Here is a 144,179-nt window from a genome sequence, read left to right on the forward strand (position 1 = left end):
TGGAGAGATTTAGAATATTTGTTAGGAAGAAATTCAGAAGGTAGTGAGTGAGACATTGGAACAGATTGTCCAGAAAAGTTGTGGATGTCCTGTCCCTGGAAGTGCTCTAGGCCAGGCTGTAATGGGACCCTGAGAACCTGCGTCTCATTCCATGTTTCTGTGACCCAGCCCTGCCACATTTCCATGTGTTTCATCCAGTTTCATCTGTTTTCCATCACAATTAATAAAGATGATAGCTTATCTTGCCAGTAAAACCTGTGCCACAGGACCAAATCAAAGCTGCTTGTTTCTGTAACATTTATTTTCTCTTTCCACAGCAGATACCTAGGGTAGAGATTTGCCATTTAGATCTTCTTCAGTCCCATTGGTTCCTAACAGGATTGGTTTATAAGGAAATCTTGTACTCATCTCCTAAGAAGACAGTTTGTTGATTTGACCTTTCACTGAGGAGGCCATTCCAAAGATGTAGCTGGACATAAATAATAACAAAGTAACAAGAAAAGTGGGAATATGCAAAACCAAACTATTTAAAATAACCTTTTGCTTTTATAGTGAGACCACAGTTTAAATCGCTGGTGACCTTGTAGGACAAAAGTACTCAAAGGATGGAGAAGTGCCTGAGAGTAAAGAAGACAAGGAATTGCAAAAGAGGAGTTGGATATTAGTTTTGCAGATGCTGTTAAAATACAAAATTGTTAGAAATACCATCCTTCAACCTCAGAATCCACCCTATTTCCCAACCCTTTTTTATTGCCATCTTGTCCTTTCTCCAAACTTCTCACCTTTATGTATTTCAAGTCCTCTACAAACTGAAAGCTTTAGAGGTTGTCAGACTGCTCTTTGAGAACATCCAAGGGGAAATTCCGTCATCTTGTACGGTAAGAAGCTGTATCACATCTGTTGTTTACATGAAGCATTTGAACAGTTTCCTGTAGCTGATACACTTCTTTTTAATCACATTAACGTGGATGGCATCATCAAAAAGCAGGTTTTTTCTATAATTTAAAAGAGAATATCAGAGAGCTGAGGATACTAGAGCCAATAAAGCCACTGAAGAACAAGCTCCCAGGTGGAGTTCCCCAACACATAGAAGGCATTTCCTGGATGCTTTTGCAATGCTGCTGCACAGCCATGTGCAGAAATGCATCACTGGTGCTGCCAAAGGAGGAGTATGGAAAATGGGACAGGGTGTGCTGCTCTGGATCAGGTGCTGGGAGGTTGAACCTGGTGAGTGCAAGGGTTGTGAGCAAAGAGGGAGGTTTGCTTACCTGCTCCAGGGTTTTCTGTGTGCTAGTGACATGGTGACAGAGCCTGAAAGTTGCAGAACTGTGTAGCCTGGTTCCTTCTCTGATGCTGACCAATACATGCTCCTCAAGTGTTTATCATGCATGAACATGAAATGATTATCCTAAATGTTTGCTCAGCTTGTGTAAAGCAGACCTCACCAAGGTATGTTAATTCCTTTAACTTGCCAGTCCTCACAGTAGGCTGAGAAAATGAGCACACTACACTGACAAAGCAATTTTCTTATTTTCATTACATTTTTGAGGACTTTAACACCCCTTTTGAACACAGTAGAGTATCCAGAACATATTAGGTTACTTGTGTTTGTGTCTGCATATCTGGACATGAATCGAATTATATATGTTTATATTTATATTTATTTATATTATATATGTTTATGTTTATATTTACATATATTTATATACAGACATATCAAGTGTGTATGGTGGATGTTGATAGCCCTACAACCATACTGTGGCAATTATATGAGAAATAATTTCCTGGAAACAGAGCCATTTGTTGACCTCCTTATATTTGCATGCTAATCTTCTAGTTTACAGCAGATTGTTTCTTAGAGACACAAAACTACTGGTTAACACTGGTTAACAAAAATAGCATCAGGGATATCTAAGCCAGTACATGACAAACATTTTGATGGCACTGCCTTTTTTTTTGTATTTCTTGTAAAGCCTGTGATTTTCTTCCTTCTGCTTGTTTGTTTTGGTAAGCATAGTGACCTAACACTTAACAAAGTTTGGGTTTGTAGTTGTTACAGGCTGTCCTGGATTAGTAACAGACCTGGGAAGTTTCCTGATCAAAATGTGAATGTCACAAATCTGACTTCAGGCCCTTTTGCTGTTAGATCTTCATCTTCACATTTGGAGAGGGATGTCAAAGACTCTCCTGTCCTATGTGCCCGTGTACCTGGGGTGTAGAATCCCAGCTGACCTACTGCTGGGGATGTGCATGAGCAAACAGGCTCAAGGTTTCTGTTGAAAGAGCTCAATTTTTATCTTTAGTCCCTCCCACCATGGGCTAAGGTGGTTCCTTCCACTGTGGTCCAGCAATACTGTCCACCACATCATCCCAAGCAGAGCAGTCTTATATTTTGGGAAAATAGCCCAAAGCTGCATGCTTTGATATAAAAAAGATGATCCCAAAGTATGGGCCTTATGCCAGTGAAGTTCAATAGGAAGGCAGCATACTCCAAAATACCAGCTGGATTTCTTGGACTTCTGGAATCCCTCAGGCTTGTCAGACCCTAGAACTTCAACTCTTGAAGTTTGTGAGAAATACTTAATCATGAAAGGATAAATTCATGTCTGTATAAATGCTGATCCCCAGCCATTGAAATTATTCTTTCTCCACTATGAGAAACAAAAGAATCTTAGCCAAATTTTATTCTTCGTGTAGTTGTGCTGTGGCTACATAAACTCTCCTCAGCGTGTTACCTGCCACTGCACCTATTACAGAAATACAGGGAATGCATTGTTTTAAGAAGAGGGAATCCACAGAAGAGCTGGTCATTGTTGGCTCCCTTTGTACTCAGCGGGAAGAAACAGGAACCTGCACAGAGGGATTCATTTGCCTTATTGCAGAAACCCTCAGAGTTAAAAAAATACAAATATCCCATCAGAAATCTTACCTGGTGCTATAAAGGGTCCCTAAATGCCTGCCCCAAATGCACGTGTAAGGGGAGGGTTATGGGTGCTGTGTCTCTGTCCTGCTCTGCCTCAGCTGTTGCCTTCTCTCATGGATGCAGGCTGTGACTCTTTGGAGCACTGAACTCTCCAGAAGCCACGGAGCAGCACAGCGTGAGCTGTGTGGAGCCCCTCTACTCCCACTTTTGAATCACTGAATCTGACAATGAATCATTGTTTTTCTGACACCTCTTGCAGCTTGTATAGACGAGGTCAGAGCCTTTTAACTCTACTTCTGTCCCAGAGTATGGAAACTAATTAGAACCCTGTGTGGGTTTGGTGTTCCTGTCCCAGGAGACCAGATTGATCCATTAGATTTTAGGCAGGCATTCTCCTTTACTCTGTATCTTCTAACTTTTCCCTCCAGTTTTTCAGCTCCGCTCCTTTCTTGGATGCTGTCCTTATTTTTCCTTCTCTTCTTCAGAGTGTCTGTAATTTTTTCCATCACCATCTTCCCTTGTTGTCTCTCTTTCCTTCTCTTCAGCCAGATCAGTCTCTCAGTAAATGGAACACACCATCTAATAGCTTTTCATCCAGAAGTGTGAGAGAAAAGTTTTGAGTATGAGGTCTTCCAATTATCTCCTCCAAAAGATAAAACTAGAAGAGTTGATAGAGTCTTCTCCAAATTTTTCACATTGCCCAGATGCAGGGCTAGGAAAAAAACCCAAAAAAACAAAAAAACCCAAACCAACAAAACCCCAAACAGATGAGGAGACTCTGCTGTCTTGGTCACAGGCACATAAAAAAAGCAGTAGGTTAAGCTTGCCAGAAAGAACAGGCTGTGGGAAAAGGAACGTGGCAATCAGGAAAGAGAAGGAGATAAATTCAGAAATTTCAGTAGATATCAGGAGACTAATTGTTTTCAGAGGTAAACAAATATTTAGATCCAATCTTCAGCACCAACTGGAAAAGCTCAGCAATTGCACAAATTGTCCATTCTTCTCAAGAGATTTTAATCAAACTTCCCCTTGTTCTCTTTTGAGAGATAAGATGTTCTGCACCAATAAAAAACAGACTGAAGTGTGCCTGCCGTGATTTTCTCACTTGTCCTATGGACACTCTCTGTCTTTTAATTCATCAAATCCCTTCCAGCAGTATAACCAACCTCACATCAGGGAAACTCCTTCACCCTTCAGAAAGGAAGGTTCTTTTTTATCACTGGTGGTCTCAAAACTACATCTTCCTTTCTGGAGCTGAGGCAGAGAAGGAAGGCTCCTGCTTCTGTGTTGCTGCCTGCATCAGCAAGGCTTCTCTGCTTCTTCATAGAGCAATATGATTTAGATCAATGATAAAAATCTCCCTTTTGAGGGAAGAGACCTTCAGAGGGAATTACTGCAGTGGTGTCATGGGATAGGCAAAAAGAGCACAAGAGTACATGTGGGTTGTGCCTGTCTGTTCAGGACCTGTCTGTGGCTGAGATGCCCCTTTGAGACATGTGTTTGCAACCTAAGTTAGATGCCAAAAGTACTTTGCAGGCATGACAAAAAATCCCATGTAAAACCTGCCCAGAATTAAGCTGAACATCCAGTGAAGGTTTGACTACAGAGTCAAAATCACGACAAGTGTTTTCCACTCTCTGAAAACCAAAGAAATCACAATGATGCCAGTAAAACCTCTAAAAAAATATTATCCAAACCACAAATACACACACATAAATGCAATCTCGAGTCTGAAAATCACCACTGTGGCCTCCATGAAGCCTTCCAGCATTCAGAATTTGATTCAGCTGTTTGTTAGGACAGGTTATTTGTCAGGAATCAAAACAACACTGTAATGCCCTTCTGAGACCAGCTCATCCTGCAGACCCTGAGTCACTCCAGTGTGACTCATCACAGGTCCTGTCACATCTCTGTCAGAGCTTGGAAATGCTGTGTGAGGGTTAAAGAACACTTTCTTGTATGTTTGGCTCATATTTCACCTGGTTGTATCAACCTGGGCTTGTTCAACCCAGGCAGTGTGGACAAAGCAGTACATGTCCAGCATTCCTTGTACATGTCCCTTTGGTGGCCCCTTCAGTTATGCTTGGAAGTGAGAAATGGGGGAAATCATCTCTGCTGCAGCTCCCATGAGATGGGGGGAAGGCAGCCAAGATGTGGAAGTGCACAAGGGGAAGAGCTCTACCTCTTCCAGCTCCAACAAATATTATTTTTACTGTTTAAAATTTTATGGTAAACATGAGGGAATAATCAAGAATTAAATAAAAATATATAAAATGTTATGATAAAAATGAGGGAATAATCAAGAAAAATTTTCCCTTGGTTGTGGAAAAATGAGAGTCCCCAGCAGACTCTCACAGAATAGCTCAGGAGAGAGAGGAACATAATTTATTAGAATTAAAAACTAACAAAGGACAACAACCAAAGAAACCAGCCCTTTCATTTAACATCTTCCTAAAATGTTGCCATTTATGATGCATATCCCATTTCCTTTTTATTTCTTGGATCAACCTGCTCTGTCACTCTTCCCCTCTGTTGTTTCACATCCTCTCCTGGGCAGCAGGGCATGGTGGATGGCTCCTGACCTTTAGCCACCTCTCAGCATCCTAACAGGACCAGTGCTGAGAGACTGTGGGCCCTTACAAGTGAAAAACTACTACATCTGTGCTTCCTTGCCTCAAATTAAACTTTACTTCTTAAGTATTATTATATCTTCAGGTTCCTCGTCAGATATGTTTTGAAGTCAGTGGAAGAACTGCCATTGCCTCCAATGAATACCTATCACCTTGCAATACTTTCCAGGGGTTTGTTGTTGTTCCCTCTTCTAGGAACTTGCTTTGTGCTGTTCTTCACACCAGCTGAATAAAAACATTCAGCAGTCTCTGATCCTTCTTCCACTTCATGGTGCATCTTGACAAACCTCTATTTCCCATTCTGACACCAGGGAGCACAGTCCAGCCACCCTCTCCACATCCCACAAGTGCCAACAGCAGCAGCAGAAGTTACTGAGCTGTGCTCAAACTTCAGGGGGGCCTTCAAGACTAGATACATCCTGTGTGATTAAATCCAAGGTAGGAGCTAATGTCAGGCAATACATCTTGCTTATTTTTGTGTTTGTATTAGTGTTTTTATAGGGAGCACTATTTCAATTATCTTGGAACAACCCCCTGGTCATCTCCTCAGGCTTGGTTGACTGAATAGTTTAAGTACATATGAGTAGGGAGTCTTCTGGAAAAGAACAAAAAGGGAAGCTTTGCCCAAGAGGGACGTGAAGTGAGTACAACCTGTTAAATGTGGCCATGAGGACCTGAACCAGCTACTGGGTTCTCAAGAAACAGCAAAGCAGAGGCACAGTGGATGCATTGGCTCCAAATCATGTTCAGAGGATGGCCTCTTATCTGAAAATTAACATAGAAGAAGGTGTTGCAGAGACTTCAGGCTACACACCTGCCCCTGCTATGCTGCAATGCTGCTGGGGTGGGTGCAGCCCCAGAAGACAAATGTCACTCATCCATGGGGACAAGCACATTCTTTCCATAGCCACACCTTCCAAATTCACCATGCTGAGCTTGTGGCTGTTTCTAAATTACTGAGTGGATGGAAAGCTGAGCTGCAATGGAAAAGCAACACATCTAAAACCTAAATACTGTTTATTCTAATCCTAATAACTGTCTGTGCTTTGACCACTTTGCTGTAAAGATGACAAGGATCTGGGTCTCTAAACCCATCTTTCTCTGCTAGGACATCACTGACAGCCATGGATGAGACTTGCACAATGCTCATTTCAGTCCTGGAACAGAGGAAGCCACAATAGGTGTATGGCCTGTCCCCATCTACCTGCACAGTTGTGTTTATCTCCTAGTAGCTCACTTTTATGAAGATTCATGTCCAAAAAAATAATGTAAAGCAGAGTACACCTAGCTCATTGCTACATGCTTTGGCTTCTCTGGGAGGATAAATGCCCTGCACAATGCAGCATTTCTGCCAGCACAGGAGGCTGAGACCCAAAGAGAGAATAATAAGGTGCCTGAGTCATGTTTGTTAACTCCTCATGCATTAGAGAACTGTGTCCCCAGAAGCAGGAAAGCCCTAAAGAACAAAGGTGTTAGAGCCCAGAAACCAGCACAGTCTCATTTTCACCTTATGCAGTACAATACTGCCACATTACTACATAGACCTGGTGATGAAAACAGTGATATTTTTAACCTTTGGTAGCACTAGGAGTAGGACAAGGCTCTGAGTTTACAGGTTTTACATTGGCTGATATTTTACAGACTTTTTTCTTAGTATCATTAGAATAGAATAAACTTGTGGCAGATAAGGACATAAGTGCAATACAAATTATTAATATAATTAATAAAAGGATATTTGTCTTTCTATGGCAGAAGATGAAAACCAGACACAAACATATTCTTGAACTTCTTTTCTGCGTATGTCTCAAAGGTCCCTTTGTCCACTTTCTAGATTGCTCACAGAAATGCCTTTCTCAAGCAGTGACTATTCATGGTTTCACAATGGACATGGAGGTCACTATTGGAATCAAAAAATTAAAACCTCCAAATTTTTCTTTTGCCATTAACTTCTAATATGGGACAAAAAAAGGCTTTATTTCCTTCAATAATAGATAAGGGTCAAAGGCTACACATTAAAATCCCCTCCATTAGGCACAGTCAATTGAATTTTGAAGTTGGGTTTTTTATTCTTGAGTCTTGGTTGGGAGCTAAATATAAGAAGAAGTCACATTTCCTGGAAAAAAAAAAAGCCTGAGGACAAAGGGACCTGCTGATGAGTGTTCACACAACTGCAGGCTGTGGCAGCACTGGAGCCCAGGTTCTGACTCTCGGCTCTGAGGAGGCAGTGATGGATGATGGCCCAGTGTGAAGGCTGAGCAGTGATAAATGAGGCAGCCACGCTGAGCACACTCAGGGTAGCAGGGTAGTTTACAACACATCATAAAACAACACTGGCTGCTGCTTTGATGGACAAAACTCACGGAGACTGGAGAGGAAATATCAGCTGTCTGTGACAAGCTGGGAAGGTCTGGCTGGCAACCGAATGCAAACAAGAGCACCTTTGATGGTGCTTCTCCTGGGAGAGCCAGAGCAGCCATTCTGCAGGAAAAGACAGTTCATTTTCTCTGTGGATTGCCATCCTTAGAGGGGCTGTAGGTCAAGATTGCTGAGCAACACAGGAGGCAAAACCTCTGAGTTATTTTGAGCCTTGGTCTCAGATACATAGGTATGGTGGGACATTTGGGACATTGCTCCTGGATTTTGGAAAGAGACAGATGCCAAAACTTGGTGGTGAAATTTCAGAGGTTAACTGAGTGAGTTCATGATTTCATCAGTCCTTTGAGTGGACTTTCCTCACTGAAGATAGATGCCCTCAGGCCTGGGAGAGAAGAGAATGGCCAGCTTATGCACCTACACTTGTAGGGGACCTGTCTCTGTGACCTGCAGCTCTGCAAGAGCTCCAGCCAGCCTCATTTCTCTGGGACCCCATCCCAAAACTCTGCCACATGTCAGAGTCACACCCTGCCCCTGAGCAGTGACTGAACCACCCTGCAGTTTCATTACCCCAAGGCTGAAACTGTCCTGCACGTGCCTCACTGTCCACAGGTGAACACCTGCTGTTGAGAGCACACATGACACAGCCATGTCTGTGGACTCACTCTGATGCATTTGGGGAGGAGAAGCAGCTGGAGAATGGTCTGGGCTAGGGTCAGGCAGGAGGGGATGGCTGGGAGAAGTGCACTGAGCCAGCAGTGTAGCCTGGGCAGGACTGGACATGTGATGGAGATGTGAGAACTGTGGCCTGGAACAGGAGATAGCAAGAGGCACCTCAAGAGTCTGGGTCAGGGAATGGGACTGTGAAGAAGCCTGTCACAGAAACCTCATCACTGGCATGTCAGAATAGCTGAAAAGAGGCACAAAAAGAGAAAAAATGCTGAGAAAATGGGTGAAGTAGAAATTGTGGTGCTAAGGAGATAATGGGATGAGGATGGTCAGAAGGAATCAGATAGGGGCAGGAGACTATTAACATCACACCACAGAATGGAATTTCTGCTCCTTCATTCTGCCTAGGAGCACATAGATGGCTAAAGATGCCACAAGCTCTGAGCTTGGCCTGATACCCTGGGGTCTCATGCACATCCTGCAGAGCATTCTCTGTGCAAAGCAAAGGAGAAAAAAGCACTTCAGACCCATGAACTGCTAAATTGCAATTCAGTGCAAATGTTGCCCTGCGGCTGCCAAAGCTGAATGCAGAGGAATAAGAAACTTGGATTCAATCCCAGGCAAGGCATGTTTGGTCTGATGCAAACAAACATGTTTGTATTGATGTGGACCTCAAAACACAGCAGGAAACAAAACCAGTCCCTAGGCACGAGGGGACTTTCATCCCACATGATTCAGACCAAGATGTAAGAAATGTCAATGGGGCATTTACAGTGGCAGCTTTGCAAGGCTATGGGACCTCAGAGGTACAGCTGTGGGCCACTGCCTGCCCCCTGCTCTGCACCCATCCTGCTGCAGGCCTCTTGACCTGCTCCTCTGCCTAACTCTGCAGTGTCCCACATCAAGCTGGATGTTTTCCCCCCCGAATCCTCAAAGAGGATTTGGCTTTGAGGTTTTCCTTTCTTTTTAACTTGTGTTTGGAGAGGCATTATGGTCTTTTGTTGTATGATGCCTTTTGATCTGTGCTGCTGCAGTGAAGTCTGTACCTGCAAACTCCTTTCTTTGTGTTAGTTCAGTTTTCCTGACAAGACAGTGTCTTTGCAGGTTGAGGATCCCATTCAGGTTCAGAATAAGGATAGACATCACTTCTGCATCTCATCTCAAAGATAAACAATGTGGACAGCTCCATATCTCAGAGAATAATGTGATTGTAATAGTAAACCTCAACTTGTTTCTGGTGCTTTCTACCCAACAGCAGCCACCTTTTCAAACTCTCCTCTGCAATTTGGACAACATGCAATATGATGTTATGTCTGCTTCTTAGCTCAAGCTGAAAACTTCATATAACCCAGAACTGTACAATCAGGACTGAGAAAAAATGGAAAGCAAGAGATATAGGGCACCATATCTACCAAACATGGTAAATGATAAAGCTCACTGGTTTTTTTTGCCGCTGTCCCATTTTCCCATTTGCTGTACTGATCTGGCAAAAAGTAACCCAGGTGAGGACTTTCTGTCACACTGCAGGACTCCTTACACAGAACTGTTTTCCCAACTCTGTGTCCCCAAGTCTTTTCCCTGCCTGCTCCTTTTCATGTGGTCCCTCCTTTCTGTCACCTTAGACACAAGGTGTGTGTTTGTAGCTACTCTGATCTTCAGCTGCAGGGAAAGTCCAATCTCCAACTATCATTCAGCCTCTGAATTAAGCTTACTTTTTTCTCCACTTCCCTGTCTTTACGCTTTACTTTCTCTTCCCTGCTCTGGTCTAAAAAAATTTAAAAATTATATTTGGCTTTTGTTACATAAACAAATAAATGACACACAAAAGAAAAAAAGCACAACTATTACGACTTTCACCTTTTCAAGTGAACCAGCCCCCAACTCCAATATTCTGTTGGTTATTGAATCTGGATGGAAACTCTTGAAGACAATTTTCTGTCATATAGACATCTTTATCAAAACCAAAATGTGTCCAAGGAAGATAACAAGCAAGAAAAATTTTCATTTAGAACTTCCAGTGTGCTATCATGTTTTTATTATTCCTTAGTATGGAATAATGGGTATTGTAAAATATTCCATTTTGATAAGGTTAAAACATAATGGTTTGACACTTTTATTCATTATGATGTTACTGTAGCGCACATGTTTTATCATTACCTAACTTTTTATTTCAATGCTTTCTCTTTATTAAAGTTAAATGAATTGTTATACAAAAAGGTACTGAACTACCAAAGCAAAATCTTTTTGATGAAACTTTCCTAATAAAACACTAAAATGTTTGAACTCATCTGCTTTCAACAAGGCCTTGTGCACTGGTGACACACTCACTACAGCTCAAGGTGTTGGTTTTGATTTATTGATAATAATTCCTCATTAAATTTTGTTGAAATGGGATGTACATTTAAAGCGAACAAGGGTGTTCATGACTAAATGTGTTTAAACTCCTGATTTCAGGCAAGCCTTAGCTGTGTTCTGTCACTGATGAGGCTGAACTGATATGTAGAAAGGAGATGTTTCCAGGATCGTGCAAAGCTGAGACACGAGTGGCTGAAACACATCATTCTCCCTCTGCTCTGCCACATGTTCCTCTTCTTGGCTTTCAAGTAGAAGCCTGTATAGTAAAATCCTTGTTTACATGCCCCTAAACAAAGAGCCTGCTTGTACAACACATCTGAGGGAGAATACATTTCAGTGTTTTCCATTAATCCTGCAAACATTTACCTGGACCGACAGGAAAGCCAAGCACTGAGGTATTTGTTGGATTGGTGTCTACCACCTCACATGGAGTGGTGGAATAGTGGCAGCAATTAACTAAGCCAGATTATCAAAGAATAGAATCAAAACTCTGTGGAAAATAATAGAACATTTCTGACTTCAGTAGGGTTGTGAGAAAGATCCAAAATGTTATTTTGGTGTTCATAACAGTTTGGAGCTCAGTGGGAAGGCATCAATGTACTCTGAACTTTAAAAAACTAATTTCCCTGCCCATTGTGAAGCATTGTGTATTGCTTCTCAGATCAAGACAACATTTGTACAAGTCTGACTGTGTAAAGCAAAGTGAACTCATTAGCTGTTGAGATGGAAAGTCTAGGGAGGAGCCATAGGTAAACTGCTGTTGAATTTCTTCTTCATAGGATAATCAAACAGAGATCACCTTTCAATATTCTCTGTTCCATGTGGTTTTTGGAGTAGAGATGATACAAGATTTTCCCTTTTATTTTCCTCACAGCAGTGATGCCTTATTCACTGACTTCACCTTTTAGCCCTGCACAGGTATAAATAATTTGATGAGATACTCACAGATCTGTAACCTCTTCTTCTGATTTAATTCAGAGTGTTGAACTCTGACTCACTCTCTCTACATTTGCTCACCTGTCTCTGCCTTGGCACAGAGGAAGCTGAAAAAGCTGGTTACAATAACAAAAATACCCCTATATCCTCTCCTTTCCACAGCAATCATAAAATATCTCATGAGACACTTGGCACTCTTGTGAAAATTCCACTGTTTACTTTTTCCAGTCCAGCTACCACAAGCAGAAATGATTAAAACTGAGACTTTCACTCTAGGGGTGCACTGGTGTCAGGGCTGGACCCTCCCTTACTGCTGTTCATACTCTGGTAGCCCTGTAAGACATTTTTTAGTCTTTACTGTGCAGTGCCTGTAGACTCAAACTGTAGGGAGAGCATGAAAATTTGGCTATTCCTTTCAAAAAATCTGAAGAAGTAGCTTCTACTTCTTTCCATGCCTCCTAGAAACAGTCTATCCACCTTAGGTACAGCCTGGCCCTCAAACTTTACAGCAGAGAAGATGCGCTGCCCACCAGAGCTGTCCACCCTGGAGCTTTAGCAGCAGTGTCTGGTCTCTGTGACTGCTGTCCTTCAGCAGGGATGCTAGTTATGGCACGAAAGGGAAAGGTGAAAGGATCATAGCCATCACTACACTCATTTCCACCAGACTTTGGTTCCGTTTTCTTTAGCGTAGAGTCGTGGAAAGACACGAAATACTAGACAGAGGGAAGGTGTATTTCTCTCCATTGTCCAGCTGTGACTATCAGACCACTATAAATTGCTGAAGACGTTGCCTTCGTGAATCTTACATTCTTCCCCTTGCTGATGGATGTGAGGATATGTATAATACCCCATTGTCTGCCATCCTACATGATACAGGCACTTGGTCTCTACTGTACTTTGGCTGGTTTGTCTCCTTGTGTGTGAGTGTATTATACACATTGCCACCACCAGAATGAGACTTGTCTATACTCTCTACATTTTTAACTATGGAAGTGTTAAAATGTTTGGGGCTCATTTTTTGGGGTTTTTTTATTGGAACTTAAACTTGTGAATCTAGCATTTTTGGAGAAAGCTCAGATTGTTAAGGAATCAGCAGGACACATCACCAAGCTACAATAGGTTCACTTTCATGTGGATGCTGTAGCAGGCAAGCCTTCATGGAAAAACTCTGAATGTGAATTTAGCTAGTTTTGGATAAAGACGCCTTTCAGCGTCAATAAACACCATGAATGCAGCCACGGTAGAGTTACAACTTAATGAGATGAGGGGAAGTGCACAGGGTCAGGCCTCATCTCCCGGCCTCTGTCATGCTAATCAGCTGGGCAGCCTGCAGCTGAAAAACTGCTGGAATTTTTATTTGCATTTCATTTAGTTGGAAGGAAATTGACCCAGATGGTCCACAAAGGCAATAGAAGGCTGGCAAGCAGTCTAGTGCTGCACACTTTTCCGAGGGGCTGCACTTGTCCGCCCGTCCCTCTTGGAGCCCAAAACATAAAAGATTAAAACAGCGTAAGGGAATTGATTTCATGATTTTTAGATAATTTCCCTAAGATTTCAGAAAAGACCTAAAAAACCTAATTTAATCAGCCAGGAGCTCAATAGTAATTAAAGGGAAGAAAAACTGAGATAATGAAAGAGGTGGTGGAGATTTTTGCTGTTGCTGGTGGGAACCTTTCTTAATTAGAAAAAGTCTAAAATCTAAATGATGTTAATGACGACAAGCATGAACATTTATTGCAAAGACACTGTATTCTTGGTCAGTTCTGATGATTGATTGCCAAATCTGATAAACTTCCTTAGAAAAACCTAAAATAATTTGCTACGCATTTGTGCAAGCTGAGTATTTCCATGTGCTTGCTCAAATGAAGTGTATTGGTTATTCCTTTGGCCAAAACTTATATATTTGCACAAGTGTTGTTTGATTCTACACCATCTGCTCATGGTTTCACCTATTTTGCCTTGAAAGCTTAGGTAAAGCTCTGACAAAAATAAGGACACTTCAGATTCCACCTCGTTTTTCACTGAATTTTTAGAGATTGCAACATTTCAGAGCAAGTGCAGCAACCTCATGGACCTGATGGCATATCCACTTAATTGGAAGATATGAAGCACAACTGTAATCGTATTATATAAAGCATTTCCTAAGGGCAAACCTTCAGAGGGAAATTGTCATGACACCCCAGGAGTGCATGAAGCTGGAAGAAATGTCTGGGGATCCTTTATCTTCTACCACTGTACCAGTGAAGGTTCTGCCCTTCACCTCCACCCTTTCCTGGAAGGGGGAACTGACCAATCTTCCATTTCTACCAGCATTACTCCAGTCCAGGTGAAGCTTCTCTCTTTGTGGATAGTTTGGTGGCCCCAGTCTGCAGCATGCTAGCCCCTGTTGTCTGGATATTTATTGAATATGACTAAACAAGTTTTCCCAGTGCAAGTCCTGGGGTACACCACCAAGGTGACCCAAACATACCGCCTGCTTCCTGCTACACTGAGACAGAGACCTGGCCTTTGTCGTCCAAGGAATCAGTGACTCAGCCATGAGCTCTCTTGAGGATTGCTCCTTCCCATGTTTAAGACAGTCACACTTCAGCTTTGATTTTATAAAGCTCACACAAAGAACTTGTCGCTGGTCCTCTATGCAAAGCAGATTGGGATAATTTCCATTTCCAGCACAATTAATAGTCCCAAACTGCTCCTAATGTCCCTGTTAACATTTCAGTAGCTAAGAAACAATGGAAGAATGATAGGAGGTCATTAGCTCCTTTTCTTGATCCGGTAGCGGTCCCTCTAGTAACCTAGGGCAATTTATAGGACAAATATTTATAAGGGAGATGTGGTTCTGAGGGCCAAATAACCAAGATGGAACACCCTGAAATCATACCTAAGAACCATAAGGCAGCATGCACAGCCACTGTCCACACTGAAAGAGTTTCAGTGTAAGTCCTTAAATTATCTCTGAAGAGATCAGTACTTTCCATGTGGCTTCCAACACCACATCTTGCCCTCCACTGTAGAAGGGAAGTGTCTCAGGGGCTGAGCACACTGCATAGGAGTCGTGTTGACAAGCAAGTTAACACTTTTATTTGCACACAATCCTCCTATGTACTTAGGAGCTGGGAGGTAATAGGAGAAAATGTGAAGGCCTGAAGTATTCAGATGATGCACACTAAACCTTGAATCACATGAGAAGCTTCTTAAAAACACTTAAAACAGCTCTTCCCAATGAGGGGGACAGTGGCTTCACCACAGGATGCTCCCCTGGAAGTAGCAGCGGGATCAGCAAAGTGAAAGACTTAGGAAGATCAGGTCAGACATTCAACATCACTTGGACAAACTGACTCACAGATATTGCTGCTCTGCCTCCTCGGGAGCCTTCTCAGTGCAGAAATCCAACTTTGCAAGTGAATAGGGAGTCAGTGCTAGAACTGAGTGGGGCAGGTCCTGGTGCACAAGCTACATTTTGACTGGTGCCTGAAATCCAGATGTAAAACCAAAATTGCCTTATTTTCATAGCAGCAAGGAGGGAGAAAAAAAGTCCAAGGTAAAGGCAGAGCTTTTAAATTGCAACTAAAACCACTGGTGACCCAGAGCTGTCCCATCTGCAGTGTGTGTGACATGCTCACCACCGAGCTGCCTGTTCCAGGTTTCAGTGTTGCAGGAAACCATCACTCACTGTCTGGAGTAGCTGTGGGTGCACATGGACTGAGCTCACTGCACCACACGTGAGGGCAATGGCAGGCTGGGCATCAGGAGCCACACTCATAAGCCCTGAAGGATGCCTTCAGGGCAGTGTTGACTGAGCTTGTTCTCTGCCCCATCTTGCTCATGAAGCTCATGTTGAAGGAGTTTGGATGAAGAAATGTAGAAATTGAAGCTAAAATTTGATAAAGAAAAAAAAAACCATCTGTGAAAAACTGCAATTTCTTTAGAAATCATTCATTATGGTTAAAGAGCCTTGCTATCTCACCTTGGCACATGTTTCAGCAGCTATCACTAAAAAGGGTTACCAGAACAGAAGCCATTGCTGCTGGAGAAAATGGAAATATTAATTTCAATTAAGCTAAAATAGAACTAATAGATATCAGATAAACTAAACACAATTCTGGGATTGATGAGTCCAGTTGTCTCTCACTGCAAGACTCTGAACCCTGCTGGTTTCTAAGGATGTTTCAAGGCATTTCAGTATCCTTACCACACTTTCCTTAAAGATTGCAAAAGCAAATTCGTTGTTTCTGCTGGAATCCTAAGAAGGTCTCTGGCAAAACAGGGAATGTTTACTCAAATATCTAGCAAGGAGAGCTACAGACTGAGCTGGGCTCTGACTAACTCTCCCTCCCTGCTCAGCAGCCATTCATGCTGCACCAGGGCTCAGCCTGGGGCCTGCGCACCTGTGACGGTGCAGGCAAAATAGAGAGCCCACTTTAGACAATAATAATGACAGCAAGCCCAGAAAGGTGATAGACAATGAAAGAACTGGAGTTGCTCTATTGTATGTTGCTGTGTTGTATGATTTTCTGATAATATTTTTCAAACCTATCAAGAGCTGCAGCAAAGGAGCAGAATGCTCTTGCTGCCCATACAGGACAAGAAATAACCAACTGAGGTGCAGTGTAGGGGTTCCCATGAGACACTTGGAACACTTGCTAGCAGTGTGAACAGTGAGGGACTGGAGCTGCCCTGGAGAGGTGTGTGCTGTCCAACATCTTGTGGAATACTCCATGTGACAGATAAGGGTGATCTTGTCTTATGGTGATGGTTTGCACTAGAAGACTCCTTGAAAACCCCTCCAGCCTTATTTTTGTAACCTTTCAGAATGAATCTGCTTTGGTGACTTCAGCTCTCTGGATATCTTTGGTTTTATTCTGTAGAGTCACCTCACACCCTATGTAAGGGTATCTGCAAGGATTCATTCCTCTAAAAACAAAACAGTGTCAAGCATAGGTCTCTGGTATGTGGGAACAACTCAGCTAAATGCATTAGGTTTGCAATGTCTTGCCCCAAGTCTGAATTTGATTTTTGTGAATTCAATAGAAAAGTTGTTATAGAATTGATAAAGAGAAATAATTTCAAAAAAGCTAAATTCTTTTAACGGAAGAAAAATCACGCTAAACAGCTCTGCAGTTACACTTAAAATTCAACAGGAAGTTAATTCCTTAGTAAAGCCACTCAAGCTTGACTAATAACAGTCTGAGCCAGGAAACCTAGTGATTTAAAGTAAACCCTTAGCTGCTTGCATAACTCGATGCATATGATGCCAGCTGCAGAAATTGCCATTTCAAACCTCGCTCTGGGTTGGCACAAAGGGAACAAATAGCTCTCAGCTGCAGGTGAAGCCTACCAGACCTTCCTCCTCAATCTTTGTATAGTGTCAGTTCTTCTTAAAAAACAGCCATTAAATTATCGCCATTGTCTTGGGGGAATGGTGATTGATGCCTCTGCTTTTATGCTAACTCAGCTTGTCTCTCTGCTCTAAATGGCCTTGTCTTTGCCATGTGTGTTGGTAGCACATCGTTAGGGTTTGGTACTGGATCCCAGCTCGGCAAACAAGGCTGTCAGATGACGAGGCTGTGCAGGATTAACACAACTCTCCTCAGCTCTTCAGTGCAGAAGGTCACAGGCTCCCACCTGATGGGGCTCAGGCAGAGCATTTTGCAGGGAGTGTCCTTCCCCCGTGAATGTTAAGGTGACAAGGTAAAATACCAAGGCTTTGTGCTCCTGCGGTATCAACTGGGCGTCGTCCCAGCTGCTACCTGGGAGGATGCGCACGGCAGAGTGGGAGCTGCAGGAACTCCCACAATGGCAGCGGAGACAAACCCAACCATTTCGGGTGTTTATTTGTTGCTCTGGAAATGTGTAGTTGTGCTGGAAATGTGAGCTGCTCCCAGGTGTGCTGGTGCCCTGCAGAGGATGGCTGTGCTTGTGCACAGCTGATGCTGCTGGTGAAAGTACAGCCATACACCTGCAGAGAAGAGCTGAACAGAGAAGGGAGAACAAGGAGAAAGAGAAAGCTCTAGAGGTCTGTAAGGACAAAAAGCCTGAAGTGCAAACACTGGTACAAGCCCCCAGCAAGCACAGAGGTACTGGTGGCTGTCCCTGTGCCCCCAGGTGCTTTGTGCCATGCTGGATTCCCCAGGGAGCTCGGCGTGGCTCCAGAGGTGACCCTGACATTCCTGCAGGCAGAGCAGAGGTTGGCTGCCATGGTCAAGAATTACCTCCCTGCCACACCCCTGTGCTAGGACTGGCACTGGGACTGGGACTGGGACTGAGCTGGGAGTCTGGCCTGCCAGCACTGCACTTCTGCATGAAGAGTTTTCAGTCTGAGCTATGATTTCAGCTCAAGTAAGTTGTTTTGCTGTGCCTTCCTACAAAGCAAGAGTAACTGTGGTACACTCACCAGGTGACTTCTGAGAGCAAATTTCTGTGGAGATGTGGGATGTCTTGACAAGGAGATTAGGGGGGCAGGAGGAGTGTTTGAGGATACTTTTATTTTGTGAAAAATCTTTCTCCTAAGACTATAAACCTTGCAATAAAAGAGCCAGGCTTTACACCTCTCTGGTCCCACGTGTAGCATCACCCTTCACTCACTGGTCCTGTTCATCCCTTACCCATTTTGATTGCAAGTTCTTCAAGCAGCAAAAGTTTCTTGCAACATATCTGAATCAGCATAACATGCCTCCAGTGCTGACTGCAGTTAATCAGAATAAAATGAGCCTTAAATGCTTTATTTTTTCCTTTCTGCTCCTCAAACTGCCATAGTTTGAATTAGCTGCAATCTTCACAGTTCAGAGGCTTCAAACTTCCAAGTAAAGACAGCAAGTATTAAAATAAAGAGGACACATCAAAATTGTTACTTAAATTGATAAAAAAAACGTAGCCTATCAGTTGCACATTCTACCTGGGACGTGTGTGAGGCTTGCCCACGTTTCTGTTCTTCAGAGACGTGCAGCCTGTGCTCAGGGGTTGTTACCAGGGCTCATATTTTTAAGCAGTCTGACTCAGGAGGCAGCCTATGTGTGCTGCAGCCACCGGAGCATCCAGTAGGTGTCACATGGACAAAATCTCTCCCTCTGTGAACCTTGTTTGAGCCAAAGCTACCCACAGGACTAGTGAGACTAGGACTACTACTAGTGAGATTACTATGGTGTTCAAGACATAAAACAACCCTCTACACAGTGCATAACGTAGTTTCCATTGATCTCATTTTGTATCCTTTTTTATTTTCTTTTTAGGAAGAAGAGAGATTGAAAACCTTATTTCTCTTGTGCATTGGCTATTGGGTGCAGCTCAGATCTCTGCATCACAAGAAGGGTGTGGTAAAGTCAGAAGACCAAAAGAGACAATGAAAATGACTGCTGGGGTGAAGCAGCCAGTTTAGGTGGAGACACTAAAGAGGGTCCTTGGTTTAGAGGGGAGAGGGCTGAGGGGTTATGTACAAAGTTCACCAAACCACAAATGTAGTTGGGGAACTGCTGTTCAGTCAATCCCTTAATCCCAGAGAGTGCTCAGGGAAACTTGGGGAGATCAGTTTAAAACAGAGATCAGTGCATGGCTGGTAGCAAATATTTGGAAATTGTGTCCATGGGAGGCTGCAAAGCCGAGTAGTACCAGCAGGTTCCCAACTGGATTAGACACACCTGGGAACAGCAAGCTCTTCAGCTGGGATTCAGGATCTGTGCAGATACCTCCCACTAACATCCCATCACCTCTGGGGCTGGAGGTTTCACAGCAAGTGACAAAAACCCTGTGCTCTCCCTCACAGGAGCTCCTACTGCCTACAACAAAGGAGGAGTAGATGGGTGGATAGGGATGACCCTGACCCTGACCAGATGACTCTGCCCTGACCCACCAGGGTGTGCATCAAGTTCACCTTCGGCAGTTTTCTTCCCTAAAGGGTTCTTGCTCTCCCCAGAGCTCACTGCAAAGAGGACCACCTTGGACTGGCAGGAAAGGGGAGCATGCCATGGACTAGAAGGTTCTCATATCTCTCAATGTGGTCCTGGAGCTACTTTTATTCTGCTCTGGTGGTCAGAAACTATATTCCTTTAATAGAAACATTGTTTTAGAGTGACCCTGTTTACAGTCAACTCCAAACAGCTTTTTGCAAATGTTTTCCCAAATACAAAATAATCAGACTTCTTTGGTGGCATTCAATTCCTTCTTCATTTCATTCCTTTCCAAAAATGTGAGGACAATATGGTTTCTTAGGATATTCATGGACACAGAGTCTGGCAAACATGTTCCTCCATGAAGAGTCACAGTAGGAGGGATCATCTGGTAAATCTTCAAAGCTCCAGGAATTGCCCAATTGGACATGAGAAAATAGTGTCTCTAAGTTACCAGCTATGACCCAGTCACAAAATAAAAAAAAAAATCTTGGAAATGTGCAAAGCAATAGACAAGGAATCTGCAGACAATCCAGAGACTGCCCAGTGCTGAGCAGAACGCTATGGGGGAATAATTAAGGCAAACAAAATCCTTCTACAGATAATTTTGCAACAAGAAAATGTCAAATAAACCAGCTTTGTTCAGGACTCCTGTTCTAGATTTTGGAATCTTCATTTTGTACAAAATCAAAATAATAGAAAATAATGGCTCAAAGGGCTGTTTTAGATTTGGTTTGGTGGGTTTTTCCCTTAAGTTTGCAATTGGTTCTTTTGAATGAACATTATGCCCTTTGAAGATTTCTGGGAACTACAGAATTCAATCAAAAGCTATAGAAACCTTCCTTCATACCTCCAATTTTCCAGCTAGCCTATCTGTAAGATGATGTCCAGCCATTAGCTAATTCAAAAGACTTTCCATTTCTTGTTTCTGCTTCTTCCTTTCATCTTTGTGGTGATGAGATACATAAAATCATAATTCTGTGAACTTAGAAATAGAAGCAGAGCCTACACTTACAGACCTACAGCTACAGGAAGGGGATTTAACCTGCTCCTGGACTTTCTTTTGAACACTTAAACTCATCAGAGATACCATATGATCTGCTGTGTTTACTGAGTTCTTTCATTTTATGAACTAGAGCACTGGTTTTGCATCAGCTCAGAGCTGGATACATTCTGCTGGAAGCTCCTGAGAAAGCATTTTAACTTCTTCAAAGCTCCTGAGAGCATTGCTACTCCATGGGACCATGAAGACCTCTAGCTGTTCAGAGGGAAAGAGGAAAAATGGTGGGTGTTGGGATGGCCAAACTTTGGCTGAGCAGGAATCCAAACACAGCACAGGCTAACATCTCTGCTCTTTCCTCTGGCTGCCTTCCTCCTCTTCCCCCTCTTTTTATACTCAGAAGATATGTCACTCATCTCCAAAGGCACTAACCCCCTCAGCCTTTAAGGTGAGTGGAGACCCTCTTGGTGAGGAGCTGTTTTCCCCAGTCCATGGGCCTGGTGCCCTGTCTGTGAGAGCCCTGGAAAAGCCAGGTTTCTCCACTAGGTTATCTTGGTTTACTCTGATTGGATTATGGGGACTCCTGCCCTGCCATGGCTGCTCCTCTGTTCTACTTTGTGTTCACAGGGCTCAGCCTTCAGTCACATAACCTAATACCTCTAGGCAGCTGAATCTCCCTCCTAATGCCAGTCATGAAAACAATTTGTTTCTGGAAGGTTGTGCCACCAAATACTTGGATCTTGCATGATAACTTTTATTGACATTATAAAACTGCAGATCTTCTTAAGGCAAGTTGTTTTTGAAGATCTGTGTGGCCTGTCATTTGACTAAAGTTCACTCATGTTTGTAATTTATTTTTATTTCACTCCACTCTTCCCTTTGTAAATAAACCATGAATCTCTGCCAGGCAAGCAAGGTGACCGGTCCAATCCAGATTCACAATGGCATTCCAGGGGAAAGACAGGGACCTTGCTTCTGCTCTTGACCCCATCCCCTGCCTATGGACCTGCCCCTGCCAGTTTACAGTCAGTCTCCCCCTTCTCAAACCCACAACACCAGCTGGGTCAGCCACATGCAGAAACATCTCTGGGTCCTTCTTACTAGGGCTGAGTGAACCTCCAGGTTTTTGTTTGATGTCTGAGTCCATGTTGAAGCCTAAACTGAGACTTAAACCTATGCTTATTCTCTAAAGGCCTTAGGTTTTATGCTGTGTTTCCAGGCAGACTAAACACTAGTTGCAAAATTTGATCTCCAAATGTAGAAGGTTTATTTCCTGGTAGAGTAAAAGCTGATCACTTCTTTCTCCACGATAATGTGGTTGACCCTGAGCATGTCAAGAGTCTAACATAAAGCAACAAATCTCATCCCCCTGCTAAAGAGATTTAAATATTATTTATCTACCCCTGAACTTTGCTATGCCCTGTTGAACAGATGACTGGGGGTGAGAAAAAATGGCCAGTGGGACTGTCTGCAAGCTTCAACTTTTTTTGTCTTCATTTAAGAGAGGGAAACCACTGATGAATTCCATCAAAGCTCTTGAAAAAACTGGACAAAACTGCCACTCCAGCTATAGCCCACACTTCAAATGGCCGTGAGATGGCCTTTTCTGTATGTTACATAGTTCAAGGAGGCAGTGAAGTGCTCAGTGGAAGATTTTGTATGGGAACTTTAACTTCCCATTCCATTTGACTTTTGGTCTTTAAAATACAGGTCAAATCAATGAATTTAATGAAGGCCGTGGAACACAAAGGCTTTGCCTTGCATTTTGACCTAGATAAAGGAGAGTCAGTCCAGGTCAAAAGGCTTTAGCAGCACTTTAAGTGGTTAGTACACAAATGTGACAGAGTGTTTAGACTCTCAGAGACTTGCAAGACCCAGTGACAAGCCGTTAAAAGTATTTGAAATAGCTGCTTGAATGAACTTTGATAAGGTACCGCTATTGTCTTCCATTGTCTCTTTCTTTTCATACCAAAACACCCCCAAAAGAACAAGAGTCAATGAATGTATAATGCAGTCCCACTTTTACTGGATTTGGGGCTTCTTTGGGCCCTTTGGACTTTTTTTGTGAACGGTTTATGCCATTTTCATTCATTTCCTCACATTAAGCCTTTCTCAGAGGCCAGTGATTAATGTGACATGTCAGTAAGAGCTTTTAAAGTGCAATGATACTTTCAGAAGCTATAACATGTCAATCGAATCTAAGATTAAGAACAAATTAGGAATAAATTTACTCTCAGTGAACCTTCTTGAGGGATGGAGCTACCCTGTGGGAAGATAGTGGTGGCACTTTCCAGCTCTTACCTCTCAGATCCAGACATCTGAGGCACAGCTAGTTCAGAGCAGCAGACCTGTATGTTAAATTCTGGATCCATACCTTTCCCCTTTTTGTTGGGATTAAACAATTGGTGAGACTATCAGGCACTTAACACACGTTCACACACTCCATGCCAGCATCTAAGTTAGGTGTTTGAAATCAGCTTGTTGGTAAAGTTAAGTTTCCATCATCAAAAATAAGTATATTTCAATGGTAGAAAGTGTACTGACAGAAAGCACTGGATCTGCCAGATCTGCCAGAAAGGAAATCTCCATTTAAATATGTAATTATTCTTCATTACCAGAAAGCATTTGTCCAAAGAAAACTGGTAAAATGTGTAACAGTTCATTATGCAGGACCAAATTTGTCTAGAAAGACCAAAATCCTAGTTAATTTGTGCAAGGCAGAAAGGTTCAGTTTTGTTTTGCTTTTCAATTTTGTTGTAAAAAGTCTGCTTCTTGAAAGCTTTCCAGGCCAGAGATCAGGTTCCCCCTTTATAATAGGAGCTATTAATGCCTGAAATGGGCCACTCTAAAGAACCACATGTCCGTTTCACATGGTTTGATAGCTCCAAGATTTTGCTCACTGTGCTTTTGGGACTTTTCTCAGTATTCTCTATAGTGAGATTTTTATTGTATTTTACTCTTTTGTCTGGTTTTTGTGTTAGAAATTTTTCCCTTATTCATTGACCAGCAACTTTCTGTCACCCATCTTTGACTTTTCTTCTTACATCTGCATTAAAGCTGTCATTTACTTATGCTTTTTCCCCTCTCTCCATATTTGGCAGCAAAAGCCTTCATCAGCTTTTATCCCTTTTTGTTCACATTATGACATAACCTGCACAAAGTGGCACAGCTCCCCAATTCTTGTATATAAAATTTGCAACATTTTTTGAGACGGGTCAATGCCCATTTTTGGGATCCTTTTCTTTATCTGAGTACCGTGTTAAAACTTTTTGCAGATGTGAGCTATTCAGGAGCAGCCTGCGGCTGCATGCAGAGATGGGGAAAAGAAGAAAAGGCCTTCCTATTTTGTGATTGCCATAGTAACTCAAACATTGCCAGGGTGTTTGTCGGTTTGGTAGGGCACAGCCAGGGAATTTTATTTCCTGTGCAATCAAGCCCTCTACTGGAGATCATGGCTTGTATGACACAGGGTTACAGAGAGGACAGTGGGCTTGTTAGGCCTGGGATTAAGCATTTCACTTTAAAATAATACCCATTTGTATCCATTTTGTTCAACATAACAACAGCTGCTGGCCTTGAGATGACAGGCTTGCCTTTTTAACCGGAGTCTCGTATGACATTTATGAATGAGACAGAGTCCATTCATTTTCACTTTGGATTCACACTGGTTACTTTTGGTTTTTTTGATTCTTCCTTTCCTTAGCCGTGTGGTCATAGTCAACATTGTTCCTGCAATTACATTTGTGGTTTATGAGAGGGCAAAATCTAGCCTTATTCAGGGTGTCAAACCATCACTTTCATCTGGGGGAAACAGGTTAAAAAAGAAAGAAGAAGTGAAGAAAGCATTTTATGTCAGTATAGTGCAAGCATTCTATTAAACCAATGATACAGATGGAGAAAGAAACCTTCAGATGTAGATATTCTTCAGATCTGTACAGGAACCGCAGACTGCAGGCAGAAAAGGTTTCTGTCTCTTTTCCGGGTCCTCAGAAGGACTTGTTGCTCCAAGAACTTCCCAAGTTTCCAGACTGTGACAGACACCACTACTCCCTGCATGCTGTGCTTTGCATGCACCTGCCCATGCCACTCTTTACACCATATCAGACCATTAAAAAAGCTCTCGCCCTCCTCCCCTCCTCCCTTCCCTCCCTCCCCTCCCTCTTACTCACCTCCCTTCCCTCCCTCCCCTTTTCTCTCTCTCCCCCTCTCCCTCCCTCCCATAGTGAGCTTCAATTTTTTTATTCCTGAATCATAAGAGAGGTTCCAAACTAGGTAGGACCACAAAGTTTCCGTCAGTGCTGGTGACTGAGGGAACGGAACAAAGAGGAAAACCACTTTGATGACACCAGAGGGGCTACAGTCTGACTTAGACAGATTAAGCACTTGCTTGAGCTGATGTAGAATGAATAACAAAGGAAAGAGTGTACATTAAGATGATGGAGTGGCTGATCTTCTTACGCCTCTATTTTCCATGAACTACCTGCTTTCAGATTGAAAAGTTGAAGATTAATATTCAGCTATTCCCCTGAAGCAAACAGGATTGTAGCTCATTGCTACTTCTTTAAATATGCTTAAAAACCTGGATCCAGATCACTCAGTCCACAGTACCTTAGAAGCCTGGCCATGGACATTACCCATTAACCCATGGAAGATCTTCCTCAAGGCCAGCTTTCCTCTGCATCAGTCTGCTCCACTTTCTGCACTGAGGTGGCAAAGCTAACATGGGGATTCCTGAAGAGGCTGCCCAACACGTGCACCCCTGCTGATGTGCTGCCCACCTATGGGGCTGCAGTCCATGGATGGGGCTGGAGTCCATGACCTGCCCTCTGAGTGCCCACGGCTCACAAACCAATACTGTAACTACCTGTAACTAATCACACACAACAAGGCAGAACATCTGGAAATACCACCTCTTGGACTGAGAGCAAGACCCATCTATACTACAACCCCAATTCTGCCCTGAGACCAATCCAGTGATCTCAAAAAGGCTCATATGCATATCTTCCTTCCCAGAGGAAGACTTTCTTCATTAGCATAAAGCTGTCTGCATTCTGTGCTCTTGTGGCCTCTCTATTTTGCCAATAAATCAAATTTCCCATTTAATCTTTTTCTTCCTCCAAGCCTAAAAAACAATCCCACTGAGAGTGCCACCATTAGTAAAAAATCTTTATGCTAGCATAATTGATGATCATTGTATTCTTTAAATGTTTTCCCATTTCCACTACCAGGAATTCTTCTGGTCCCATTACAGTACAAAATATTAGGAGTTGGCATGCTTTTATGGTGTCCATTACCTACAACAGTGAAATCAGTCACACTGTTGCCAGTAAGCAGTTGAACCAGTAACAAATCATCACAGTGTGATGCTTGGAGATACTCATAACTCCTTGGAGATATTTACAAGTCTTCTTGACATGGTCCTGGTCAATGAGCTCTAGGTGGCCCTGCTTGAGGAGGTGGTTTGGACCAAGTGACTTCCAGAGATGCCTTCCAACTTCACCACCTCTGTGATGCTAGGTTGAATGCTGAGTGTCATAATAATGCTAAAAACTCTTTATGATATTGATGAACTAATGTAAACAGCCTTCAGAAAGGAAAGGTAGCAAAAATAAGCAAAGAATATTGAACTTAAGGATAAAATAGACTACAAAACAGCTTCACTTCAAACTTGCACCAGCATAAATTCACAGTAACTCTTTGGTTTATGGATTTGCACAGATAAAAAAAAGAAATCCAAACCAAGTCCCATAGTTCTTAGGGTGTCTTAAAGGTAAGTCAAGTACAGCAATACATGAAAAACCATTGTTGTGGAAAACTTCACTTGGAAGCCATTTCACACCTTGCCTAGTTACATTATTTGCAGAAGAATTTAACTGCTTTTTTTTCCCCCCACAAGATGCTTAATTTATAAGCTTTACAAGCCCAAGCAACTCAGAATATTGTATCTTTATTCAGCTGTTTCCATCATGGTCAGACCTATAAACACAGCTTTGGTTTGGTGGGATCATGGTCGTTCTTGCAAGGGAGTTGTGACTCACTAGGCAGCAACTTTGCCCTTCTTACAGCGTAGGAATTAGGATGGTAGAGGTACACATTTGCCTTTAGGTTAGAAAGACTAAACTTCAGGGAGTGGTGACCTCTGAAATAGAGAGGTTATATGCCTTTTATATGAATTCCCAGATTTACTCTCCCAAATTTACCTACATAAAATACCTACTCAATTCCAGAACTTAATGATAGGAAAAGCTTACTGAAATAGCACAACACATGGTGTAATCTGGTTCTAGGAAGAACACTGATGTGTCTCAGAGCTTGTTTGCAAGGTGTGCACATCTTTCTCACTACAGCTGTCACATTAAGATTGTTATATAACAGCTAAAATACACCTCTGAACTGGGAAAATCAGTAGACTGCTATAGTAGCTCAGATATTTTGAACTTAGCAGAGCTTAGAAGCTACTTCCATGTTTTTATCCTTTGCAGAGAGAAGCTTGCTGAGGGATTTAACTAAACCTCAGTACAATTCTTCTCTGTGTTATTGCTTCACCAAGTACTTTAACATGATATAAGCCCAATGAAAGCCAAATAAAACCTGCAGCCAATTCATCCTCAGCAAGGTACAAAGTGTACAGCTCCATTGCTGCTGCTGATGGAAAAGGATGCACAGAGCAGATGCCTAATGGCACAGGAGAGAGGAAGAGAGCCTGTGCTAGCCATGGCACAGCTGTAGTTGGCTCTGGCCCTGGAAGGGTTAAATGCTTTGTGGTGAGGTACGACAAACTTCACTTAAACTCAATTCTGTGGCCAGTCCGATTGTTTTGACACCTGCACTATGTGAGGGATGGCATGGTCTCCTTTGTGGTGCATAATGACACATCTTCATTATTGTTCTAATACTCTGAAAAAAAAAAATCCCTAATCTTTCTGTGGTGCCAGTGACTGTAACAATGCCGGGACGTTTTATTTTCCTCCTTGCTCTCTCTTTCCCTTAGCCCACTATTGTTGCCATAGCCACGATGGTGCAGTACTGCTGGTTCGGGGAAGTTTCTGTACTGTACCGCCCTGAGCTTATTGTTTAAATCTGTATTATTCAACTGTTCTGAAGATTTACATTTTTAATGGCTCATTTATGTAATCCCATAAATAAAGTAGCAGAAAAGCATCCCACACAAATGAGTGAATTGGGGTTTGAAAAAAGCTGCTGAAGCAGGTCACTCAGGGTCTCAGCTGCGGGGCCTTGATTGGTATCAGCGATATAACCACTGTGGCAATGGACTTAAGACCACCCAGTCAGCCCCAAAATGGTGCATTACCAGGGAATAGTGGAATAGTGCTATAGTTCAATCTCCCCTATTTAACAGGGAGCAGAGTTCTGCTGCAAAAACCATTTCAGCCTCAGGCTCATTTACCTTATAGCTTTGACAGCTGCACCTCTCCCGCCTTAAAGTTTAGATGATTAGCTTTTCCCTCCTTGCAGCTGATGGCGATACGTTTTTTTCTTAGCCAGTATATTCCTGAAGGCTGATAAATTCCCTCTGAAGAGCCTGTGAATTCAAGCACCTGTCTGAAGAATTTGTTTTACAAACTGAGCACTGAGATGGAGATACATTCTAACAATTCTAAGCTTCTGTCCAGTGCTCCCCTTGCTGGCTCCCTCCCCACACACAAATCCTTCATGAACTGTAAACCCTCTGAGTAGGGCAAGTCTATTTAATTAGTTGTGCTAATAAAAAGATAGAGAGGATATTTTGTTTCTGGTCACTTCTCACCCTTGAAAGTTGATTTTTGGTTGTTAACTCATAGAGCAGCCTCGGGGCTGCTGTGCATTTGGGGTGCTCTGCCTTGGGGCATCCACTGTAGCTCCTGAAGCATCCTGCTCTCCAGGACAGGTACCAGCAGCCAGCTGCATGGCTGGCACCTTGCACCCTTACACTACTGGGTTGAGTCAGTAGGAGAAACCCACCTAATCCCAGGCTTGTGACCCTGGCACAGCTTTGGGTGCACCAAAGCCCCACCACAGAGGGTGCCCTGCTCAGCAGGGGCAGCTTGCCTGGGGCAGCCCCATTTAGGGTGCTGTAGTTAGGCAGATGTGAGGCGGCATTCCAGGGGCTGAAGGATGAACTGATGTCACTGCAGAGAGTTGGTCCTCAGCACATGTCCTCATCACTGGGACAGCCTGGGCTTCAGGGGTGCTCACATCACAGCAAGACTGGGTAGCTGGGCAGGGGGACAAGCCTGACAAATGGAAAATGGACTGGCACGCCTTGTCACACCAAAAGCTCTCCTGGGGATCCCAGTTGGCACAACACATTTGGAGAACAGTTTGCTCTCCTATATCCCCTCCAAGTGGACATCCCTACATCCACAGCAGGGAAGCTTGGCAGAGGCATGAGCTGAGACCCTGCCACGGGGAGCACCTACCCCTAGGGCCTGCCATTGCCCTCCTCCCAGATGGTACCAACAGGTAACAGTGGGCACCATCCTTCCCCCGGCAGCCAGGCCCTGTCCTCACCGTGCTGCTCCCACACATTCCCTCCTCCAGGAGAGCTATGGGAGCACACGGCTGTGAACACAATGCCATCCATCCTCCTGGTTCTTCCCAGGCCATTCAGGACAAGTGTCAGCCCAGGCACCAGCTGGAGGACAGACAAGCATCACACAGAGCTGCAGTGACGTGACCTTGTGTCCAGAACCCCACCTGCAATACCTGGCCTGCTGAGACACACCAACGCTTCCCTACACACACACAAGCATTCCAAATGCAAAGAACAAGGTGCTTTCCCTAATTCCACAGCAAAGCAGCTCTTCACAGAGGTGTATGTCTGCAGGAAGCTCTACTGGCAGATAAACTGCAGCGATCCACAGGCGAGGGGCAGACAGACAATAGCCCTTCCTCAGTTTACCTGCTGGATCTTGTTCTGCCTGGCTGCATGGAGCGGAGTCAAAGGAAGCTGCTCGGAGGCAGGGAGCAGGCAGCAAAACAAAGGCAGGGAGAATACCAGCCAGTCCAAAGGAACAGTGGGGAAGCTGGTAATTGGGCCATGTGTGTTTGGCTTTCGCCAGGCTAGCAGGTTTGTTTTTCCCAGGCTGAGCCTAGACTGAAAGAGAAACGAAATTATTAAAGAACTCAACCTAGAAAGGATAAAAAAAAGGAAAAAAAATGTTAGCAGCAACGGCTGGAGGTGAATCTCAAGTAATGGGAGTGTGGTGGGGGCTCACCATTCCTTCCCAAGGGCATAGATGCCTGGGAAAATATTTTCAATGGGCAAAGAAAAATAAAGTTTAGATAAAATTCATTCCAGTTGACTTTTATTGCTAGTTTAACTCAGTTCTTCGCTGGGAGCTTACTCCTGCTACAGAAAGGTAGAGCTGTGCCTTCCTGGTCCCTTTCTTGTCACAAGAAATTTCCTGCAGAGATCCGAGTCTAAATGAGACCTGTTCATGAGGCAGATGCAGAGGCATCCTCAGGGATTCCCCCACAGTGGGGCTGATCCTCGATCCTTTTGCCAGGCAGACACTGCAAGGAGCTGTGCATCTACCTGCAGGTCTGCAGCACTTCTGGCAGGCAGGACGTGTGCAGAACTTCCCTGATTCACACCAGCTGTGGGCTTACTCATTGACACAGCACCAGCCACTTCCCTAGGAGCCTGTGCTTTCTCACAGACATTTATTTAACTAGACTGACTCAGGTGCTTGCCATGAAAGAGGTCTTTCCAGTAGCCATGCCCCCACACAGCATCTTGCTGGAGTCCTCAGGGAGGGAGGTGGAGAGCCAGAACATGGGAAACTTCACCTTCCTCTCCGTGGGGTATCCCCCAGCTTAGTAAATGGACACTAGGAGAGGAAGAAGGGGGTAACACTCAAACTGTTCCAGACAAAGCATATTCTGTTCTCCAGGGACTCGGCAAGTGCCTGATCTGCATGGAGGGGTTCAGAGAGGTACTGACCATGCAGCACTGCCTGGAGGAGCAATGGCAGGTAGAGAAAACCCCATTTGAATATAATATACAGAATCAAGACAAGGTAACAGCTCATGTAGGGCCTTGGTTTTCCTTCATGTGTTATACTCCTTTCTTAATACTATTATTATTTGACTTAAAAAACAGTTCATTACCAGCAACTATCAGTTGTTGCTTGTCTTGATGGATTAGTTGCTTGATGGCATTTTTCTTTGAGAATTTTTAAATGACAAGCATTAGGCAAACTTTCATCCCTCATGTGGTCCTTTAAGAGACACGGGCAATTCTTTACCAGGAAAAGCTGGAAAATTCAGAAGACAGAGTCTCAAGCAGAGCAGAATGCCCACTCAAGTTTCCCAAACCCAGACTTTGGTTGTAGTTACACAATTGATATTGAGATGAGTGGTCATATTGCTGCTGCAGCACCTTCTGCAGGCAAAAAATTTAAGGCTTTCTTTTAATTGAAGCTATGTGCTCTTTAACATTTACTCTTGATTATTTCCTATTGACAGTCACTAAAGCAAAGTGTATATTAATGCAGACAGGAGTTTCATTCATAAATGGTGAGCTACAACAGGATTATTTGTAAGTGCAAAGATCACTCACATGAATAAAGATTTGGTGGATCAGTGACTCCACTGGTAAAATAACTAAAATCCTTCTTCAAACACAATCCAGATATGTTTTCTTGCTACTTATCCAAACAAGTCTGCTTTTGTGTTGTTCCAGCTTAATTAACTAAAGGCACATAATTATTAGTGAGCGCTTCGACAGGACAGGAGAGGAAACATGCTTCTTGGTGACCAACTTGCAGCCACAACAAAAAAGAACCCAAACCAGCTCTGTGCAGGAAAAGCAACCCCCTCCTGCTACATTATTCCATTGATCTACAAACATTTACATCTCCTTTGTTAACTAGTTTTCTGTAGAAATTTCATGATCACTAAGGAACAGTCTTTCAACTGCACCTCAAGAAACTTCTGGTTTAGAGTGATGCAGTCTAAAAAAGAGGCTGTGTTTTTGCCCTTAAGTTGTGTTATACATGAAATCTCTCAGGCTTTTCTTGGACGTTCAAGATTCAATGTAAATAATTCAAATTGGATTTACAAAAGAGAGGAGGCTGTACAATGAATGCAAGTACTGCATGTTACTATCTCTCTGACAGTCAAAACTAACAAAAGCATTTCATGAAGGCTACATAAAGTGTTTTCTCCTCTTTCACATTGTTTTGTGATCTACATTCAGTACCAGATTGACGAGAATCAACATTTGGAGGATTTCTATCTAACATAAAAATAAAGTCTAAAGAACAAACTGTTCTGGCTATGGCAAGAGAATAGTCTCACCTGAACAAACTTTATCCACATAAGGTGCACTGAAACTAAACATAGACAACACTGGTAGCTCACAATTAACAAGGAACACCTGTGAAGTACTGCTGCAGCAACACCAAGGTAAGGTGCTCTCCCTTCCCATGGGAGTAGCTAGGGAAGCTGAGACCAAGAACATACTATTTATTTACATATTTATTTAAGGACAAGGCACTTTTACAAGTAACAAGTGCATAGCAGTTAGCAACACATTTGAAAAACTCATGTACAACTCTTAATTTTCAGGGTTAAATCCTATCTTAGGTAGCCTTATAAACCTGATTCTGGGGCTGCACAATATGAGCAACTGCAGACAAAATACAAAATTGGCTTTGTGCACCCAAATTCTTATTAAAAAATCACTGTGCTCCCTTCCAAGTTTACCCATTCTGTGATTCTATAAAGAGTTGCCTTAAGAACAGTTAATGAGCAGTGGAGGATTTTGTTTTTATTAAGTACACTTACAAAAGCATTAAAAGATGGAATTAACCAATGCAAGATGAATAATTTGTGTGTATTCTGTAAGTCAGAAAAATGTGGAATTTAATCTGAACCTACCACCACCACCACTGATGAAAAGCTTTCTCCAGTTATCAGTGCAGGTCATGTCAGATCCTTTAGCTGAGCAGTATCCAAGCATTATCAGCAATCCAGACTAATTTTGAGAGCATGCTTTAATCAGTTTCCTTACCTGAAAGCCTGACATAAATTAATACAGCATCAACATCAGCCCTTACCCCAAAGTGGTGTTTGAGGTTGAAATCTCTCAGGACAGTATATACCAGCACAAGCCAGACCAGCAAGAATTCACAAAAATTTGTTCTGTGGAATATCTCCAGTCCGAATTCTGACCAATGGTGAGATGAATTCTCTGCTTCAAAGTCACATCCATCCAGCAGTGTCACTGCAGCAGTACTCAGCCAGTGTTATAGCTGCTGTCCTTCCAAAATGGATTATTAAGGAGTGCACAAGAGTGATTGTACTCAGCAAAATAAGGACTGCAAACACCATCTGCTTATTTACACTGAAGACAGTCCTTGTATTCTCCAAAGATACTACCTTTTCATTGATCCCACTTAAATAACTGTAAATTTTGTGAAAGGCTAAGAGTTCTAATTTAGTGCTGTGGGTCTTGCAGGGAAATAGAGGACCTGTACATAACTCCCCTGGGGAAATGTCGAAGTATCCCACTTCATTGGATATGCTGACCGTGCCAGTCTCCAGCGGGCTCAGCGCCAGTGTTTCTACCTTCCCGCGACTCAGAAGAGCAATTCCCAGTTCATGCAGCAGAATCCAGCAGAGCAGCCCCCGCTTTGTCCCTCGGGAGCCCTGGAGAGGCAGGCCGGTGCCGCGGCGAGGCGCGCACTCGCCTATAGGTGGCGCTCTTGCCCTGACTCACCGCGGACGGGCCGCGGAGCCCCCGTCCCGCACAGAGGCGCTTCTCGGGTAAGAAACCCATTAAATGCATTAATTCCGCAGGGCACTCTCAATGAACGTTCTCGATTTTATTGTCAACACACTCAAAAACAAACCTATGTTGAAAACAATTACTTCTGAGAACAGTAAAATACAAAATATTTCACGTAGAAGTTTGTTAATGTAACACAAGCAGAAGTGAGACATAGAAGATGTCAATGGCTATCATTTGTGCTCATGGTCACAAGTTTAAGAACTGTACCACTACAGAATTGTCACATAGGCTTGGAAAGTGAGCATTTGACAGTTTAAGCATCACCTCTGTATTTCTAGTATTACATATTTACTTGGAAACTTTCTAGCAGTAGACAGAAAAGATGAAAATTTTGTCTTCAGGGTTTGTTTTGAAAGCACCATGACAACAGACTGTTCCAACTACTTCCTTACAGAGGGAAGTCTAAACAGAGACAATTATTGCAGTTGCAGCTTTTTAGGGGTAATGTTTATTGTTATCTATGATAGGTTTGTGAATATACATTAACAAGCAAAATCAGTATTTCCCAGCAGTCTCTCCTGCAAAGCAAAACCAGCATTGCCCAATTTTAATTTGTTCTTTTTATATTAAAGACAGCAATCTCTTATAGTCTATACAAAATGCATATGCTTGGCCAGGCACTGACCAGCTTTCTCTTCTTCTAGATTCTAACCCAAATAAGCAAAACTTCTTTATTGGTTAGCAGCAAAGAAGTTCTGCAAACTTCACACAATAAATAGAATTCTGCTTGATTTAAATTTATTTCCAAAAGGGTGACATGACTAAATGATTTGTATTAGACAGTGACATATGTATCACACTCCATCACCAAGACCCTAGGCTTAGTCAGAAGGGGAGAGAGGAATAAAGGGAATGTCTGTTCTAAAACAACTGAAAGTTTTATGTTGTACTTTGCTTTTCTCTTAAAGGTCCCAAAGAAAAGTTTCTAAAGCTACCTCAAGGTTACTTCTCACACAGGCAACTTGGTTCAAAACTCAAGTTTGAACATCAACTCTTCTTGAAAAACTGAGACACCTCTGCTTTCCTATAGTCAATGACATTCCTGACTTGTAACAACACGTACTTGTCACTCTCCTCTCCTCATCGCTTGCTTGATCTCTTTTCATGTTTATCCTTGGTGTGCTGGTTCCTGCTTTGGTGCCTTGGAGGAGAGTAGCTGACCCTCCTTCTGGATTGAAAGCTGGGTGTATACGGGTGGATTCTGCGTTTCTTTGGTTTTTCTTCTTTCCTGCTTTTGTTTGGCTCAGACTCCTTATCATCTTCCTTTTGCTCTCGCTCTTGGTCTTGCTCTTTTTGAGATGGCAACGTGTTTTTGATGGTATTAATAAGAAATCTTTTATTTGTACCAGCAAGAGGACATTTCAACCTGTAAAGACATGTAAAAGTGATCAAAAGAGAAGGTAAAAACATCCCAAAACAAGTCTGCGATTTTAACTTCAGTGATTTTAAGACAGGTTTGTGATTTTGGCTTTCCTTGCATGCCACCTAGTGTAAACTCTCAGTACAGAAAAATAAGTTCCAGATCATCACCATTCTTTTGTCTTACTCTTCATGGGAAGAAAATAGTTTTACTTCAAAATCCACACGATTTTCTCAAGGTAGTGTGTGTAGGGGGGAAGCAAAGGATGCCAATGTATTTTAAGGTTGATGGTTCCTAACTTAGGAATTCAGAAATCAAACATTTAGTAACATACTCTAAGTCAAATCAGAATGGCTTACAGAGACCATGATCTTCTAAAGTCAGCATTATCTAGTGAACTGCAACATTCAGAAAGTAAGATACACATGCGTGAAGAACCCAAATAGCTGTACCATAAACATATACACGAGACATAACAATTTAAACTTATACTTAGCAACCACCAAAGTGTTTTATTTCTTTTTCTTAAACAGTAAAGATACTTGTTCAACTATTTTCTGCTTTTTTTTTTACTTTCTCCTCTCGCAGCTTAACACTTTTGTACATAATTTATCAGCTAGTTTTAGGAAACAAGTATTGTAAATTTCATTTATCTTGTTGGTATCAATTGTACTCTACTTATTCCCAATTCATCATCTCTTAAGGAATGGAATAAGGAAAAAAAAATTGAATATGTTCCTACAGAAAGCAGAAATCACTCTGAAGACTTTGTTTATAGTTGGACTGACTGTGGTGTTTGTCTTTACAGTTTTGAGACAAGTTACAGGACTCCTTTTAAAAAATCAGAGCTGTTAGAGATCACAGCAACTTACTGAATCAGCCACAGAGTCATGGAATCCTAACACCACAATGTTAAGATCATCTATTCTACTTGAATATTTTGTGTAAGTGTAGAAATGATACCCTAACTACTCAAAAATCTTTGACACCTCTAAACCATCAGAACTATCAGAACAACAAGCAAACTACAACAAAGATCACGTATGATCATTTAGCATACTTCATGACTTAACTGGGCATGGAATTTACCATGGTGTTCTGCTTCAGGTCTACATACTTAGTGTTCCTGATAATTGTTCTTGTGCTAAATCCTTCAAGAACTTCTGAGAGCAATTTTAGAAGTCTACAGCCACAGTTTTATTTCAACTAGGCATTTTCTGATAGAAAATTCTACTGCATAGAATTTTAGAATTTCTTCATATAAATCTACATTGTTTTTCTCAAATCCTGGTATTAAATAAATAAGATCTTTAATCTAGTATATCTCTTTTGTAAATTAGGTAAATAAATGTCAGTAGAACAGGGTTTCTATTTGAATCTACACCAAATGATGAACATGGTGCTGAACAAGTCATGGCACAGGTTACACTCAAGACATAACAGAAACCAGCCAACATTCAAGTCCTTTCTATGTATTATGAGGGTATTAAGCTATTGTACCTCAACATTTCCTACCAAGGAGGGCAGCCTTCTCTAGGCTGCATCCAGGCAAAATCTATATCACATTTGTTCTTCCTCTTGCTTTTTCTTAAGAGCTAATGCACTGATTTAAGCACTAATATATAGTGCTAGAATGAGACAGTCAATTTGCCCTAAATAAATCCATCTGGCTGAAGCATTTATTTCTTTTTGACGCTAAGAGTGCTGCCTGAGCTATACTAAGAATGAAAATTGATGAGAAATGCAGGACTTGAGAGTCAGCTAAGAGATGCCATTAGTTTACCATCATACTGTGATTAAAGTGAGCCACCAGGCTTTCATGGAGCAGCAGTAAGTCATGGCACTGAAGAAAAGCATTAGTTCTTAGTTTTATTGACTTCAGACTTCAACAAAGCAAATGCTGCCTTTAAATCTTAAAGCAAACAAGATGTATGGTGTGTGCTATATTACACACACACACAGAGCACATGTTCACAAATAGCCATGGTATATATGGAACTCTGAAGATTAAAAGTTAACTTTGATATCTTTAAGATCATCTCTAATGGTGAGGAAATTGCCATCTCTGAAGACCATGCTTGGGTTTGCTGTAGGGCCTGATCCTGCAGTGCTCAATTCGCAAACAGGTTTGCCCTCAGGTGAGTTCTGAAGGGCTGGGAGGCAATCTCAGCCTGGGCATGGTGGAACACAATACTGCTGTGACCAGCAAACAGTGCCACAGAACTGATTTGAGAAACTTTGCTTCTAAACAAACAAACCAACCAACCAGCAAAAACCGAACAAGTTAAAAGAACATTAAAGTTCTGAAGTGAAATATGCCCCAAGCAGGGCTGCAGGCATGTGTGAGACAAGGACACAAATTGCAGTGCTAGAGCCTTCCTGTCTATCACACTCCAGTTCTGTAGCAGTCTTCACCCATTGTGAGGTTCACTTTTTGCTCCGCATGCTCCAAAAGCTAGACCAAGCTATTCTCTCAGACAGAATCTTGCCTCCCTCCACAAATAAATCTCACACCACTCAAAATCTCTCCGCTATGTAATAACCAAGACAATGCAACACAATGATATTGCCTTTTGAGAAAAAATTAAATCTCTCATTGTTAATGTAGGTCAAATATTAACCCTATTTTTGACCCTTTAAGTCAACTTCTGTGCAGTAACAGAATTTCCAACCAGTGCTGTCATCCAGTGCAGCAGTGCAGTTCAGCACAGAAATATACTATACAAGTTCTTAACAGTAAAAACATGCTGACACCCTTTAAGACACATGAGCACAATGCCATGTGCCAGTCTTGTCTCTGCTGAGTAACTGGACACACCAAACAGGATTGGCACAGTCAGCCTAATCACACAGAGTAAGACCATCTTTCCAAGAAAAAAAGTTCACTATGGATGAACTGACAAGGTCATTGCTACCATATCCAAACTGCCATGGAAAATATAGTATTTCAATAGAAGAGTGACTAAAGGGGGAGGGGAAACAGCTAGAGGTTGTTTTGCCAAACCAAGTAATCTATGTTGTTACCCTGTTATGGGCGGACCTTACAAAAGAGAATGCCTCAGAGGCTACTGAAAGTTTTGAAATATGGTCTTGGCAGCCAGGTACAGCTGGCAGGACTTTGTAGGATCATAGAATCTGGTTTGGAAGGGACCTTAAAGATTATCAAGCTCCAACCCCTTTCACTAGACCAGGTTGCTCAGAGGTCCATCCAACCTGGTCTTAAAACACTTCCAGAGATGAGGCATCCAGAGCTTCTCTGGGCAATCTGTTCCAGTGACAGCTTGAGTTAGGATGTGCCCTGATTACAAGATTTAAACATATTTTTTTCAATCTCTATCTGTACCCTGTTTCTCCTCCTCCTCCTCATATTTAAATGAAAGCTGAGGGGAATCTATTGCAGTGTTCCTGCACACAACACCCATTCAAAGACAAGATACAACACAGCACTTCACAGTTTCAGTAGCATCATCATTTTGTATTCTGCTGTACTTCTAACAGATTTGGTATTGAACAGAAAGCTATCTACAGGAATGAAAGCAATTTTAGGATTGCTTTGCAAAAAATAGACTTTAAAATAATGTAATGCTTCCAAATTTTTTTAATTGTAATTTCATCTGCTCTTACAATGCAGAGCTGAACAAACCATCCAAAAATATCATGCTTTCCAGTTCTTACTTTACATAAGCTTTTCAAATAAGATGAGAAGCTACATTCAATTTAGCTTTGGCTCATGTTATCAGCATCTTCGAAGATCAGACCTATACATTGGAAAATAAGGCATCTAGAAATTTTTTCACACAGTAACTTTTGTGGCATTTTAACTGCCTTTCTTAGTTAAAGCAGAACAACTGCTTAAAATGGGACCTAACTTCACTGCTATAAAGAAAGTCATGAATTATGTACATAGAACCAAGAGAAACACTTCAAAGAAGTTGAATGTTTGGCTTTATTTTAACTAGAAACAATGGAAACTCCCAAATACCCTATTTCATCTATGTCCAATAGCCTCTGATGAAACAAATTTATCTAAGCATTTCAAATGTTCTTAGATTATTTGTCCAAAACTCCTCACCCTGGATCCAACTGATCCTTCAAATGTTAGCTTCCAGACAACCGCTCTGCTGTCTTTTCTCATCTCAGAAGTTCCAGCATCACAGCATCATCACTAGGATTCAACCACAGATTCTGCTCTGTTCTGATTAACATTTCCAGGATTAAGACACCCTCAGAAGAGGGTTCTTCCTTACCCTTCTCTCACACATTTCCTTCTTTGTGATTAGCTGTACTAATGCTTGAGCCAGACACATTAGCAGTAGGATCTACATCATGTGTTATCATAAGGATCCAGGAGACCTCCCGCCCCCCAACAAGAATCACCACAGCCATAGAGTACATACAAAAGGAACACTGCAGGAACTAGAAATACCGCATTGCTGAAGGAAATCTACAAATAAGAACATCCAGCATTTCTTGGATTCATTCACCATGGACCTACATACTGCCTATCTGAGCAGTCCTGAGAATATGGAGGCCAGTGAGCTGAGATTCTTAACCAACTAAGAGATCATGCAGCCCTCCAGCAATACTCACAGTTGCTCCATGTCCAGAGAGCCTCAAATAATTTCCCTTCCCGAACAAACTCTTGGCCAATATCGCTGCCAACCTCCCTGCTGGTTACTTGTGCCAAACAGGGACAAGCCTTTCTTCCACTAGCCTCTAAGGTTGCAGCACCTGCTCATGTCATCCACATTAAACTTGTAAGACAATGTAAAACCAGCAACACATTCCCAAGCTAGAAGAAATACTAATGTTACTGCCCTGTATTTCAAGGCTCAGTCTTTGTACGAGAGACTAGGCTGCAGGTTGATGGCTTTGTGCATTTTTTGTACCTGTCAGCTAAGCTGGTTTGGATACTTGTATTTTAGGCTCCAGCAACCATCATCTATCTCAAATTATGAGACAGCAAAAGGTTAGGGAGGGGTTCTTGGGGAACTTTTTCACACAGTGTACCTGAGCTATGGAGAACTAATCACTCTAGACAGTAATAGAGCAATGGCTTGAACCCGAGAGCAGTCCCAAACAGTGCTGAGAGGCTTGCTGGCTTGCTGAAGGTTTTGCTGCCATCAATATTCACCAGGAGACACTACTCCTTTGTAATGGTATACACAACATAGTCACCCCACCCAGAAATGCCACTTCTCCACATACCTCCCTTTGACCAACTTCTGTAAATGCCACTGACTCCAGAAATGTATTTCCCAGTATTCAACAGCTGCTGGAGAGCAACATAAACTGGAATCAGTGAAGTATAAGCAGTAGTAGCCTCTGCTTCTCCTTACCCAAAGACAGATGGCAGAACAAATCTTTTCTTCATAGGTTGAGCTGCTTCAACTTTCCAGTGCCAATGCAGGACTGATGGCCTTACACTAGATGTCTCCAGGGTGTGTGCATCTCTTCTCCAGGACTCCTCTGACAAAGGGATGAGGAATCCCAGAAGTCCTCATGAAACACACCTGTAAGCATTTTGAGTTTGGCAAGGAAGGAAGGTTTTGTGTTTCACCTGTTAGCACTGTGCTTTTAGACAAGTCGGTGATGACCTTGTCTTTGCTTCCATCAGTTATGATTTCCTCGATCTGGTCTACTAGTAACATATTTTCATGAACTAACTGTTCTGCTCATTTCATTCCCAGAGCTCTGAGCAGAAGTTACTTTCTTCTCAGTAGTTTACACCTTGCAAGGTTACATGTCAGTCCTGGGTATAATCTCTGAAGCCCTTCACGATCAGTAACACTTGACTGCATTTTGCTGGAGTGTGATATTCAACTGAGCAGAGTTAAGTTTTCTTCCAAATGTCTTACCCATTATATCTCCCATATGTTTATGCAATACCTAGCTGTTGGGCCAGTTCAGAAGCACCAGAACTGCATAACAGGGCATAAAAAATATTGAAGAGGTGACAGCAGTGGCAGCTTCTGTTCTGTCTGTTGTGCCTGCAGAACTGGACAGCAAAGACTTATTGCCTTAGAGGGGCTTTATACTTTCCTTACAGCCACACACTAGCTTATGCCAAACCCTACAGCAGTAGATTTGTCACAAAAGGGATTACTACCAATCTCTCTAAGGACAGATTCAGTGAGATAAAAATCCCTGAAGATGCATTACATACAAAGAAATCATCTCTAAGAATATGATCTCCTGAGATGCAGAAGAAGTACCTTGAAGAAGGTACTACTGAGCATATTCAGAAACAAAGATATTCAGCAAATAATTTCCTAGGCACTGGGTATGGGCCCCGGATGGACACAGGGCACTGCAGGGGTGGATCCTTGGTTTGACCCAGTACAGCTGCTCACATGTACCTCTGCAGTGGAAAGTACTTCAACAGCTTCAGTTCAGGGTATCACCATGCCAATCCCTATGTCAAGAGTCTGATTATGCCTGAAGCTGTCTTGACAGTCCTTTCCTCCTACAACTTTAGCAGAACCCTGACCTAGCCAGACACCATTAATCTGAACCTGCTCTGAACAACAGGTCACCCTTGCCTATCCCATTCCCTGGCAGGCCTTGGACATCAGATTTTAGCAAACTGCATTCTGAGCTGATCATCACAGCCAGCTGAACAGGACCACTATCCTCTTACAAACAAGGAATAAGAAGGAGCCACATTCAGGAGCAGATGCCCATACACTCGCCTGGCAGGTATTCCAGACTGCACAAGTGGCAGCAATATTGTACAGGGGCACCTGAGTATCTCCCTGCAGAAATCTTTAGTTTCCATATCTGGAATCAACTTGCAAATTCAGAGTTAACTGGATGCATACATCACTTCATGGTGCTAACTGTGTGCACTGGGTTACCTGGCCACATGGCTAGGCTGACAGGGTCAAAGCACGGTGGATCAGTACAGCTACAGCCACTCTGGGGGATTAAACCAATTAAGCTATTTTAACAGAAAAGGTATAAACTGCATCCCTAGAAGAAATACTGAGTAAAATATACAGAAAATCCCAAATCTGTTTGAAAACATAAAGGAGTAACTATTTTTTTTTTCAGCAAGACACTATATCAATCTCTTCAGAGCTATTAAAACAAACAGACAACTGAGCTGAGACCTTAATGAACAGTGCAGGCTTATCTCTTTGTACTGTTGATGGAGGAACACAAACCTTATCTACAAGTGCATTTAGTGCACTCAACTGGTGCACTACTTGTGTGAACGTCCCTAGATCCAATGGTTCTTATTAAAGTAATATGCATTATTTTATGATGAATGACCCTCCTCAACATCTTATTACTTCTCTAACTACAATTACATGCATTACATTCTGTGTCAATCTAGCTGTAAAATCTGGAATACTGCATTGAAGAATTAATGTTGTATTTCATTTAAGATTTAAATACTGTGATTTTTTCCCAGTTACCATACAAATTAGCCCCTGGGTTTTAGGTTTTTTTAGTATTAAAAAGTAACCCTCTTCCAAAACTGGATTATACTTTTGAGTTCATTGAGTTCATTTTTGACTACAATTTACATATTAATTGTCTAGTAAATTATAGTTTATTGTTTTATTAATATAAGGCTTTAGCTTTCTTTGTCAGGTTATGAATTCTTTTCACTTAAAACAGAGTAAGTACATGCACAAAGACTCTTGAGATTCCAACCCAAACTTTGCAATTCATCTACTATAAGAACATATTCCAAATTTTCCAATTGTTTTGTCTTCAACACATTCTGACAAACAATTTCCTGCAGACAGAATTTACCTGAACTTCTTTCTTATTTAGATTGGAATTTTTGCCCAAATATGTAGATGAGGACAAATTATTTAAACATGAAATACATAAAAAGGTAGAGACTTCTGTCACACATTAAAGACAAGATTTATTTTTTGGCATCAGAATTCATCTCCTCCTGGTACAACTTACCAACCCATAGCTCCCATTGTTTCAGCTCTGGTTCTCCCACGTTTTGCCTCTTTAAGTAACTCTTCCACAGCCTTCCTAAGTAAGAGAAAAATGAAAAGGTCACCACTTGTGGAACACAAGAACTTGCCACTTTATGCACTTAAGCAAATAAAACAGATAGCTTTATTCACTGTAGTGAATTAAGCAATAAAGAAGCTACCAAAATCACCTTGACTTTTAAGATAATTTCGAATTCCTATGCACCAAGATTAAAAGAAACATTCTGAAATATTAAAACCAACTAAAGGTGTTGCAAATACAAAACTGTAACACTCAATGAAAAACAGGGCTTGGGGCACTTCAGATCACTTTTAAGCATACTTCTGCCTGTGAGGACAAACTGGGTCCTATCATACCACAGGCACTCATGGAAAAGGAGCATCTCCCAGGTAAGCCATTCTGTTGGAGACACCTTCTCCAAAAAGCCAAGTTCAGCATCAGCAACCTCACCAGCTACCGGTGCCTTCCCAGGTAAGCGAAGCAACGGGTGTGGGATGGCTGCTTGCAAGAACACCAAAATATGGGTGCAAAACACCGGCTGTAGCACTGGAATATGAGAGATGTTGCATACATAGGTCTTCATGAAATTACAGCACATTTTGTTTTTTCTCCAGACCCAGAATTTGCTATCTGAGCATCCTGAACTAGGTTACAGCGATCATGGCAGGAACACAAGGCTTTTATAGAAGCTTGTCCTGAGCCTTCAAACAGCAATGTCAGACAAAGATGAGGAAGGAGGGGAAGTAAGTGTCTGACTTTTAATTACCGGTTACCAAACTTGGTGATTCTCTTTTTAAGAAACCCGACTGAAAGATTAAAAGCCTGTCATTATTATTGTACTATAAAATCTGTAACAATTTCTAATTGAAATGAGAAACCAAATAATCTGAGCTACTAAGCACTAATAAAGCCCACACATAGGTATTTTAAACAGCTATGATTCAGTTTTAGGGAAAACATCATAAAAAATTAATATGGTGAGACCAATTCTATTAACTTAGGCAGGAATTACATGCCTTTAAGTATTTGAGACTTTTTTTTGTTCTATCAAAGCTCAGACTGACTTGGCATCCACCTTAGCAGCCTTCTAGTTCCACACCTTCATTATCAACCTTTGTTTCCTAATACTGTTCTTTCAACATTGCCCTTATTCACTGCAGCTTTACAAAGCCCTTTCAGCTTGCACAGACAAATGAAACACAATGCCCATGTCCTCTATGAAATAATGTTTCCACTCACTGAACTTATATCCTCTACACAAGTAAGCCAAAAGCTACGCAAACAAGTTTTTAAAATTTGCTTTTATAGGCCTCGCGGGACTCCGCATTCCTCACTCTCTTCATTTTTACAGCTTGGTTACAATACAAACAGTTCCATGGCTGCCAGCTTCAATTCTAAAGGCAGCAGCATGAGCAAAGGGAATGCAGCATGTAACTTTCACATGAGAACCATCCAAACACTGGGAGACTGATAGGAGAGAAAATTAGGGACAGGGGCACATTTAAAGAATTCTGTTATCATTCTGACATGTTTTATAGCAAGCACCACTTAAAACTTGCTGTGGTAACTATTTTTGGGCAATCAAGTTGCAGAATTGCAGTAACATGAAGGTACAAGCAGTGATATTTTTATCTTCAAGAGTATGATACAAGACCTATTTACATTTCTGAGGGATTAGAGTTTTTCCTCTCTCTGTATTCCAAGGTTACAGGCAAAGCTCCCATTGCATATATCTTAATAACCAGCACCGTAAATACACCATTAATGCTGTCCAAATAATAGAATAATTCCTAGTCAGGCAAAATGAGAAGTATTTCCTATTCCTCACTCAGGGGAAGAGCTTCATAATTTTTTTCCAAAAGCTCAAATGGATAGACTGAAAAAATGAATAACTGGGAATAAAGAGGTATGTCTGATAGTTACAGGCAATGAAAACACCATGTTATTACAGAGACCACCCATGGTTTGTGATTACAGATGACTGTCAGGAGAAGACAGATGATGCTGGATCTGACAGCTGAGAGGCCAGAGAGCCACAGCTCCATGTGCAGGTCCAACCAGCAGCAAGGCTGAAAACCAGCTCCCAGGAGCAGATGTACACACTAGGCACATACACTGCTGGCCACATCCATCACAGACAGACACACAGTTTGCTCAGACCCACAGCTTCATCCTGCTTCTCTCTCCAGCTGGATGTGGGAGGCCCCAAATCTTCAGCCCAACTGCACTGCCCGTACAGACCATCACACAGGGCTGACTGGGACACCCTGGTCCCCAGTACCCAACCCCACTTCAGTCTTGCCTGTAGAGACACACCAGCACACATACACATCTCACTCCTAACCCTACAGTCTCTTCAGCAGCTGGGCAGGACTCCCTGGTGTCCCAACAGCTAGCTCCTCCTGCCTCTTGGAGATACAAGCTCATGCTCCAGCTCTCTCCTTACTCATCCACTTACCAGCTCTTCCAGCTTGATCTCCACCAACAGCCACACAGTCCCTCATACATCCATACTTGCTCCAGTACTACAGCACAGATAAACACATGGTCCCCAATCCCATTTCAGGGGCTAACATTTGGTTTACTCACTCCATGAAATGTCCCCAGTTGCCAGCACTCAGGCCTCCAGCCCAGGCCCAAGCCCAGCTGCTGGCATCCAAACCTTCACATGTTCCAGTAGCTGGCATCATGGACATATGGTCCCTCCAACCCACAGTCTGACTGTAGCTGCTAGCACTAGGATGTACACCCTCTTCCTTCAAACAGTCCTTCACCCAAGACAGAGTTAGAAAGGAATTTAACAGGAAGACAGGACAGACTGCAATGATTAGGCACAGGGCATGGCCAGACAAGAGTACCAACCAGCAGCCTATACACACATGACCAGAACTTTTTATTCCCTTGTTCCTTTATTTTCCCACTCTCACTTCTCCCCACATCACTAGAACTTCCTGCTTTCCCTGTCTTTGGTTTCTCCCCTACACATCCCACATCACAAACAAGTGACTGAAGACACTGACAGTATTATTTAAAATTAAATCTCAGGAGCTGGTCCTATCTGCTCACCCTTACTAAGAAAACTGATGAAAATGAAAGTCAGGAATAAAACCTAGGGCACAACTACAAGAGGAAGAATGAAAAGAAGCACAATATGCCACAAGCTTCCTGACATTTGCTCAAAGTCAAAGACATCCCACATTGGGGATGTGAATGCTCTCATTCTTTGCTGATCAGGTTTTGTACCTATTTAAGTATTCTACTTGCCAAGTCTTGTGAGTGCTATTTGCAGCACATTTCTGTGCTGATATTCTCACCAGCCTGAGTAGTGAACGTAGCACTCCATTTCAAACATCAATCTTAGCTTGCAGACCACTTTTTTTTTTTTTTTTCACCAGGGGTAAGGAATACTGAATCCTGACACTTGACTTTAACTGTAAAAATCAATAGTAAGAACCATTAATTTTCTCCAAGGCACAAAGCTTGCTTGTTAAAAAGTGTAGCTGGGCTGCCCATGCAGCAAAATATTAGATTATTGATTCTCAACTCAACTACAGGCCTCTTGTTACAGAATTATAGCATTCTTTGTGATTCAGAGCAGCATCTCCTTAGGAAACAATCCCAAGTAAATGATGCTCTAAATAAGCTTGGCAGGTACTTCTAATAAAGTATGATATCCAAGGCTGTGAAATATTTTTAGCTATTGAAAGACAGAATGGATTATGGAAGAATATGGACACAGAGTATAACAAAGCCACTTCCTCTGTATTTGAAGAGAAATGATGCATCTTCTGTGCTTCAAACACACCGAACCACAATGACAATATTTTAGGAAGCAGAGGGGGAAGAAATATTTCATTTTTTAGATAGGAATGAAAATGGTGATCTCCATAATATCTGAGTATATATTTAGTTGAAATACACTAGGAAAGTCACTTACAGGTGCTTGCAGAGGAAACAAACTGAACAACTCCTATTAGCTTATTCACAACATTTCCCACCTCCTTCTTGGCTGATAACTTCAAATACCATTAATCATATGTTAACATAATTTAGAATTTTCTTAAGAATCACATGGAACCTTAAGGCTCAGGGTCTTCACTGATGTACCAGCAAGTTCACAGGCGAAAATCTCAGTTCATACTTCCATCAAAGGTTATGGGGTAAGATGGAGCAGAAGAAGTAGTTCAGTAGAATGTAGCAAATATTACTGTTTTACACATCTGTGGTATTTACAGCTTTTAGAGTTTTAAAATCCACAGAATGCAACAGTCACACGGGAACTTAAAAGTTAGCATTCAGCTCCTAGGAAAACCTCACTTCATATTAAAGTGAGGAAAACATCAAAAGCAAGATCAAGTGAGAGTCAGACGCAGTAAAATTGAAAAATAATATCAGGCAACGTGGCAGTAAGGATAAAATAAAAGAAGCTAGATGAAGAGACTTCTCCCTAGATAGTAACAAAAATATAGGGCAACTGACTTAACGGATCACTTTTTGGAATACTGGGACACAAAATTAATTTCTGACCTGAAAAGTGCACAAAAATACTACACTTCTTTTTCCCTCATGGTAAATTAACTAAAAACCACATGTATAAAAACCTTAAGTTTTTATTTAAGACCTGTGCATTGCAAGACAAGCCTGAATTCAGAGACAGACTACTAAAAATATTCCACATAAACCCATTTTTAAATGCTAAAAATCCACCTAAAGTAGTTAACACTGTGGCTACAGAACAGAAACGCTATTATTTGTATGTTAACCCATATTATAAACTCATATTATAAAACCCTTAAAATTTATAAGCCTAAACTACCATTGCTACACTACTCACAGGAGAATATGATCAGTAAGTTATTGAATATGAATCTAAGGCATAATGTCTGCAACCCAAAGGACAAAGAAAGGTCTGTGTTAGACTGGAAGGGCTCTGTACTGAAGACTGCACAGGGAAGCACTACTTGGAGTGAGTAATGCCAAAGCATACCCTCTAAATGCACAGAGCACAAGCTCAATTCAGGGTGCTACTACCAAATTGAGCTGGTATGAAAATTTAAGGTATGAAAAAGTAACTAATGATAGGTGGATCCAGGACAGGAAGAGCTAATTGTCAAGTGCACTACATTGTAGTTGTAATGTGTTTGGGGCCAACTAAACACCCTCTGAGGTGCACAGTGACACGGACTGGTGACACCAAACAGCTAAACCCTACTGTGTCACTTTGTTAAGTGACACTGAGCTTCATCCTCATTATCTACCACGGGGCCACAGAACAGGAGTAGCAAATCCCAACTTGGACTGAGCCTTCAAAGAAGGGTAAAACTTGGAATGTAGCTCCTGGGAAAAAGAGCATCAGTCAGGAGGTGACTGTGGAGGAGTCAGCTACAGCTGGTGAGGTCAGCTATGCCCTGAACTGCCCAGAGAACGCCAGGTCCCCAGCATGGCAACAGCAACCAGAAGTCAGCATGGAAGAACAGTGGCATAGTTTCAACTCACCATGAATGAAAAAGGTTTAAGTTTGGAATGGCACCAGTACAAATAACATTCATGCATATACAGAAAGAAGCTTTAATTATTAAACTGATGATCTGAGAGCAGAAGTAGCTCAGCAAGAATTAAAAGCCTCTTAGAAAGCATTAAGCTCTCTAGCCCTTCCACTGTCTCAGTACTATTGCTTTTTGCACATTTCAAATACCTGCTAGATTTAAACAGAAAAAAGTTATTTTCAGTAAGCATTCCCAGATATGGTTTCCTAAAAGTTAAAGGAGAGAACCATGAGGAGAACAGTTCAGTAAGCCTCTGGTCATCACTTCACTCTAACAGTTGTTTTAAACAGACATAAGGAAAGTGAACAACCCAGAAATAAGCTTGCAAAAAAAACCCCAAAAACAAAAACAACCCATCACACAAATAGGACTATTTTGCAAAACATTTGTGACATAAACACCAAAAGTCTATTCCTAAAACAAAAGCAAGAGAGGCCTACTTTGAGTATCCAAATATAGAAATCAATGTTTTATTCCTCAGTGTTTGCTTGGGAGCACGGCAACTCAAAACATGCAGCAAGACGAATCCACTGGTCCCAGCAAAATGCCAAGCAGAAAACAATTTTATTTTTTGACAAAATAACTGCCAAGCATTTTGTATTTTCTGATACAAAAATACAATTCTAACAACTGGTCAACGGGCACATATGCAGCACTGAAAAATGAAATTCCTAACAACATAAGGTGTTCTGAGATTTTTATAATTTATTTTACCAAGTACACAACAAGATCAAATTGTAATAAGGAGTGAACCACCCAAGACCTTCCAATCTTGATTCTAAGCGACATCAGCACGCAGCCGAAGTTCAGTGCGGAAGACACGGCAGAAGCAGCTCCAGGCCGCGCACCGTGACCGCACACGCACAGCAGGGGCTGGCTGGGGACAGCGGGGAGAGGCCGGCGGAGCTCGGGGCCCGCTCTGCGGCGCGGTCGGGCCGGAGGAGCCCCAGCCCAGCGCTGCCCGGGCCTCGCGGCGCGGGAGGCGCTGCCCGGGCCTGAGCAGCGCAGCAGCCCCGCAGAGGCCGCACGCTCTCGGGACCGCTCCCCCCGCTGTCGCTCATCCCTCACCTCTCCAGCTCCGGGTCCTCCTCCATGGCTGCCCCACCGTCCCCCACTGCGGCTCCTCAGGGGCAGGCCGGCGCCATCATCCGCTGTCGGCCGGGCGGGGCGGGGCAGCGGGGCGGGCGTAGGGGCCGGCGAGGACCCCGGCGGGAGGAGCCGGGGCGGTGCGAGCCGGGCCTCGCCACACCCCGCGGGGCACCTGCGGCACCGGTGGTCGCGCCCCCGCCAAAAGGAGAGGGGGGCGGGGGGCTCCCTAGCGGGCAGGGTCCCCGTGTACCTAAACGGGGCGGGGGAAGCAGGCGCGGGGCGGTGACTGAGTGTCGGGAGGGCGGGAGCGCCGCTGGGGCTCTTAGTCACGGAACCGCCTGGGGTTTGTTCCTCGGGCACGGCCGCAGGGCTCGGGCAGGCGGGGACACGTTCGCGGGCAGTCCCGGGCGAGCAGCGCCCCACCCGGCCCCTCCTCCGCGCCAGCCCCGCCCGCGCTCCCCACCGCTCCGGGCTCCGCACAGCCGATCAGGCGAGCGGCGGGGACACCCCGGCCCGGGGCTCCGCTGCGTCCCGCCCCGGCCCCTCTGCCATAGGCTGCGGTTCGCCCGGCCCCGCGCCTGGGGCCGCCGCCGGAGTGGCGGAGCGCCGCTGTCACTTGGGCCGCGCCGCTGCCCAGGGCGGAGGCGGGAGCACCGGCCCGGCCCGGCCCGGCGAGACACGTTCTGCAAGTGCTGCTGCCCGGAGTTTGCTTCCCTTAAGGTGGGGCGGGCGCAGCCGGCGCGGCTGAGGAGGAGAGCGCTGCGTGGAGCCGGCGCGGTGAGTAACTTCCCTGCCCCGCGCGGTGCGGGCGGCTCAGCCCCGCTCAGCCTCCCTCGGTGGCAGCGGCGCGGGGGTCCCCGCGGGGGCGGCGGCGCCGGCGCCGGGCTGAGCCGCTCTGCGCGGGCAACAAGTACGGGAGCGGGGCCGGGCACCGGAGCCGCCGTGCGGGGCTGAGGTGGGAGCCTGGGAGCAGCGTCCCCGCCCTGGAGCCCCCGGCTCGGCGGCGGGGCTGAGCTCGGCGGCGCCTGCCCCTGCAGCGCGGCTCTGCGAGGCTGAGCTGTGGGCTCGGCTGCTGGAGACCCACTCGGAAAGCGCCTGGTTCTGGGTCCCCCGATGCACCTATGCTGCTCTCGTGTGGCTTCATTAAAGACGCTCTTTTCTGGAAAGGAGTCAGATTACTGCGTGCGAGGGAGGCAGAGGAACAGCTGCGAGCGAACCCCTGCTGCAGGAGCGGGTTTCAGGTTGTGTGTTTTACAGCTGCGCCAGAGGAACTCGGGGCTGGCTGCGAAATGCCGCTGGAGCCCGTGTGGTTCGCAGCTATTTCCAAACGTTCAGTCTAGCCCTCGGAGCTCTGAGCCACGCTCTCTGGTTTCTCCCATCAATTGCTCGCTCTTAGCACTGAAATGTGGTTAGAAAACTTTTAGCCTTTTATACTCCTAACAAGGCGTACTTTAAAATTATCATTGCACTTGACGGAATCGTACTTGGTCAGCTAACGGAGAAAACCGTTCCTGGGGCTCTGGTAGGGCTCAATCTGATAGTCTCTGGTGACTTTTCTTACCGTGTTCATAATGCATAGTGCTGATTGCTTACTTCTCTAGAAATCTATTAAGTACTTCTGAGCTTCCTTTAATTCCTCTTTTAATTACATGATTTAGGGGTTTGGGTTTTGTTTGTGTGCAGAGTAAAAAATGTCTGTGAAGGATTAGTTTTGGACTACATTTGATAGTCTCTGGAAATAAATTTCCAATCATAAATACTTTTGGACATCTGTTCAAAATAGGAACTGGTCTGAGCTGCACTCACTTTAAATAAACGCTTTGAATTCCTGATTTTATTTTTTTATTCCTCTACCCACTTCTTCTGGCTTTGTAATGCTTTATTCTAAGCTGCAATCCAGCAGCAGATCAAGGAGGCTTAGGAAGAAACATCAGATGGTTTTGGTTAGTGTCCCTACCACTTGGAAAATAAACATGTTAGTACCATATGCTGCCCCGACTTTATTAAAACAAATTTCCTCAAAATAGAAACAAGTTGTATCAGTGTACTTGCTAGAACTGTAAGACCTAATAGGAGTCCTTTATAATTACTCTTTTTTTTTCTAATTATCAGATCACTGAGTAAGAAATCCTCTCCCCTGAACACAGTACAATATAAAATTACTAACTCCAGAGTCAGCAGGCTGCAAAGAACACTATTGTGCCCAAGTAGATTTTTTTAAATAAAAAAGGTTGTAATATTATGTTTTAAAGTGCTTGTACTGTTACAATTCTAAAATGTATGGATATTCAAACTCATAATTTTGCCATGAGTTTTCAGTAATGAATTTCTGACTGTACTCACCCTTTACTTTGCTTGGTGACTTCAGCAAGAGGGAGCCCAGGGCCTTGGACTCGGGTCTGAGATTTGCAAAGGTAGTATCTTTTCCTAACACTGCACCTGAATTTTCTGTTACCAAAACAACAAAAAATGTGACAGTTTAGGGACAAAACTTTGCAAGAGGAATGTAAGCCGGTGATTGGGTGGAAAAATACTGTTCTCTTGAGACGGGGTTAAAAAATAAGTTTACTAAAACCTGTCCTGCCATAAACGGCGGCTTTGACATTGCAACATTTGGCATTTGTTTGTTGTGCGCTCCCACGGAAGCACTGATTACCTCAGTGAAAGTTTTTTTTTGTAAGCCTTTACCCATACTGAGTGGTCTCAATCTTTGTATATATTTATGGGCCCACATTACTAAAAAAGAGCAGAAGTTAGTTAGCTACTAGTTAAAACTGTATATCTGCAAATATGCCAAAATATCCTCCTCTTCTTTCACCTCCTTTTTCTGTACTTCTAAAAAACGTTAACATATTTGAAAGCAACTGGGAAGAAGTTATACCAACAATATCGAAGTGAAATGTATAAAGACGTAATGTGTACTAGATAATTAATATAAATTATTGCCTTGCATCAGCAAAATGTTGCTTGTTTAAAGAGCTACTAGACACGAACAGCTGTAACTAATAAGAAAACATCATTCATTTGGTGTTAAAATGCTCCCTGGTGTAAAAGGCAACAGGGGAAACTGGTTGCCTATTTGGCATGCCAGTGGCTTGTCTCTGATATTTGAAAATTCTTTGTTGATTTCGTTGGCAAAAGCATTTTTAATGTGACACCATTGAATTACATGCTATTTAATTGCTTTATTAGGTCAGTAGAGTTTGTCCTTTAGAAATTGTAGTGCCTTTTGAAGAAGAAAATGCTTTTAAATGTTAGTATTAAGTTATATAATTGATAGGTCTAGGTTTCTATGGAGCAATAAAAATTAATAATATTGTGGAGTGGTTTTTTTTGTTCTAATTCTGTAGATATTTGTGCTTGCATATGCTTAATTTTAAACTTCCAGGTATTTCTTTTGGAATGACAGGGTCTGCTCTTAGGCCTAATGATAAGCCTACATGTAAATGTTTTTGAGGTTGAGATTTATGTTTGCAAAATTCATGGGCTGATGCTGTCGTGTGTTTTCATACTGCCTGCTCTGTATCCTGCATGAGATAGTGTAGGTGCCTGAGGGGACTGCTCTGCACCTTGGCATGTGTGGAGATGCCCCCAGCCCTGCTGTTGTGTTACAGGGCATATCAGTGCTGTACCCGAGCTGGCTTCATCCTTGCAATGTGCTCTGCAGTACTACAGATGTATCTTTTATTTCTGAAGCACTTTGGTGGTACCAGAGATGTCAGTCCTTTATGTTCCCATAGAGAGTTATTTCAGCGGATGTCAGTTTAGCAAGTAATTTGCGGGCTAGAACAGGAGTGGAATCTCTTGCAGAGTCTCTCCTGCTGAGCTCTGAACACAAGGTGGTGAACACAAAAGCCAAAGTGTGCAGCTGTTTGATATAAAGTCAGATAACTTGTGAGCATAAAGATTTCAAATCGTTTTGCATTTTTTCCATTCAAATAGTGGGAACTATTTTTGACATGGAAACATGGGGTAACATAGCTCATTATTTGCAGTCTCATTTTTGCTTCAAGTAAGCAAGTTGATATTGCTCTGGAGTTGTGGCATGTTGTTAAGAATGTCTAGAATTTTCTTATTGTCATAACAATAAACCAGATTAAATAGGGTAGGAAAGTAATTATTAGATTATAAATGAGTCAGATCAATGTTATATGGAAGGTAATTTTGCCAAGGAGGAGTTGGTTCACTTTGGGCTGGAGTGATAGATGTTCTATTTTACCTGCCTGTTTTTCTTTTGTTCCACAGAGAGGAATCATTGAGTCATCACAGAATGGTTTGAGTAGGAAGGGACCTTACAGATCATGTAGTTTCAATCTCCTAGGAAGGAACACCTGCCACTAGACCAGGTTCCTCAAAGCCTCGTTTTGATCTTTGAATATTAACCAGCTTTTTTGGGCTCCTCTTCCCTTGAGGACATTATCCCATGATTCTCAACCAAACAGATCCCTGGAGAGGCCAGTCTGCTTTTCTGGAGCCCAGGGTGCTGAGCCTGCTGTGCTCACTGCCTTAAGGTCCTCAAATGCCACCATTCCAGTGTCACTGCAGCCAAGGCTCCCCACTAGTTTCACATTCTGTACCAGACCCTCTTTGTTGGTGAGAACAAGGTTCAGCATAACACCTCTTCTTGTTGGCTCTTCTGTCATTTGGAAGAGGAAGTGTTTTTGTATTTAATTGGAGAGATTTGACACATTTAACCACTTTTGATGGACTATACAAAGTTTTTCAGAAGAACCCTTGTTTGTAGAACGAAGTGCAATTTGCTTAAGTAGTATATCCAATATATGAACTAATCCAGTTTTAAAATTATTTAAATGGTAGTAATAAGTAGTTCTAGATAATGAAACAGAAGGAACTATGACTTATTCAGCCTTTTTCTAGCAATAGAGCACAATGAAAAGTGATCCATGTTAAAGGAGAACCCATAAGTGTCTGGGCAAAGGGAGGCACCCAGTAGTTGCAGAATGGCAAACCAGGACCTTTGGGTTGTGTTGCCTGGAGTGGTGTAGTGCTGTCAGATATTATTCTGCACAGTGGGGAAAAATGAGCTACATGCTTCCTGCTTTGGCTTTGTACATTCCTTGCAGTGGGAGTGATTTTGAAGTGCGATACAGGCTGTGTTCCCCAGCCCCCAAGATCACACTACCGCTGCGTGTTCCCATGACCTTCTCCAAAGAGGTTGCACAAGCCCAGTGGAACATGTCAGGATGCCTGTGTTGTATGTTCCCAGGGGCTGGCTCTTTAGAAGACATTTGGGAGAAGGCACACTTTATTATTGGGTTCAAGTCAGTGTTCTTAAATGCTGACGTTTTTATTGACTCTTGCAGTTGTACTCTTGTGTAGATTTTTGTTACGTTCTTCACATGCAATTTTTGCTTGAATCTGAGCTCTCTGCCGCAGACAACCCTCTCTTACTGCAGTATCATTGTCAAAAACTGTGACCTCAAAAGACGAAAGAATACCTGTGATGGAGGATTTTAAGCTCTTACCTTCCTGTGGCCTTCTTTGTTCTTCAAATTGGTGCTAATCCTTGTTTCAGAGTTCATAGATAGGAAGAAGAAAGCTGATACAGCAGGGGTTTTTTGGCACAACAGAAGAAAATTGAAATTCAACCAAAGCTGATGGAGGCTGACTTGTGTGCTGTACTTCCAAAATCAGTTTGTGGAAAGTGATTTTCTGAGATTGCTCTCTTGTGCTAGGACAAACTGTTGTGTTCTGCCACAGAAATGTTATGTTTGCTCTGAAAGGCTTTGAAAGGACCAACCCAGGAGGCTTTTATTATGATACAAAGCAATGTTTCAGAATCCAGGTGTTGTGATTTTTCTGGACATTGAGTTTTGGTTGGCATTCCCAAACAAGATCTTAATTTAAAAAAAAAGCTTGGCTGGTATCAGTGAGCCACCTTTGTTGGTGGATTTTACTTCGTCATGAAGTGAAAGCACTTTTGTCTACATACCTCATAGTCCCTAGATGAAATGAGCTGTGTCACAGTGGCAGTAGAATTGAGCCTGTGGTGGTGGGGGTTTCTGTGGCTGTGGCCTTGTCATCCAAATAATTCCTCTAATTGACCAGCAAAACCAAAACGCCAAGAAGAAAGCCAATAACCCCTACAAGGCTCTTAAACTGACCACGTCCTGACTTCAACACAGCTGGTTCTTCCACTGCCATCAGTAACAGCCTGCATAGAACAGCACGTTCAAAGTCCATCTTAGGGCCAAGTAGCCTCCATCTAGAGCAAGTCACATATCAGGGAGCAAGCTGGAGACCTTAATGTCTGGATGTGCCTCATGGAGAGTGCACTGAATATCTGTGATAGATTAAATACTTAAGTATGCATCTTATTAAGTTGCCTCTGCATGTTCGGAGATTAAAAGTTACAGAAAATACCCAAACCAGTTACCACTATTGCCGTTTCATGCAGAGGAGGATTCTTTATTGTTAATTCCAAGTTCATGCATTTATTTACCAATGGCCCACCCTTCTTTGTCTTCTTCCCTCTTCTTACTTGATCTATTGCCCTGGCCCATGTCATTTTCTCTTGTGTTGCTTTTTTTTAAATCGTGTTGTTTAACACTTGTTTATAACCAGAATGAATTAACTGTGAGTGAAAGCTGGTCAATGCATCACAAGACCATATAGATTCTGATGTGTTGTGTAAGCATTCCGATCATGTTGGAGAGTTTGCCATGAACCCTGTCCTGATCGAACAGCTCTGAGTACCCTTGGCACAGGGCATGTGCACCCCAGGGGCTGCCCCAACTCTGAACTGAAGTAACTTGTTTTTTAAACTTCTCGAAAAACATTTTCAGTCAAGCTTTTTCCGGAGCAGGTTGATGAGGGTTTCCTTCTGTCTGGCCTTTTTTTCCTGTTTTTATGTCTTGTTTGTTCTAGAGCAGTTTTCTCAGCCTTTTATTGTTATTGACAGAAGCTAATGAAGGCTCACCCAGTTCCTGCCTTTATGTTAATTAAAAATTAGTACCAGTCAATTCCTGGTCTATTTTTACAATTAGTCCGTCGCTAAACTGTCATTACTGCTTCAAATGAAGATTGAAGGTTTAAAATTCACAGGGTTTCCTGCCTAGTATTAAACCAGCATTGAATGCCTTCAGATTTTGGGTTTGCTTCCTAACTGTTTTAATCCCTTTTAGACATTAAAGGTAAGGCTAGACTCATTCAGATTGGATTAGGCTAAAAATACTTGTGGATCTGCCATGCATTTCTTGCAAATGTCTTAAAACTGTGTATAAGTTAGGTCTGTACATACACATAAGAAAGCTTCATAAGAATTCAGTGACAGCTCCCAAATATTTCTTTTTTTTGAAATCACCAATAAAAAAGGTATCTTTCTACTTTGGCAAAGTAACTACTCTTCATTCCTGCTATCAGGGGGTTTGCTCAGCATGTCTGTTCAGCACTGATACTTTTATATTCTGTAGCTGGAAGGGACATTAACTGAATTGGACTTGACCACATGCACAGCAGCAAATACACCTATCGTAGTGTATTTATACAGTGTTGGAATGATCCTGCATAAAAAATCTATAAGGATTTAGTTGTGAGGAGGGCTTTTTTCCCCACTTTGAAATCCATTTTGACTGTAGCTGCTGACTTTCTATTGAATGTGGCTCTACTGCTTTTTTGCAGGGAAAATAACTTTGCGGTGAGGCAAAAGTGAAGGTGATTCAGTGGTGGTAAAAAGGAGAATCAGCAGCACAGCTTGTCTGAGCACTTGACCTGAGCTGTCTTGCCATGTAAGCAGAAAAAGAGAATCTGTGGGAAAATTAACACTAAAGTGAGTGGTAACACAAGATTTTGGGTTACTGGAGTGTGAAATGAAAACTGTTAACAGTCCTTTCTTCTGCAGTAAGGGATGTGTGCCATTGACCAGAGAAATGCTGTAGAAGTGTAATGCTTTGTTAACTCATATTTTGAAAAGTTTGGAAAGCTGTGAAGCCAGGAAATGTTCTGAAGTGTTGTGCTGTTACGAAGTTGAAGATACTTGACTAGGAAATTTTGAGTACAGCTTGACTTGCTTCTTTGCCTTCTACAAACAATCACATGTGAGCTTCACAACAGGTGAAGCCTTTAAGTAAGCTTCAAGTTCAGTGAAGGCAACTTATTTCACACAGTGATGTCACCATTGTGCTGAGATTTTTATTTTTGCCTCAGATTGTCAAAGAGGAGAGAGTTATGTTTTAGCTGATACTGACTTTGAGGATAAAGAGCATGGTTTGTTCTAAAGTGTTCTTATAGGCGAGTCTGCCTATACCCGAAAACCTGCAAAGCAGTTTAAGTTGATAGGCAGGAGAGAAGGGACTTCACTACAATGCACCCATATGTGTTAGGAGCAATTGCTATCCTGCATATATAATTTTTCAGGTGATGTATCACATGTAGAGTCCTATTTTGCCATCCCTGTAGCTTGACCGTACAATTGAATCCACAGCAGTGACTCCATAGGGCTCTTTATGGGCATGAGAGTCCTTTTGCCTGCTTCTGCTCCCAAGGAAGTCACTGAATTCAGCACAGTTATGATGATGTTACAACAGAGCATCTCTGATGGGCTTTCTTTGCTAAGGCTCAATCTAATAGCTGCTTGTGCAGATCTGGTTAACATTTTGCTTGTCATTGAACTTCACGTGCATGTGTATATATAAAATTTCTGTATGTGAAGAAGTAAAACAGCACAAAAAGGGAAAAAACAAGGGAAAGAACTGTGCTTTCTCTTTTTTCTTTCTTTTCAGATCTTAGAAATCCTGCCAGATTTAGCTATAACATGAATTATTTTTATGGAAGAATGGAAAAGAAATACAAATTATTGATGCATGCAAAGCCATGACATTAGCGAAAGACATTATAGGAATATGATCTAGGATGTTTTTACCAATTTAATTATTGTTCAGTTCTGTAGTTTTTACTCTTTAGTTGTGAAGTATATAGTCTTCTGATGCTGTCAGCAGTTACAGCAGTGAGGAACTTCAGTCATGTACTGTTTAAATAGGAGAGCAGTACTGTTAATTGTCAGCACTGATTGTAGAAAATGTCAGGAACAGTTTATGGGTTTCATTGTGGGGATTTTCATATAAATTGCCACACCAAAACTTCAGAACACAGTAAATGAGTGATGGAAAAAGAGTAACCTTTGTAAGATAAAAGGAGTTATTTTCTTAATTTTCCAGCTGATGAGTAAACATGAAAGGAAAGGCACCAAATTGCTTTTGCTCTCATTATATATTTTTCTTAGTGCACAGGTTGTTCTGTCCTTTTTTAATATTAAACTTAGTTTTTTGACATAAAATTATCCTGCTTCTCAAATTTGACATAAATTGGAAGCAATTAATAAGTGAAATAATCAAGCAGTCATTTAATCAGAGTTAAAACTGTGTGTAAATATATTTACATATTTATTTATAAAATTGCATTTAAGTATAGTGATAACAGTCTTTATTAGAAAAAGTGCTCTGATTTAACACGAATTGACAAGGATTAGGATTTAACAATGAATTAATTACTGTTTCCTGTTTGAGGGGGAATATAAGTTCCCCAAAGATTCTGCTTTTAGTACTACCATCTTTTTCCCCAGATGTTCTCAAATACATTCTGCATTGTTTTAAAACAGCTCTAATCTTTAATACGATTATCTGTAAATTTCCATTGTTTACTGAGGGATTTTTTCAGATTATCAAATCATTTTATATACAAATCCTCCTTTCCTTGGTGCATAGCGTAACTCTCTGTTGCATGCCCAAGGCAATGCCCCAAATGAAACCAACTGACATCAATTATTGATGATGATTGATTACTCTGCCTGCTGGGAAGTGAAATCAAGTCTCAATTCAGGATTTGTTTCAAACACAGGGCAATGAGAGCAGGTGCCGGGAGACACTGGAGCGTGTGCATTGATTTGCAGTGTAAGCATAGGCAGGTGACTTATGAGTACATGGGATTGGGTAGGGGAAATGGTTACAGCCAGAGTTGTCATTGCTTCTGAAGAACTTGGGTGGTGTGTTTTCCTGGTACCAACACACCAGAATGAGAGGAGCTTTTCTTTCTCATCATGGTGGTCATGTTGCATTACACTGGAGCATGCGATAGCACTTAACAGGAGGGGAGAGCCCCTCTGTCCCTCTTCATCCCACCTAAATATGGCCTGATTGGATTTGCTCTGACTCCATCAGGCTTCACAAGCTGTAACTGTACTCCCTATTTCTCATGCACCAATAACTGTCTTTCAGTGGGGTTTCCTATGTGTGAAATCAAGTAACTTAACAATGAAAGTATACTTAAGCATCCTTTATGCCACTCCTTTTGTGTCTGTCCTTTGTGTGGGATTGAGTTGCAGGGGGAAAAAAGCTTCAGAATAGAAACCAGCAGCTGAGTTACAGCATAGGTTCAGGAGAAGTGAGGGAAAATTGAAAGGCAGTGGATAAGCTAAAGCATGGCATTTCTTAGTTTTATAAATTACCTCTGTGTAATTGTAGGCATCTTTTTAATGGAACATATGCAGCAATTACATCATTAGTAAAATGCTTATTGCTTGTGAGGTTTAGAAGGAGCTGGAAATACTGCCTGAGCTACAAGACAGCTTAGAGACAGCTGAAAACTGTATTATGCTTTAGGGGAAAATAAGTCTGATTGATTTGTTTCCTGGAGGACAAAGTAATGAGTGAGGATTTGGGTCCAGCCAGATTTCCCCCATTGCAACTTCTTTCCAATGGGCCTGCCTGGGTTCCCCTGTAAATCATTCACTCTTGCATGTTGTTGTGGTAAGCTGTTTTCAGGCTTTCAGAACAAGAGACAAAAGAAGGGAAATACACATTGTTTTCAAAACCCAGCACGGAATTTCTTGGGACAGAGCAAGCTGTGCAGAAACATAAGCATTTTCCATATTTGAGGTTGTCAGAATCTGTTGTAGGAAAAAAGGTCAGATATCAATACAAGAGTCTGATATTTCCCCATCAGGACTACACCTCCATTTTTGGATTCAGGAGTTCCAACTCCAAATGTTCGGCAGGAATCAGAAGTAAGTGAAAAAGGATGCATCTTCGAAGGACAAAGCAGTGCAGTGAGAGAGCTTCCCTTGTTGGCAAAAGCCTGAGTAAGCAGGTGGGGCTGGCAGCGTGCCCTGGAGGTTAATGCAGTCAGTCACCAAGCTGGAGGGGAAGGTGAAGCCCTCACTTCTGCCCAGCTTCTCAGGAAAGGTCCTCTGAGCAGGCTTCTGCTGCTGCCTCCCATTTCTTCCCCTTGGGTGCTGGGAGAAAGAAATGGTAGTTAGGACCGAGACAGTGCAAGGCTAAAAAAAGCCCACCCAAAAATCAATGTATATAGTATTGATGGCATTTAGAACAGTGTTCATTTCTTTCTTTGGTGAGCTCCAAGCAGCAGCAGGGCCAGCGTTTCCTTTCTTCTGCAGCTGAGCTGCCCCAGTGGGCCCAGAGGTTGCTGTCTGCCCACCCATCCATTCCAGCTGCCTGTTGTGCTGGCTGGGGTTTTATGGTGCCACTGAGGCTATTTCTGGATGACAAATCTGTATTAGAGAAATATTTTTTTAGTGCTAATGCAGGAGCGGTCTAGCTGAGCACAGACAGCAGTCTTGTTAATTTTCCAGGCTGTTGCTATCTTACTCTAAGCCGTCCCTAGACAGCCTCACCATTTTATGTTTCCTCTCTAATGGCATGAGCCAGGATGTCATAATATTCAAAATCAAATGTACCAGAAAATATAATAAATTAGAGTTGGGCTAGCAGAGTAATTGAAGAATAAACTGAATTTAAACCGAACAGGATTGTGTTATGAACTGATTGCTATTCACAAAATGCACCAGAGGAGTGTGACTTCATGTAGATTTACTATTGATGGCAGCATTTCCTAGATGGCTCTTGGCAATAAAGAAATGAAAACGGTGTGAACTTTTGGGTTAGTACCAGAACATAACAATGCAGTAAAGGAAAAGTACTGTTCTCGTTACACTGCAAAGTGATTCTGGAAGAAAGATTTTCCTGTGTTTTATTTATTTATTTAAGATGTTTATGTGTATTTAGAAATCATTGACTTTATAAAAAGGGAATACAGGCCTTGGCATGGAAATAACTGATTTTTTTCCCCAACTCTTAATGTAATTCTTCTGTAAGAAACTACTGAGGAAATGTAGCAGTAGAGAGGATTCCTCCTCTCACTTCTGAAAATTGAGTTTAAGGACATTTGATGTCCTTAAGGAATTTTAAAGTTGTTTGCCCAGACAGTTTTACAGCAGATAGAAAATTCTACTCAAAGAAAAATACACAGACTATTTTCTATTTCACTAAACCAGGTAATGTACATACATAAGACATTTTAAAAATAACCCTTCAGCTGTGATGCTGGTAGAGGCATAGAGAGATGGCATAAGATCTGGATTTGTGAGCTACGAGTTAGCTGAGCTGAGCCCTGTGTTCTTCTGTTCTCTTGAAATGTGAAATGAGATAGAGCTAGTGAAAGGCACCCTGAGGGTTGCTTGTACAGCCAGAAGCCATGGGAAAGCCTGTGCAAATGGAAGCAGTCAGCAGCAGGTACTTGCTAAAACATAGCAAGTGCTGTCTGAGCTGCTGGGCTGAGGAATCTGCGTGGGTTGTGCGCGAGCCAGCCCTCTGCTGAGCAGGCCTGTTGATGTTGAGGTAGTCAAACTGCTGGTGTGCAGAGAAACTGAAAAACCACACTGGACAATACTTTATTTTCTATTTATTCTTACTTTGAGAACGCAAAAGAAATTTTGCAAGGATGAGCTTTTTGGGAGCAATGATCCAAGCTCAAGGCAAGACTCATCTGCTTTCACAATTGTGTGCTGTGATGGAATACCAGCAAATAGAAGGGCTGTTCAGTGGTAGAAATTGAACAAGCCTACAAGCCTTTGGTGGAAGTGGGGACAGATGGGGAAAAAAGCAATATTACTGCCCCAAAATAATTAATTTTGTAATTATAAACAGTGTGATTTGTTTAATTGAGCTCTTCTAAGTTTAAAGGTTTAAGTTGTGTTTAAATGTGAAATGGTATTTTTATTTTCATTATTCTTGTAAAATTTAAATAAGGTTCTCTACCAGAATGGTAATGAAATCAATTTGATTTTTAAACTAATACTACAGAATGGTAAAAAACAAGCAGCACTTGTGAGCTAAATACTTGAATATATACAGTAAGGTTTAGCATTATTAAACTAATTCAAAACGCTGTTAAATCCCTTGATTTAAATTACTTCACTGTGCCATGACCTGATGGAATTAGAAATTAATCTAGAAGATACAATTAATAGACTACATACATCTCTCATGTAATACTTAAACTTAATTATTTTTCTGTGTGTATTTTGATCACTTAATAAGTTATTTCCTTGCATCCATCCCATATCCCATAGAAGTAGGCTGAGGGATCACCCCAGGAGGGAGCATGGACAGCTACTGTCTGTCCTTTTGGGCTGACTGGGAAATAGTTAGGGCCAGTTTCATAAACAAGCTGCCAACAACCTTGGCTCTCTCTTCAAACTTGTGTAGGAGAGAACTTGGGAGAATGCTGTTATAAAGGAAAAAATAATCTTCCTAACAGTAGGGGGGAAATCGGCAGCATTTAACCCACTTAAAAAGAAACAGGCAGTACAGGAATTCCTACAGGAAGGTTTTGAGGAAGGTAGCCTTCAAGATCTGGTATTTCTGCTTGCTGCAATGGGAAGTTCTGATATTTTGTGAAAAATTAAGAGCTCTTTTGTGTTAGGACTCCCTGTTACTTGCCAGGTGGAAAGTAACAGGGAGTCCTAACATCCCAGGTGACTTTTCATGAGTTAATAAAACACTGCTTATCTTTGAGAGCTTTCCCCAGTGGAACACTTGTAACAAGTGTTGTCTGATTAAGGTTTTTTCTGGCTGTGCTCAGTCCCTTTCCTAATGCTTCTTACTTTGTTAACTTAGCACACGGAATCTGTGTGCTATGGGTGAGCTCTTAGTGCAGGTAAGACCACTGGAGAAACTTTGAGTGCAGTTGTTAGGGAGAAATATGATAGGTAAATGGAGTTCTTTCAGAGACTTGTGGAGCATGATTTTCTTTCAAAATATGCTGGTGGCATGGAATAAAGTCATTATTTCTGATAAAGTTCATTTCAGTAGTAAATATTAGAAACAACTCAGTTTGAGCAGTCCAGATTGTTTTGGAAGCTGTAGGCAGTTGAATGATGTATTAGAATTCAAGCAGTATATTTTTGTAACATTTAGAAGCAGAAAATCTAAACCACTTTCAGAGGGTGAATGCATCCTGGAAACATGCAGCAGTTACCATGATTAACCATTGGAAAACACTGTTGTGCTCAATCTTGTAGTAATGTGACCAAAGGTCCTTTGAGAACCAAAAAGAGTAGTAACAAGGAACCCAAAGGTGCTGTTGCTGGGGCATGGGCCACAGGCAGTACCTGGGACTTGCCAGTTTCTGATGTGAATGCTTTCAGGTAACATGTGAAAGCTGGAAGGACTTGGAAAAGAAAAAAGTTTAGAAAAAAATATTAGAGGATGCTTTATTTAAGAACTCTTCTTTCCTCATCTGATTGGTAAGTAAACCACAGTGCATAAATGTAATGGAAGCTTTCATAATTTAAAAAAGATGTTTATATATCTGGTGGCATCACTGATGGGCAGCTAATCCAGTTAGGTGTGGCTGGTGACAGTTTGCTACAGACTGAGTAAATACCATAAATACCTAATGATGGGAAACTCAGGAACTGTCAACATGACCAGCTAATACCACTAAGTAAAGATTTCACTCTTGGATCCAGAATTGCAGAAGTGTGTATTTAATGTGTACACGTGACCTAATCACTTCAGGTAGTTCCACTGTGCAGTGATGCTGTTGGGATCAACATTTAATGCTGCAATCTCTGTTGAGGAATGCTTTTTCTGTATTAGGTAGGCAGGGAGACAATGTTATGTAAAGTCATTGATGTCATTGCATGGTGGCTGATAAAGCGGACAGGTGGGATGAGAAATCTGAGACTGATGTGCAAGATATCCATCCTTGTACACCCTGCTGCTGGCGTGGTGTTGGACTGCTCAGGATCATTGTAGGTGTGTTATTAAATGCTTTAGGGATAGCCTTTTAAAAATATGGCAAGTCAGCTTTGCCACGGACACTTCTATGCCTGAAGAATCTTTTCAGTCTGTTATTTTAAGTTATGCATGCCCCAAAGCAAGTGTAAGTCTTAAAATCAGAAAATACCAGGGTGGAAGGCACCTCAAGGATCATCTTGTCAACCTTTCCTGACAGAAGCACAGGCTAGACAAGGTGGTGCAGCACCTTCTCCAGATGCATTTTGAAAGTGTCCAGCATTTGGGAATCCATCATTTCCCTGGGGACATTATTCCAAGAGCTGATTGTTCTCATTGTGAAAAACATTCCTTTTTTGTCCAATCAGAGTCTTCACAGAGATAACTTGTACCCATAAGCCCTCATATTTTCCATGTCTCCTTGTAGAATAGGAGTCTCCAGCTTCTTTGTAGCCACCCTCTAAATACTGGAACATGTTGATAAAGTCTCCCCTAAGCCTTTCCTCAAGGCTGAACAAACCCAGTTCTCTCAGCCTCTCCTCATATGGCAGACTTTCCAGTCCTTTGATCATCTTTCCCCTCTCTGGGCCTTCTCCAGTTTCTCCATATCTCTTTTAAGCACTTCTAAGTGTGTCCATTAGATAGGGAGATGAACAGCTCATAAATTCAGATGTTGCTCTATTTCATGTTCAGTCAAATAGACTTTGATGGTTTTAATGTAGCAGCACAAAGGCATTTTGAGTTTTGTGAATGCGAAAAGGAATATTAATTCCAGCTTTATCTCTGAAAAGTTCAATGAAAAAACCAGGGAAGAGCCTTTCACATGTTTCACTGTGTTCTTTTCCTACCTTGGTAAGAGCTGCTTCTCTTTTTCATTTACAAAGAATGTAGTAGCTGAAAAGAAACTTTCTTCATGTGAAAGAAAAGAAAGAAAATGAGAAAATGAGTCTAGAAGATTGTCAGCAGAAATATTTCATGGGGTTCACAGAGGGTCTCTTTGTACAAAAATGGGAGAACTACAGATACAAACTAAGTCTCTGAATGAGGCAATAGTTTCTTTGAAATGGCATGCCAGTAAAATTCTTTTTTTTTTTTTTCGTCTCACCTCTTCCACATTTCTGAATAGGGCGTAGAAAAAGCCCATCAGAAAAGTTCATAAAGGTTAAAACCTATGATTGTCAGCGACTTAGAGATTATTGGGTAAAGGCATTAAATAAGTGAGGTATACAGTGACTGTTTTGGGGGCATTATGTTGTTCTGTTGCACCTTACAAAGTTAAAATGTCATGAGTTAAAAATGTGTTTCCTCATATTTATGCACAACATAGACCAGCACAATTGCTCAGCTAAACAAACAGGACATTTTCAATTATAAGGTGCCATTACCTTTGTGTGTTCTTGTCATTTATGAAATCAGTGGGTGGTTAATTAAATTGCTCCTTTGGACTCTCCTGAAGGCTGTGTATTAATTATATTTTAGTGGTGGTGTGCACATTTCTCAACTTTTTAATGAGGGTAAAAGTTGTTTACCTCTTCCTTTGTGAATGCTTTTTTTTTTTTTTAGGTAGGTATAATATGGGGTTTTGTGGTAGGTTTTTCTTTCTTTCCCATAAATCTCATTATTCAGCTGCTCTTTGCAATCATGTGGCATGCCTTAGTTTAAATGAAATCTTAAAATGTTAAATTTCATGTTGCAAAGTACTGCTAAAGCTGCGGAGTCTGCGTGTTGAACTCCACGTTGTTGGAGGGAACAGGTTCAACACTCAGGAGAGCAGGCTCCCTTCAGCCACTCACGTCTTTTGAAAGCAGTTCTGGGGCTCACACCCAGAATTCTTGTTCAGCCTGTTGGCTGAGCAGGCAGATTTCGGCTGTCCTCCTCCTTTCCTCCGTAGAAGGAGCAGCACTGATGCTTGTGAGTTCAGAGGGAGGCTTGTGGTGGCAGTGCTGGGTTGGGGAGCAGCTGTTGTGTGGCAGGGTAAAGGCTGTGCTTACACCCCCTTCCTTTGCTGTGTGGTGTTTCACCATGCTGTTCCATACAGCTGAGATCTTCGTGAGGAAAATCGTGCTGTCTTAGCAAATGCCATTTCCAGCTATGACTTTAATCAATGACACATGTGCTGAAGGAAGCCCATGTAGGTGTAGTGCTGGTGTGCTCACAGAGGAACACAGTAGCTGGGATTGGTTTGTGTTGGTTCTTCAGCTGAAATGGAGCATTACAAGTAGGTGTAAAAACCCAAAGAAAATGCCGCTAGCCTAGCATGACTATCATTGACATTGTCATTTTAAGGCTGTTGGAAATGTCTCTAGCAGAGGTCAAAAGTTTTCTTAGTGCTATGTCTTTGAAATACCATCACAGGTTTTATCTCATGGGAAGGAGCAGAATGGGCCTCACTTCTGACTGGACAATTTATTTAACTGGTCTGATGGTCTCACCAGGGGTGATGTCTCATCTAGGCCATGCAGCTCTTCTATGAAGCAGAACAGGACATCAGTCCTCTTCATTATGCTGTTTATCTAAGCCTGTTTGTTTAAAGCCACACCAAGCCAAGAAGAGGCAGGAAAAACAGATTTGTTGCTTTTTCATAGGGATGATTTACTTTGCAGTGATATTTTCTCAAGTGGAGGATATTATAAAGGCCACCCTGAAGTCTTCTGAAGTATTCCCTGAGACCTCGAACTGAACCCTGTGCTGCTGGAGAATGCTCTTCTACTGCTATTTATCATGGTGTTTGTAGATTTGGAGGTTTTTTTCATCCACTTCATGGAACTAAGTGAAGGAAGAGGACAGTCTTGAGGGATAATGGTGGTTATCACATTTAGCTGGTCGTTGACTCTCCTGTGTGTAATTTGTCTGGTATAAGGGAAAAATAATACTAAAGTATTCAATTTGTAAGTGGAGTTACTAGACTTTATAAAAGCTGCTATGGAAGATAGTTGTAGTTTGTGGCTCTGCAAATAAGCATGATTTTATAGTATTCAAAAAGCCAGAAACTTAGTTAATTTGAAAGAAAACCATAATAATATTTCCCCTCCTTTTTTAATCAACAAAAGTAAAGTGATTTCAGGGTGTAAAATGGACTTTCTGTGTTGAGTACACCTCTAGTATTGAGATACTGAATTATATATGGAAATTGAGACTTTGTCAGAAAGTATGTGCAGTTTTGAAAACAGTCTCAGTATTCCACTTTAAATTTTTTCTTTAAAAAAGCAAAATTTTCTGAAATAGAAGAGTGGAAGAAAGAAGAAGGATGTTACATAATCCACTTGGTTGTTTTTCTTGCAAACATTTTGTTGCTTTACATAATATTTATAGCATAGAGAATGACAGGGACTCGAAATGTCCCATCTGTGTTGTAAAGCCACTGTACACGCAGAGTTACTGTAAGGATTCCTGCACAGGTCATCCCTGTGTTCTGTGGGGTGTGCTTACAAAACTGTGAGTTGTGAGGTGCTACGGGGAGTAGCAAGGTTTCATTATGCATGCACAAGAAATGGCTGGCGACATTTTAGCCTGCAGTTAATTTTAATGTTAAGTTTAGGTTTTGAAAAGGACACAGTGTAAGAGAGTTTCTGCAGATCTTCTACACTGGCTCCTGCTCCGGTTAGTATTTGCTGAGCCACGGCTGTTAGGGCTTCACTCATATTCGTGTGAGGTTAGGTGATTAATTTACTGCTTTAAGGAAATCAAACCCTGAGAGCTGCTTAGTGGCTTTAGGAGGAACTGGTCCTGTTTTAATTACCCATTGGTGAATTAATTTGTGTATACCAGCATGCCGACAGCCTTTCTCCTTGGAGTTCCCTGTTACCATGTGATATCCCCTCCTCCAAGAGATGAACAGTATATTCTTCTTTTCCTGTTGGCAGGTGTTCTGTGCTGCCTCCGCTGGCATGGAAGGCTAAGAAATGTAGACTAAAAAGGTGATTCTGAAGGGAAGGGGCTGTTGTGCTCTGTGTTGCAGGTTTTGTAACAGATCCTGGGTTCCGGCTGCCAAGGAATTGTACCGGGGTGTTTCCAGGGCTCTGCTCGGCATTTTAAGGATGCTCCTCTTCAGAGGCTGGGTGCCAAGTCCTTAACTGCAGGTTAGACCCTGTGATGGGAATTACAAACAAGAAATGAGGGGGATGCTTTTGATTCGGCTTGTTTCAAGTGCATAGGCTATTCATACATGAAGTGGAAAGTGAGTCTCTTTTAAATTAGCTGGTTTGTGCTTTTTGTTTATTTTTTTTTAATTTCTTTTTCCTTGGCTTTTTCCTAAATTATGTGGTTCTCTGTTTTTTGTTTTTTTGTTTTTTGGTTTTTTTTTAACAGGCTGGTGCTTTGCAAAATGCTGTGGTCAGGAATCTAGATTTCACTTGACTAAATACAAAGGCTCTTTCTGGTGATTTGTATGTATGTGAATTTGTAAAGATTAAAAAAATTTTAGCTATGCGCAGTAAAATTCAATTTTAAAAACACATTTCATGCATTATGTGAGATAATACAAAGATAAAGAGTATCTTTGTAGTCAGAATGTGAGAAGAAGTGAAATAAAATGAAACATTTATGCAAATACAAGCAGAGGTCTGTGTACCTTCTGCCTGAAATTAAACCAATGTCCTCCTTTCTCATGGCTATTTGTATTATTTATAATTGCATGAGATGTGTATTGAGAGGGTGGCTGGGAAATAAGCTCTTAAATGTAAAAGCTCTTTGGTCTCCTAGGATACCTATGTAGTAATAGTTGTACAGTTATCCATAAGGTTTTCCATTGGGCATCCTAGAAACCCTCTAAACTTCCAGGTAGCCTTTATTAACCACCTTGCAAAAAAAAGGTTGCTCATTTTGCTAGGCACCGTGCAGAACATGCAAACTTTAAGTAACACAAGTCCTTTGATTAAGACTTTTTTAAAAATTAGGAAGTGATGACATGCTTCTGAAAAACAGAATGAGAAAGTAAAGATCATTCAGGCATTTGCTCCTTCTATTTTCACTAAATCTATTTGCCTTCAGGGTTTGTTGATGTATACGAATTTTGAAAAAACTTCACTTAATGTTTTCAAGTGGAAATGTTTGTCTGAAAGAATAACTCCCATTTTGCTGTTTTTCTAGGATTTGAGGAGGGGAAGGAAGGGAAGAGAAAAAGGGGGGAGCAATTAGGGTGTCAGGTCTGGCTGTCAAGCATTGTTTTTTTAATTGAAGATGGGAAATTGTTGGAGAGGTTCAGTCATTTTGTTGGTGATTTTTCTTACCCCAAGCATACTGTGTATCAATGTTAAACCTAATTATTTGGGATAAGATTTTATAGCAACTTCATTGCACACTTTGGCCCCCAGTTTTCCACTAACTAGGAATCTCTAAGCCAAAGCACCCCCTTGGTTGCATTTGAAAGTTTGAAGGGAGTCAGGAGGCCAGTGGAAAACAGGGGTCACCAGCCAGCCAGACCCTCAGCAGATGTGCTGTTCTCCAAATCTCTCATCTAGAAAAAAACCACACCTTTTATTATATATAGGAAAGCTGCAGTGATTTATTTTCATGTACTCAGTGGAAACAAGAGAGTCTTTGTAAACCCTTTATGGTTTAGATTCCATTTAGTAATAAGGTTTGGCTAAAGCAACAGAACATGCTTTAACAGCAAAGTATCAGTTCACAATTTAACTTTATTGAAACTTAATATTCAGTTAAACTGGTCTGTGTGGACAAGCACTAAATCTGAGTTCATACATTTCTAGTCCCGAAGTTTACGAAGGAGAATGTATGCAAATTACTCCCTTCAGCCAAAGTATGGTATATTATTGTAGTAGCTTTCCAGTGTAACTTCTTGGTTCCATGAGCAGTTTTATCTTTTCCATCTTAAAATTCTTCAGCTAGCATGGCCTTTTCACAACTCTGTCATCCCTATATCTTTTATTTACAGTGTCATGTTGCCTGGGTTCTTATCCCATATGACTGATACTAAAAGGCAGTGCTGCTTGTAGTTGAGTCTCCTGCTCTTAAAGCAAGTTGTCTCCTTTGAATGAAACTCTCATCATGTTCTTGCCTGGACTTCTGCTTTTCACATTGCACACAGAAAGGACAGGGTAAAGGCTTTTAATTACTGTGTTTGGCCTCCTCTTTGTTCATTAAATTGAAATTACTAGCTTTTTCACTCTGAAAATCAGTGGAAATCAAGGCTGTTCTCTTACTGCAGTGTTAAACAGTTCTTCACTGATGTGTGAAAAGTTGGGTTTCTGACCCAAATGTCTGTGTGGAAAACAGACATTTCCACACAGAAATGGTGGAAACTGGTAACTGTGGAGCAAGCTATTGTTTGCTTTACACTAGACCCTGTTCCTCTGAGTCACTGCACCAGTCTGAGCTTGATGGTAAGTTTGAGTTACTTGTTAAAAGCTCTGGATTTTACAAACAGGAAGTTTGCAGGTGAACTTCTGAGTAACTCATTGAATCTTTGTTGCTGCTGATAGGAGCAAAAAAGCTTGGAAGTCTGCTATTTCCAAATAACCAGTTGCATGCTAGGTCTGTTGTGTGAAGATATCGTGGCCTTATGAACACAGCAGCTACTGCTCCTGCCTCTGTACGAAGGGTAGGCAGGTGTCTACAGCCCCTCTGGTCCTTGTGTTGCATTTCTGGCATCCTACAGTCTTTGTGCAAGCACTTCTCCCTTTTTGAGGAAACGAAATATGTCCCATGGGAATGTGCATCCTTATCTTGGAGACACCGTAATACTTTGGGATCAATTGCACAGCTCCCAGTGGAGTAGGAGTGTTATCTGGGGTGGTTTCTAGCTTTTGGACAATGTAGCAATGAAAAAAAAAAGTTAAAAGTTTAAAAAAATGTTTCATGTAAGTATCTGGCATAAAACATGTGAAAGTGTTTAGTATGAGTTGGGAGTTTAAAAAAATTATGGAAATAAAAGGTGGTTTATGAATTTTTTATGTCTGTGAACCTAGCCTAACTTGTTGAGAAGTGCTTGGTTTGGGAAAATGAGCATTGTGGTTAGGGAGTGCAAAGAAGATGGATACTCCAGAGGGTGAGTTGTCTGCCTTTTAAAGACCTTTTTCCAAAAGCACTGCTAATGAAGTAATATCCTTCAAAGCAAGACTGGTATTTTAAAAGCTAGCTCTTAAGGGTTGAATACATAGAATAAATGAGGAAGCAAAAATTGTATCATCCCCCACAGATGCAAAATTTCAGCCTGCTGAGAAGAGATTGGACAGGGAGGAGGAGGAGAAGGTTGGCTCCTTCCCGATGTAGCATGTTTTTGTCAGTCTCTGTTGCTGCATCCATTTTGACTGTGGGTACAGAAAAGTGGTGCCTGAAGTTAGGAATCGGAACTCTTCAGCACACCGCTCCTTTACCACTGTCTTCCCAAAACGCGTGACTTGGAATTCCTTGCTGATGTGAGTAAATGTCCTGTACGTATTGTACAAATTCATTGTTAACTATCTTAAGAAGTGAAATGCATTTTTCTTTCATAATTTCATGTCTTTGTTTTTTTTAACAACTTGGGGTTTGTTTGCCAGATGAGCGTAGCAGTTGGAATCCTGATGCCTCCCCACCCTAGCAGACTTCTGAGCTTTGCCCCTTTTTGCTTGTAGCCTTCTGTGAGGACTTAAGTCTCTTTTATTGAGCAATTTTATTCTAGTTTATTTCTTGATTTATACTTCTATTAATGTATCTCTTCTGTCTAATCTCTGCATATGGCTATCAGTTTGATGTTTTACATAGATGCTGCCAATTACCTGGTTTTAGTGTCATTTTTTTTTTCTTTAGTTTTAATTTTTGCTACTCATTTAGAAGATAATGATTATAAGTTTTTGCCTTTCTTTAGGAATATTACCTTTTCTTAAAGAGAACAAGACTACTGAGGAAAACAGACAGAAATGCTGTTACAGCAGCTCAGCTTTCCCTCTTCCACATTATTCATTCTGCAGAGGGGAGTTAGGAGATTGCTGTTTAACAGTTAGCCCCTGTCACTTGTATGAGTACATGGCAGGGCCTGCTGGCCTGCTGTGTGTGCACTGCTATGCAGCTTTGCTAAGATTTCTCACTTGAATCTTAAAGAACGGTTTTTCAATAGTGTTACCACTGAGGTAGTTTCTTTCTGAGGGCACTAGCAGGAGTCAGAGAACGTGCTAAAGCAGCCAAACTTTGCATCTCAGGCAGGTAAAGAGATGCACCATAGAAGCTTTCCTATGTAATAGCTAGTGAAATTCTATTTTTTTACATGTGTGTATATATATATAACATGCAATCAGGCAAGCTAATAGGGAATGTGAAACAAAAAGCTGGCAAACATGGTTAAGGAGTAGAGAAGTGTTTTTAGAAAAAATGTCTGTTTTTTTCATTCAATAACTGTTGTCTCTACTCTTTCTTGGTGGCTGTGTAATTACAAGGGCTGAAGTGGAGAATATATGATTCCTACAGCAGGACTAAAAACAAATGCAGTCTTTGCTTCTGTATTACTTGTATCTGTCAAATATGTATAACCAGACTGGATTTTACATAGTCAACTCAATGTCCACTTCCTTTTCTGAATCCTGTCTGGAGGCCTCAGATCAAGCAGTAGTCTACTCTGTATGTAAAGACCTGTTTACATACAAAGTATTTAAATGGGCTTTATTTAAGATAATATTTGTATATATTAAGGCTACAACTTCTAGATCTAACATGTTCTTATTATGTAAATTTTGCTGATGTGTGGAGCCATTTATTTTCAGTATCTGTACAGAGTACATCTGTTGCAGTATGACAGGTAGCCTAATTGGAAGGTCTCAGTGTAAAGGTTTTAATTTATGAAAAGCATCCTACAAAATAATATGAGGGTATTTTGCACAAGTCATGTTCTGCCCTTTTTATGTCCCCAAAGCTGGGTCAGGCAGCTGGCTCTGAAAAAAATCTTTTTACGCGTATCAGAAAGAAAGTTTCTCCTGGAAATTAACTGGAAATCAAGTTATGTACAGCAGCAAAGTGAAATGTCTTCAGCAGACTTAATAGGGAGAGGCACAGCCATCATCCTGAAGTGTTAAGAATCAAATTGTCTTTATTGTGCAGTTAATTCAAGTGTCGGCTAGTGCATGGCATCCTAACATAATTCCCAGGCACCAGTAGAGACTGCTCCGCCAGGGCAGTGAATGAGTCACCTGCTTGCCAAGGGGTGGCCAGTGCCAGTCCAGCTTTCCCTGATCCTGGTTGTGCTGGGCTGCAGACCAAGTGGGGCAGTTGTGGTGGTGAGTCGGTCGCTCTGCAGGCAATACCCCTGCTCATGGGCAAGTTGTAATTAGGCCTGTGTGTAGGTAGCCTGAGTTAAATACTCTTGACTATGGGCTCAAGAAGGCTCTTATTTTCCTCTTTCCTTTGAGAGTTCTGATGTGATGATACTTGCTTTATTTCATTAGGGAGAAAATAAGCAGTCTCTAGGCAGGGCAGACCGGTTTAAGGGGTTGCCTTAGCTCACCAAGTGATGTTCCTTAGCTGCTGGGGTTTGGCAGGTTGAGGCTGAAAATTGAAGCTGAAAGCTCCAGACCAAGTCTAGACCATTATCTGTGCTCTTCTGCTGTACTTTTAAGTTTCTTTCTCTGGCCATGGGTTGTCATGGGTTCCTTGCAGGCCATGGCACTCACTCCTGCAGAGGACTCTGCCTCCTTTTCTCCAGGAGGAGGACATTGTGTAGCTTATCATTTATCTGAGCTGTCTCTAAACCATGTCCTCTTGGCTCTTTCTTGCACAGATCTTAGAAATGCTTGTTTTCAAAGAGATCGGAGGTTTTTGTTAGCTTAGGAGGTAGCTTCATTTTTTTCACCCTATGTCTAAGCTAAAAAACTGCTTAGTAACAGCATAGTTTACCTTTGAAAATAGCTTTCCCCATCACTCAAGTTGTGATTGATGGGGGAAACCAGCTGTAACCAGTTACGCAAGGTGGCATATGCCTGAAGGAAGAGATGGGATGGTGTTTCTCTCTGAAAATAGTTAAGTCCTACAATTTAACTATTCAGAAAGTTCTTTTATCCTTTCCACCCCTCCACCTCCAGCTTCTCTCTGTCATCAAAGCCATTTCATGATTAATCCCAGTGCTGTCTCCCTGAATTTCCTCCATGCACACCCTGTAGGGATGGGGGCTGGTTATAAAGAAGTGCGGGAAAATGGAACATAGCTCTTGGATTCCTTTATTTCCTTTGAATCACTACTGCTCCTTAAAATTTGAATTAATCAAATCAAATTCTCTCTGTACATATCCAGGAATGAGCTACGTTTAATCTAGTTAAGTGTATTCTGTTCATCCACAAAAGTCCCTGTTTCAGGGCAAAGTGCATAGGGGAGGGCTTTCCAGAAGGTTTAGCATCTTGATGGACAGCTTTCTGCTGCCTTCATCTCTCCCAGCAGAAAGGGTGGCACATATGGCAAGGGCTGGTGGACAGATTGCGCGGCAGAAAATATCCATGGCGGATAAGCAAATGTTTTACTCTTTCTTGCTCTTCTCCTCTGCTCCATCAGTGAGAAGAAAGCCTCACTAATTGTCCCCTTGTCTTTTTGACCGTTGGGGTACTTTTTTCACTTCCACTGAATATAAAAGCCCACCTGTTACAGCAGCAGTAATTAAATACTGCTTTCCTTATTCTTTTTGTGCTAGGAAGGAAATTTGTCTTCGGGTCTCCTGGCAGGTAAGTCTGTGTTTTTTCACTTCTGTTTAATTATGTTTCTTTCTATTTACTTTTTCACTGCTGAAAAAATCCAGAAACAAGTTTAGGTACTTGTAAGTTTCTTCTAGGTTTTTTTAATACACTTAGGCCTAAAACCTGCTCTGTTGTTGAGAGTCCTGGGAGCATCTTAAACTCCCCAGGTGCTTGTCCTGTGTTGTTCCTAGCATGGGGCGATTTCTGACACAAAGTGGGGTTAGCCCCCAAAAACAGGCACTTCACTTTCCACTTAACAGAACATTTAGTGTATGTACAGAAAATAGATCTTGCAAATTGTAAAGGGAGCTCCTACCTTTTGTCTTACGAAACATGATGTCAGGGAAAGGCAAATACTTGAGCAACACTTTTATAGGGTGGGTAGCAGTGCCTGCTGAAGAGACTGTGCAAGTTCAAGTTCTTTGATGGGGTTTGTGCTCGCTGCCGACCAGGACATCTGACTAGCCATCCAAACCTGGGTGGCTCTGATCTAGCTTGGCTTGTGTGTCATATTTCCTCCTTTTTCTGCGTTGCTCTTGTTCAGTAGGACTATGCAAAATTTAGTCTGTAGATGTGTAGCTGTATCTTTGTTAGAGATTCATACTTGTCTCCTTTTCTTTTATGCTGAGATGATTTATTGGATATAGCTCTGTATTTTCTGTAAAGAATGGGTATTTCATTGTAGGAACCTCCGTAGAGTCACAGTCTTTATCTTTCCTGTCTCATTTGAGACCAATTTGACGAAAGTAAAGCTATTTTAATCTCCTGGTCCCAAAATAGAAGCCGTTCCATTTGTGCCATAGAAGATGGCTGCAGCAGGATTTTTGCCTGTTCGAGCAAAACCTTTTGCCCACTTGTTTTATCTCTGGGCACCGAGTCCTTCTTTCATCCTGTCATCCCCTGATGTCGAGCAGCCCTGGCTTTTTGGTGGTGGTTTTGGGAGATGGGTGACATCCATCATCTCTCCTAAGGATGGTCAGTCTTGTGCTGCCCCTCGGTTTCCCCATTCCAGACATCCCTTTGGTAGCTCAGATCCCCTGGACCTCTGCAGGCAGCTGTGGGGCAGAGAGGGGAGGGCGGGCGGTGCTTCTGTGGTGCCCCTGCCTGGCAGCGTCTCACCCCCCTGTGCAGCAGGGACCCTTAACGCTGTGATGGTAATTAAAGCCTGTAGCCCCCAGTTGCCACGGAAACGCAGCACTCCACAAATACAAAACACAACTTGCGGTCCTGTTAATTTTCCTAAATGCTCCTTATTTGTCAGATTTAAGCAGGGTTTCATGTCGCGTCCTTGAAAAATGCTGGACTGTGAAAATACCCAGCAAGGGAGTGCGTGTGCACTTTTTTTTTGAGGAATTGCATATAAAAACCCTCACCCCTGGGGCAGGGAAGGACAATCATCACCTGTGACCTCTTGCCTTTGCAGCGATGGTGCCACATCAGACCTGGTGTAAGGATGACTCCTTGTCTGGGAGGGCATTCCTTTGATGGAACAAAAAGACTAACACAGAGGCAAAAAATAATCTCTGGAGAGATGGTTTTACTGCAAGCCCAGCGTTGCCTGGTTGTGGTTTAGTGGAACAAAGTCACCATTCAGGTGCAATATTATTTAGTTTGACTATAAAAATTCCAGTCATTCTGCTGAACAACTTGAAAACATGGAAGAGGTTGCTCATCAGCACAAAAAATAGGTGTGTTGGGTAATTGGCATGTGGGGCTGCAGTGATAGCGGAAATTGCTGTGCCCTGTCCATCTCTTGTAGATTTTTGACTCGGAGCTGCCAGGTACTATGTTTTGTCAAAACTTTAATTTGTTTGCATTTCCAAAAGAGGAGGAGTCTAACAGGATTATTGCCTCATAAACTTGGACAGGGATTGAATCGGGGTTTGGTGTTTGAAGGCAGTGCAGCCTTTGGATATCAGTATAATTTACGTGGATATTGTAAAGTCAATACATGTTGCTAGTACTGCTGCACTTGTTTATTATATGGCTTTTATATTAAAGCAGAGATTGTATCTAATGAGCTAGGTCATGCTTATTGGGAGATGGGAAATAACAATTTCCCCTATGGTGATGTTTGCTAGCTATTTATTCTCATTATGTTTTTTTATTAATTTCTTCTGTCTCTTATACTTTCACTTAAGCTAGGGTCTGCTTTGAGAACAGTTACAAGTCATCAGCCTGATGCTGTAATTCCTGTGAAGAATACTGCACTGGGAACTAAGAACTAATGTTTAATTAATGTTATTATGTGGTTTTAAGCAATGGGTTTAACCACTGTCTAGTTTTTCTTTCCTGGGGCTTATGTCAAACACTCCTAACTGCTCAGAGATCCTGTTCACAGCCATGGCATTTGAATAAAGCAGGGGAATTTGAAAATTATGAGACCCTTCTTAGCTAGCTTAGGCAATCAGGGACTATTGTCCATGGAGAACAGATTGTGGAAATCCTGTGACATTTTAAAATTAAGCCAACCTTTCCTGAAATCCAAGATGGATGACTGTGCTGTTGTTCAGAGTTATTGATTAGTGTGTGTTACATATTATCCCTCAAGGTCAAATCGGCCAGGCCGGGCCAGGACTGCCTCAATTTAGGGCCTCATCAAATCTTCTGAATAGCTGTTACAATTTTTTCCATATGCTCCCTTGCCACACTGGAGAGGAATAATGAAGGGTTATATACTGAGGTGTTCCTGTGATGCCAGCTGGCAGCAAAATTTTGGGATCTCATCTCCTCTGAGATGAAGAGAAGAAGCAACTAATGTCCAGTGGCCTTTAATCAAAGGGAAAATACAGGTGGACAGTTTTTCACTTGCAGCTGGTTTAAATTACACAGAAGAAATTAATCATTGATTCAGTGGTTAGATAGATCTCAGTGCAAACGCATCCCCCTGGTTAGAGAGTTCTTAGGTGCAGAACTGAGATTTGCATCCCAGCCATTTTGGGATACAGAGACAATAGAGTCCTCCAAAGGAACAGGGGTGTCATTCATCTCAGGGGTGTTCTTTTGACATTTGCTTTTGCTTGAGAAAATTGCATAGACAGTAGTAAACAAAATAAAAAAATGGGATGTATTAAAGTTGATTTTAAAAGATATTAATTGTTAAGATGGATATTTTGCATAGTTGCTTACTTCTGGGGTATACTTGGGTTTTTGGTAAAATTTTGAAGAGTCAGTTAATGGGCTGTAAATCTCTAGGATTTTAATAAGATAATTTAGAAATAGATTGCTTAAATCTGAGAGCATTAATTGCAAAATACATGTTACCATTAACTTCAAACTGGAACTAGTGTTAACTATTTGTGACTCACTTAAAGACAAGTACAGTTAAAAGGTTAACTTACTGCTACAGTTCCAGTTTGCTTGTGGTTTTCTTTTTTTTTTTTAATAGCACCCATTCAGACAGAAGGAATAAATATTATGAAATCTGATGTAGGTATAAAGCCTGACATCTAATGCTTTTGTAAAAATGTGTTGAGCTTCTCCAGAGAATGTTCATTTCATCAATAAATCAGAACTAGAGGAGACCTAAGGATAAGGCCGTCTTTTTCAGTCTAAAATCACTTTTGTGCCGACTCCACTAAAAAAACTAAAATAAAAATTTGCACATAAAATTTGCAGTTTGGTGTCCAGTCTTGCCCAGTTCCCAAGTGGATTGTAATTTAAAACTGAAAGCAGGGCACCACCTGCACTATTTGACTGTTTTAATGAAGTCCTGGGAAAATTATTTTCTAGTGAATTATATGACTTGAATAACAGGCCTGGCTGGCTCTTTTACCCACTTCATAGTTTTTATAATTCTGGTTATTTTTCCTGTTTGCAGCTTTCCTGGGCTGTTATCATCCTGTGGAGCTGGTGATCTGCTGTGATAGGAGACAGAGAAAATAATATAAGGGATGCAGAAAGAGGGCTGAAGTAGGGTATTATAAAAGGCAGTGCTCTGGTATTGTGGATTTCAGGGATATAGTACCTTACATCAGGGAAATTTAGACCTGACCTGTCATCCCAGCTGTTGCTCAGACCACAAACTCTGTGTTTGTGAACTTTGTAAATAAACTGACATTTTGCACTGGGAACAGATGGTAAAATGTCTTGAGATCATAATTATGATCAATAAAAATTGTGGTGATTGTTTCCTCAGTCATGGAATGGGCTTGCCCCAAGTACAGCACAGCAGTGTGAAAGTAAAGAAATCTTGATTTTTTTAAATTTCTTTTTTTTTTTTTTCAGGTGGTTCTGGTGTCTTTATTTAGGTATTTATTTTTGTTGGTTTAGGGTTTTCATTGTGGTGGCATGATTTCTTCTGAATCTTCATTCTGTAATGCACTATCTCTTTCTTCCACAGCTCTGCTGGCAGAGAGGTGTGGAAGGTGGTCACATTAGCTGCAGAAGAGGTGGTGGGCATAGTTTATATGGCATTTATTGATGATTTAAGTTACCAGGGCAGTGGCAGCACTGAGGCAATGTCAGCTGCCACCAGGAAGAGCCTCTCTCTGGCCCTCTGCAAAGCAAAGCACAGCCCCGGGTTTGTCTCTGCACCAGCAGCATTCAGACCCTGGGATGGGTGAGCCGTAGGAACAGGTGTGTCTGCTCACCTCCTGCAGTGGTGGCAATAGAGTGACTGCCTGTGTCAAGCTCTTGTGATTACAGTAAACAGAGCCTGTCTCTGGGTATACCTTTCCTAAGAGATAAGGCTTGTGATTGTAATTTTTTACATGGCAGTGAATGCCTGGTTACTCTTCTCGGTTTTACATTTTATTCAAAATCTAAAGGAACTTGTTAAAATTTTTAACACAAAAAAGGATTAATTACAACCTCCTGAAAGAGAGGTGCAGATTTCTTTGACCATAGCCAGTTATAGATGTCAAACTATCTCATGGGTATATTTACTGTATGGCACTGACTCATGCTCTGTCACAGACTGCCATGTGAGTTACATGGACTTCAAGGGATAGAAATTCTAGAAGCCTTCAAGGAGGTCAATTTGGGATGGTCACACTCAGGATTCCTGACTGGATCTCAATTACAGTAGTGCACAGAATGATGCTGGGTTTTTCCATAGCCTCAATGATGGTCTTCAACATGCTCATGGTGGGAAGTGGAGGGGCAAGTACCAATATCCACAGTCCTCATGACCAGTGACAGGACTCAAGGAAACAGCATGAAGCGGAGACAGGGGATGTTTAGGTTGGATATCAGGAAAAGGTTTCTCACCCAGAGGATGGTTGAGCACTACAATGGTATCCTCAGGGAAATGATCCCAGCACCAAGGCTTACAGAGTTCAAGAAGGCTTTGGGCAAATGCTCTCAGGCACATGGTGTGACTCTTGGGGTGTCCTGTGCAGGGCCAGGAGTTGAACTTGATGATCCTGATGGATCCCTTCCAACTCAGAATATTTTGTGATTCTGCATATCAGGACTTGGTTCTTTCTTGGGTTTTTGGTTGGTTGGAGAAGGAGGAAGAGTCCTGGTTGTAGTCAGTAGTAGGTACAGGTCTACAGTTTGGGCAGCACACGTACAGTGGTTTTTGCTGCCTGTTCTGTGTGTCACTTTGCTCTGCAGGACCTGTTGGTGTTGCAGGTACCCCAAGTTCAATACAACTCTGTGCTATGTATTCCTCCCCTGCCTTGACTGACAAAATAATTTGGTAAAGTCACAATTCAGTGCTGTGTTTTGCTAGAACATTTATCTGGTTTATTTTGCATTACATAAAGACCAGCCATTAGATGGGTCTCATCCCTTCTGTGTTAATCCAGCAGCACGAATGCAGCGAGAGAGTGCTCTGGTTTGAGCACGAGGGCCCCGTGCGCTGCTCTCCTTATCTGCTCTCCAATCTTTGAGCTCTTACATAATATATTTACAACTGTTTTTTGACTAATCTCTTTTGGGGTCTCATTTTGCATTCTTAGTCTCCAGCAACAAAGAGCTGCTATGCTCTTCCCTTGTGAAATCCTTTCCAGAAGGTGCACATTATCTACTACAAGACAGGGCAACGATGAGCATCAATTTCCATGGCAGAATAGAAGCCTGGATTACAAATTACTATTTAATCCTTTTTACGTCAAAGGATATAATAATCCTTGTAAAATGTGCTCTAAGTCTTGTGCTTGACTGTGTGAGGTTAAGGAGCAAAAATCAAAATAGGGAATCTCGTAAAAAGTAAGACATGAGGAAATGTGTGTGTTCGACATGAATTTCAGAATATGGTTAGAAGTACATTTCAGCAGTCAGAAATAAAGATGATGGGCCTGATACCTAGACTGCTGGTTTTCATTTTTCTCTATCTTTTCTACTACTTTGCTACAAAACAGTCTCTGTCGTGAGCGTTGCTTGCTGAATTGCAGTAAAGAATTTAGGTACAAAGTAAGCATTGTTCTAATTTGATTTTTTTTATCCTCCCACAAGTAAGAACATTTAGCAAAACTAACAAATATGGAGGTGCCTTAAGACTGTGAGAAAATCTGTTTTATTTTCTAAATCATCATGCTATGTGCGTCAAGCAGTGTGATTCTGTAAGGGAGAGAAGGGTAAATAAGGTTGGGAGGGATAAGGATTTAGTGTTTGAAATTGCAGACTGATGGCTGCACAACTTCCTGCCCAAGCAGCTATTTTAAGAGGGGCAAAGTTTAATAACATAAAAAGTTTAGAAAATAAATCCCGTGGTGACAGACCTAGAGTCTTTTCTTGCTACACTGAGTGTGCTATAACTTTGTTAGGTAAAAAGCAAAACAAGTAAGTTGTTTGAAACCAGTAGTTTCATATGATTAGTTTATTCCATATTTTTATTACTGGCCTCTGTACTAAATCAGATGGGGCATACTGGATAGAATCTGTCCTTCTTACTGTGTAGCAATCCACAGAGGAAACCTTGAAATAAGGTTTGCAATATTTGCAATATTACTAATGGAATGAACTGGGCTAAGCTGTTTGCTGTTATTTTCAGTGCTGTGTATTTAGAACATTACTAATAACCTAATAATCTGTATAGTCAAAATCCAGAAAACAGAGTAGGACCAGATTAAAAATGTTATCTCATACTAAAGAACACGATTATTTGATCATATAACCATCATTTCACAATAGGGTATTTTTGTGCCAAATGCTAATTGCACGCTTCTAGTGTAACAATGCATTATGTGGTGTCCTTGCTGTCACAAAATGGTCATCTTGCAGGTGAAGACACTGCACTGCACCAGCTCTTATGAAGCCATAAAATGTTTGTGTTATAAAAGGATTCGTATTTGTAGATTTTTCATTGTTCTTTTCTTTGACAAACTTACAGAAAACAGGAATATTCCCCTGATCTATCTTGATCTTGTATTTTGGTAAATCCAGAAGTCAAATGTTTTGAAGAGAACTTCCATATTTCCTGCAAAATGAATAATTTCTATTTCTTTATTTGTTGCAGAAAATGACTGAAGAGCATATATAAGTAACCCTGGAAGAAGTTGCTGCTCTGTGAGCTTTACATGAGCATCCCCATCCTATGAGAAGGAATAGGAGAAGGATCCGTCAGCCTTCTTAGCTGTAAAATGGGGACTGCAGGTGACGACATGGCTGCAGTGGAGCAGAATGCCTCTTTGAACCCTCTGTGCTTTGAGTGTGGCCAGCAGCACTGGACAAGGGAGAACCATCTCTACAACTACCAGAACGAAGTGGATGATGACTTGGTCTGCCACATTTGCCTTCAGCCCTTGTTGCAGCCGTTGGACACTCCCTGTGGACACACTTTCTGCTACAAGTGCCTAAGGAACTTTCTGCAGGAGAAGGATTTCTGCCCACTGGATCGAAAAAGACTCCATTTTAAACTCTGCAAGAAATCCAGCATCCTTGTTCATAAACTGTTAGACAAGCTTTCTGTTTTGTGCCCCTTCTCTTCTGTGTGTCAGGAAGTGATGCAGCGATGTGACCTGGCGGCACATCTTAAAAACAGGTGAGCGCTGCAGGTGCTTGAGCTGCATTTTCCCTACATGCTTGTTTGTGGTCAGTTTGTGTAGCAGTAGAAATTGTGGGCAGGAAGAGGGGGAGAGAGTTGGTGGTGGCTTTTAAATTCACAGCAGAAGACCCTAGAAAATGGTCAGTCTGTAGCTGTGCACAGGCAATGCACTGGATTACCCCTTTTTTGTGCATCACACCAGAAAATAGTGAAGACTGTTTGGTGGCAGCCATGGGGACAATGATGTGGATCATTAGAGGTCTGAAGAAAATTATTTATCAAAAAAATAAAATACTGTGGCGGTTGATTACAGTAGGGGGAAAAAGGCTGAGGGAGTGGGAAAATTAGAAATGTGCAAACTGTCTGCAGTAGGAACAAAGAAGATCGAGTTCAGATTTTAGGGGAAAAAGCTTTATAATGGTCAGGCATTGGCATGGCTTGGTTAGGGAGCAGTTGTCCAGTCCCCATTTTTAGAAGTGTTTATGAACACGTTAAACAAACTTTCATCAGGAATAGTTACATCAGAATTGATTCTGCTTTGAGGTAGGCAGATGGACATGGTATCTCTCAGGACTTACAGACCTTCTCTGCCTGCCCTCAGTCCAGTCCAGGGACACTGGTGACCACCCAGACAGGTTCATTTGAGAGGTGCATGGACCTGCTCCATGGGCTTGTTTCCAAGTCTTGGTCTTTGTACCTTTGGAGACTCTTGCAGACCATCTTTGCAGGGAGAGTGGTGTTGCAGAGGAGATTGGGAGCGTGTGTGTGGTGCAGATGTGCCTGCAGGCAAGTGCTCTGCCAAGAAGGGGAAAAGGACAGAGACCACCTGCCTTGGCAACTATTTGTTCACACTCATATTTCCAGTGTGCCCTCTTCCTTTTTCCACACATCCTGAAGGCTTCTGGGGATTCAGAGGCTGGGAGGACATGCAGAACGTGCCGCAGCCCTGTGGACTGTGGTGAGCATAGAGCTTCCTGGCTGTGTTTGGTTGTAGTAGTATGGTGTCCATGTCAGGGAGGTACAGGGGCTAATTAGGAGCCTTTCTCTCTAGGTTTTTATCTTCTTTTTTTTTTTTAAATTCTCCACATAGCTTCCATGTTAGTTTAAGCACTTGCTTGTTTGCTTGTGGCAAGTAGTTTCTGATCTATACGATGACTTGAGGGTGTTGAGGAGGCCTAAATGTTTTATGATTCTGTTTTAATAAAAGGCAAAGTTTAACTGATTCAATTTTAATAAAAGGCGAAATGCTATCAAGACTACTGCTAAGTATCTGATTCATCTTCTGCTTTCCCACTGTCATATCCCTCACCTCTTCAGTCCTTTTTCCTTAGCTGACGTAGTTTTGAATGATATTAGAGCTGTTTAGAATGGGGTTATGCAATTTATTTGTACATAGAACACTATGTATATACTTTCAAAGTATACAAAAAATATCCATTTACTTCATGCACAAGGTTATTATGGAATTCAAGTGAGCTGAGTCACAAGCTTTTTCTGTTTGTCGGCTGGAAAAAGCTTTCAGTTGCAGAAGGCTGCTCATTTTCAATTCCTTCTGTTGTCTTGGTTATCTTGGCTGATACACATTTTGAATATATGGTGATTTACAGTTTTCAATTAAGTTTATTTGCAAACATCTGAACCACCTATAAATTACCATTGCTGGCATAAATGATGGCAGCAACTGCATAGTTTGAATTTAATTCTATATGGATCAGTGAATCCAGTAAACTTCTACTACTGATCATTACATTTAGGAAAGAAATACAAAATTCAGTATTGTTTTAATTGTTGGCTTTGATTAATATAAACTAGTCTCAAAAAGCCTTTACATGAGATGGTTTGTGTTTCTGAAGAAAGCAGTATGGTTGGTTAATTTTCACTGTCTAAAAACCTTCACACTTGGGTTTTCCAGTGGTTTTTTATTAGCTTCATTTGAGCATAAAAGCTGGAAGAAAATGTCGTTGTATCCACCAGGTACCTCAGAGTGTAAGGAGAATTACTGTAAGATGCTCCCACAAGGAGATGAGAGGCATCAGACACAAACCTGATTACTTCACAGTCACTAATTGCACTCCAGGATACCTCATTGCACAAAGAAAATATTCTTGATTTCTCAAACTCTTGAGTTTCATTACATTCCCTTGCAAACTTGGTTTTTAAAGTTAAGCACAGTGCATGTAATATGATTTAAAGGGAAGAACCATGAGTCATGTTTTTCAGTCACTTGGTATAGAAAATTTGCTAGTGTTTGGTAGAGTAAGTGTCAGTTTCATTCCCTGGAGTTGTTTAAGGAAATGGCATGTGGCACTCAATGCCATGGTCTAGTTGACACGGTGATGTTTTGTCATGGTTTAGACTCTATGGTCTCAAAAGTTTCTTCCAACCTAGTTAATGCTGTGTTTCTGTGATTTCTAAATATCAAAGGTACATTTATGAGAAGAAAATCTGACAAAAAGTTAATGAGATTTTCTGTGTATGATTTTAATTGAGTTAATTATGATTTTAATTGAGTTAATTCTTTTGGGTTATTCAGAGGTGAAAGAAGTCTATTGTATTATAATGAGAGGGTTGAGTATTGTATTTATTGCTTTTTAGTTGGGCTTTATCTGTTGCCTCCAGTATTTCCCTATGGTAGCTTAAGTTACCAATTTGGATGAAGACATTTTTCCAACTGGGTAACATTGCAGATAATTTTATGTCAAATTAATTTTGACCTTTTATATAGGGTTGCATTTTTTTGGAATTGAAGAAACAATTGAGCTATTCACTGGGTGTCGCTCAGCATGCTTAATATATGGATTTAGAGTAACAAAATCCATGGGAAGACAAGTTGTAAATATACAGAGCTTCATCATTCAAAATCGTGGCAATCCCAGTTATTTTGGTGTTTATGACAGTGCTGGTGAGCCCTGTTCTTCCCACCCTCTCCCATGTTAGCTGCAGGCACTGTCCCTGCCTGGCACTTCAGAGCACCAGAAGTGAAGAGAATCTATGGGATTTAACCCTCTTTTGAATAAGTGGATAGGCAACAAATTCATAGTCTTTACATGCCATATGGACTCTAGCCGTTGCTGGAAAGGTAAACAATCTCTCTCTGGCTGTTCTGTGCTCTGAAGCCGCTTGACTCCTTGTAAGCTTCTCACATTGTTGGGCGGGAGAGAGAATTATGCAACAAAACCACTCTTACTTTGGCTTAGTCTTCTCTGATTCCCAAACCTAGATAACTCCTGGTGCCTCACTTTCCCCACTTTATTTTTTTTCCTTTCTTTTTTTTTTCCTGTCAAAAGAGAAACTAAGACCCAGACACTTGACTTTCCAAAGCCACACCGGGTTTTACTTCGAATTGCAGCTGTAAATCTTACCAGAATTACTGCTTAAGGTCACTTTGCTGGCAAAGTTTTATGAGCAATAGCAAAGGCACTTGGATTGCTTCTTTGCTTAAATACAGCTCCTGCTTGGGAAATGATTTAGTGCAGCTGGTTTGAGGTTATTTAGTGTGTTTGCTTTTATCAAACCATTAGACTGGGCAGAAGCTGATCGCGTAGGTTACAATGAATTCTTTCTTTTCAGTAGTCAGTGAGCAAATGTGTTTTTCAAGCTCCTACTGTTATTTTGCAGAAATACCCTGTAAACTACGTCTTAATTTTGTATGAAAGCTCTTTTTATCAGCAGAGAGGGATTGCTGCTAGTGCTCCAAGAAGTCAGTTTTTAAATGAGAAATCCAGCAGACTTGGCTGTAAAAAAAACACAACAAAAACCCACCAAACAAAAAGATCCATTTTTCTTCTCTCTCTGATATGAATTAAGAAAAATTGAAGGTAAAAGCTATACTTTGTCACCGTCCAGAACTGAGCAGAAGCTGGTACTGAAGAGGGTAGAGGAAGAAGCTGAATATAAGCAGAAGCTGATTTCACATCGCTAGAATAACTGCCCTTCAGTCTTCCCATTAAGTAATATCACTGTGTTGCTTCAGCTGGGTAGTTGTACTATCACAGAGTTGTTTGAGTTTGAATCTTACTCTTGAGCATCTTGATTCATGAAAGAAATTAAAGAATTTCTAAAAATTCTTAAAACAATCCTCCCTTTGTTTTTGCTCCTAGACAAGATGTTCTGGCTTTATTTATGCAATTTGTTCAGCCCTTATTTATGCAATTTGTTTTATGAGATTGTTTTTATGAGTAAAGGAATCCTATCTTTAAAGTTAGTTTAGATCACGAGATGCTCATCTTTGTCCATAACGTGTTACAAGGTTTAGTCCAAAATGCTCTATATACCACATATTTGGTGTTAGTGAAATTGTGCACCTCTGGAGATTTACTGGCACTTAACTGTTACAACTGCGGTATGGTTTTGCTGTTTGGGAGTAATACATTCTTACTGCCAACAAAAATCTTATGTTGCAATTGGAAAGAAAAAATCTCCGTATAGATGTGCTTGAGTACCAATACAAGGCTATGCTGTTTGGTAGGTGGCATGACCTAGGAGCTGGCATCCCATGAATTATGTCTCCACTAGACTGCTACTTTCCTGGCAATGCAGTTGCACTGTACTAGACTGAAATTCAGAGTTCAGTAATTAACAATTACTGGTTAATTTGGTGGAAATCTGTGGGGTTTTGCCCTTTTTTGCCTCATACAGTGCTGCACAAAAGGGATTCCACTGAATTGAGTAGGTGTGCTGTTTAGATTTCTTGGTACTAGCTTTTGAAATGATAATTAAACATCATTGGCCAAAATAAACCTCAAATCTATTTGTATTTTGTGTGATGACTTTCATCAGCTGCCAGGTAATGATGGGAGAATGTGCTGTGTGAGGGAGGGTGGAGGAGGACCTGGCTGTGGTTTAGGAGGCTTTGACAGAAATAGGACACTTCCAGGGATGAGTTTTGTGCTGTCCTGGTTTGACACAGCTTAAAAAAGCCCCAAACTCTTAAGGTGTGCTTTGCCACCTCATGCAGGTCCTTTGGGCTTCTCAGGCCTCGTGAGATGGCTGAGTCAGAGTCAGCAACAGTGCAGTGGTTTGTAGGAGATACCTAAGGAAGTGTCTGGCTCACAGTAGTAGTCCAGTAGGGCTGGACTCTGCTGTCAGGCTCAGAGGGATTGGAGCATGGTTCTGTGACAGTGTTGGTTTTCAGCTGTTCATTTACCTCTTTGCTGAGAAATCACCACTTCTATAGCACAGCAGTTCAGGGACAGCAAGGACACACAGCTTGGGATGGTTGTGTCCTAAATTCTGGAGAATCACTGTGGGAGAGCATGTCTTTTAGAGCTCCCAGCAGACAAAAGGTTTTCTCTGCAAGAGCATTTACCCTTTACTGTGTTGCTGCAGAAGTGAGTGATGTTGGAGATTGTTCCTTTTTTTCCCCTATTGCCAGCGTTAAGATTTGAGGGACCATGAGGCTAACCCATCAAGTTAAAGCATATTAGAAATACTGAGGGAAGTGATAGCATCTTTCCTTTTCTTGATCTCTTGGGGCCGTTGTTTTGAGGTTTGCATTGCGAAATGATAAATGATAGAAATTTCCTGCCGATTTTCACATGTAATTGTGTGTCTCTGGCCACCAAACAGATATATTGGCTGATCTGTCCCACTATACCAGTGGTTTTCTGTAGTAAATACTGTCTGGGCAAAGCCAAGAAATAGGGTTGTGTTCCATCATTAAAATAAGAGAAATGTTTTCACAAAGCGAAACCTTTAAAAAAATTTTCATCTTTCGTGCTTACACTTTCTTAACTTTGAAGAAGAAAATGGCCAGCAGTTGCTTTGGGAAAAGCCCCAAGGAATTATTTCTGAAATGCATCATGTCATAATATGAACTGTCTCTAATGTATGTTTTTGTGCATATTTCAGAGCATATTGGGGTTACCTTTTTCTACTCTTCTAAACATGGAGAACACAAAGGGGGACATGAGACAAGGGAGGACACATGGAGAACTCCTCTGGGGGAGGCCTTATAGCCTTTAGATACCTTTCAGTATCTAAAAGGGATATGAGAGCTGGAGAGGGATTTTTTTTTTGTAAGGGCATGTAGTGATAGGTTAAGGGAAATAGCTTTAAACAGAAAAAGGGTAGATTTAGGTTAAATAATAGGATAAAATTCTGTACCATAAAGGTGGTGAGGCACTGGAAGAAGTTTCCTGAAAAAGCTGTGGATGCCCCATCACTAAAAGTGTTCAAGGCCAGGCAGGATGGGGCCCTGAGCAACCTGGTCTAGTAGAAGGTGTTCCCTGCCCATGGCATGGGGTTTAAACTAGATGATCTCTAAGATCCCTTCCAACCACTGCCACTCTATCATTCTATGTATATCACTTTAAAAAATATATTTTTTTTCATATATATATATCTAATGTTATGTATGTATAACATGGCTGGGGGTCACAAAAGCTTTATCAATGTTCTTTGGATCTGAAACCTTAAAAATCCATGCTGAAGCAGTCTAACCATATAATTACCAAATTACTTTTACAGAATGTCAGAACGGAATTGTGATTCTCAAAACATTCTTCTTTAATAAGTTAGGATGTCATTAGGCTTCTGCTGTCTTTTACTCTGTTATTTCTTCTCTTGCAAGAATGAATAATTTCTTCTTTTGTTATAACAACCTGCAAAGTTCCCAAATGCTGAATCCTTCTAAGAAGGTTCATTTTTTTCTGACACTGCTACAGTATGAGCATTTTTGGGTGATCAGCATCTTCAGAAGCAGGAACTTTAAGGACATCAAGTACTATAAGACGTGATTTATCAGACACTGGCAAAACTGTCACAGAGGCAGATGTAAGATTGGTGTCCACGTCTAATTATGTGCACATAAATGCAAGATGATTCAATAAATGAAGGCTTTCCATAATTTTGCAACATTGCAGCCCTTTTTTTTGCAATGAACTATTGTAGGCTTTTAAACATAAGCAAAAAAAATACTGCATTAACAGTAATGGAAACTTAAAAAACTGAGTGTGTAGTGAAAAGCATCAAATACTGTTGCATAAGGGGAACAAAAATTGCACCTCCTATGTCAGAAGTCAGAAAGAAAAAACAGGAGACAGGATGGAGATGAGAACACCTTCTATTGGCCCAAGAGACAAGTGATGAACAGAGCTGTTACTTTTGCTAAACCTCTCATACAGACTCCTAGAGAAGCAGAATTTTATTTCGGTATTATAGCACTTAGATTGCAATTTAGGGAAAATTTTCATCTCTTTCCTCCTTTGAATAAGCCCAGGAAAATATGATGCTTACTTCTTTTGGCTTACTAAGGGGAAAGAAGATGGTTTCAGTAGGTCTCCAGTTATGTCTTGGAACAGGGCCTCTCTTATGTAGATTTTTTTGACCATCTTTCCAGCAAGTTATTTTCCAGAAACTAACATGTACAGAATCCACCTTTTAGTGGAAGTTGTCTTGTCCATGGCAGAGGGCTTGGAACTAGATGATCTTTAAGGCCCTTTCCAACACAAACCATTCTGTGATAACAAAATAAGGCCACATCCAGAAGGTGTTACTGCACATTGAGTTCATGGCCAAAAAACTACCTAGTAGAAGTTTTGTGAAGAAAGCAGTATTGGGGTTTTGTCCACTAAAACGTATTTTGGCCTTAAAATTCAGCGTGTTTAATCTTTTTTTAATGCTGCATTTAAAGCTATGGCTTTGAAGATGACTGATTTAACCCAATGAAATACTTGGGCATTTTGTGCTACAAACAGGGCTGCAGGCTTGAAGCATGATATCAGTGTTGTCTTTACAGGTGTCCTGGGGCTTCTCATCGGAGACTTGCTCTGGAGAGAAGGAAATCGAGCAAGGTGCAAGCAGAAGCAGAGGGTGAGAGTGGTGTGGGTGGGCCGGAGCAGCCCAGCAGTTTATCTCCAGACGCTGATCAGGGAATAGTGCCAGCTGAGCCAAGCTTTACCTCGCCCGCCCTGCCTGCCTGGACAGACGAGCCCGGCATCGACAATCCACCTTTTGAGGAGAACACAGCAGCAGACAGTATGTTATCACTTATCTTCTCAAGTCTCTTTTATCAGATGTGGAAACATTTGTGGTGTCAGAGCTTGTCTCTTACCAACTGTGCATGTGCATCTTCATTTTTGGCTCTTTTCTTTTGCAATTTCTGGAGAAATATTAGTGTATTTTGATTATGTGCAAGTTTACAACTGGGATAAAGTCACAGGAAGGAAAGAAATATCTCCGATTGTGTGCCAGCTACCATGGTGCTGTATCATCATTTATTGTGTCAGGGTGCAGTAGTTTGTGTTAATCTGCTATTGGGTCTGGCCTCACAAGTGAGATGGAAGGAGTGTAGTTTCTGTAAAATTATAAAAGTTATTTTCTAAGATGAGATTTGTTTTTCCCCCCAACTGGATCAGCAGCCTTCTCCCACACAGAGTGCTGTCATGCTCAAGCAAAAAGGCAGCTGAGTTACTCCTGCATTTGTCTGCACTGAATGAGCAGTAACACCTTTAGCATCTGGGATTTTATAGAGGAAGTGCTGAGCCTTACCACAGAGAAAGGTGGTCCTGTCCCCTTTCTTCTCCTCCATATTTGCCATCCTTTAGCATTCTCCTTTTTCCTCTTTAGTTGTCTCCATGTTTGCTTCAGAAATGGGCTCCTTCAGTTGACCCAGTGACTCAATAGCAGCTCCTCATGCAATTGCAAGACAAGGAGGTTATTATGGACTAACCCGTAAAATACGTTTTTATTGTCACCCTGATTTTTTAAGATTTTCTAAGCCTTCTGATGTTGACATTCTTGTAACAAACTTTCTCACACACTTTCTGTCAATAACTCACTGTTTTGCATTCTTTTATGGAGGAGGAGAAATTTGATGGGCTGTTGGTTTGTCCAGTGTCATTGGAGAGGTGGCACTGTCACCCTCCAATCCACTGTCACTTTTGGAAAACTATAAATGTTGGAGTCAGAAAATAAACTTCCCTTTTTTCTTCACCTGGAGAGCAGCAGTGTGCGCTTGTGTTCTTTTGTGCCCTATAGTGACACATTTTTATCATCATCACCAAATGCAAATCCCCAGGTGACCCAGTGAAAGACATGAAGTTGATTATAAAGGATGGGACCCAAAGGGTTGAGAGTATCCTATTCCAATCCAAATGACCCCATTTCAGGAAGCATGGATTCTACTAAGTCACCAGCTGCTTTTTAACAAGCTAGGGGTTTCAACAAGTAGTGAAACTGATCCATTTGCACTGGTTTAGTTTTTTTTGTTAAACTGCTGCTTTGCGGCCTGTCTACATTATATTTTGATGATTTGTTTTATTGGAAGTGAATGAAGTAGAAAAGATATTAATTGTCTTTCTTTTTAAAAATAATTGGCAGCAAATCAACAGCCACCTACCTTGCCTGAAGGAGAGATCACTACTATTGAAATTCATCGGTCCAATCCTTATATTGAATTAGGAATTAGCATAGTGGGTGGCAATGAAACACCTTTGATCAACATTGTCATTCAAGAGGTTTATCGAGATGGGATCATTGCCAGAGATGGAAGACTTCTTGCTGGAGACCAAATACTTCAAGTATGGAACCTAATTACATATTCTGTCTGCTTGCTTTCTGTTCACTCCTTGCAGAATTGTTGTTAAAATGAGATGGAAGATTTTCCTTGTCAGACTATGTTGTGTCAATGTTAGCTTTGCAATTATCAGTTGGAAAGCAAATTAATATTCAGAGCAGAGCCTGTTGTTCTAGCACTTTTGGCTGTCATGCTTTATGTTGTTTGTCGGACCAGTCCTTGGAATTATCTTTCTTCTCTGGCATCTGTTGTCAACATTTAAAATACAAGTTTATTTTTCTGTTTTTAAATGTTGTGGGACTTGGTCTTTATTTCAACTTTACTCATGCATTCCAAAGGAGCTCAAGGTTATTTCTGGCTAGCAAGTTGGCATAACTTGTCCTATGTAAGAAGCAATTTGTGGATTTCATCTAAACTGTTATTTTAACATTGCCTTCCAAAAGCTGAGGCAGTTGACCAGCATCTTTCAGTATGTATAAAAGACTCAGTGTTCGGCTTTAATGGAAGGATTTAAGCAAGATGCTCTAAGCATTTAAAGAAAAAAATGAACAAAATGTAAGTTTGTTTTGATTGTGTATTTTTGGTTTGGTTTTAAGTAATTCACCACAGACAACAGAAAAAAAATCAAGTTCTATTAATTTTGAAGTTTTAGTTTTTATATTAGGGGAAGGGGTTGTTTATACAACACTAAAGTAACTGAGTGCTACATAAACAGAACAGTCACCCAGCTTCTATTTTTAATCCTTCCACCTGAAATAAATATATTATCATCAATTCAAAGTTACTTCAGTAGAAATGTTTGCTTTTGATCTGGCAGCCTAAGATCAGCCCAAATGTAATTGTAAGCCTTCATTTCACTGTTTTGAAATCAAGCTGATAGAAGTAGCTTAAATACAGTAGTTACCCTTGGAATAAAATTAGTTTGCACTTCAGAAAATAAAGTCCCTTTTGAGAAATGTGCCTTTTTCCGCTCTTGGAGTGTAAGCATAGTGGCTGGCCAAGAAAACAACCCAAGAGCTTTCCAAGATGTTTCCTTTTCAACAAGTAATTGCAGACACTGATTGAATGCTGCCTCATTTATTTTTATACTAAGGGCTCTACTTGTTTGACAGAATAGGGAACTTGAGTTCCAATGAAGCTTTGGAAATTCCTGCTGTTTGGGCAGGTGTCAGTTACAGTTTCCAAAGCCATAAATGGCAGTGAATTGACTGTAAATAGGAATTTACTAGCTGCAGTGAGTCTTCCCCTATCAACAGCCTGGCAGTGGGGCTGTCAGATGCTAAGTGGGTGTCCATGAGAGTCCTTCTCTCATGCCAAGGGAGAGATACAGAGGGTAAAACCTAAATTTTGAGGGGAGATAGAATATCTTTATTTATTTGAATTTGCCTGTGCAGGTGCTGAGTTGTTGTATTAAAATGATCAGGTCCAATCTCTGCCATCTGTAATTAGGTGCACTTAGGTGCAGCTCAGCATGTACACTTCGGTGGGATATTTCTGAAAATGTCTTCCAGGGCTTTTATGAGCTGTAAAGGTCTAAAAGAAAGAGCCAGAAAGGACTGTGAGATGAAACTCAGCATTTTCTTGCCCAGTCAAACAAGAAGTATTACCCTTTTAAGAGCTGTGGGAACAGCATTTAGTAACAGCTACATAAAAGCTTGTGTTGTCTGCAAGGTGCAGATAGGTGCCTAACAATTTCAAAGTGCTCTACAAATTGTGTCTTTTTTGTGCTGGACTGTGACTGTAATTCATGTGATGCATGTCCTAATGAGAATCTCTTTCCCCAAGAAGTGCCAAGGCTGTTTTGTTCTGAAATTTTAAACTGCCTTATAGAAAGAAGAATTACATTTTATTGCATATATTCTTCTGTGCCCTTTGAGTGCTCACATATTTTATGTATTTACTTTAGCTAGCTACAGTTAAAAATAAAAATGGATTTAATTTAAGGGCTCTGATGGATGGGCCCTAGTGGTTTTTGTGGGAGGCAGCTCTAAGTGTTATTTCTCCTAGTTATGATTCTTTTCCCTCTGCCCAAGGTTACAGCCTGTCTCAGGGCAGTAGCAGAGCAGGACACCACCGTGATTCTAAGCTCATGGTGCTGCCAGCAGCAGTGGCTTTGTGCTGGATTTTGGGCTGGAGGTGTCTCAGGGAGGGTGCAGTCCTCCTTCACCATCAGAAACTACCACAGCCAAGTGGTTCAGCACAGGCTTCTGGGAGCCCCTCAGCTCAGATGTGTGATGTAAATGTGGCAGCTGCTGTACATAGATTGCTTTGTATATTTTTATAATTTTAATATTACTATTAGATGGTGAGAAGCTGCATGTTTGGTTTTACTTCCTTAGGTTGCAGTGGGGACTATTAAAAGGTTTAGGTAAGGCACATCAATCAGTATAGACCATTTGGTGATAGCTTCTGTCTGGGGCAGGGGTTCCTCCACCAAGGCTAAGGATGAAATTCTATTGTTAACTTTGAATTCTTTCTTACAAAAGAAGACAAACACAGCTTTCATGCTGAATTTTTGTCATACTCCTCTTATCTACCAAATCTCATTGTACTGTCAGTTCTTATTTTTACAGTGCAAGAAATGACTGAAGCTTACTGATCTCTGTATGAGTGGGCTGTATAACAAACACAATTCTTAGTTTTAGGTAGAGAAAGTTTAATCTGTTTTTCATTTACAACTGAATTTTGGGTGATACAGGTTATAAGTCTGAAGCTCTGGCCTACTTGAAATCTGTGGAAAATCTAAGTTCATGCTAAGACTTGAGAATTAGTACAACTACATTTTTTTTACTGTGTTAATGAACCAAATTCATTATTCTTGACTTCAGGTTTTCTAAAATGTTTTTTCACATTATGAAAGTACTGCATATTGTAAGACATAAGCTTCATTCAGAGATTTGGATCCATTCTTTTTATAGCTATTATTTTGCAGTTTTAAGTGATGCTGGGATTGACATTGAAAGCACGTACCATGTTCTTGTCCGGGAAAACAAACAATGTAAAGAAGACAAGTGTAGGAGACGAGGAGAGCAAAAACCATGGCCTGTGATGGCAGAGGGCATTCACTACTGGGGACATGTTGTCACCTTTTTGGGAGAAGGCCTAAAATACTGCTAGGGGAAGCTTAGATAGGGTATTAGGAAAGATCTCTTCACAAAAGGGTTGTTAAGCACTGGAGCAGGCTGCCCAGGGAAGTGGTGGAGTCACCATCCCTGGAGATGTTTAAAAGGAATGTAGATGTGGAACTTGGAGACACAGTTTAGTGGTGGAGTTGGCAGTGCTGGGTTAACACTTGGGCTTGATGATGTTGAGGTCTTTCCCAACCCAAAAAGAAGTTTGTAGATTGAACATCCAATGTGAGTTTGCAGGAAAGACTGGAAGATAAGAGAGGAAGCCTAGTGAAGTCAGACATGTATGTTGCTCCAAGGCTGGTTTTGCAGTGAATGAATTTACTTTGGAAAGGACTTAACTAAACGTGCAAAAACATCATTGTGACTTCTTTTGCTGTCGTTGGCAGGTGAACAGCTTTGACATAAGCAACGTGTCCCACAACCACGCGCGGGCCGTGCTGTCGCAGCCGTGCTCGGTGCTGCAGCTGACGGTGCTGCGGGAGCGGCGGTTCGGCAGCCGCGCGCACGGCCACGCCGACGGGCCGGGCTCCGCGCGCGAGGACAGCTTCCAGGTGACCCTGCACAAGCGCGACTCCAGCGAGCAGCTCGGCATCAAGCTGGTGCGCAGGACCGACGAGCCGGGGGTGTTCATCCTCGACCTCCTGGAAGGGGGCTTGGCTGCTCAGGACGGCAGGCTCTGCAGCAATGACCGCGTGCTGGCCATTAACGGGCACGACCTGAAGCACGGCACGCCGGAGCTCGCTGCTCAGGTCATACAGGTAACTCGCTTTCCCTGCCTGAGCCCTTAGCTTGGCTGTATTTCTAGAGTGTGTTCCCAGGCAGAACAGCTTGTGTGAGGCCTAAAAGCCTGTGTCAATGTAATTTACAGTGATTTATGTTTTGAAAATAAGAGTGAAGAACAGCACCTGCTTTGGCACCTACCAGATGAACTTCACCTCCTCAGAAGTGAAAAATGCGTTAGTCTTCCCTGGAATGCAGCCTGAAGGTTAGAAGACAGCTTGTGTAGCAAGGAGAATAGCCTATTGTAGCATACTGCTTAGCAGGGAAGAAGAAAAAAAAGAGGATTATTATTATTCTATTTATGTATGTATTGTATTTTAATCTCTCAGTAAGCTCTATAGAAGTGGGCTTTGTTTTTTTATTGATTTGCCTGTGCATGGAATTGAGTTAAAACAAGAAAGTAATTTGTCAGACGTTAGAGTCAACAGGTAGCAGCTGGAAAGTCAAATAGAGGTTTTCCATGAGTTCTACATGGTATAAACAATTTTCTGAGTGTTCAGAAAAGGGCTATTTCCAATGTCTGGTTATGTCCTGGACACAAATACTACCCAAAGCTCGTTGCAGTGTGACATATGACCCATCTGTGTTGCCACAGGAAAACCTTTACTCCATGCCTTTCTCCCAGTCTGTAAGGAAACAGATGCAGCACTTTGCTATTTCCTGCTGATGGGAGGTTGGTGAAAATAGCTTTGTTTTTAGGAAAGTTGGAATATACCAGTAGTATGTTCCTGCAGTCTAGTGCAGTCACCTTTGCTTAAAGCACCACACAGACAACTCTGATACAAAGGAGTAGTAAATACTTGTTTCAGGAATCATTTCAAGTGTTTTCCTTGCAGTGAAATTAAAATAACAATGATCTTGGGAATTGTATTTTCAGTTCCCCAACTTTTGTATACAGTGATTGGAATTTAGCACTAGGTAACTTTTACCTTTTGAGGTGTGGCTTTGCAGCAATAAAAAGAGCTGATGTTTTATTAACATCTAATAAATGGGTCTCCCAGTATTCCCCAAAATCCAGAATACTATGGTTATGCTCATGGATAACATCTTTCTTGCAGTTATCTTTGGGAAGTACCATGGAGGTTCAGAGCTTTTGATCAAAAGCTGCACATCTTGGAGCTATCACATAGGCATTTCATCCATTTATTGCTGTGTGTTGCTGGAGTTCACGGAGGCTGCAACTGGAATGGGATGAATTTTAATGTTCGGAGCTTTGTAACACAGAGTGAGAAAAGGTCCTTTTGACAAAGGATTTTTAGCTGATGTAAAGACAACATCTGAGGTGAAGGAGGAATGTTAATTTTCCCTCCATTTTGGGCGGAATTGCAATATGAAGCAAGTAAAGTAGTGTGCAGTCTAAAAAGGAACTGGAAAACAAGGTCTGCTGTTGTCTTGTTTCACATTCTGTCATATGTTTTTCTCCCTTTCTAATAATCAGTATCCTCTCAAACTTGATGACATTTGATGACCTAATGTATTCAACAGGCAAGCGGGGAGAGAGTGAACTTGATCATCTCTAGACCCCTGAAGTCACAGACAGTCAGCATTATCCGAGACACCGGGACTCACAACAGCAGCTCACACCAACACCAGTCCCAGCAGCTGTTTCACAGCAGACCTAACTCACATAAGGTTGGTGCTTCTCCTTCTAAAAGGAAAAAATACTGGTTTACTCATGTGCTGGTGTGGGTAGCAAGGCAAAGCTAGAAAAAAGGGTTATATTATTTTTTTTAATCGAATTAATAAAAAAATGATGATAACTTCCAAGTTCTCAAGTCCTGCATCATGTGTGGTGTAGGAACAAAAGATACACAACAGGTTTTCAGTATGTTTTTGGATTTGCTGACTACAGTGAAAGAAGCAAGTTCCGTGAGTTCATACAGCTGTAGTTGTTAGACCTTGTCTAAGACAGTGGCTGGTACTCGTGCATGGGAAGGGCTGTCATTCGAGACTCTTGTACTTTTTGTTGCTCTGTGCTGGCTGCAGCCAGGAAAGATGTGAGGTGCCCACCATCCAGCTTATAAAGAGCATGTTGCAGGGATGTGTCATCTCCTTCATGAGTCACCAGTCCTGGCTGCAAGGCTGCTGAGTCTCAAGTAGGGAGAGAAAGGCAAAATGAAGAGACTTTCATGAAGCTAGTACTCTTTGGAAGAAATGCTAAAATAGAGCCTGTGCTCGAGATGTCCTTGTAATTAGAAAAATGCAACTTCTCACTCTTAAGAAGTTGACTTTGTGAAATAATGGTGATATTGACCATGTCAACAAATCCACCTTTCCACCTGTCCACTCTATTTGCTTTACTATGTAGCATCATATACTTCTGTTGAGATAACTAACATGTGTTGATAGGATTTTCTTTTAAAAGTGGGGATCATTTCAGAAGAGAACAAATGAGGCTCTAGGAAGGTTGTTTTCCTCCTGAGGGATAAAGGTGAGGCTCCTGAATACCATGGCCACAGCACTGGGCCATACCCACACAGTGATTAGTTTGTTGGTGTCAGAGCTTGAGGCAAGTTTGCATGTGCCAGCATGAGCTGTGCTCTTACCACAGTTGATCCGAAGTTGGATGAGTGTATTTCCCCCACAGATCACTGCCATTTGTGGGCTCTTCTAAAACTGGAAGTCCCATGTAACAGTAAGTGAATGTTTCTCGTATTTTGTATCATTTATCTTTCTCTCTGCAGTTGGCTTTGAAGCCTTGTGGCTTTAAATATGTTTGTATGATTGTGTGGCAGCAGCCAGTCCTGAAGCCAGAGAAATGAACTGTCTTTATAAGCTGTGGTGTGTTTACATATAGCTACTTCCATCATTAATGTGTATGTGAGGAGCAGAGCCAGTCAGGAGCACGTGGCATTGGAGGTCAAAGACAATGTTGTCATTTTCCAAGAGAAGGCAGGAGAGTATATACGTATATACATTTTGAAGAATATCCCAGGTTATTTCTTTCATTATTTTGGATTCCTTGCAAGTATTCTGTCAATTTAAGATGCTACTACAGGTGTATGTGCAGTGGTTTGAATCTTTTACTTAATAACCTGAGGGAAAGGCTTTGGCAAATAAAATTTAGTTTGATTTAGATTTAGATCTTTTTTTATTGAGCAGAACTGAATACAGGCTGAACTTCATCATTCAGTTGTTGGAAAATTTAATATAGGATCTCTTCTTGTTTCAAGCTTGAGTCTTCATTATAATCATCAGGGAGGCTGCCCAAGGTACCCATTACAAGCCATTAGCATCAATTGGCCTTAGTTTGTGCTCTGGGAGGTTCTACATACCAGCTGCAAAAGAGAACATGATGTATAAGGGCTTTAAAGAGTCTCTTACTGTCATCATGAAAACACATGTTTTCATTTCTTAAGAGCTTCTTTGTAGTTCTGTGGCATATTGTACTGACAACTGAAGTAATGCTGATGTTCACCAAGACTTTAAAAGATGTTTATCTGGCTTGTCTCCAGACTTTTGACCATATGGTTTTGTAGTGCAGTCCTAAAATTTAGCCTCTTCAGGGTAGGATATAAAGAAAAACTAGAGTGGGATTTCAAGATAGGCCTTTATAAGCTTTCTATCTGTGTTCAAGTATCTACATCCAGGGGGTTTTTGTTGGTGAATTGGGGTCTTTTTTGGAGGAGTCAGGGATTTGACCCAGAAGAAATCCAGCCAAAGCTGCTTTCTGCTACTTAGTCATTTTAAACTGTTCCATTAAAGTGCCAAAGTGTGGCTTTGGGGTGTTGTTATTTAGTTGATTTGTTCTGGTTTTCAGTTTTGGTTTGCTTGGTTTTTCTTCCTTAGTTTTAACAATGTTATTTATCCTTATTGAACAGGATCTCTCCCAGTGTGTTACATGCCAAGAAAAGCACATTACTGTGAAAAAAGAGCCACATGAATCTCTGGGAATGACAGTGGCAGGAGGCAGAGGCAGCAAAAGTGGTGAACTGCCCATCTTTGTGACAAGTGTGCAGCCTCACGGGTGCTTGGCGAGAGACGGCAGGATTAAACGAGGTGGGGTTGGCCTTCCCTGGTGGCAGGGCTGCCTCTGGTTGCTTTTGATCTCTGAAATCAGGTGGTTTCAAAAAATCTTCTCACAGATGTAGGAAAATGCTTATGGATGCTTTTCTTCATGATTTAATAATGGAATACAGTATTTAGTGTTGCACTTTCACCTTTCATGGGAAGGGGATGTTTACAGCTTGATAGTAGGGGAAGTGGATAAGATCAGGAAATGAATGGTTAAATTCTTTAAAGCTGATGGTATTCCCCTGAGCTGAGGGTCTGCTTGATGCAGACACATCCTGTTTTCATGTGTGATTTAGTGGGTTGTACTACATCTCTGTCCAAGGAATCTCTGCTCTCTGGTATAACACCTGAACAGCAGAGAAGCTCTGATGACAGACTACAGCTGACCCACATGAAATTTGCCCAGAAGCTTCATCAGTGTTAATCTGGTTCCCAAAAGCTTTCTTATCCTCTGGGACATCATGAGTGTGCTGGTCTTTGGGGGCGCTGCAACACCTGTCCTTGTTCCCTGGCTTTATAAAAGAGAATGAGGAGGCAGAGGTTAGGCTCAGCATAGATGAAGGCAGTCCTGCATAATGGATAGCAAAGCATTTGATGATTAAAATGTGTTATGTCATATGTGAATCAGAGACTGCCTTTGGGATCTCTGTGATTCACAGTTCACAGAATTACGGAATGTTTCAGGAAAGAAATTTAGGGAAAAAACTTCACAGATTGTACATTTAAAAGAACAGTGTGGGAGCATCCTTCTATGTTTCTGAGAAAGGGAGATTTGCACCCACACACCAGCAGGTATGCTTTCTTTTTCTGTACTACTATGAAAAACACACTTGATAGAACAATCACTATTGTTCTTTCATTGTGTAACATTAAAGTAGCCACAGAACTACTGGGAGGAAAAACCTTTCAAAAACTGAGTCTCATACCAAATGTGACCCAGGTGTTTGCACTTTTGATCTGTTTTTTCTGGCTTTCATTGGCGAGACATTGTGTGGAAAAGGAGTCTGCCACTGGATAGTTAATAACATTGTTGTTTACATCCTGGGCCTTCTTAAAAAACGTAAAACTAAAATTGTGGAAATCTTTTTCTGGCTTTGATATTTTCCAGATTAGCTTTGTAGAGGTACTTCTTTTCTTTCTTTGAATTAACTGAGTTTTGTACCAGACTTTCCAGTAGTTTTTGAATTCTGTTTTCTTCTCCCAAGTAACGAGTTATTAAAAACAGATGAATTAAAGCACTCTGTGGAACCTCACCAGTCTACAATAATTGGGAACTTTGAGGTGCCTGCATTGTTCCTGCCATCATTCTTCCTTCACTTTTAAAGTTAGGGTGAACTCAAGATCCTCATCTGGAAACAGTTGTGTCATGGCATCTGCAGTAGCAGTTGCAGCCAAGCTGATGAGGTACTTAAGTAATTTCTATTTCAGATTTTCAGGGCATTATACATAGAGGCCACAGTATTTGGTGTGTATGTGGAAATAAATTACACTGATCCAATTTGATATAAAGTTTCAAACTGACAATATAAAGGCTTCAGAGCTCCCAGTCTGTTAGTTCAGACTGTCTCAGGTCCAAAGATGGACTGAAACTATGGAATGAGACCCTGGCCTGGGAGGTGCTGTGGGTGGGCAGGACTGTCAGACTGATGTGCTCTCTCTCGCGGCTTTGTACAGGTGATGTGCTGCTGAACATTAACGGGATTGATCTCACCAACCTGAGTCACAGCGAGGCCGTGGCCATGCTGAAGGCTAGTGCTGCCTCTTCAGTAGTTGCCCTGAAAGCCCTGGAAGTCCAGATTGTAGAGGAACAGCCCCAGGCTGATGAGGAACAATTGAGTACCATCAGTGAAAATGAATACGATGCCAGCTGGTCACCATCCTGGGTCATGTGGCTGGGACTTCCAAGGTACAGAATTAATTGATAAAGTACTTATTTAGGTGCTTCAAGCTAAGTCCTGCAAGAGACATAAAGAAGCAGAGACCTGCATAGTTGCAGCACATCTGCTCTTATTTCTACCTCGCCATCTCAACTGTATTCAGTTGGCAGTGTGCTTAGAAAGTGGGCTGTGAACAGGAGCAATGTTTCCTTAGGAAACTCAAAGATGAATAGACTGGTTTTATCCCTTCACAAAACATAGTAACTACCAATGGTGGAGTCTTCTGTTCAGAGAGAATTAATATTTTTTTTATTGTTTTATTGTACTGTGACTTTCTGTAGAGTATCTAAAATCAGAGAAATTACTAATAAAACCACCAAGTATATATCCATCTGTCTCTTTGCTAATCTGCTACCTAAGTTCATGAGGCCAAATACTTAACTTCAGAGTATTGCATCAGATTTTGGCCATTCTGACAGACTCTTGACATGTCCTGTGCCAAGACTGCAAGACTGTAGCTGTGTAACTATAGGCTCACATTGGGGTTTGTTTTTTTTTTTTTCAAGAATCCACTACCATCTCTGTCAAACATAAAAACTCTAAGAGATTTGCAGCAAGCTCCCTCCCCTTAACTACTCTGCAATCTGCTGGACATCATTTGTACTCCTCACTCTCTCGAGGCTGCAGCTATAATCTCATTCTGGCATCACTTGTTACCAAGAAGAGTTCCTTCTGCAGCTAGTAGAGTTGTTAACTTTAGCCAGGGCATGCAGGTTTATTCCTTTCCCTGTGATGGATTTACCAGATCTGTACTTCAAGTGTAAAATCACAACACGAACCAGACAGACTCGGAGCAGAGTGCAGCTGAAGATAACACAGCCATGCATTGGCCCTCCAGAGGTTTCACTTTTTCTGAGTTTAACTGTCAATTAATTTATCTTCTAATTAAGTATTAATGAGTAATCTCAATAAATGGCTCTCAGTTTTGGTAAATATACTTCTTTTTCATGCTTTAGCAGCAGTTTATTTCCTATGTAGAGGTTTATTTCTTTCATGCAACAGATGCCATGTGTGCTCCTAACATTATGCTATGCATTGTGCTTTAAAGCAGTGACAAACAACTGTAAAGAACTTGGTATCTTCTTACTGAAAAGTTAATTTCTATGTCTGTTTATTTTTTAAGTTACAGTCATTGCCATCTTCACTGGTGAGAATTAATTTTCACTAGGGCTGATTCTAACATATAGTTAGTGAAGTGTGATCTGAATTATTTACATTCTGTGTAATAAAATGGTTAGTCATTTATACTTTCATTGCTCATGATGAATCAGTACAGAGGTAATGAAGATTGTGCATGGGTTTTTAATTTTTACTTAAAGTAGTAAAAGCTTAAATTGGCTAGGGGTGGAAGACAAATGCTTTGCATTTTTGACTTGCAGACTGAACGCATCAGATATTGATTTTCCACCCACATTGTTGCCACCTGTGGAATCCATAAAATGCAGTTCTGTTACTGTCAGTTTGAAGAGTTGACTGTGTTTAAGTAATTATTCTAGCATTGCATTACTTCTTTTAAAGCACTTTTCTGTCTCAAGATTGTGGGGTTTTTTTGGTAATTGGTTTGAATATTGCAAAATTACTTTGGGAACAGAGGTCTAATCACCATCCCTCCCCTTCTCTGCCACACTCAGCTCAGTGGTAATGATGAGATAGCAGATGTTGTGCCTACTGTAGAACCATACATGGATTTTTCTCTTGTTGTCCTGTGCTTCCATTCCGCAGCTGCCTGCACAGCTGCCATGACGTGGTGCTGCGGCGGAGCAATCTGGGGAGCTGGGGCTTCAGCATCGTCGGGGGCTACGAGGAGAACCACACTAACCAGCCTTTCTTCATTAAAACCATTGTTCTGGGAACTCCTGCCTACTTCGATGGGAGATTAAAGTAAGCCAAAGTAGCAATGGGAGAAATAATAAAAATAGTAATAAAATCAACAATAATGAACCACTTTTAAATAGTTATGTGCAACTAATTGCTTAAAGAAATGCATCTTGGGCTGCTGGACCATGCAGCCCAGTAGTGCATTTCCCTCCCTGATGAGTGGGATGCAGGGGGGTAACAGGGTGTTTCTGTTGGGGAAGGGGCATCTCAGAGGAGATGGCATCTCCTGTGATCTTCCCTAGCTGTGCTGCTGATGTCACCTGCCATCTCCCTGTTGAACTCCGCTTTAGGCCAAGAGAATGTGCACTGTAATATATGTGCAGAACTAGCTAGTTTTTGTCTTCCTATAAAACAGCTAAAATTTAGAGCTTCATTTCTGCAAAGTGGGCAAAACTGCTTTCTGCTTTCACATAGCCTTCTGAAGCCACTGGAAACTGATACTGAAGATGGGTGCTGCTGCTTTAATAGAAGGGCAAGAAAGCAGATGATAAAGACTTCTGAAAAGATTGTTAAGGACCCAAGTCCCCATGGCATTACCCTGTCATTAGTTGGCAGGAAACTCACTGATAAATGAAGCAAGTTTAGCAGAAGCCCCTGAGATGGTGGAGCTGGAGCGCTTGCCCCACGAGGAGAAGGCTTCAGGGGCAGCCAGCAGCCCTTTCCAGTACTTACCTGCACATTGTCAAGGAGACAGGGCCCAGTGGTGCAGGGTGAGAGGATGAGTGACAACAGGAGCAACTTGAACTAAAAAGCTTGAGGTTGGGTATGAGGAGAAACTATTTCCCCATGAGTATGGTCAGGCAATGGTGTAAGTTGCATGGTCTCTGCCCTTGGAGGTTTCTGTGACTGCTGGGTAAAGCCCTGAGAGTCCTGGTCAGAGCTTACAGCTGACCTTGCTTGCAGTAGAAGGTTGGGCTGTAGAGCTCCTGAGGTCCCTTCTGACCTTAAAGATTGTATGATTTTACTTACACGTTACATTTGGATGCAGCTCCCAGGTTTAGTATCCAGATATATATCTTAGCCTCATGTAGGATTAGTTCAGAACTAGGACTTAAAATTCCCATTAAGGATTGTTCTCTTGTTCATAAACTTGATTTTTTGTGAAGGTGGTAGTCAAGAATATACAACTTGAAGTTTCGTGGCATGGTTTTTACATGCAGATTTTCTTACAAAGCGACTTAAGAAAAGAATGTACTTATGCCTAGAGCCTTGACAGTAATTGATTTTTCAGTTCAGTGACTAAATAAATAAATGAAAAAATAACTTGGCTGAACATAAAATTACTTTTTTTTTTAAACTGTGGAACAGTTTGGATTAAATTAAAGATCTCAGTTCAACTCAAATAATTTCAGATTAGGGACTTAATAACTAGAAGTCTTTACACAAATGGAAGTTCAAGCATCATTCCTAAGAAGAGTGGAAGAATCATCATGGTCACATTTACCCCCTTGTAACCTATGGAAAATATGCTCTTGTGTGATAATGTGACGTAGTGCTCTCTTTTCAAATGTCTGTTCTACTGAAAATACAGACTTAAAAATGGGCCAGCTACAAGGGAGAGCCCCTTCGAACCTGCACCTGGAGTTACCGTGGGACAGGTCTCTTCTAAAGCTGTTCTGTTCTGTTTAAATTATCTAAATGTTAGGCTGGAGAGGAAGGGAATAAATAACTTCACAGTTCAATAGTTTAGACAGTTTTCTGCTTACATGATCTGTCTGGTGTGATTTTATAGAAGGCAAAATGGCTTCCTTGGAAAGGCTGTGGGAGTGAGATGTCATTCAGTGAACTGTAGCACTTTGGTTTGGGCGATGGGGTTCCTTGGTTCAGGAGAGGACTTTTGAGTGCACATTTGACTGGTGTTGCTAACTCTGCTCCCTCTTCCTCTGCTCTGACCTAGGGAAAGCTCAGGAGAGCATCTTTTTGCAACCCATTTTGGTGCCTCCAATACTTGAGAGGATCAGTTTCAGGACAAGTCCTGTTTGATCTCCAAGTCACATTTGACTAGTCTGGGGAATGTCACACACTCAAGTTGCAAAGCAGAGGTGTCTAGAGAAGGAACATGCTCAATACAGAAATAAATTTGGTGCATTTTTGAAGTTTTTATTGAGGTTCTAAAAACCAGAACTTAACCCTTTGAGGTAATTTTTCTCAGGGCCAGCAAATGGCACCCTCACAAGTTCTGTTACCCAATCCAAAACGCAGAGATGCTGCAATTGAACCATCTGCTGAGGGACATTTCAAGCCAAATGGTTATATTTGACAAAATCATAAGCCACTGAAAACAAGGTTCTTAGTTGGAATGTGGTTGGTTGGTAACCATAATATCTTTACTTACACCTCCTACAGCAAAGGCATGTTTGGTGTAAATGTGTTATAATCCACACAAACAAACAGAAATGCTTCTGTCATGCACATGCTATCTCATCTTCTCTTGACTCCATTAGGTCTTCCCAAATATCTCTTCTCATGCTTCTGTACAAGTCAGCTCTTAATGCAGAACTATCTTGGTATTAGCATGGAAATAGAATGATTTGGGAATTTCCCAGATGAGTTTCAGATTAATCCTAGAATAGTTGGAAGTTGAAAGGGACCTTTTAAAAGTTACCTTGTCCAACACTCCTGCAATGAGCCAGGGCGTCTTTCAGTGGTAGGACAGACTTCAAATTGAACTGCTTTGGGAATTCTAGTTACACCTTCCAGCCTGATGCAAAGGGGGAAAGTATGTACCTCCTACCACCCCAGCAGTGAAGTGCTGTTTGTTGGTGTGTGCTAATTACTGCAGAGCAGGTCTCGTAATGTGTTCTTCTTTCTTCTTGTGTTTTTTAGGTGTGGTGATATGATTGTTGCTGTAAACGGACTATCCACGGTTGGAATGAGTCATTCTGCACTCGTTCCCATGCTGAAGGAGCAGAGGAACAAAGTGACTTTAACTGTGATTTGCTGGCCTGGAAGCCTCATATAGAGTTGTGAATCACTTTGGTTCAAGCAGCATCTTTTTCTAGATAGCTGGCACAAAAATCTCCTCTATCTTTTTTTCCCCTATTGATACAGCTGGTTTAAAGCTGGGCCAAAACTGCTGTATTCTTTTTTTACAGGCCTCTCAGACTTACTCTACCTGTTCTGCCATCCTGAAATAGCTATTCCTGTTTGCTATGTCTATTGCTGACACAAATGTAGATATATTCGAGCTCACAGAGAAACCCCCACTCCACTCTGGCTATCATTGAGCTTTTCCCATCAGGCTTGTAGGGTCTGCAGAAGAACTTAGCTGTTCCTTGGGTTTCTCTGCAAAGTCCTCAAGTTGTGTTGTGATATATAAATGTAACATTCATGTGCCCTCTCTTCCTGGCAAGAGAACATGTGTCAGTACCAGAATGACACATCTGTCTGCTGCTGTGAACCAAAACCTGTTTCCAAAGGTTACATCTCTTCATTTTGTAAACCTTTCTGGTTTGATCCCCCATATTTTGGACTGATTCAAGTATTCCATCTTACTCATCACAAATTACTTGGTCCCCCAAATTTTTCTTACTAGGCATCAATGTTCATAGAAAAGTAGGAAAAAAGCCTGATATCACTAGAATTTTTATAAAGTGCAATAATTGGACTCTTTGTTAGGAAACTTTAATATATTACAGAGTTTGTACCCTACACAAGAAATACGGAAGTAATTCCCGTTGCAATGCTGGCAAGGATTCATGTGCCCAAGGTTTCCTTTGAGTGAATGGCTTGCAATGTTAGACTTTACTTTACAAATGAATGTTTTGCTATGTCAGAGAATTTTGATGAACATTTTTATGGAATCATTTTTAGCGTTTCTATTGTAGTTGTCAGCTCTCTTTATTCAAGTGTGGAAACAATACTTTGACTAGTACTTTCTAAATGAGAGAATTATTTCCAGGGAAAAAAGCAAGCTATTAAGAAACCATATGTTATGGTTTACAGGTGAGCAGGCTAGAAGGAAAGCTCTTTGATTTCAAGTCCAACTGCAAAAGTAAGCTGCAAAGTTCACTCTTACTGTCACCTCTTGACAAATGTGCAAATGCCTTGATATCAAATGCTGAAAAGAGCTCTTTTGCATTTCAGGATATTTTTTTTTTCCCTTTAGAGAGCACCTGCTATTAAGTTGTCAGTAATACAGTTTGACTTGGATTGTATTTAATATTTTTACAAACCAACCTGTAACTTCTAGACTTTGCCTTTCCATGATTTTTGCAGGCTAAGCACCCACTTGTTTAAGAAAAGAGGGGTGGAGCACAGAAAGAAATGTGCTGACCTGGAGCTAACCCTGTGTGTTGTCAGTGTTCTCAATATTTGAAAAGAGCTTCATTTATAAACCAGGTTCCCAACCTGAACTGATTTTATGAATGACCTCTGTATTGTATTATTAATTACCAGAGAATGTATTTGAGAGTCACAGCATATTTCAATTGTGAAGCATGAACTTTATTTTCAAACTTAGCTGGTGTAATATCAGGGCATATTATCGCATGTCATCAATTCCAGTAGCTTTGTTTTCAAAAGAAATAAAGTTACTGTTTTGCAAAAAAAAAAAAAAAAAAAAAAGGAAAAAAAAAGAAAAAAGTTTAAAATCTCATATGGTTTTATTCCTCTCTGTAATGTATACTATTGGTTTAATTTCATAATATTAAAATACAAAAGAATGTCCTCTCCAGTATATTACTGTAGTGAGAATCCTTGTTTCTGAAGCAAACACCAAATTTATTTGATACTCTAACTGATTAAGAACCAGTTTTCTCCCATTCCCAGATGGTGTTTAACTGTATGCTTTGCCCTTATGCAGACTTTTTTGTGAAGTACATCTTAGTGTGTAGGCTTTAGGGAAGTTTTTGACATATGTACTAGATTTAGTGGTTTTTATTTTAAAAATTACACTTTTCATTCAAAATACTGAAAAAATATTTTTAGAATTTTTTTTTTCCTTTTATATGTTAAATGTAGCAAAAGCATGGGTTAGCTTAAGCTGTGCAGTTTTGTTTCTGTGTGCTGTAGCTTTTGATCAGAATATCTAAGCGATAAAACTTCAGAATAAATTCACTTCCTGAATCATCTTTCCCCTTTCTCTTGTAGCAGCATAGTTGGGTTTGGTTTTCTGTGCCTTCTGTTTTAAATTATTTCAATATTATTTTTTTCCAAATATTGCTATCTAATTGTATGGTATTAATGAAGGATGAATGAAAATAAAAGTTCATTCTACACATTGTAATAACTCAGAAGTGTCGTCTCACTCTTTGCAAAAGATACGGGGAGCTCGCTGCAGACTTGGTTTAAAGATAATTTTTTCTCTCCTGTGATTTATCACAAATTACAGTTAGTGAATGTACCATAAGGGTCTGAGGGTATGCTCATCCTGCCAGGGTGACACACCAGCTGTTTAACCATTAATCCCAGCACTGAGAAGTGTTTCTAAAGTGGAGGTAAGATCTGTGCTTTATGGTACTTTGCCACAAGTAGCGTTTCCTCTTTCCCCCTCCAAGGCAGCTGGTACTGATCAGCTGGAGGATGTTTTCACAGCAGAGACTTGATGCAAGGAGACAGTCTTGCTGGAAACATCAGTTCTACAGCTGCAACTTGAGCCTCCTGGTTATCAGTTCCCATCTCCATCTCCTGCAGGCAAGGATGCTCTATCCTTAGATGTCTACAATGCTAGAATGAGTCTAAAAACAATTTCTCAGTGATTTGCAGTAAAGATGCCCAGACTCTGTATTGCTGCTCCTTGCAGTAGTTAAGAACTTGAGCTGAGTTCCTTTAAAAGAGAACCATGCCTGTGTACAGAAATGCAGAAGAAACCTGCCACATCTGCCAGTAGATTATGAGGTCTGGTGTTTCTTGTAAGGTAGGAGCCATACTATCAGAGTTTTGGTTTTACAGACAGATAATTGAGTTCATTGCTGCAGGGGGAGGTGCACAGAGCTTGTGTAAGGTGGTGGACTTGGTCATATGTGTGCTGGCACTTCATGGAAGGAACACCTTTTCCAAACAACCCTGGGGATCCCCAGTTAAGAATGTAAAAGAGCTTATTCTGTATCACAGCATGCCAATAAAGTGAAATTTAGAAAGCTTGTTTGCCATGCTAAACTTTCTGCTTACAGTCATGAACAACTGAGGGGAAAATCAATGCCACAGAAGAATGCAAAATATATAGTAAGAATATATTTTAAAATTCTGTAATAGATCCAAGGTGGATATTATGAAAATCTGAGCTTGGTTCTCAGAATGTGACCCAGACAACATCAGAAGCAAGGCAAATTCCTTTTTTTAAAAAAGAAACTTGACCATTTACTTCTGAGGCAATTTTAATGGCTCATAAGCATGCAGTAACAAACTCAGGTAGGAGATCCTGATGACTTAAAAGGTGTGTGCATGCCAGGCAGGACAAGGGAAAAGGTAGTGTAATGCCAAGGAAGGTCAGTGAACATCCTCATCCCAGCTGTCTCAGGCAGCTTCTAGGTGAGCGAGCTTACCTAAAAAGTGGTTCTTCGTAGACACATAGAGAAAGGAGAGGCCTTGTCACACCTGAAATAAATCTGTCTTGCTAGTGAAGAACAATTCTTAAATTACATGTTGCTCAGAGGATGAGAAGGTTTACTTATACTTCTGGAACAATTCAAATAACATTATATGGATAAGAAATCTTACTCTTAACTAAATGTTGATGTTGCCCTTCTGTTTGTTGCCATATCTCACGTGGCTGAGTCTCCTGAATATCAGCAGAGTATGGATGCAACACCCATGTCAGTGATGCATTGCAGCTGACACAGTGGTGATGAAATCCCTTCTGTAGAGTCACACAGGAAACTCAGAAATCAAATCAGCTCAAGAGTCTGGTTACAGACAGCCTGCTCAGTGTCAGCTGTGGCATCCACTGGGCCTGGAGCTGATTAGAAGGAGAAGGAATATGGTTGGGTTTGGGGGTTGTTTTTGTTGTTGAGCTATGCTGGTAAAGGCTGGCTGGGGGAGTCTGGGTTGTAAGCACAGCCAAACAAACAGCATGCTCCTCAGTGGGGAAAGCCAAGTTTCTGTGCACAAGGAGGGATGAGGGCCAAGTGCTCCCATCACAAGCTGGGGAGGAATTGGGCATGAAATGGAAGGGCAGAGCCTGCTCTGTGACTGTAAAGGGTAAATGCCACATCTAGGAGGGGCTGCCCCTCTTTGTTCTCCTTCACAAGTAGTAGCCTTGACTTCCAGACCTTTCCTACCATGGCTTAGCCACAGCAACCAGGTGTAGAGACCCTGTTACAGACCGTGGCTGATGTTTAGAGAGAAGACAGCTTTGAGGCCACTTTGCGTCCCACAGCAGCCTGCTGTGGTGGAGAATGCCAGCTTCACCTCCATGGCAGCTGGTGGTCCTGGTGGTGACTCAGTTTTGGGGGGCCTTAGAGGGAGGTGCTCTGCAGAACAACCATCCCCCACTTCTAAGGTGCAGGGGTTGACACAAACACATCAGGAGCACTCTCTAACTTAGCTATGCTTGCTAACCCTATGGATCCATAGCACACAGAATAACCTCTGCTGAGTAGGGGGCTCATCTGCCAAATCTCTTTTTACCCCAAAGCATAGTACATGGTGATGCAAAACCACCAGGCAGCAACACCAAAAATGCCTTTTTTCTGCCCATCAGCAGGCAGCTATTGAGCCTTAGGGCAAGCCTGGGCCTCTGGTTCCACATCCCTTTCTCAGTGAACAGCTCCACTAAAGCCAAACAAGCCAGGTTTGCAGTTTGGACACAGCTTTGTAGGGTAAGGAATTAAGTACACAATTAAGGAATCAATTTGGTATTTTGTATGATCTGGAACAAACCAAAGTGCTGGTTGCTTTGCTCCCAGGTTTTGCTATAAAGTGATTGTGGAAAGCTACAGAAGAGAAGCCTTTTAATCAGATTAGAATAGATAAAGAGTATAACCCCTTGGTTATACAATTGAGCTTTCTAATCATATTAAACTTTAATTCCGGCATCAGTGCCATATTGGAACAACAATAGCAAAAAGCTGTAAGCATAAAATATTACAGATCCTTAAACATATTACAAAATGTCATCCACTAAAGTTAAAAAATGCTATCGTGTTTGGGGAAATGTGCCAGCTGAAAAAAAAAAACAACACCCGCGAGGCTGAAGTCCTGTGTACATGTGCAGATTAAATGCAGCACAGCAGAGGCAAGGCTTGACCTTTTTGTTTCTTACATTTCTATTAATTAAATTGCTTCCCAAGCAGCTACTTCTGTTGTGGCTATTACCCACCTTAGCCCTCATCTACCAAGGTTCTAAGTACACTTAACTCTTTTTCCAATCAGTTAAAGTGTCCCCTGTTGCAGGATGCAGCAAGAGGTGGCTCCTCTTTACTGGCGAAACCCCTGGAAAGAAACATCTTCAGCTCTCTTGCCCCTCCACTGCTGCAGCCAGTGCTCAGCATCCAGCAGTGCTAAAAGCCAGAGAGGACTGAAGCCAAGAGCCAAAGGAAAGGGATGTTAATGCATTTCAAATGCCTGATTTAAGTGGGTTGATTTTCTGGCATCTCTGTGTTCCTACAGATCTGAATTTCCTCTGTGAATCAGGTTTGTGAGTACAAAGGACCTGCTTGGAGTCATGGTCTTGCACTGAACCTCTGCCCGTGGTGGCGAGTCCTGCCAGGACTCCTCCGGGCCACAGCTGCCTTGAGGAGTCCTAGCAGATGATTGTGGCTGTGCCTCCTTGAGCAAAACAGCCAAGCAATAATTCAAAACTGAAGGTTTTCCTTTCTTCTTCCCTCCAGCTGGAGTCGCCTCTTCCCCTCGACATGCCGGAGGTGCCTGTGCGGTTTGTTTTGATCGAGCAGAGTCAGGGTGCCAAAGACCTCAAATTTCAACAAGGTGGTCCCTTCTGGCTGTGGTGTGAGTGTGGCTGGCAGGGCTGGCAGCTTGGCCCGGGGTGGTGGCTGAGAGGGCAGTCAGGACAGGCCAGGAGCCACCATGCCACTGCAGCCCTCTTCCCATCCTTTGGAGCTGGTCAGGGATCCTGGGTTAGCTCTCCGGACACAGCAGGTTTTCTCCTGTTTTCACCCCAGGGTGAAAACCACACCAACCCATCTGTGGTTTTCACCTTGGTGTGAAATTTCATTCTGCTGAATATTTTGCACTTCACAGAGTCTTTCTCATCCTTAAAGCAAATAGCATTTAGCTTCAGATATTTCTTCCCAAACTTCCCACCATTTTTTCTGGCCCTTTTGCATATTTCCTGACCACTGTCCCTCTGGAGCCCCTACAACTGCTGCTTCCCTTCGACATCCCCTGGCTGATTCTCTACAACTGCCTCAAGTGCTGTTTTTTCCACGGCATCTTCCAGCCCCTAATGCCTCCTCCAGGCTCCCAGGGTGTCTCTGCCTCATCCTCTGATACGTAGCACACAGGGAGGTGTAAAGGCTGCTTTGAGCTGGGGGTTCAGAGTGGCACCAGGACAACTGCTGGATTTTCTATTCCCCATCCAAAGTAAGACTGGGACCCACCACAGCTGGTTCTTGGAGAGGTCCCTCATGTCTGGTGCCCACCCCAGCACCCCACACACCAATGGGCCCAGGCTGGTGGGCAGGGCCCACTCTCTAACAGCCTGGGAAGTTTGGCTCTTTGTGTTTCTTTGTCATTGGTGCCCTGGTAATTATGCACCTTATGAAGTTATCTGATGTAATCATACCCTTCTAAAAATACCTCGGATTAAAAGCTTTTCCTGGGTCTTTAGGTGATGGGCCTGCAATTTCAGAAAATGAACTGCATTTTAGCGTTCCATTGAAATTATTAACAGTGGTTCTCCAGTTGACTCTGTGAGTAGTTAATGGAACAAATGGGATGCTCCACTACAATGAGGGTTTTAAAGCTATTTGAGAGATTCTCTGTTTCAAATAGGAAAATAATTCTCACAATGCAAAATCATTTTGTGTTTGCATCTTTGAGAAATAATGGCTCTGTGTAGCTTCGAGATGCAACTATTTATCAATAATTGTTTCAATGTGCTCTTCCATCCTTTGCTGCACTGGAAAAAAATGACCTGCAGAGAACTCTGGAAAAAGAAAAACAAGTCAAGGAATTAATGATGCAGAAAGAAGCTCTAGCCTGGGCTGAGCTCCGTGAGGGGGTTTTGCCATAAACCTTGAAAAAGAGATTTGTGTGAGTTCGTGCAAGACAGAACAACAAATATTCTGAGACTTGCTGAATTTCAGTCACTCCATCTCCAACTCGGCTCAGTTAAACTCAGCCTCTGAGAGCTGGCAAGTTTTGGAGTGCTGTGGTGGGTTGCAGCCCATAGCAGGGAGAGAGGAACCAGCCTCTCTCCTACATCCCAGTTAACCTGCCCTGTAGGCAAGGGCAAAATAGCTCACATATCTTCTGCTGCATCAGCTTCCTTTCATAGATTCTTGCTGACAGAGTCGAGGTGTGTTCAGTGCATCCTTCTCCAGGGGATGAAAAGCAAGTGATCCCTCTGTTCCCAGTGCCTTTTTCATATGAATGGGTGGAGGATGGACCAGGATCCAGCTCTGCACCTCTCACAATGAAACCAGTCTCACTGTTCCCCCTGCCCTGGGGATACAGGAGTTCCAGAGCAGGTTCAGACATTCTTCCCATGGAGCAGATGTGCTGCAGAGCCACCTTGTCTTTACAGACACTATTTCAGTGTCCCCAGGTTTATCTCCCATCCACTGAACACCTTTGCACCGTGATCCTGCAGCAGAAAAGGCACTGAGTGGCACGAGCAGTTCCCTAGGATTGACACCAGGGCTGGCTCCCTGATCCTGGTTCCTTTGGCAAGGCAAGAAGAGCCCTGAGCATTCCCACCTCCTGCCATGCAGTCCTTCCCTTGGGCTGTCCTCCCAGGGTGCAGGCTTGGTCCTTGCTCCCACATGCTGTATCCTGCCAGGAGCTGCTCCTCTGTCAGTAGTGCCAGTTTTACTGCCTTTTCCCTGGATGATGGCATCACCCATGTAAGTTTTACTACCTTCCCTGACATCAAAGTAGTTCTGTTTTCAGGGCAAGTGTCTCAGCTGTCCAAAGCAACCTGAACTGCAATCTAAAGAAACTCTGTTTTGCATGGAGTTTTGGAGTTCCTTGAATGAAACCTTTTTTTTTCCTCTCTCCTAAAGTATCTGCCAGAAATCCAGTCATTTACCTGCCTCCTCAGGAAGGGTGAGAGGCACCAATTTCCAGCAACAGCCCGAAATCTCTGGCCTGGGCCCAGAACCACTTGTAACAGCAGTTCTTGCACAAGAACAGGTTTTGGCAATGTTTTGCTTTCCCAGCCAGGCTGGATGTGATCAAGAATGAGGGTGTGTAATCAACCAAAACATCAGGACATGACACTGTAGGTAGTTTTCTAGCATGTTTATAGATATTTTCATGGCCTATATGTTACTTATTACCCATATATTACAATTGCCCATATAACTAACTAAAACTACCTATATGGTATAGGTTACATGTGATATAGGATAATTACCTAAAGGTTTGCAGCTTGTGGGTGGCCTGGTGGGCAAGACTGAGCTTTGCTTGTTTGTTCTCCTTCCAGACCTGCAGCTCCTCAAGGCACAGCTCGACTTCCTTACACAGCTGTAAATCAGCCTAAGCTAGGTTAAAAAAACCACCCACAGACAGCTTTCCTTTTTTTCCTTCTCTCCTAATTCACCTTTCCCTCACTGTTTGTACAGCCTACTTTTCTGGAGGACCAAGATCTATCTGGGAAGGTCTGACCCCAGCACCCTGGACCAGAACTGCTGCTGTGAGTACAGCCAGGACAGGTGGGGCACCCCCAGCACAGGCTTTGAAGACATCCAGCAGCAATGCTTCTGTCTACACTTATTTGATTTTATGTCTGTGTCTCATTATTTTTGTTGGCAAGGAAGGCACAGGGAGGTTTTTCATCAGGAGTGGAGTCAATCAAGAAGCACCACAGAAACATCTTTTGGCAGCTGCTGCTGCTGCAATCCCATCTTCCATGAGGCAGAGGAAATCTTGCCTAATCTAATGAAGTCTGATGTGTTTGCTTTTAGAAAATCCTTCCTTTATTGCTGTGATTGGTTAATTCTGTTAGCAAATACATCAACTACACCGCCATCTTTGTGTGTGTCACAGTCTCATGTGCCACACAACCACACTGCACCTGGGTTATCAACAGGAGGTCTCTGTGATGACTGTGACTTAATTTGGCCCAAGAAGCCACAGCTCCTCAGCTACTGCTGGTGGCCATGGCTGGGGCACTCAAATGCCTGTTCTTGGAGATATAATGACACAAAAAACTCACTCCCTAAACAAACTCCTCTGTGCAGAGCTCCAAAGCAAATCAGCCTTTGCACACATGTGCTAAAGTGCTGGAAGAGGAGGTTTAATGCTGCCAGTCCCCTGCTCAGAGCCACTCTGGTGACTGGCCCCACAGCCATGCCCCTGCCCAGTGCTGGTGGCCTTGTGGCCATGGGCTGCCCCAGAACTGGCAGGGTCTTCCCAGGCACCAGCCACAGCTCCTTCTCAGGGACTCCAGGAGTCAGACAGGGTGAATGAGAGGTGAGGCTCAGGCTCATCCTTTGGTTGTTATTTTCCAAATGGGAGGCAGATGGACATCTTCCTTGGATTAGGGAAAATGCCTTGTCAGCCCTACCCTTCAGAGGCTGCATTGCTCTCCCCCTGTCTCCCATTCCAGGAGATGCTCACCTGGGCTAAGAGCGTTTGATTACCAATCCTGTGGGTTCTGATGCTGGAAATGGGAAACCTATCTACTTTATCTTGGGTGGAAGGCTGAGCAAAGAGATGCATCTTTGTGATGCAAATGTCCCCTTTGTTTAGCGTTATTTTTCATTGTGGAACAGATAAAAGCTAAGCAGGGAGCAAGGAGCAAACCTGGCATGTTGTGACAGGCACTTGCAAACAACAGGCAAAATGTGCCAATTCCAGCTTCAGCCAGGTGTGTCTGACTGTCACTTGCTGAGTCTTCGGAAGATTTGAGCAGCAGATATTTTAATTATAAATGCTCAGCCAAGTCAATACATTTCTCAGTACAGAAGCAGTGACAGACAAAAACAAGGATTTTCTTAAAATTCAGCAACATCTGCAAAATTCAAAAATAAGATAAGCACATCTTAAAAATAAAGTAAATTCAAACTCATATATATAAACCAGGAAGAGCAGTATACGCCTATAGGGAGACTCCAGGTAAGCTTCAGCCCAAACCTGGAAAGATACATAAGCCTTGGAAGCCTGGAAAAGCTTCCCATTGTGTAATTGTGCTGTACTCCCATAACTAGAAGTAAAACAGAGCTGTGCAATCTTTGGGCTACCCAGGACCTTCATGATGGGGAAGAACTGCAGCAGATGAACCCACCCCCAGTCCAGGAGTGAGGCACAGGACAGGGATGCTTTGCCGGGGCACAGGAACCTGTCATGCTGACACCTAATGTTTATACCAGGGAGCTTGGGCTCCCTTTCTCCTTCATGAAGGGAAACTGGCACTTTGAGGTGCTGTTCATCCCAGCCCAGTGTAGTTGTCTAAAACAAATCAGATGACTCACGCTGTGGGCACAGCTTCTCTTCCCCCCTCTCTTGAAGGGGAGTGAGGATGGGCAGAGCAGCTTTTGCACAACAGTGTCCAAAGCTCAGTGAGAGGGATCCTGCCATAGACAGCAGGGGTTTTCCAAGTTACTCAGGTGTAAAGCCCCTGAGAGGGGCTGCTTTGAGAGCAGCCAGGAAAGCGTGCCCTCTGACTGATGGGGCCCTCTGATGAGGGGCTTAGCTGAGCCCTAGACCCTGATGTGTGGGGCCATCATCAGCCTGTCACAACCAGGCAGCCCTGCTGGGATGTGGGCTTGGAGGGTAGACATTTACATCAGCCAGAAGCAGTGTGATTTTAAACACAAAAATAATGCATTGGTTTGACTGTTGTGGTAATTGATGGCTTCTCAGGGCCACATGTTGCCTGCTGTACCTAAACTGAAGAAATGTCAACTCCCCCCTTGAAGATACTTAGAAGCTGGCTGGGCATGGCCCTAGAGAACTGGCTTGGGGTGCTGGGCTAAATGACCTCCAGAGGTCCTTTCCCACCTCAAACCTTCTGTGATCCTATGAAATAAAATAATTGCATTATTAAAAAATAATACAGAAATTAAGAATGTTCTCAATCAAGCTTTTCTTGAAAGACAATTGAGGTTTTCAAAAATACTTCCATCAATCGGGAGCACTTCATGTTTGAGATTTCATGAAAATACACTTCCATGGAAGCCTGCCAAGATCCACAGCTCACTGAGCACTTTCCAGCAGAAAGGCTCATCCTCCTCCCACCTGGCTGGACAGGGGGTGACCACCACCCCTGCTCAGCAGGGAGGCAGCACCAGGGCACGATCCTCTCCCTGCCCTCCCTGCCTGCCCCTGCTCCTGCCACAGGATGGGGCCGTGGCCCTGGTGCCAGGGGTCCCTGCAGGGCCACCCCAGGGCGGCCAGCCTCACCTCTCACTCCTCCTGGTCGGGTTTTCACACACACCACAGACACCCTGTGAGATAGGCACAGCAAAACCTCCTCCCTTCCTCTCCTTCCATGGCTCTGCACCTGCAGGGGAAGGGGATATTGATGTTGTTTACCGACAAAGGTAAAAAAGAAAGAAAAGGAGCAAGAGCAAAATAATTCTTCCCCAATGGAAAGCTCTTCTGTTTGTTCAGATCATTACCGTATCAGCAAACCCACATAAAAGTACTATTAATTTTAATACTTTCCCAAGACTAATTAGGTTTAAATTGGGTAGAAAATATTGTGCAAATAACTAGCCATGCATAAAATCCTCGGTGAAGTTTAATCAGGAGGAGTAGAAAACAGGGAAAATAGTTTTTATTAATGCATTTATACCATCTTAGAATTTCCCTGAATTGTGTTTTACCTTGGCTATAAAAATGAAAACATTTAAATTTCTTTAAAATTACATTTGACTTAATTACAGCCAATCCCTAATACCAGCAAACAACCCATTTTGCCTACTTTTCAGCATAAATAGCCACCAGCCTCATCATTTCATAAAGAGTTGTTTTCCTACATGATGTTCTCTGTGTGCAGAATGTTAATAGCTACTATAGCTGAATATGAATAGGCTTTGTAGCTCCACTTGAAATATAGAAAAATGGCCCAGACATTAAAAAAGATAAAAGGGAAAAGGGCAGTAATGAATTTAGAGGAAAATGAACATTAATGGTACTAGCATTACCTCATGTTCCACATAACAAATTATTGGAAATCTGTCAAGCACACCAAATTATCTACTCATCTGCTGTTGTGGGGCCCTTTGGAGCCATCCAAAACCAGCAAAAGCAAGACAATTTAAGCTAATTTTACTATTTATAACAATAGAACAGACCATTAAGATAAATTAATGTCATTATCAAGTTTCTATGAAAATGACAAATACCGCTATTTCAAGCAGCTTTAGAAGCTGTTGACTATAATGAAATCTGCTGTACAGGTACTAAAAAGAAACACTCCAAGTAATTATTTTCTAGTAGCTTGTTTGTTTCCTTCACATTCATTTACTTTCACCACAATTAGTTCTGTACACAATATATGGTAACTAAACAGTCAACACTACGCAGCATTAGGACTAATTAGACAATTATGATGTAGTTTTCAGCCTTTTAGGTCCTAAAGAGAGCCAGGAGTAAACATTTTAGAGGCAAAAATAGCGGCACCACATCGATTTGTGGGTTTGGAGTTTGAAGGAATACAAAGCAATGCGAGAAATAAAGCCAGGTAAAATGCTTTACACAAAACAGCCTGAATTGAGATGGTTATTAAATGATCTAATTGCTGAGGCTCCCAGCACGAGGCTGGACATGGCCAACAGGAACAGCCGGGGTGAGGATGCTGGAGCAGGCCAGCTCCGGGTGGGCTGTGGAGCTTGGGGTGAGAGCAGTGCCAGGGCAGTGCTGGCAGCTGACCAACAGCAGTGGGACACCAGCTGTGCATGGTGGGTGGGAAAAAAAGCACATCCTGGGAAGATTTACATGTGTTCTTTCAAAACTTCCTCAACGTGGTAACTCCAAGTATTTCACACGTAGCACTCCATCCCTTCGAACCTCCAGCACCACTGCACTGGACAAAGAGTCCTACAAAAAGTATGTAAAAAAATGTAAAAAGGAATGTATTTTCTTACTGCCAGTCCTGACTGTCTGCTTCAGAGGATAAAGAAAGCAGAAGCTCATGGTGCCTCCTTCTCTACCACTCACGATTTCCTGGACAAGGCTAGGAAGGATCCATATGTAGTGCAAACACAGCACAGATGCCACTTGGTACATGAACAGATCCCAGCCAAAATATCCACGTTCAGCTGGATATTATTATCAGCATTAACCAAGCACACTGGAGGTAGCCATGGAGGGCATCATGCTTTCCCTGGCCAGCCTTGAGTCTTTTTCCCCACCTCACTCACACGGAGGGCAAAAATAGGATGAGGAAGCTTAGCATCCCTCTTTGAACTCCTTTTCACTTTCCCCATCTCTGTAGCTGCCAAGCTTTTATCTGCTCTGTGTGTGCCACTTCATGCCAGCAACATAATGAAATAATTTGCATATTTGCACATAATTTCCAGGGAACCATCTCCAGCTTTGAAGCCCCTGTACAGCTGGGTTGTGGGGCCAGAGTGAGTTGCAGGGTTTGCTTCCCTGGTGCGAGGCCTGGGCAACAAAGCTCTGCCCTCATCCCTGCCTGGGGACAAGTTGCACCAGGAGCCTCCTTCTTGCTCCAAACACAGCAAGAGGTTGGGCTGGGCCTCCCCAGACTGCTGTGGTGCAAGCCACAGTCCTCATTCTCAGCCCCCTGCTGCAAGGGTAATGCTCCACAGGGCAGACCACACGTGGGGCAAGCTGTGCCAGAGAACTCCCAAGAGCCTGAGGACAGGGTTCCCTGCTCCCAGGGCCACAATGTCATCTCCAGCCCAGGAACTGGTGAGGAAGGCACCAAAACCAGTTCTTCTGCTGACAAGAAGACCCCTCCATTCTCCTTTTCCTCCTGGCTGTTCCCTGTCCTGCATCTGGCAACACCACCATGACTCTGAGATATCTTATTTTGAGTGCTTATCAGTTCTGTGCTAATGATAATGAAAGGTAATTAGTCTATAAAAGCATTATCACAACATTCATTGTTATTTATGACGTTTTTATTAGTACTATCAGTCAGGGATTTTATGAAGCAGAGGTTTTATTTTTCCTTAATTAGACATCTATGAGAGAATATCAAATCTGACAGTCCATTTAGGAATTTATCACAGAATAAAGAGACTCCAGCTGAAAGCCAGCTTTGGTTTATATGACCGGTTTTGCACTGGATTTAACAGAAGCTGCATCTATCTGCAAATTTGACTCAATGTCCCTGTGATGGACTATGCATCCATTGTTTAGGGAAGGCTGAACCATCCACCCTGCTTCTGAAGGCTGGAGATGCTTAGGTTGTGTGGGCATGCAAGAGCAAAAGTCTTGGGAGTTCCCGCAACAGGATATTTTCTGATGCTTTTTTGTACAGTAACTGCCTACATGAGTCCTTAAAAAAAGTGCTTAAAACCTTCCTAAAGCTCTCCCAGGAGCAGCTGGAGGCCAGCAGCCATCACACAGCAGGGGCTCAGCGAGCTCAGTCACTCAGAAGGATGCCTGAGCCCCTGGGACCTTCACTTTGGTTTCTCTCTTGTCACAGTCTTTGACCCTTGTCCTTTGCCCTGCATTTTTCATTACCTGGACAGATACTTGCATTGCTCCACCTCAGAAACATGCTAAAAGGAATTAAAATTCGGCATCTGAAAGGGGTGGTGACCTGGCTGCTGGTCCCTCATGCAGCAGCTGTCAGCAGCAGCACAGGACACTCAGCAGGGTGGGGTGGCTTGGACAGGGGACAGCAGGGGCTGGCAGTCCCTCTGGTGACCAGGAGAGCAGCACCTTTCCAAGGGGCTCAGGAGCAGCTGCAGGGCACAGGACAGCCAAGCTGGACTTCTCAGTCTGCCAAGCCCTACAAAGAAAAGGATTTTGAAGCCTGGAACTGGATGCAGAGCAGTAGTGAAGGGGGCAGGACAGCAAGACCGTTCTGAGCAGGGATGAGGAATTCAGGGAAAAACAAGAAAACGTGTCCCTTGTGTGCCTAAATAAATGGTCTCTGCATAGCCAAAGCAGCTGAAAGGGGTATTTTAACTTCTCACCTCTGAAATTCTGGAAGGTGCTCAATATTTAAGAAGTTACAGTAAAAAACAAAGCAAAACAAACTAAACATTTCAATACTTGGAGTAAACACCACTGTGAAAAACATGAAGTGCTTTTAAAGGATAGTGAGAGCTGACCTTGCTACAATTTGTATGAACTTTTGTTCAGGGAGAAAATAGCAGTGGCGAAGGAACAGAGAGGAGAAAGCCTTTGCAAAAACGGAGGAATGAAGCTGCAGCCACACAAATTCAGCCTGGAAGTGGAGCACAAACCTCCACCAGCCAGGGTGCTTAACCATTAACTCTTGAGTTGGCTCTTGCCAGCTCAGGGCTGGATGCCTGTACTCCCACACAAGTCCCCGGGTGCAGACAGAGGTGAGCAAACACAGTGTGATAGCCTGTGATAGACAGGCAGTCTGCCCGAGCGATTTGAGGTTCCTCTCTGCCCTTAAACACTGCGGGGTTGTGAGAAGCATCCGCAGGCTCGAGAGCTGGAGCTCACCTGGGCACTCACTGAAAATACACACCAGAAAGGGCTGTGATGGAAATACCACAACAGTCACACATTTGACGATTTTTCCAAAATTTCACCTCTGTAAATCAAATACACCCTGGGAAGTTTCTGAGAAAGCAGGATTTTCTTTTGTGTGTGGTCCTCTGCAAGCACAGGATTGTGGCGGAGGCAGGAAGGGAGAGATTAACCACAGGAGCCAGTTCCGTGCTTAGATACCAACTCCCCTTGTTCCACTACAAACAGATGGAGCCCCACAGACACCCACACTCATCCTCGCCTCCGACGAAGGCGGCCGGAGGTCAGCGCGGCTTTGGCAGGCGGGGATGCTGCGCCTGCCGTCGGTGCGGAGCAGCCCCAGCCAGAGAGCGTCAGATGCCCGACAGGGACCAGCCCCAGTCTCGCACCTCAGCTGCGCTGCCAGGCGCCTGGGGCTGCTCTCTCCTCACCGAGGCTGCTCTGCACTCTCTTTGTGCAATAGTGATAAAAATTAACTCTTCTTCTGCAGCCACAGACCCAAGCAGGGAAACGAATATTCTTCTCCGATCCTTCATCCTGCCTCTTGACAAAACTGCATTTATATGTGTGTTAAAGAAAGGGACATAGACAGACGGAAAAAGCTGCAGGAGCACTGGTGAGGATACAGAGAAAGACAAAAGAGAGCTTTTCCCCGGTTCTCCATGCTTTAGCAGGAGATGCAGGACACCATGGCTGGCTTTTCCCTCCTGCCTCTGCTTTTGCTTGTACAAAATCCAGAAAGTCCCAGTTCACTTGGCAAGTCCCCCTGCCATGACATAATTACAGAAAATTATCAGCAGATTTCCAGTCCATCAAGATGAGACTTTGCAACAGATCCAGCCTGAATAACCCAGAAAATCATGTGGTCACTGGTTTATGTTGTTCTGGGTTTTTCAGAGTTTGTGTTTAAGCTTTTCCTCTACACCCCAGAAGCACAGCCTGGATAGAGACAAAGAAATCTCCTCCTCCCACTACCACAAGTATTTTTTCTTTTCCCCTGCTTATAGCTGATGCAAGCATGCCAAGATCAAGGGAATGAGATGGTGTCAAAGTCTGCAGGCAGCCTGGCACAAGCCACTCCAAGGCATGGGCTAGCACAGTAGTTTAGGCAGCAATGAAATAAAATCCAAAGTCATCAATGTGCACCTTACTGAAAATGGAAGTTTGTGAGTACAGAGACAATACAGGAGTGTACTAGCAAACCAAAGAGCATCAAACTGGTCCTATTGCATAGTTACAGTCAGGTGAGTTTCATCAGAACTCTCCATTTTAAGAAGCAGATGGATTTCAAGGACTTTTCCATTCAAAGAGAGCAGGCAGCAGGAACCTGGTGCAGAGCTGACAACCAGCTCACCGCGGTGCTCAGCAACCTGCAGACGTGACGCTAATAGCTGCTCATTACATCTTTCTCCAGGCTGGATGCAGACACTCAGCCTCTTGTGCAGGAAAATGATCCATAGTACAGGCTGTACTAAAGGAAAAGCTGTAGTCTCCTTAATTGCTCCTCTCTAAGCATCTCTCCGTCTTCCAGGAGAAATTAACCACCATTCTGTTCTGAAGATGGACAAAAGTGTGTTCCCTTCCATAAAACCAACAAAAGATTACAACTACTGAACACAGTTTCTCCCCAGATGAATGGATCGCCTGGCAGCAATTGCTGTCCCTGCACTGATGGAGCTTTTTAACCCCAGCAATGTTCCTGCTCCCTCCAGAGCAGCCTCCTGAGAAGGCTGCAGAGCTGGGTCTAGAGGCTGCATCCCACATTTGCTGCCCCTGTGAGCAGGTGACCTTGGAGAGGCTTTGCCATGGAGTGTATTTCACGCCCAGTGGATGACAGTGGATTGCCTTTTCCCTCACACCCTCTGCATGCAGGCAGTGCCAGGCTGTCCAAGCCTCTCTGTGGTTCCCTGCTACCATCAGGAGCTTCTGTGCCTTCGATGGCCAAGCCACGTCTGGGATGTCCCAGCACTGCACCCGCATTAGATGCCACTGGACTCTGCTGCCCTCAGAGCTGGAAATGCTCTCAGAAGGATCCACCTGGATGTTCTTGGCCTGAGAGGAATTTGGGGGACAACACAATCTCTGTGATTTATAGCCAGCTTGGAACAAACTGCTTTAAACTGAAAAATTATATGGTTCAAGAGGGTTTTGGAGCAGTGTTGGGTGACATGGGGATTATTTGACTTGCTTCAGCAAGTTAAGGAAAGGAACTGGCACAAGAGTTGTCTGGAGAAGAATTTTTCTGATGTGCCTTCCTGTGGGGAGATGAGCAGCTCCTGCCATGCCTGAGGGGACCCTGCCCTGCCTGCTTCAGGGCTGCAGGAGGGACCTGCCATCCCTACCCCTGCAGGGCTCTGCTGGCACACAGGGTACCTTGCCAAGACACAGGGCTCAGGGGCACCCATAGGCGTCAGCTTCCACAGCTTATCCATGTGTGTGCTTGAGCCCATGGGCAGGGCTGGAGCACCAACTTATTCTGCCCACAGTGAGGAGAGGAAGGGCACGCACACACACACACAGAAAGCAGACATGGAAACCTGCTAAGCAGCCTTGTCTTGTGTGTTTGGGCTCCAGAGTAGGGATGGAGGCACAAGAATACCCTGGAGGTATCACAAGTCCAAACATTCCTGATACCAGTGCTGCATGGGGGATTCTGGTGTCTCCATGTGAGACATGGTAGGGCCTTGGAAACATGGGAAGCACAGAATATGATTCCTGGGCTGTACACATTCCAAGTGTATTTGTATTGTGTACATTTCTAATTGTCACTAACAAGACAGTCAACCCATATTTCTTCCCAAATCCATCTTCAGCATTTGCTTTGTTCCTGGTCTGCCCACCAATTGTGCCAGCAGAGTCATTTGTGCAACACAGGGTGAGCAGGAGCACTGTACTTACTTGGATGACAAATAACCCACCTTTTTGCAAAGTCATTTTTCAGCTGTTTGCCTCAGCAGTCGTGAAGCTGCTTGTGCCAGTAGAGCACAGGTGGTAGCATGGTGGGTGGGCATGAAAGGGCAGGGAAAGGAGACCAGAGCAGTGGCTGATGAGAACTTTCTCCACATGAGGCTGCAGCTTTGTGGCAAGCAGCAGTGCATCTCTGCCCCCTCATTCCTGCAGCACATTCCTTTGCCCACCTGGTACCCTGTTACATCATGGATCTGCAGCAACCATTCTGTAGCCACACTGTGAATTGAGTTGGGGCTTTTGGCCTCGCCTCTGAAAAAAGAAACTCTGAAAAATATTTATTTTTAAATGGGATCAGCTTTTTAGTCACGATTCCCAGCACAGACGTAGGTTTCCCACTCAATTCAATGGGTGGTGTGACATAGCCTGGGCTGGAACAAGGGAAATGCAATTTACAGCAGCTGCTGAGACTGCTTCATAGAGTAACACCATTGAGCACTCCAAGTCAGGACCAAAGTGGGATGTGTGGGTCCACAAAAGACTTCACAACAATAATCACAACATTCTTCAACACCCCCACACCCCTTTAAGCTTAGCAAGTGCAATCTGCTGAATGGCTAATGATGTAAGCCTTCTAAAAGGAGTCTGTGTTTCTTTTAAGATTGGTGTGATAAAAACAAAGGAAGCAGGAGATGTACATTGTCACACTTCATGACGGGGACTGAAGAGCTAAACATGAAATATAAATTATTTTGTGATATTGTGGTCCCTGAACTTTATCTCAAAAATCAAGTCCTATAAATAATAAAGCTTAATAAATAAATTATTATAATAGATGAGGTTTAACAAATAAATCTTATCAGCTCCAAGTTGGACCTGCTGCTGACCAGGGCTGAGCCCATCAGACACAGCAGTAACGCCTCTGTGATAACCTATTTGAGAAGGAAAATGTTATTTCGCAGAAGCAATTGCAGCCAGAGAAGAAAGGAATAAAAATATGTAAGAGAAACAGCTCTGCTGACACCAAGGTCAGTGAAGAAAGAGAGAGAGGAGGTGCTCCAGGTGCCAGCACTGAGATTCCCCTGCAGCCTGTGGTGCAGACCATGGTGAGGCAGCTGTGCCCTTGTGTCCATGGAGAAGCGGAGAAGAGCTGATGCTCTTTCCTCAGCGAGCCTGTCTGCTCACTGCTTAACTGCTGTGCCCTTTCAGTTAAGAAATAAATCCTCTTCTCCACTACCAGGTGTACCTCCAGGGTGATGAACTACACCCTGGAGCCTCAGTGCCAGCTGGGCAGCTCGCGGCGCTCTCAGACAGAGCATTTTGCACAGCACCTTTGCACTGGTCTGAAGGACACAAGTCATGACTAAATCATGAAATGGCAGCTTGAATTAAACATCAATTCACTTCCTTACAGCCCATTAATAGCCAGCCATCTCCAATTGCAATAATTTGTGGTAATAAATGACAATTAATATCAGATTTGACTGGGACAAAGATAATTTTCTATCTAAAATGAGGGACATGAAATGAATTATTATGCAGGTGCTGCTCAAAGATATTATTTGGGTTGCTCATGGGACCATCACAGGCTATCTTCGGTCAGGAGATCTTGACACATGAAATATTCAGAGTTGCAACTGCTGTGGATGGAGTCTATGGACTTTGCACTGACTGCTGAAAAGTAATTTAAAACGTGGATCTTAGGGCTTTCTTCATCCAGAGTCTGAAACTCTGCAAGGACTGAGATTTTCTGGCTGCCTGGGAGAACATCCTGTCTCCATGGAGCATCTTTACATCCAAAGAGCTGCCTTAGATATTTCCCCACTTGCTTTCATCTTACCTCAGGTACAACAAGGCCAGTAGGAACTTTGCTCCACCCACCTTCACAAGTACTGTTCCCTCTGGGCACAAGGAACTTTGTGCTGTTACCTTTTATTTTTTCTTTCTTTTCTCCAAAAAGCTCCCACTCAGGTCACTCATGAAGAATCTTACAGAAGCTGGGCTGCCACAAAAGACCCTCCTATGAGGATTAATGACTAATCTGAAGTGGTTAAAAGATGTGAAACAAAAGGTGAAAAAGATGAGACAGTTTTTCACAGTGAAGGCAATAACCACTGGGGAGCCGTGCTGGCCAAGATTTTCATAAGTGATTTGGACAAGGGGTGAACAGTGAGGTGACAAAGTTTGCTGATGTTGCAAAATTGCCTGGGAGTAACAATGACAACTGGGTATGAAGAGCTGCAGATGGATTTTATGCTGTGCAGTGACTTTGAGGATAAAACAGGAGATGAAATCCAACACTGAAAAATGCCAAGTAATGTGTATGAGGGAAAACAATCCTAACTATGGATGCTCAGTGATGGGCTCTAAATTAGGTATTATCACCAGGGAAGAGATCTTTGAACAGCTCTCTGAAATAACAGCTCATTACTCAGTGGTGGTCAAGAAGGTAAATATGATATCAAGAGTTATCAGGAAGCAAAGAGACAGCAAAACAGAGAACAACATTATGCCCAGTATGGATGTACTCAGACCCTGGATATTCTATCAGTTCTGTCTCACTACCCTAAAAGCATGTGCTAGAGCTGAGAAATGATGAGATAAGGATATGAAAGCTATGGAATTACTTTTATGGGAAGTGACTACAAATAGGAGAACACTGAAATGTACAAAAAAAAAAAGAAAACTGACATTGATAAATTATTAATAAATCATTAATAAATTTATTAATAACATTGAGAAAACAAAATAGAATGGCTATTTGATGCTTCTCAAAGAACAGGTTTTGAAAGGAACAGAAAAATACTTAAATTTCGCAACTGCCACAAGATATGAGATACATAAAGGCACAGATGAGTTGTAAAAGGGATAAAATACAAATAGCATATGAAAAAAATCAAACTCTATTAAAAAAAAACAAGAAGGCAATGCAATTTTTAGCTCAAGAAAATAGAAGTGCACATTTCCATAAACAGGAGTGGATATGTAAGTACAAACGTGTATGTGAATGCACATGAACACAACTATTCCAAAGCCAAAAGGGTACAGCAAGGAGGAAACACCACGTACTGTCAGTACATCCTTCTGTAAACATCCACCCTGACCACTGTCAGGGCCCTCTCTCTCCCAGGACTCATTGCCATGTCCCTCCTGTTCCTTTCAGGATCGCTGTCACAGATGTCAAGCACCGTTCTCTGCCCTCGGGTCTCTCACTGGAATTGATTCTTCACATACAACTGCTTCCTGGGACACTGGCAGCTGTCTTGAGCATTTAGCAAGAGAAGGTGCTTTTGTTTGTGACCATCTTTGTTCACAGAACAGCATCTGTGCATTAATAAGAAGGGCGTGGTAAAAAAGAAAAAAATCCACAATTTATTTATTTATTTGCTGATTATTCCTGCCAGAAGGAAACTAAATCACAAAATCCTGAATTCTGCTGAGATCTGACAGGTAAGAACACTTTTTTTCATTTGGAATCTTGTGTGACAAAATTAAGTCAATAAATACCATGTTTACAGAGGAGCTCTGAACAAAAGATCTACCAAACACCTGGAGGAGGGTCCAATTCTCCTTGGACCTGCAAGGGCAGGATTGATGCTTGCAAAGAAATGTTTTAGTGTATGTCACACTCTTGGCTTCTGTTACAGCCAAAGTGAGCATCCTGTTGCTCTATTCCTTTTATGACACAAAATAAACCTTGTGACTGGGAGGTGCAGGCTGGCAGGAAAAACATGTGAGACTGCTCTAATGACACTGCACGTTCATTCCTTCCTCATGATTCAATGGACAGGTCTGGAAAAGGTGAACCTAAAAAAGGACATTGCATTTCCATACTATTGAAGAATGAATAATGCATTGGAAAGCAAGTATAAGCATCATTTCTCTTCTAATCAGTATCTGCTGGTTTGACCCGGGCTGGGTGCCAGGTGTCCACCAAAGCTGCTCTGTCATCACCCTTCTCAGATGGCAAGGGGAGAGAACATATAACAAAAGAATTATGGGTTGAGATAAGGGCAGGGAGAGATCACTCACTAGTGACTGTCAGGGGCAAAACAGGCTCAGCTAGAGGCGGGGGAGGGAAATAATTTATCACCAATCAAGTGAGAGTGGGATAAGAAATAAACACAAATCTTCAAACACCTTCCCCTGACCCCTCTCTTCTTTATAGGCCTAACCTTAGTCCTGATATTCTCTACCTCCTCCCTGCAGGTGGCTCAGGGAGCTGGGCAATGGGGGCTGCAGCCAATTCGCTTTGTCTCTGCTGCTGCTGCTTCCTCTCAGGGGGAGTACTCCTCCAACTCTTCCCCTGCTCCAGCGTGGGATCCCTCCCACTGCAGACAGCTCTCCATGAACTCCTCCAGTGTGAGTCCTTCCCACACGCTGCAGTTCCTCACACACTGCTCCAGCATGGCTGTTTCCACAGGGTGCAATCCTTCAGGAACAGGCTGCTCCAGCGTGGGCCCCTGTGGGGTCACAGCTCCTGCCAACAAACCTGCTCCAGCACAGACTTCCCACAGGTCCCAGCCTTCTCTGGGACACCCACCTGCTCGGGTGTGGGGCCCTCCATGGGCTGCAGGTGGATCTCTGCGCCACAACAATCTTCACCACTGGCTGCAGGGGAATCTTTTCTCTGGTGCCTGGAGCACCTTCTATCTTTCCTTCTTCACTGGCCTGGGTGTCTGCAGAGCTGTTCCTCTTCCCTGGTGGCTGTTTACTTCTGCCCAACATCTTTTTTCTCTCTTCTTAACTGTGCTATCCCAGAGGCACTGCAGCCATCCCTGATGGGTGTCAGGTCTGCCTTGGAGCTGGCTGGCATTGGCTCTGATGGACATTGGAGAAGTTTCTGGCAGCTTCTCATAGACCACTCCTGTGGGCCCCCACCACCACAACCTCGCCATGCGAACCCAACACAGTATCATGAAGCACATTACACATTAACCACTTCCCCAGACACTTGGTGAATTAAGTAGCTCTAGGCTGGGCCCCTGTCAGGGTGGGCCATGCCATCTGCATTTAGAAAATTGTCCATACATTTAGGAAAGTGAAATTCACCCATTAATTAGTCCTGTCAGCATTTTCCCTGGAAACTGTCATTAGCACACTGAGCTAATTACTACAACTAACAGCACTAGTGGGTGTGTGCATGTGCAGGGTGGGGAGGAGGAAAGGTTATTCTAACTAAATAATGGAAAGGACACCTCATTCTTACATTTACATTAAAATCTAAATTCAGAATAACATCAGAATGAGATAAACCTGCCATTTTATTTACCTTCCATACTGGAATCTTTTCTTGTGTGGAAAAAAATATTCAAAGCATGGCAGAAATCTTCTGAAGCCGGTAAACCAGAAGGAACAAGAGTCTTCTAGTTATCCATTCCTACATAACTCTGTGATATTAAAGTGTATTTTGACCTAAGAAAAGGAAACTGAATTTGTGTAATACTACTCATTTTGATACCACAGCAAGGCTGCTCAGGTCCTTTTCTACAAATGTGCTTGCTCAGGATATTTTCCTACTTGCTTGTGTGAAGACCCTGGCTGGATAGGAGGACTTGAACGTACCACAGATATCTTGATCTGCCCAGTTCCTCCTGAGAGGTGAGCCAGGGGTGAATGTGGTAAGGTCTTGGTGTGACAGAACCAATCAGCAGCATTAACATCAACCTTTTTCATTGAGGTGTGCATTAAAAGATTTTCCTTGTGTGTCCCACAGGTTAGGAGCAGCTGTGCAGTCAGAGAGCTGTGGCTCAGTTGATGGACAGGCTTTTTTGATGCCATGGCAGCTGTGTATCCCTGTGATGATGGTCACTGTAAGAACATCAAGTGAAACACAGTGAAAACTCCTTGGGGAGCCTGCTGGCTAACCCAACAAGGCAACAGGTGAGAGGGGAAATGGCAATATAGAGAAATTAAATTTCTTTTAAAGGTCTTGGGGTAAGAGGAGGCAAATACTAAATCCAGGAATCTTCTCATTGAGTCAGTGTCATGGTTTTGTCTGGGACAGAGTCCATTTTCTTAGTGGCTGGTACAACCCTGTGTTTCAGATTCAGTGTGAGAATAATGTTGGTAACACAGTGATGTTTTGGTTGTTGCTAAGTAGTGCTCACCCTAAGTCAAGACTTCTCAGTGTCACATGCTGTGCCACTGAAAAGCTGCACAAGAAGCCAGTGGAGAGAACTGCCAGGAGAGCTGACCTGAGCAGGCCAAAGAGCTATTCCATACCATGGAGCATCATACTCAGTATATTAACTGGGGAGTGGGGTTGACTGCAGCTCAGGGACAGGCTGGGCATCAGCCAGTGGGTGGTGAGCAGTTGTGTTGTGCATCACTTGGGTTTTATCACCCTCTCTCCCTCTCCTTTCTATTATTAATAGAATTTGCATTGTCATTATATTTTATTTTGTTTCAATTATTAAACTGTCCTTATCTTAGCCCACGAGTTCTATTTTCCTTTTTTTCCTGACTCCTCTCCCCATCCCACAGGTGAAGAGTGTGTGTGTGGGAAGGGGAGAGGGTGTGTGTGAAGTGAGTGAACAGGTGCGTGGTGCTCAGCTGCCAGCTGGGGTTAAATCACAACAGACACCTTGCCAGCACACACCATTGCCCACCCTAAGCATCTCACAATTTTTTTCCTTTTTTAGAAATTCACCTTATGCTGCACATGGATACAAAGGAAAAAGAATTTTAACATCTCCTCTCCATCACACTCTTGTGGTGTAAATGCAAGCACAGCTTAACTGCCTACAACTCTTCCACATAGACAGCCTTCCACCTGCAAAATGGGAGCAGTTGGGAGGGGAATGGCAATAGTCAGATCATTCACAGCAAAATACAGCTGGCAGCTGGGCACATTATCCAGCTGACAGGCCCAGGACATGCATAGGAGAACACCACAGCCATACCCACATGCGTGGGTTTTCTGGAGTCACATAACAAAAGACGGTGGGATCTGAAAGCATTTGGTAAAAGTGAACATTTAGAGACCCAAATGTCAAAACTGATGTGTGTGCTGGAACTAGGTCAAGCTCCACTGAGAGAAGAATAACTGCTGGTCATACAATCCATGGATTGCATCCTCAAGAGAGAAGAGTAACTCTGGTCATACTATCCATGGATTACACAAGTGTCAGAATTGAGGATCCTCTTTTCTCAAGACACTGCAGAGCACAGCACACATTTGTAAGTGAGAGACTGTATAAGGTCACTGTAAAAAACATTCACCACAATCAAACATCATTTGCTTTTACTAATTTCACTGTAGTACAGTCGTTGTAACTATAACTATCCAAAGCTCTAAGATAGTTATCTTAGAGCAGGATCTGTGCTGAGATCTGTGCAGGTACATGCCAATGAGCACCTCAGCAGTCCCAGCTCTTCAGAACTCTCCTGCACACATAACTTTTCTCAAGCCTTTTATTCTTTCAAAGTCAATAAGACAGTTCTATATGTAAAGCAATTCTAACACACAGAATCAGACCTTAAGTAATGCTTTGTTAGCCCAAAAGCATTTTCTATTTAATAAAGACTAGAAAAAAGTGCTTCTTTTTCAATGAAACAAAAATACTTTAAATAAAATCAGGTCTCTGACCTCAAATAGGGAACTGGATTACTTAAACTTGCTAGGATTTTCACTTGCACTTCCTTGCCTTCTAATACTGACAAATTTCAGCTGTATTCCTCCAGCAACAAATTGATTCTCCTGTGGCTAAAATAATTGTATAAATAGGGTTGCTAATCTTTCAGCTCCTTTCAGCTGATTAATACCAAGTTGTAGGGATGGTGAGTTCAGCTTGTAGTTGTGTAATAATATCTATTAACTTCTGCCCCCAATCTCTATGTGAAGATACTCCAGCAGAGAAGTAACATGAAATAAGCACAAGGTGCAAAACAATTCTGGTGTTGAAAAATTAAAAGAAGAAAAAATTAAGGAAGAACTTAATCTGTGTCATTCATGCCAGATGGCTGCTTATTTAAGTAATCAAGTTAAGCAAGATGTATTTAGGACTATCTTGTTTAATTTGATTATTTAACTGAATAAACTGCCTGTAAGGCAGTGGGGTTTTGCACATATAATCAGGTCACATTCTACTCTGGTTCATATTTGCTGATTTTTATATGGTTAGTTCATAATTTCTCTATGTAGCCAAACTGTTTTGCTTGCATGAGGAATGTTTTAGATCAGATGAGAATTACTCCGAGGCACCAACTGATATTATGTTAATGCCTAGCAGATTAATGCTCCAGCAAATTTGCATATAATGAACACAGATCACAACCCTTTGCTGAAGTGCACATCCCAATGTGCCTGCCCCAGATAATGGGCCCTTTTCCTATCAACAGGGAACTGGGAAGGGAGGAGAAGCAGGTTCTTTAATTCCTCTTTTATGCATTCAACAAATCTACCACCATAACTGCAGAGGTATCGAGTAGTTGCTGCTACAGGAGTGATTATGCAAATGACATTATGCAACTCTAGTGACTGAACTAACACCCTAGGACTCTACATTTGCTCAGTCTACAGCAGATATTTCCAACCCATATAGTCTTCAACAAAGACAAGTGCTTATATGGTCAATAAACAATGATATTCTGCCCTTTTTCCTGGCAAACCTTGTGAGCAGTTATTATCTAGGGGCTGTCCAAAAATTTTCCACTGAAACTGTTTTTATGGAAAACTTCAAGTTAAAACTGAATAGCTTTTCTTTTTTTTACTGAAAGGATGTGTCCTTTCTGTGGAATATTGTCCCTCTTCTGTCCCAGTGAATTGTGTCCCAAACAAAGCACATTTCCATGGGGATATGCTATTCTGAATATTCAGAGAAACTCAGAGCAGAGATCCTTTGAGCTGAGTGGGTTGACTCACCACAGTGTGGTCAAACACTGGAATAGGTTTCCTAGGGAGGTGGTTGGTGCCCCAAGCCCCCCAGTGATCAAGAGGCATTTGGACAATGCCCCTAAAAACATTCTTTAACTTTTGGTCAGCCCTGAAAGAGGTCAGGTAGTTGGACTGGATGATTGCTCTATGTCACTTTCAGCTTAAATTTTTCTATTTCTATTTTTTCTGTTTCTATTTCTATTTTATTCTTTTCAGGGCTCAGCTTAACTACTGAGGCATAATTTACTGAAATTAGTAATTGGTGTACTTAATGAAATTTAGTTCAGCTAGAAAACCCAGCCTGCAGAGGGCAATGAAGGCATGAAGAGCCTCAGGGCACTTCCATATCAAATCACTTGGCTCTACACTTTGACAAAATATGTTCAAGACTAAAAGATCAGTAGCTTTGTCCACTGTACAAAAATATACTGATTGCCAGCCACAAGCTAATTATTTAATTTCATTGACTACATCCAAATTTTGAAATTCTGTATGCTTTTTCTGTTTCTCCTGCAGTCAATTTGTGGATGTGGGAATGTGGAAAACTAGGTTCACATACCTAGCCTGGAGCAATGAGAGACCACAAATTTTGACATGAAGCAAAAACTTGAACCTGTCTTTTGCTCCTCTTGAGCAAAGCCTTTGGCTCCAAGAAGATGCTATATTATATACTATATTTAATTTTATCAGAAATACACCAAAGGATCTATGATCAATACAATTAAAACAAAATAAAATACAGTGGGACAGCCTCTCTATATTTATTCAGACACTTCTTATCTTTTCTTGATATAAATCACTTTGCTTGGCTCATGACTGAGGGGTTTTTTACATAATTAGAAGAAACTGTTTACCTTTTAGGGCATCAGTTAATTATACTTCAAACTCACAAATTACAGTTGTTTTTCATTATCCACATATGGAACTATAAAAGCAAAGCAAATGCTACTGTTATAACACAGCATTCCTCTCCAAAGTTTACAAAAGCAGGGTGAGCTAATGGAAAAAGAACCACTAAATAAAGCACCAACTGGCCCGGTTTCTAGGCTTGCTTTTAACTTTTTCCCTTTTTTGGCCATTTCAGAAAAGATACTGTGATTTCTCTCCCTTTATTTTTAACCAGACATGAAATAGCTAACAAGAACTCTTATCTTTTTCAGAGACCTGTTGAAACACGTTGGTTCAGATTAATGAGATTTGCATCTTAAGAAAATTATTCCAGCTCTGTTGTTCTATTTCCTTGTAAATAAGCAGACAAACAAGAAACTTCAGTTTCTCTATGCATGCTCATGCCCTTACTTGTTAGAGCCAGACACTAAATTTGTACTACACTGAACACAGGGAAACATTATACCACTGCAGATTAATAAATTCAGATTATTTAAAGATAGTGTTGTGGTCAATAATACTTACAGAACTTCTTGTTAGCATATTTTGCAGAATGATTTTCCTTCTACAAATTTAAACAGAATAAATGTATGTGAGCCTTTACAGCGTGAATAAATGCTCAGTCCTTCTAACACCATCTACATTTGATGGTTACTTGGTCTTCGCTGAATATGGGAATAATTTGTTTGATTTCTGAGTACAATTATGTGTTCTGATGCAGAGCTAATTTCTGAATTCCTTATAAAAACAATTACCTCCCGCTGTTCTTTAAAGAAAAAATTATGACTCATTTCTGTGGCTCCATCATCCATGTTTAATTTATGTAAATAACTTAAGGTCTGATACCATGTAAGCATCACTGGCATATGAATCCAAATAAATATATAAACTGATTGGAATGCAGAGTTGTCTCAGCACAACTGAAGTGCTTGAAAATTATTAACAAGTCTTCAATGTTCTATTCAAAACCAGATTATTTTCTTATATTGAAGTGGACTGAGCTTGTAGGACTGTAATTGTTTCTAAGAAAATGTATACATAAGGGTCTCCACCCTTCAATTAGAATGTAAAAGTAGAATCACTCAAGTCCTGCTGATTCCTGAACTGATTCACAGATAAGTAAGGGGTTTTTTTCACCCAAGTTGAGGTCATAGCCCAAAATTCTTAGTATACCATTGGAGCAGATGACTCCCTTGAGGTCCTTTCCAAACCAAATCATTCTACAATTCTGCACTTCTATCACAAAGTACTAAATTGTCTTTGACAGCCCTTTCTCCTGAAGCCAAAAACTTGTTCTTATAATCCTACATTATGTGGAGGGGAGGCAGAGGGGAAAGGGGAGAGAGAGTACCAAAGTTAAACATGAGGTGATGCACTGTGGGATCTGGAACCACAACTGTACAAACTCTGGGATCAGACAATTTATACAGGATGCTGAAAGCTGACACAGCTGTGAGAGATTTGCTGTAGATGCTGTCTGAGAGCACACCTGATATAAAGACAAAAGACAAATTTTCACTGTAGGAAAATGTGAAACACAAAACTCTGGATGATGAATTTCCCTATGGATCTCATGGAAAAATCCAGTCTGAATTCTGGTTGGAACAGAAGGAGATGCAAGAGCAGATATGGATTATTGATACGTGTGCTTTGTTACTGAAGGATGTAATCTTTTTTCCCAAGAGCATAGTAGTGTTTTTTATATGATGTTGCCATCTTGGACCAGGTAGAGCAGCCCATACAAGGGAAGTTGAACTTAAAGAACATATCCAATTTTGCTGAGATCACATTGCAGAGCCAGTTATCCTGGCACTGGACCCCATCCTTATGGGGATAAAATAGAGTAGATTTCAGAGGTACTGTGTAATTAACTCTGAAGGAGGCTTTGTCCCTGGTCTCAGGCACATGAACTGCACTTCCACAAAAGAGCAAAATTAAGGAAAACCTATCAAAAAAGAGTAAGATATATAGCAGCATGCTGGTTTATAATTCACTTTGAAGAAAATTAGGCACTGTGAAGTACTGAAATTACCACTGAGATTTCAGGAACAAAAAATATGTTACCAATAATCAAGAAGTATGAAATACTATAAATCATGCTTTTCTGACAATCCAGGGATCAGAATTTATGTTTTTTCTTGTTCAAGATGCTACAGAAAAAGCAGGCAGCTGGGCAGCAGGCAGGAACACTCAGTCTTTTGAAGGACTTTTATTTTATTAAGGTTGTCAGTGAAACCCTGAGATAACAGGAGAGACCTAGTGAAGTGCTCAGTGCCGGATTTCTTTATGGTTCACTCAGACAATAGCAATGCCTAACCTGAGAGCACAGCTGCATTCTGATAGCCATGGTCCAGGTGTATAATTAGGGAAAGACACTGCAAGGAAAAGGGAGAGAGATTCTAATTGAGCAAAAAGATGAGAGGAGAAGCACGGGGATGAACAGACTTGTCCAAGGTCACAGGGCACATCAGCACTGCAGACAAAACTCACATCTCCTGACTCCCAATCCAAGAATCACCCAGACAACAGAAGCATGAGACAAAAGATGTAGCTGAACTTTAGGCTGTGTGAATCCAGGGCTCTCTGGGCTGCTCTAACTCTCCTTCTTTGCTGCTCCATCATTAAAAGCAAGCTATGATCACTGACTTGTAACAAACAAATAACCTTCCTTCCATGTCTGCAGCCATCACCCTCACAACTTACTTTGCAATTCTCCTCCCCAAGCTTCCACTCAGCCTGGATTGTTTGATGCCTGCTGCTTTTGTGAAGCTTTTGAAATTAATGCTTTAAAGCCTGTAAGAGCAGCTCAGAAGAAAAAAAAAAAGAAGACAGTTTTACATTTTTAAAAAGATGCTCTTATTCTCCTCACAGCTGAGTTTTGGTGGCAGCTTGTGAGCAGAATAGTAAGTGGGAGTTTTTGTTGTGTTTTTCCAGGCCAGTCTGTCTGGGCTGTGGATATCCATACTTTTCTCATTTGTTTTTCACTGCAGTTAGGCCTTTCAAAGTCACCTCTTCAGCAGAGGCTGCCCCTGTGTGGACCAGAGAGAGGGGGTACACAGTGCTCAACTGGTTGAGCTGGATTGTGCCACTTTCCCCAACTCTGGGGACAGAGAAGGCCCTGTATTTCTCCAGCTCCCTCTTCACCTTCTCTAGTCCTTAGCCAGTCAAGAGTCTGTACACCTGCCTGTACACCATACCAGTGCAAATGTTTCTGTTTGTGATCTACACAGACTTTCTCCAGATGTGCTAGCTGTTCCTTAGGGAAGAATTAATTCTACACCAACAAAAGAGCTCATACTAACCTATTCCAAACAGAACCCTCCCAGAAAAGTCAAAGAGATCACATGCACCAAAAGGCATAATCCAATCCTCTGGAGAGCAAAATCAACTCTTGGTTCTACAGCTGGGAACCCACCCTAGTCTGAGTTAACACCAAGTGGATTGGGAATTTCAAGTCTTCATCATACTGATAACAACACCACAAATCAGATGAAATACCTCCTGTGAGCAAATGGGCACTGACATAACTGATACTTGAATTGTTGAGGCTTGTCTTGTCAGTTCCCAGCCTTCTACAGCAGACCTACAGTACCAAATACCAAGATTATAGATCCAAATCACCCCAGCACATTCCCTACACCTTACAACTGCTATCAAAATGCTCTGGCTCCTTCTCCCATCTCAAAATCCCCCTCAGCCTTACACATCACCCATGCAGCCCCTGAGCAGCTGGCAAGGCAACAGATGACATGGACTGTAGCTGATCATGGCATCATGGAATTATGGAGTGGTTTGGGTGGGAAGAGATCTCAAAGATCATTTATTTCCAACCCCTCTGCAAAGGTAGGGATGCTACCCACTAAATTGTGTTGCTCAGGGTACCATGCAACCTGGTCTTGAACACATCCAGGGATGAGGCATCCACAACTTCTCTGGGCAACCTATGCCAGTGCCTCACTACCCTCTTGAGTAAAGAAATTCTTCCTAACATCTATTCTAAATCTCTTCTTTTAGTTGAAACCATTCCCTATGGCCTGTGTCTATCTGCCAGTGTAAAAAGTAAATTTTCCTCTTTTTTACAAGCCCCCTTTAAGTACTAAAAGGCCACAATCATGTCTGATAACATCTGTATGCTACCTGGGCAGCCCACACACATTTACAGCCTGGTCAGCTGGATGAACCCTTCTGCCAGAACTAGACACCAGTTTGAAGGTCTCTCCATGGTTTTCACAAAACTTGATAGAAATACATATAGTAATTATAAACGTACAATATCTTTGACGCTCCTATCTTTGCCAAACTGGGCTGAAATGTCCAAGCAATTAAAACTGCTGAGGGAACTTGCAGAGAGACAGATGGATAGGGAGACAGGATGATCACATAAGCTTTTTTTTTTCCCCTTGAGGAAAACACATTAAAAAGAAAAAAGAAACCTACCCAAATGCATTCTTTGTACTTATGAATTGTTATCAGACTTAATTATTTTTATTTCAGTTCTTTCTCTGTATCAAGATAAAATAAACAAAAAAATTAGTGATTTTGTTAATTTTGATTTAAAAAAATTGGCAGAAGAAGATGATCTGTACAAAAGTGTACAAAAGTGTAAAAAATGCTACTGAACCTTTTAAAAATTATTTTTCTTCAATAATTTTCAGAAAGACTTAAACTTTCCTCATTTTGCATTCCAAGAATTTAACTGAGAACCTAACACTGTGCTACACTGAATGCATTTTCTAGTTTCTGCTTCTTCACTAAAGTGGGAGAAAAAAAACCCACAAAAAACCCAGCATTGTACATTATAGACTAAAATATCTTGAAGAGAGATGATGAAGACTGTTGTTAAAGGCATTTGACTTTGATCATCTTTAGAGGGCGATAAAAAAAATGTAAGATTACCTTGGGAAAAAATACATATGAAATCAGGCAGATTGTAAGGCTTCTGATAAAACACCACTCTTGGCAAGCTACATTGGAGAGAGAAAAAAAAAGGCAGTTCCTCTGTCCGTAATGTGTATTTTTTTTTAACATTTACAAATTATTTTTGACTTAGCCATGCAGGGAGCCTACTTTCAACCCTCAATTTGAAAATCATGGAGGCTTTATAAAGTCTTCCACCTGCATCTCTTTTTTGCATCACAGTTCTTTATCCTCTAAAGGATGAAAACCCTGGCATATAAAAACTTTGTTAAGCTGTCACTATCAATAGAGTAAAAAAAAATAATGGTTGACAAAGAAGAAACAAATTGCATCTTCGAATAAGTTTCCTTCATGCTCTTGTTAAAAGCTATAACCTCTGATGTTAACTAAATTTAACCCTTTCTGACCCTTGCGGTGGCCCTTAACCTTTTCTTTATTCTGCTTCCTGTGGCTGCTGAAGAAAACTGGCCCAGTCATTGGAAAAGAGCTCTCTGTTGCACACAAAGCCCCAGCCTGGCTGCTAGTCTGTCAGGAGGGATAGAATAGACGAGGAGGTCAGCACCTGTGCTGAGAAGCAGGTGACAGGGAACTGCTTGGACCATTCTAGGGCAAGTTGTAATAGTTTCTACCCTTTAAATATCGCACTGTAGTTTCGGGTATTCAAGGCAGCGAAGTTCACATTTTCTTTGTGAATGCAGACTTTAAACAAATTAATCTATTGCTGTTCAACTGACTGTAAAATTAGTAGATTTACTGTTGCAAAAAAAAAAAAAAAAAAGAAAAAAGAAAAAAAAAAAAAAGAAGAGAGCTTTCACTTCCACTTTAATAAGGTCACGGATGTGTCCTAGGCTGCCAACAAAAGCAGCTTTTAAAATCTTCGCAGCTGAACCCAACAACTTGCAAAGGCTGTAGAACAATGTCTTCAATGTACAGTGAAAACTCCTCTCCCTACAGTCAAGATGTAAAACTAGACAGTTAGAAAACTTTCTATACTGTGAACTTTTAACTCTAATTGCATCTCACCCCAGGGACCCACAGGCTTGCTCTATGATTAACATTTTAACAAATTCAGTCAGCCTTGCTTTTCAGGGAGCAAAATTGGTTCTTTGCCTGGGTTCAGTAATTCAGCCCAAGCAATTTAATGGCCGAGCATGCATCTTCAAAAGATTTGTTTTAATTCCCTCAACAGGGGTAGATTTCAGAAATCAAGCAAAACTTTATCTGCTTCAACTATATTTGTATATTCTGTGCAGGACATCAGTTAGCAGTGATCACTTACCACTCACTACAACGAAATTTTGGGGTTTGCTTTAATCTTTGCTGTCTCTTGCTAGAATAAAAATAGAGAAGTTTGTGTAGGAAGCAACTTTCAAATGCTGTGGATGGAAAAGGAGTAAATGAGCTACTGCAGATCCAGAAATTTGGACCTACTACACACCCAGAATTTCTGTATACTTTAAATACATGTTTACTCTGACGTGTTCTCTGCCATATGGCAATGCTCAGCTCAGCACAAGGGAGTTTTTCATCTGAGTTATGTGCAAAGTCTTTCATAAACACTAACGGGAAAGGAACACTAAGGAGTGTACAGGGGAGGCTACAGCCCCTCTCTGAACCAGGGGTCTGCAGGAACACACAGCCACGATTATAACCAGCAGGAAGGTGGAGGGGGGCCATGCCAGCTGCCAGCAGGACTGGGGAGTGGGGAGGAGTAAGAGACTAAGAGACTCTTTCCAAGTCTTCCCCAAAGCTTCCCTGCTGGATTGCCCTGTGAAGGAGGAAATTATACAGAAAAAGCAGGAAAACAGAAGTGCACAGGGTAAGCAGCCCTCCAGATGCTCAGTACTTTTGTAAGCACAAGTGTGCAGGAGACTAATCGCAGATTTAGTAGTAAGAGTGAAAAACCTGCTGTCCCAGGGCTACTTCTCCATGTCCAAGGGTCCCAGGCATTGCATAAACCCAAAAATATCAGTAATAAACTCCTGATGATCTCATTTGGCACTTGAAATTTTTTTTACCAGATATTCGTATGCACAGCTCCAGTTTAGGAAGCAGCAAGACATTCACCATGGACCGAGGAAAGACCAGTCCTCTCCACCCAGAGCCTGCAGGTATGAGCTCCTTGCAGGTGTAAGGCACTTCAGCAGCTTGCTTCCTGCTGCCACAAAATGAGTGATGAAGTCTGAATGACAGTAAACCATAGCCTCGGGTCTCCAGGTGAACACACACTGTCATCCAGCTAAGGGCATCCTCACTCTCTGCTGGGCATCAGAAATTGCTCACTGCACCCATCATGAACAGCTTTGGGGGGAGATTTTGAGTGGGGACTATGCTGGTGCTGGGTTGATGGCTAAACTGGATGATCTTGAAGGTCTCTTCCAACTTGGATGATTCTGTGATTCTTTGATTTTGAAAATAACCCAAAACACAGACGGATTGGAACCAGTTTCCAACATCCGCAGGGAATACTGAAACCATCCCCCAGTTGTAACAATCAGATCAGTTGTTAATGTGGAAGAAGTTTCTCAGTAGCATCTTGAGCCTCACAGTAATTACTAACACTAATAACTTCCACACTAGCAAATCCCTGCACTGCTCATGTATGAGGACCAGAAATCTCTCCATCCACCCATACTTTCCCTTCTTCTATATTTGCATTTAAAATTAGCTGGGGAATGAAATGTCTACAGTTTGGCACAAGGTCTAGCAGAACAGGCCTTAATATGGCACAAAAAATAACAAAGTTATATATATTTTACAACAACTTTGTAAGTAAATGTCAAATTTTAAAAAAGAGGGGGGAAAAGGCAGATGAAGATTAAAGATTTAAAAAGCAAATAAATGACTGAGTGTACTGTCAGGGGTGGGCAGAAGATGATGTGCATCAGGCAAAGTAGAAGGAAGAAAGTTATTATAAACTGCACCTATTATGATAGTGTCTTTCAAATAATTAAGACTGCAGTTTCACTGTGGCAGGCACATATAAAAACAGGGCCCCAGGACAATTACAGTATAAACAGACATGAGACAAAGAACAAGGAGAAAGATTATAATGAACTCCCAGAAAGATCACATTAATTGAGAACAAACTCCATTAGAAGGCTGCACTATTTCTTGGCACACTACACTTAATTAGAAAGGCATGAAGTAAAAGAAGCATCAGGTTTAAACTTAACAGAATTAAACAATGGGAAGAGAGAAGAGAGAAGGAATGCTTTCATGCAGGTAGTTTTTATCTCTAGTGAAGAGGATTATTAGCTTTATTGCTGCTACTAACACTGCTGGAAATTACCTGTCTTGTGGGGATGGTTCTCGGAGTGGCAATAGTCACTAACTGCAAGGGGGCTGCTGACACACTCTCTTCTAATGCATATTGCAGAGCTGATGATGAAAAAATATCTCTCCAGGCCTCAGCTCTGCCAAAATTTCCCTTCATGCTTATTCAAATTCCACAC

The 144,179-nt window shown here is 42.0% G+C and overlaps 2 protein-coding genes across 6 annotated transcripts; one reads left to right on the forward strand and one right to left on the reverse strand.

The window, feature by feature from the left end:
* Window positions 1-33,587: 33,587 nt before the first annotated feature.
* Window positions 33,588-49,623, reverse strand: POLR1D (RNA polymerase I and III subunit D). Its single transcript, XM_036404093.2, has 3 exons — window positions 49,508-49,623; window positions 42,855-42,929; window positions 33,588-34,934 (listed from the first exon to the last, which is right to left on the reverse strand). The coding sequence occupies exons 1-3, from the start codon at window positions 49,531-49,533 to the stop codon at window positions 34,649-34,651; spliced, it is 387 nt and encodes a 128-aa protein (XP_036259986.1). The 5' UTR covers window positions 49,534-49,623; the 3' UTR covers window positions 33,588-34,648.
* Window positions 49,624-49,872: 249 nt separating this feature from the next.
* On the forward strand, window positions 49,873-109,650 carry LNX2 (ligand of numb-protein X 2). Of its 5 annotated transcripts, XM_036404084.1 has the most exons (11): window positions 71,846-71,957; window positions 75,188-75,218; window positions 82,636-83,160; window positions 90,902-91,140; window positions 92,485-92,684; window positions 96,198-96,569; window positions 98,077-98,223; window positions 100,413-100,590; window positions 102,280-102,511; window positions 104,265-104,423; window positions 107,247-109,650. In XM_036404084.1, exons 3-11 carry the CDS (start codon window positions 82,760-82,762, stop codon window positions 107,380-107,382), a joined length of 2,064 nt encoding a protein of 687 aa, XP_036259977.1. In that variant the 5' UTR covers window positions 71,846-71,957; window positions 75,188-75,218; window positions 82,636-82,759; the 3' UTR covers window positions 107,383-109,650. The 5 variants fall into 5 exon arrangements, with proteins under 5 accessions (XP_036259974.1, XP_036259978.1, XP_036259976.1 ...); XM_036404081.2 differs by lacking the exons at window positions 71,846-71,957; window positions 75,188-75,218 and adding an exon at window positions 49,873-50,305; XM_036404085.2 differs by lacking the exons at window positions 71,846-71,957; window positions 75,188-75,218 and adding an exon at window positions 68,482-68,498.
* The last annotated feature ends 34,529 nt before the right edge of the window (window positions 109,651-144,179 follow it).

This window comes from Molothrus ater, chromosome 2 (genome assembly GCF_012460135.2).
Source record: "Molothrus ater isolate BHLD 08-10-18 breed brown headed cowbird chromosome 2, BPBGC_Mater_1.1, whole genome shotgun sequence".
In the NCBI taxonomy this organism is placed as follows: Eukaryota; Metazoa; Chordata; class Aves; order Passeriformes; family Icteridae; genus Molothrus; species Molothrus ater.

What these genes read in the sequence shown, in the direction of transcription:
- LNX2 (XM_036404081.2), top strand. Translation starts at nt 82,760, where the DNA reads ATGGGGACTGCAGGTGACGACATGGCTGCAGTGGAGCAGAATGCCTCT. An exon ending in GCGGCACATCTTAAAAACAG is followed by an intron (nt 83,161 to 90,901) that starts GTGAGCGCTGCA and finishes TTGTCTTTACAG; the next exon opens with GTGTCCTGGGGCTTCTCATC. An exon ending in GCAGACCTAACTCACATAAG is followed by an intron (nt 98,224 to 100,412) that starts GTTGGTGCTTCT and finishes CTTATTGAACAG; the next exon opens with GATCTCTCCCAGTGTGTTAC.
- POLR1D (XM_036404093.2), bottom strand. Translation starts at nt 49,533, where the DNA reads ATGGAGGAGGACCCGGAGCTGGAGAG. An exon ending in GAGGACCCGGAGCTGGAGAG is followed by an intron (nt 42,930 to 49,507) that starts GTGAGGGATGAG and finishes TCTCTTACTTAG; the next exon opens with GAAGGCTGTGGAAGAGTTAC. An exon ending in ACAATGGGAGCTATGGGTTG is followed by an intron (nt 34,935 to 42,854) that starts GTAAGTTGTACC and finishes ATGTCTTTACAG; the next exon opens with GTTGAAATGTCCTCTTGCTG.